The sequence below is a fragment of the Mustelus asterias genome, chromosome 25 (assembly GCF_964213995.1).
Source record: "Mustelus asterias chromosome 25, sMusAst1.hap1.1, whole genome shotgun sequence".
NCBI lineage: Eukaryota > Metazoa > Chordata > Chondrichthyes > Carcharhiniformes > Triakidae > Mustelus > Mustelus asterias.
This window is the reverse complement of record NC_135825.1, coordinates 30,156,099-30,274,645: the sequence shown is the minus strand read 5'-3', so window position 1 is coordinate 30,274,645 and position 118,547 is coordinate 30,156,099. Positions and strand designations below refer to the sequence as shown.

Below are 118,547 nucleotides of genomic sequence, written 5' to 3'. Positions count from 1 at the left end.
TGGCGAGACTAAAAGATTTCATCTACCATATCTGTGGTTTATGCTAAGGAAGTAGTAGTGAATTCTGTGAACCATGTGATCCTTCTACCCGCGATCTCCTTCCCCCACGCCACAGCATGACGCAAACTGTCAGGGTTCAATTAATGTAGTATTTTCCTGTCCAATTTTTGACATTGCCTACTCTAATCTCTGCCACTGTCATAAAAAGACAGCTCTCCCATTGAGTCCCCTAAGGATATGATTAAAGTTTGATCATTAATTTCAGCCATGCATTTTTAATTCAGTCCTCAAGATAGAAATGTAGTTCTTTGTCGTTATATAGAATTACCTGGAACATACAACACAGAAATAGGTCCTTTGGCTCAATTGATTTGTGCAGGTGTTTATACTCCATGTGAATCTTCTCACACTCTATCTGCCTCATCTTAGCCTTGCAGCATATCTTCCTATTCTCTTTTCTCTCACGCACTTGTCTTGTTACCTTTTAAAAGCATCTAAGCCCAGGGTGCGCAGACTTTAGTGACTTGAGATCTACTTTTTTGACAATCATCCTACCAGGACGATATTCCCATCCTTCCCCACCGGGATATTCAAACATGTTGCACAATATAAGTCTTATGCTTTGACAAAGTATCACCTGGACTCGAAACATCAGCTCTTTTCTCTCCTTACAGATGCTGCCAGACCTGCTGAGATTTTCCAGCATTTTCTCTTTTGGTTTCATAAGTCTTATATTGCCCACCTAAAGATTGAAAGCACCAAGAATACTCTTGCACACTATTATACAAAGGGTATTAGTAAAACCCGCTCTGCCATTCAGTGAGGTCATGGCCGATCTCCTACTTCAACACCATTTACTGTCTCTCTCAACCCAACCTCACCCTGGAATTCAACAGACAATGGTCAAATTTATACCTCTTACCACCACCCCAGTTGAAACATGCTAAGTCAAGCTCCTGATTCCTCCTCCTTTAGTTCGGTGTTTATTTTTGTCTGATTAAACTGGTGTGAAGCACTTTGGGATAATTGGTTATCTTAGATGTGCTACCTAAATGAACATTGTTGAATGATTTCTTTCTGTTGAGCTTTCATACATTGGACCTGGTTCTTAACCGATATTCTGGTTTTCACATTTCATAATCCTCTCATACTTGAAGCGCATACCGTGTGTGCGCAGAGTGTGTGGTGTGCAGAAAGCACCTGGTCAGCTGGAAGTTAGTTCCTGATCCACCCCAGTCGACATTTTGGGTTATTTGCCTCAACCATGGTGAGTTCAACATATTCTAATCATACTCTGTGCAAATAAATTTCTCCTTATTTGCTTAATAGATTTATTGGTAACTGTCTTGTCATCATGGTCCTTAGTTTTGGATTCTCCCAGAAGTGGAAACATTTTCTACACTTCTACTCTGCTTGATGCATTCATAATTTTAATATCTTCTATCAAATCGCCTTTAAAGTCATTTCTAAAATAAAATTGCCAAACCTGTTTAATTTTTCCCAATAGCTGCAATCTCAGAGTTCATGGATAATCCTTGTGAATTTTTTTTTACCTTCTCCAGTGCTTCAGTGGGCTGGATTTAACATATTGGCTAAAAGGTTTGGGGGGGTTGGAGCCTGCCCAGGAGGTAGTCTTGGTCACCATACCATTTTTAAAAAAAGTCTGGATCTAACACCCCATTGCCATTTACCAGCCATCTTTATTTATTTATTAGTCACAAGTAAGGCTTACATTAACATTGCAATGAAGTTACTGTGAAATTCCCCTAGTCGCCACAGTCCGGTGCCTGTTCGGATCAATGCACCTAACCAGCACATCTTTCAGAATGTGGGAGGAAACCAGAGCACCCAGAGGAAACCCACGCAGACACGGAGAACGTGCAAACTTCACACAGACAGTGACCCAAGCTGGAAATCGAACTTGGGTCCCTGGTGCTGTGAAGCAGCAGTGCTAACCACTGCTACATGGCCATTAATAGACTGGAGCAGGGACTTTCATCCCTCAGGTAGAGGAGGTCATGCCTCAGGAAGCTGCTGATCAATCAAAGGCTGGCAGTGACCCATACTGGCTATACCACCAATACTGGTAGGGGTTTTGAGGGGGAGGTGGGAGGTGGGAAGGCAGTTGTGTGGTTGTGCTGGATCCTTTTAAGATGATTGTTGGGGGTGTTGGAAGGCCCTGGAAAGAGGTGGGACTATGGTGGTGAGGGAGGGATACCTGGGGGGTTGGGGGGGTGGGTGGTGCTGTGTTATACTTTGGGAGGGCTCTTTGAGAAACCTAAGAGGCTTGTTAAGGAGGGGCATCCCACCTGCCTGTACAGGAAAACCTGCCTGGCTGAGCACTTGGCATGGATCTTTCCTGCCACCAACCAAATTCCAGTAACGGTGGGATGAGGCCCTTAACTGGAATTATGTTTAGAATATGGAGTTAGTATGAACACAAAAAGAGTAAATAATGGTAGTTAGAAAGAATACATTAGGCGAAATTTGAGTGAAGATTAAAATGGATGGTCTGGCTGGAGCTGGTGGAACAAAGCTAGAGGAGAGTCAAAATGTCTGGTCACCTTTGGAGAGTAAGAAGTTTAACAACACCAGGTTAAAGTCCAACAGGTTTATTTGGTAGCAAAAGCCACACAAGCTTTCGAGGCTCTGAGCCCCTTCTTCTTTGGAGAGCTCAGGGTGGAAACCCCAAGCAGGACCTGATGCTCCTGCCTTTGTGTGTCCAAGGAACGCCCCCCCCCCAACCCCCCACCCCACCCTCGACTACTTGAGGAGAAGGGGCACCTGGAGGGAGATTAAGGTGCCCCATTTCCCTCTCGTGAAAGCTGACCCATGGCTACAGCAATGGAGTGCAGGTCTGAGCGCATCTCCAGCAGAAATTGGTCATTCTGATGTACCTGGGTCCCTACGTGGTATCCACCATCCTTCCCATGGAGACCTTGATGCACTCATATGTTGGTGCCACTATATTTGATAGCACACAAGCGGACTCCTCCATCCCGTGTGCCACTCTGTTGATAGCCTCTGATACTCCAGAATCTTTCCCCTGACTGCTCCCAGAGGCTTGTTATCTTACTCAAACTTAGGAGGGGCCACTTTTTTACAATCCTAGTGCTGAACACCAGTGCTGTCACTGCCTCCTCCTGCTGTGAGGTGACCAGCAGAATGTGAGCCCAGAGTATACTGCATTAGGATTTCAGTGCACTAGTCTCCGCATTCAAAGGATCATCCTCCGTTATTTCCACCAACCCTAGCACAATGCCACCACTCAACACATCTTCCCCTCACCCTCCTATCAGCATTCTGCAGTGGACACTCTGGTCCACTCCTCCATCACACCCAACACCTCACTGCCTGCCCACGGCACCTTCCCATACAATCGTAGAAGGTGCAACACGTACCCCTTCACCACCTCCCACCCCTTTTGTACCTCCTTCAATCTGGTCTATTGCATTTGCTGCTCCAATAGGGTCTACTGTTCATCGGAGAGACTAAACGCAGACTGGGTGACCGCTTTGCTGAACACCTTTGGTCTGTCCGCAAGACCCAGACCTCCAGACCCAGCTTGCCACTTCAACGCACCACCCTGCTCTCCCTGCCCACATGTCCGTCCTTGGCCTGTTGCAATGTTTTGGCGAACCCCAATGCAAACTGGAGGAACAGCTGATTGGGCACTTTACAACCTTCTGGACTGAACATTGAATTCAACCACTTCAGAGCATAAACTCTCCCCTCCACCCCATTTCCATTTATTTTGTTTAATTTAATTTCTTCTCATTCTCCATTTTATTGCTCTCCTTTCCACCCTGCCTCCTCCCCCCACCTACCCTCCCCTTCTTCAGGCCAACTGACACATTTCTCAGGCAGTCTTTTACCAAGCTGTACCTTTGTTTTGCCATTCACGGATTCGGATCACTTAATGGACACTTTCAACACCTTCTCAGCCTTCTGCATGCTCATTTACATTCCCTTTGTCCAATGCCACCACCCCTCCCTCCTTCATAGTATAAAACTCTTTCCTCTCAGCTCTGATGAAGGGTCATCCAGACTCAAAATGTTGGCTCTACTCTCCATAGACGCTGTCAGACCTGCTGAGATTTTCCAGCATTTTTCTGCTTTTATTTCAGATTCCAGCATGCACAGTATTTTGTACTTATCTAGTATGTAAACAACTCGGTTTAAAAGGATACTGCTGTTACTTTTCTCAAGTTAGTTTCTGCTTATATGTTGTAGTACTTATTTTTTTATGTGACATTACACACTGTCCAGCTCTTTCTAATTCAGGCTGTATTAGGCGAAGTCAGTTTAGGATAGGGCCTTAGTTTAACATCTCATACAAAAACCAACACCTCTGACAATGTAGCACTGCTTCAGTACTGCAATGGAGTATCAGCCTAAAGTACTTTGGACATCTTGAGTTTATGAACAGCAATATATAAATGCATGTTTTTCTTTCTTACATAATCAATGAATAAATCAAGCTTCCTTTGCACTACTCTCAATCCTGGATGGCATTAAAATTCAAAAAGATCTTTTGAGATCTCATTTAGTTGACATTTTCTAATATTTTCAAGCACCTCACAACATTCCATTATGGTCAATAGATTTTCAACTTCAAAGTCCTATGATTCTATAGATAACAAATCTAAATAACATAAAAAGATTCAATCTGTACAATATGTCATGGAAACAAAATTTAGCAGCTGAAGAGTAGAGCAAATATAGAATGATAAATTCCATTATGTTTTGAGAAGGTTATTTGCATTTAGAAATATTTCTAAATATATGCATATTTTGGAAGTTGTTACAATGTTAATGTGAGTTTATGATGCATGTCTTATAAAGGCCTTATTCAGTACTCCACAATTACCACAGTTCTAACAGGGGTTGTTATGATCCCAATGCTGACCAATAACATGAAAGAATCAATCTTCCCAAACAATCTAATGAAAATCCCAAATTGGCCAATATTTCACTTTTTATAACTTTTACTTTAACAATCAAACTCAAATCAACATAAATTAAACAGGGATTAACAGGGAAATTCTGTTCAGTAGCACCTATAAATGTCACTGTAAATAGCTGATACAGCAAAGATAGATTTTACATGTTTAATTGAGTCATTCAGCATATAAAGTTAAAGTTTATTTATTAGTCACAAGTAAGGCCTACATTAACACTGCAATGAAGTTATTGTGAAATTCCCCTAGTCGCCATACTCCAGTACCTGTTCAGGTCAATGCACCTAACCAGCACATCTTTCAGACTGGAGCACCTGGATGAAACCGACGCAGACGTGGGGAGAACGTGCAAACTCCACACAGTGACCCAAGCTAGGAATCGAACCTGGGTCCATGGCGCTGTGAGGCAGCGGTGCTAACCACTATGCCTCCCCATACAGCATCAGTCTCAGCCCTAGAATCCTTCAAAATGTTGTATTCCTCATGAAGAATTCCAGCTCCTCCTCTTCCAGGATTTAGCATGATTCCCAGCTGACAGCAGCACACTAACAACCTGAGTTCAAAGGCCACAATCTTCACCAGAAATGGTACACATTGCAGAACCTATTCAGTGCTGCTTACAACAATCTGGATGCTGTAGATCCACTGATGTTGTCTTCAAGTAGTGGAAACAGCTGCAGCAACTGCTATTTGCCTCCTCCAAGCTCCTGGATACAGCTTCCATCTTCTTCAGCCAACCTGTACTGAACCACTGGGATCTGCAATTTAAGCTTTCATGGCTCTGTGTCCCTTTTATTTCCTGTCACCAGTTTCAGTTCTCTAGAAGTTTTGGTTTCCAGTCTTAGTTTCAGTCTTATTTTGCTCAGAAATGAAAAAGTTCAGTTTCCTTTTTCAAGCTTTTCTTTTCTGGTTAGGTCTGTCTCAAAAATGCAAGCTTTGAAACTATGGAATCCACCTATGGTTGTATAATTTTAGTGGCATTCAGTTGATAGCCATCACATTTATGGAAATGTTATTATGATAAATATTAATTTATTTTTTACATTTATTAATTCATGAGATGTGGATATCATTGACAAGGCCAAAATTTATTGCTCATCCTCAACTGCCTTCGAGAAGGTAGTGGTGAGCCATGCATAAGTCAAATACCACAGATGCTGGAAATCTGAAATAAGGAAATGTTGGAAATACGCTGTATTCGCACTCCCACAGCACTTGTTAAATAGGAAGCTCCAGGATTTGGACCTAGTGATGATGAAGGAACAACCATGTGCTTCCAAGTCAGGATGGTGTGTGGCTTGGAGAAGAACGTGCAGGTGGTGGTGCTGTTCCCATGCACCAACTGTCCTATCTTTTTATGTGGTAGAGGTCAGATTTAGGAGGTGCTGTCAAAGAAGCCTTGGTGAGTTGCTATAATGCATCATGTTGATGGCACACACTGCAGGCACATTGTCCTGATGTTGGATGGGATGCCCATGAAGCAAGCTGTTTTGTCCTGGATGATGTCAGGCTTCTTCAATATTATGAGAGCTGCATTAATTAAGGCAAATAGAAAGTATTCCATCAAACACGTGACTTATGCCTAATTGGTGAGATGGGGAAGCTTTGGGAATCACAAGATTAATCACTTTTGACAGAACATCCAGTCTCTGACCTGCTTTTGCGGTCACAGTATTTAAATTTCTGGTCAACAGTGAACCCCAGCATGTTGATGATGAGGAATTTGATGATGGTAAAGCTATTGAATGTCAAGTTGTTTTGAATCTCCCATTGGAGATTGTCATTGCCCATCACTTGTGTGGCACAAATGTTACTTGCCACTTAGCAGCCCAAACATGAATGTTGTTCAAATTTTGCTGCATGTGGACGTGGACTGCTTCATTATTTGAAGAATTTTGAATGGAAATGAAACTGTGCAAACATTAGCTAACATCCCCAGTTATGAATTTAAGATGGAGGGAAGGTCATTGATGAAGCAGCTGAGGGTGATTGAGCCCAGGACACTGCTCTAAGAAACTCTTGCAATGATCACTTGGCCCAAGATGATTAGACTCTGTCAACCACAGCCATCTTCCTTCATGCTAGGTATGACTGGGAGCTAGTGGAGAATATTTCTCTTGATTTCAATTTTACTAGGACTTCTTGATTCCACAATCTTGCCTTGATGTCACCTCTGCAATTCAGCTTTTTTGCCCATGTATGAATCAAAGGGGAATGGTGATTTCTGGAGCTGAGTTGTCTTGGCAGAACTCAACTGAGTATCGGGTGAATTGGTTATTGGTACGGAATAGGCTCAAGGAGCTGAATGGCTACTCTTAATTTAATTTATATGTTTGTGTATGTATTATTTAATAAGGGCTGTTTATGATACCTTTCATCACTTTACTGATGATTGAGAGTAGGCTGACAGAGGGTAATTGGTTGCATAAAATTATTTTGGTCGTGACCAGGGCATACTTGGGCAATTCTCCACTTTGATGGGTAGATGTCAGTGTTGCAGCTTTACTGGAACAACTTGGCTAGAGGTGTGGCTAGTTCTAGAGCAAAATTTCTCAGAACTATAGCCAGAATGTTGTTGGGGTATCAGCTTTAGCAGTATTCAGTGTGCTCAGTTGTTTCCTGATATCATTTGGAATGAATTGATTTTGAATTATCATGTTGGGGACCTTGGAAGGAGGCCAAGATGGATCATCCATTTGGCATTTCTGGCCTTGTACTTTGCTATTGTGCTGAGCCCTGCAATTGTTGAGAACGGGGATATTCATCTTGTTAATTTATTCATGACTAGGTGTGACAGAACTCCAGAGCTTTGATCTGATGTGTTGATTGTTAGACAACTTAGCTCTGTCTATAAGGATGCTATTCCACTGTTTAGCATGCATGTAGTGCTATGTTGTAGCTTCACCACGTTAGCACCTAGATTTTAGATATCAGAGCTGGTGCTTTATGTGGAATTGGCAAATGGAAGAAAACAGCAGTTGCACAAAAAGAGCACTGCAGCAGATTCAACTGAAGTAGTGCATTATTGTCACTGACCCGAGAAAACTTGGGCTATCAACAAATAGAAATAATGTATAGTGAGAACAGTGAAGAACTTTGAGGTGCTACTGTGTTAGTAAGATGCGAGGCAGAAGTATGGCAATATATAGCAGGAGAAATCTCTCTGCCTGGAATGTGATTATGTGAGGCTTGTGATAGACAATGTCACATAATGGTCTGCATAGTTATCAATGTAGGGAGTCTAACAACACCAGGTTAAAGTCCAACAGATTTATTTGGTAGCAAACGCCACTAGCTTTCGGAGCGCTGCTCCTTCGTCAGGTGAGTGGGAGATCTGCTCATCAACAGCAAACAGGGCATATAAAGACACAAACTCAATTTCCAGAATAATGAATGGAATGCGAGTCTTTAGAACTGATAGCAGAGACTGATAGCCAGGTTCCGCACACATGAGGACGGCCTCAAGCGGGATCTTGGGTTCATGTCACACTATCTGTAACCCCCACAACTTGCCTGGACTTGCAAAGTCTCACTGGCTGTCCTGTCTGGAGACAATACACATCTCTTTAACCTGTGCTAATGCTCTCTCCACTCACATTGTCTGTACCTTTAAGACTTGATTAGCTGTAAAGACTTGCATTCCAATCATTATTCTGGAAATTGAGTTTGTGTCTTTATAGGCCCTATTTGCTGTTTATGAGCAGATCTCCCACTCACCTGATGAACATAAGAAATAGGAGTAGGCCATCTAGCCCCTCGAGCCTGCCCCGCCATTCAATAAGATAATGGCTGATCTGAAGTGGATCAGTTCCACTTACCCGCCTGATCCCTATAACCCCTAGCAGCGCTCCGAAAGCTAGTGGCATTTGCTACCAAATAAACCTGTTGGACTTTAACCTGTGTTGTTAGACTCCTTACTGTGTTTACCCCAGTCCAACATCGGCATCTCCACATCATAGTTATCAATGTGCCATCCACCATGCTCCTTTCATTGTTGAATACAGGGAACATATTACTGCAGTGATACAGCAATAACATTTCACGAGTAGTCCCATGGGCAAAATGCAACTTAGTACACATAAATACCTAAACTATGGCTTGACATATTTTCTAAAGTGCCCGAGGCAAAGTACATTAAATGCTAAGTGAATTCTAAAGAAGGATTGAATACATCAAATTTTATTGAAAATGAGATTAAGCAAAAAAATTGAAAGTATATGTCTGAACTCCAGTCCATGTTTTGTGCATGTAAATCTAAAGTATGCTGACATGAGGTAGATTAACTGTATTTTCAATAACATGGCAGCTGGACAGAATGGCCTTGACCCGAGTCAATAACATGGCAACTTGATAGGAAGAAAACTCGTTTAATGAGGTTTCAGGTTATACAGCCACGCTCTTTGTAGTGGCATCTGTAAGCAACATTTATTTTATCATTCACAGAATTTTGATAGAGACAAACGCTTAAACAGGCAGTCAGTTGCATGAATGCACTGTACTCACACCCTGCAGATGTCAGTTTGAAAGCTAACACTTTTTGAAATAATATTCTATCGCCAGGTATATTCAGCGTGTTTTAGGTCCTTTTTCAGACCTTTAAATACTGCAAATGGCATTTTTGTCAGTTCATTGGACGATAGAAATCACGTGTGCCCTCTTGTAATACCCCCATTGGTCAATTGTAATCATATCGCTCAAAATCCCGCGTCTTATTCATCATTAGTGTTCAGTTAAATCATACCCCGAATTTAGTCAATAGCATCTCGTGTAGTGAGATTGAAGCTGCGAGGCCAATTACTTATTGCATCATTTTACCCATTTCTAACCACAATTTATTTCCGTCAGGAGCAGTTTTGTAGGGAGCCAAGCAAAAGAGCTAATCCCTGCCCTCAACATTACTAGTTTCCACTCAAGCAACTTGCTGTCGCTCGGAACATTATTCAATGTTGATCTTCAAAGGAAAAAAAGCTAAACGCACCTTTGAAAGGGAAAGGGGGTGCGAAAGCAATTGAAGATAAAATATGTAATCCCATAGTTGGTATTATCTTCTTGCACCTTTCTAGTGTACTCAGTGGGGCACACGAGATGTGACAATCCCCAGTCTAGGGGTTTTCAAAAAAGTAACTTATTCTTGAGGCCCTTAGGAACGGCGTGGTTATAAATGGGGAGTTCATAGAATCATAGTGTCCCTACAGTACAGAAAGAGGCCATGGAGCCTAAACCAACAACAATCCCACCCAGGCCCTATCCCTGTGACACCACAAATTTACCCTGACACTAAGGGGCAATTGAGCATAGGCAATCAACCTAATCTGCATATCTTTGGACTCAAAACAAAATTCTGTATGATTCTTATTATGCATTGAGTGCGAAGACGACTAGGGGAAGAACATAATTTTGAGAGAGAGAGACAGGGGTTGTGGACAGTGACTGGGGGGCGCGGTGGGGAGAGTTTGAAATGTTTTAAGAGGGGGAATTTGTGCACCGTGGTTTGGTCTTTGGACTTTAAATCTGTGTGATTCTTACTATGCAGTGTGTGAAGGGAAGAGAGAGAGAGAGAGTTTGAAAATGTAGAGAGGGGGAGGGGGGTGCAGTTAGCTCGTTATTCGAAGCCTCGTACACGGATTCCCAGCTCCTCGGGGGGGGGGGGGCAGTGAGTAATCTCAGCCTGCATATGGGGGGGGGGGGGGGATGCGCTGTGTTTAAAGGGGGCGAGGGTGGGGAAAGGCAGCCTGCCGGGGGAACTCTCTCTGCAGCCGGCCATCCAGCCAGCCTGCCCCCCCCCAACTCTCCGTCGCTGCACGGGGTTTCCGCCATCGCTCGGGTCATGCGCAGGGGCGTGTCCGGCCTCTGTGATTGAAAAGAGCTTTTTTTTTCCCTCTCTCTTCTTCCCCCATCCCCCTCCTCCACACCACCCCCCCCCCCCAACACGCACACCTCCCCTCCCCCCCCCCTCCTTCCCTTCTCCTACCAGCGGCAAAGGGTTCGCGTTTCCACCGCTATCTTACGTACTCTTCCTCGCACTAAAATCTCCATTAAAAAAAGTCCGTCTTTTGTCGTCCTGAGACCATCCACGGGCGCACCATGAAGCGCTCCGAGCCGAGAGGACGACACGTTAAAGCGTTGATTTGAGCGGCGGCCACCACCACCACCGAACGGCAGATAACCAGGCGCTTCTGGTGCCATTAGTTAATTATTGTGTCCCGGAGGAGGGTGGTTTTTTTTTCCCTTTCCCCCTCCCCTCTTTGCCTCTCTCTTTCTCCCCGACTTTTTTTTTGCTGGGATTTACACGCAAGGTAAATGGCGGGTGTTTTTTTTTCTGTTGTTTAAAACGCGTTTGTCGTTTTTCTCTCTCTCTCTTTGGCCTCCCCGCGGGTCGGAAAGTGAAGCCCGCGGTGTCGCGTTGGCCGCCGGCGAGTATAAAGGCACTCGCCGTTTTAGCCGTTAAGCGGATCTTTAATTAATATGCGTTGCGGGAGGGGGAAGGGAGGGGGGGCGGGGAAGGTGTCGCTTGTTGTGGAAATAGTCGCCATCTTGTTCGACAGTAAATTCTCTCCGTCCCACCGAAGCTGCGCGGGGGGGGGGGAGGGGGGAGAGACAGGGGCAGCAAGTCCCGCCCCCCCTCCGCGCCCATATTGGTCAACGGGGAGTAACCTCGCTCTCGATTGGGCGCCGCCGATCGCCTACGCCTGCCGCCATTGGCTGGCGCGACTGTCCATCATCCGCCGGGCCGGTTGGGCGACCGTTAATGGTCGGTTTGAGCCCGTTTGCCCCCATGTTCTTGTTTGCGTGGGAATGGGGGCGGGGAATGTTTAAAGAGGGGGAGGGGGGGAATTCTCGGTTAAAAGGCGATAGTTAGGTTGGAGTGGAGGGGCTTTGTTGGTCATGGTTTCGGGTGGGGAGGGGGTGCATACGGCGGCAACCTTCCCAGGCGAGCGGCTCGTGCCAACTGGAGGTGAATTCAAACGCGCCCGGGAAGATGCTGTGCTGCAGTGACGTCAGCCACCTTTTGACCCCCTCCCCCCGCCCCCCCCTCGACGTCATCGAACAGCTGAGCTGGTGTGTGAGTATCCAGTTTCTTTGGGTGTCAGGGAGCCAGGGCAAAGAGCAGGACAAAGGACTCAGCTTTTGTGGGTGGGGGTGAGGGGACGTCGTCAACAATGTACAGCACTTAGTAATATGACGGGCGGTGGGGTGGGGTCCAACTTTTGGAATAAAGTACACCATCATTTGTACATTCAGTGGTCAACTGATTTTAAATTGGGTGCCCGCTTTTCCCTTCCCGCCTCACTATGAAGGACTAGTGATGTCTTGACCGCTTTGGGCATTGGCCGATCTCTCTGTTCGTGGCCCTCTCTTATTCACTTTTTATCGAACGTTGGTAACGAGGTAAACACAGTATTCTTGTTAGTGAATTTAGAACATAACGTTCAAATTTATCTGGAAATGGCCCGTTTATCCTGAGTGACTTTGGAAGAATTAACTACCTTTTCTGGGGTATTGGTTCTTTGCAGTCGTAAATCGAAAAGGCACCCTTCTATTACAAATGTCACAAACAATTGGATCTTACTGGTGATTTGTACGGACGGATGCCAGTGTTTTGTAGAAGGCCATTACATGCTCTCTAAATTAAAAACTTTTTGTCTTGCTCTCAAAACATCTACCATGTACATTAATTTTTAAAAAATTATTTAGATCTGATTTTAAAAAGTGTCTTGGTTATTAAGTACTGGTTTGATACTTAACTGAATTGTGCAGACATCCTGTACATAAAAGATTATATTTCTCTTCAACATTTTTGATAGGAAGTAAAACCTTTACATTTGAAACATGGATGCAATGGTAACATTTCCAGAGCAAGGGACTGTTACCTGAATACTTCACAAATTATAAAAAAAATTTCCATAAGTAATCTTCTACAGGGATGTGTTTTGAATTTAACATTGAATATTTATGTACCTCATGGATTATGGGCAGTAAATAAACTTAATTTTATTGTAAATGACCTCTCCCAAATAATCATGTAATCCATTTGCCTTCATATTTCCAACCAATGAATTATCTCTATTGCAGAACTAGCTGTTCTTTCTTTAAAAACATACAAGACATTTGTGGAATTAAATGTGCAGAAATTCACATTTCAATAATTGACTTAGGGTGTTAGTGATTTTTAGCATGTTCTTGTCAGATCACAAATGCCTGTACAGGTACAACATAGTTGGTGCAACAACAAAAACATTCCCCTCTTTGCCTTCCTGCTCAGGGAACTATTTGGTTCCGATTATCAGAAATATAAAAGTACAGTTGGAATTTCTGCTTGTCTTTCAGTCTGACCTTATCTGTGACACGTTCAGTTTCAGCTTTTTTTGGGAGAGGACGTAGGAGAAAAATTTAATTATAATTTGTAAAACAGTGAACAATTAGCTGCTTGTGCTCATACATTTGCGATATGTTAGAGGAGAATAAACAATTCAATCTGGAAATGTGGCTTTTAAACTAAAACATGATTATAACCATTCACTTAATTTAAACCACACAGTACAGTACAATTTAATGTAAAATTATTAATATGAATTTTGTATTTCAGTATCTACTATGTGGAAAAACGTTGGTAGCAAGTTGATGAATACTTTATGTTCCAGTTTTTTGAATGGATTGAGAGTGGTGAAAACTGTTGTATGTTGCAACTCCTTATTTATTTCTGATTCTCACAAGAAATAGTGAAGACATTTTTTTTCAAATATAGATATTTTTCATTGAACAGAAAGGGAATACATTCTTAAAGCATCGCTACCGAATGCTGAAGTTTAAAAATTCAGTAGCAATGAGCTGGGCTAAGGATTGTGTGCATCAATGCAGTATTCTAGTTGTTGTTGGAACATTATTTGCTTTACAGTAAACATAAGTAACTACTTTTATTACAATGCATTTATTATGGGATTTTTTTAAAGTTTGGAACAATTTCTAAATATAGCATAGGTGCAAGAAAGCTTGTTCTGGATAGTTTATTGATTAGGTCTGGAGTTGCAGAGTAAAGGGGCAGTCCTCTTGTGTTGCTGGGACAGTAGTGCGTGCCATTGAGGAGGGGCAGTCTATAGGCTTCCAAGGGGTTTGAAGTTGAAAACCGGGTGGATTAAATTATTCATGTAATTTCTGCGGATCAAAGAAAATACCTGGTAAACAAAGATAGGTTTTTAAGTATCCATATACTTTTAAGATCCAAGAACAGGTTTAAAGTTAAAGATAATTAATTTGCATTTCTGTTGGGTAAAGGGCTATTTGTGCCACATTGCCAGAGGGATGGAGGTTAGGAATTTTTTTTTTTGTTTTGGTATATCTACTCTTTTCACCAACTGTGAGGCAGTCAGCCTGGGATCAGTTTTGAGACAGGTTGAGAAAGATTCTGCCAACACCTTGAACGCAGCAGAAAACTATCAAGGACTAAAAATGTTTCTGATTTGTAGTCACTATGTAAGAGTGTGGGTGAGACACGAGCTCTGTCTGGGGAAATCTAAATTTGTGAGGTGTTGGAAGAAATGCTTGAGCATTCATCTAGCTGGATGCTCGTGGGAGAATCTCCCAAGAAATGCCTCACTTCGGAAGATAATTGGGGAAAGCAGAAGAATCACAGTAAATCTTTGAGAGCTGAGAGGTTTGTTGGTTTCTTTCTGGGAGATTGGAACACTTCAGTAAAAGGGGTTTTGGAAAATGCCGTCAGAAATTTTGAATTTAAAGTATAAATGCTTACAAGAAAGATAGTGTTATGTTAAAAATGCTTATTCTTTTTCATTTGACAGTTAAACCTTTTCATCTAAAACTTACCTTAAACGGTGAAATTTTGTTGCGTGTTCTGAGTTAATAACTTGAGAATTCAAATATCTTTTTAAAAGTTACCGGTCTCTGAGGTCATAAGACTTTATTGAACTAAGTTTTAATTTCCATTTTTTTTATCTTGAGCATTTCGTTTCATTTTATTCCCTTTTTCTATTGCTACTTGAGTCTGTTGTGCTTTCCTTTTCATCTCTTATTTCATTGCAACCTGGATCTTGTACCATGTAAAACTCTTGCCTGAAGTGGACAGGCAATGACCAAAATTTTTGTTAACTTGTTATGTCAGTATGTTATGTATACATTTTATAGATTGTGTTTAATAGTGAAGACTTGGGTGTTCATAACTGACCTACAATTGGACAAATGTGAAAACCTTGATTTTGGAGTGCTCCAGTATTTTTATTGAAAATAAAACTCCTATACTCTCAGCTATGTGCTCTGGGAAGGCTCTCTGATGCTTAGTGAGTTTATTGAATAAGTAACCGAGTTACACAGATGAGGGTCAATTGTCTGTGCAGAATTATTTGATCGCAAGTTTTAAGTGCACTACGGTTGACCTCTGTTCTCTTGGTTATTCAGGTGAAAATTGGTCAGAATTCTATTTCTTGATTGCTATTTGAAGGAAGATCAGATCTGGCCCAGTTATGGAATTGCTTTGGTTGAATAGTCTGTTGACACTGTTGTGGCACACACCCACAAATAATGGATTTTTGGTCAAGGAGCAAAAGTGGGTGCTGGTTCCATTGCAACAATCAATGCCTGCAAAGAAGGAGGCAAAACTGACGAGCAACAAATAAAAATAATCTTTGGTATTGAAGTATTTTTGAACCCATTCCATGAATTTTTAGTTTTGCGATTTGATAATGTAGGATTGAAGCGATATCTAGGAATAAAATAAACCGAACTCTAGTGGTGTTTGGTATGAAATAGCTTACTAATTCTAATCACAGGTACAATTATGACAATACGCAACAGCTGATGCATAATAAAGAACTTAATTTATGAAAGCATGTCTTAAAAAGATATAGCTATGCAGACATTTGTACAGAGAATTTTCACTGACTGTCCCGGGTAGACGTACATTGAGTTCCTGTATTGTGACCTTGAACCAAATCCTAACATCATATCAGAAAACTGCCCACTGGCAGAAAAAGCTTTAAGAACTCTATTAAAGGCTGGAAATGTAATTTGAAATGCTTCAATTTTGTGCCACAAACCTGTTCTTGGGTCTTTAACAGTATATAGATACTTAAAAACCTATCTTTGTTTACCAAATATTTTCTTTGATCTGCAGAAATTACATGAATAATTTTTTCACCCCATTAACACCTCCACTTCAAACCTTTTGGAAGCCTATAGACTGCCCCACTCCTCGATAGCATGCACTACTGTCCCAGCAACACAAGAGGACTGTCATTCTTTTTAATTTTCCTTTTACTTGAATGTGTATTTTTTTGCATTTTCCAGGGGCGATGGGGAAAACTTGTAAAAAGCTAAACCTCGATTGGCTTTGAACAGCATTCAAAGGCCATGTTTAAGGCAAATTCGAAAGCCTGAATAGTAAAGATTACTTCAAAGGTTAAACCGAGTCTTTTTTTTTGCATTTTTTGCATTGCAACAGAAAGAGGCATTGATCAGGCACATCTGTTTGTTAGAAGATTATAGGAGTGAATATTAAATTTTGTAATACCTATCTGCACTTCACAGCAATTTTTTTCAACACCTGAAGTTGTTGGTTACTGCTGAGAGTTACATAGATCTTATCTTTGAGAGTCTAGAGACCCTGCTGGCCAAATCCTTTTGTTCACATGGTTTGTAGGTCCATTTGTAGCAGTTAGCTTGGCTAACAACGAAGTAACAAATGCATGTCCATATTAATTAACATATATTAAATTATTCATACTAATAGATCATTCAGTTTTGTTGTAGGAATTATGAGTTAAAGGGCTACTTTGAAACATAGTTATTCTACATCTACAAAATCTAAACAGATTACATCAGCAAATAATCTAATTGCAAATAGAACAGGGTTTTGAGGACAGATTAGGGCACTGTGGCTTGGACAACTTTGTAGTTTTGATCTTATTAATGTGGTACAGTTGCACAGTGGACACTCAATTCACCAATAAAAACAAGATGCAGAAAGTACAAAACCTGAAACATTCTATTTCTCTTTCACTTTCTGTGGATAGTGCCTGATCTGGGTATTTCCAGCATTTTCTGTTTTTATTTCGGAATTCTAACATCTGCAGTTTTATTTACCTACTGAGGGAGGTTTTATCTACACTTTCAAATAGATTTTTCTGAAATTTTGGCTTGCTCTTAAATATTGTTTTAACTTGGGACTCTTTTCTGTGGACATGGTAAATAGAAAATAAAGTTTTATAATTTGCGATAGACTGAAATCCAGTATAGCCCTAAAGTGTCAGTTTCATCAAACGCATCATGGTCTCTGCTGCTGAACTTAAAAAAAAATCTTCTTGCGCTCCCTAGAAGACCAGTCGCAGTTCTTGTGTCAAGTCTGAAAAAAATTTAGGCAAGGAGTCAAGATAGAAAAGCCCCCTTCTGTCATTGCCTCCCTCAGCATTTCCAATTTCATGGGAAATGCAAAAGTTATCAGACATCGGAAAGAGAAAATTAGCCAAATTGTTACACTCGTTCCAAGGTATCCTCTGAATGATGAGGATCTTTTTGAGGTGAAAGAAACTAATCAATACATCTATTGTAAGCCTCTATATAATGATGACTACTTGGCTCCTGGCGTTAATTTTTAAATTAACTTATTCCAAATACATTGAATGTTAATATGTTGGAACAGTATAAAAGAGGTGGGTCCTCAGGCCTGTGCTTATTTGAGATTGAGGTGAAGGTTCAGTTTGCAGAGGAATACCTTTTCTTCCTCCAGAACCATACCACACTTTGGAAATCTAGGGTGACTGGGCTTGATACTAGGATCATGAGATAATGTTGAAGTGTTTCTATATACCCTTCTTTTGAAATTGGAAGTTTCTTTTGTGTTTTCAGGTTTTGATGTCTGCAAATAATTGAAGTGAGATGTTTCCAGTTTTGCAAATAATTCAAAATGGTAATTTTTTAAAACTTCAATGTATAATCACACATTCCAGTGAAGTGGGTCAGTGACAATAGTGTAGAAGTTTGCAGTTTGGACTGTTCTGAGATTCCTTTTAATACCTCATATAATATATTAAGACATGAAGACGAAGAAGAAAATCTTAAGGTGCTTGAGGAATTGTCTGTCCTCTACATGACCCCAGTTTCCAACAGCATTTGTGCTCAGTGTTTAAAACACTTGAGGTATATGCATTCACTGTTCAAGTTAGTCAACTTGTTACAAAATACAATACAAAAGAAGTATGCAAAAAAAATCTTCTGAGATTCTCCCACACTGCTCAAAATTCCGGTTTGGTTGCCCTTCAATTATTTCTGGTTTTGTTTAAAGCGACTTCTTTAATTTTTTTTTGGTCAAAGTAAGTTTATCATCTCAGTAAATCAGGATGATGGAGATGAAATATACTATGTTCACACACGATGAGAGAAAAAAATAGAAAGTAAATTGTCTTTTCAGTTTAAGTTTAACGGGCGGCACGGTAGCACAGTGGTTAGCACTGCTGCTTCACAGCTCCCGGGACCTGGGTTCGATTCCCGTCTTGGGTCACTGTCTGTGCGGAGTTTGCACATTCTCCTCGTGTCTGCGTGGGTTTCCTCCGGGTGCTCTGGTTTCCTCCCACAGTCCAAAGATGTGCGGGTTAGGTTGGCCGTGCTAAAATTGCCCCTTAGTGTCCTGAGATGCGTAGGTTAGAGGGATTATTGGGTAAATATGTAGGGATATGGGGTTAGGGCCTGGGTGGGATTGTGGTCGGTGCAGACTTGATGGGCCAAATGGCCTCTTTCTGCACTGTAGGGTTTCTATGATTCTATGATTTAGCTAGTGTTTGGGGAATGATTTGCTTTGTACACCAGGGCTGCAGATCATATTGTGCACTTTGATTTTAGAAAAAAAAGTTAATGTCAAGGCAATATCTCTATAAATGAAAATTTTTGTTCTGATACAGTTGTTACTGCTTCACAGATTGCCAGTAGATGATGCGAAAACCACAGAGGAAGATGAGAAATAGCTGTGGAGGTCGTCGTTCCCCATCTCCCTATGGACTTAAGTGTTCACCAAGCAGAGAGACATTGACGTATGCTCAAGCGCAACGGATGGTCGAGGTAGACATTGATGGGAGACTGCACAGAATTAGCATATTTGATACTTTAAAGATTATCACTGAAGATGACTTGACTGCCCAAGAGATTACAGAATGTAATAGTAACAAAGAAAACAGTGAACAACCTCTTTTTCCTTCAAAGTCTAAAAAAACAATTTGCAAAGACAAAAGGAAAGAGTCCGCCTCTAAACATGCAGCTGGGGGATCTGTTGAATTACCTCAACCTTCTTTTAGAATTATTGACTATAATCCTCCTGATGCCCCGCCCCTACCATCAGCATATTACAGATATATTGAAAAATCAGTGGAAGAGCTTGATGGTGAAGTTGAATACGATATGGATGAGGAGGATTATGCATGGCTAGAAATGATCAATGAAAAGCGAAAGGGTGACCTGCTTGGTATCGTGTCCCAAGAGACATTTGAGTGCCTCATGGACAAATTGGAAAAGGAATCTTATTTTGAAAGCAGGAATAAAGGGGACCCCCAGTCTCTAATTGATGAAGATGCAGTTTGTTGTATTTGTATGGATGGTGAGTGTCAGAATAGCAATGTGATCTTATTTTGTGATATCTGTAATCTTGCTGTACATCAGGAGTGCTATGGAGTGCCATATATTCCAGAGGGACAATGGCTTTGCCGCTGCTGCCTGCAATCTCCTTCCAGGCCTGTCGATTGCGCTTTGTGTCCAAATAATGGTGGTGCTTTTAAACAAACAGACGATGGCCGATGGGCCCATGTAGTTTGCGCTCTGTGGATACCGGAGGTCTGCTTTGCTAATACTGTATTTTTGGAGCCAATAGACAGCATAGAGAACATTCCATCTGCTAGGTGGAAATTAATATGCTATATTTGCAAACAGAAAGGTGCAGGAGCATCTATTCAGTGTCACAAAGCTAATTGCTACACAGCATTCCATGTGACCTGTGCTCAGAGGACTGGTTTGTACATGAAGATGGAACCGGTACGAGAAACTAGTGCCAATGGGACAACTTTCAGTGTCCGTAAAACAGCGTATTGTGATATCCACTCCCCGCCAGGATCAGTGAAAAAAATTCTTGCATTGGGTGATAATGAGGCTGAGGAAGAAGAAGAGGACCAAGAAAAAGACGTTGGTGATGGTGAGAGTCCGAAGAAAGTATCACCTAAAAAGACCAAAGTCAAATCTAAACAGAAAGCTAAAAAAATTAGAAATTTTCTTGAAGAGCGGCGCGCAGCAGTACCAGTGGTGACTGTGCCACAGATACCTACTCACAGGTGAGCTTTTTTTAAATAGACAGCTAAGATATGTTAAAATGTATGAGCAAAATGCTGAATTTAGTTACATTTAAAATTTTTAACAACTTCCAATCTTTCAGTTCTAGAGCTGCAACATATTTCTGTACTGTGGCTCAAGTCATGTTTTCCTTCATAGTTCTTTTCATATAGAAAACTTTTGTGGATATGTGTAATAAACCATTAGGGAAAATGCTTCTTCATGGAAACTCCTAAATAACTGGTAAAACATGAGTGGCTTCAGCCCATCAGTTTATTTTCCTTCAAACGTGTGTTGTACTGTTTTTAGAATGTTCATTTTGCAAATCTCGGTTGTTGAAAATACCTTTCAAAACTCACTTTAAAATCGTTTCTGTTGTCTATTGCATTAGAGAACAGTTTGTTTATTTTGGTTTGTCAATGTGCATTGGTATACCATGGTAATTAATAGAATTTGTAAGTTAAACTACTTTGTGAGTTCCCTCAACGGTAAGTTCCTGGTCTTATTTGGGTCATCGCTGGAAAGTGATGGTAAGATCCCTTCACAGGATAGGCTAAACTGAATGGTAAGTCAGTCTGGACTGCAGTTTTGCATAGCTGTTGGCTCAAAATTATATTGACACAGGCCTACACACTTGTTCGTTAGTATGGCAGGGGGTGGGAAATAGTGTGGAGGAGAGGACACTCTGGACCTTTTAAGGTAAATTAATGGACTTCCTGACCTGTAAACCTCTTTCTAGCTTCCACAAGTCTCTGAAATGTAGTTTGAATAATCCCTCCTCCCAAAAAAACAGAATTTCAGATATTTGTGGACACCATCAGGGCAGCATTATTTTTTTCTGTAGTCTCTAGAACTGATCAAGTTGACCCCTACTTTAAAGAAAAGAAATATTGGGTATGGGTGCTCTGTCTCTGTTACCAAGCCTGGATACTTGAGTGAAGTTTCCACCTATGAATAGTGACTCTCTTTAAGGGTCTGTCTTGCAACCTCTTTTGCTGAGCATTGAATTTGAGTTTGACTAAAAACATCATTACGAACAAAACCAGATAAAACAGTGGCATGCTAGAGTTCACTGCAGCTCAATAGGGTGATAATAGACTACAGTTATGTTCAATATGTATAATGCTATTAGTATAGACAGCTGCAGGTGTTAGACTGTCAGTATCTGGATCATGGTCTGTGCCGATAGGCATGTCCTTTGTCATGACAGTTAATTTTGTAGCTGTCAAAAACATACTACCTTAGGTACAAGGTTTTTAAGTATAGTGTTTTACTTAAGATGATATTGATGGCAACATCAGATTAGCTTAGTCTTTTCATAAACTATCCAGTTAATTTCCAGAAAGATGAACTTAACATTTTTCAAATACTCGCATTGAATCTGAGCTAGATTGGCATCATATTCTTGGACAAGCAAAGACGTTTCCTTTTTCTAGATGGTCCAGTTTCCAGATATTTTATACAACATGACTTAAGCTGTATGTTACAATGCCATATTTGATGGGAGTCATTTTATGAATATGGCAAGACTTGCATTGCAAAAGCTGGTCAAATTCTATTTCCAAATAGCGCATTGGCACTCGCCCATTAGTCCTAGTGGTAACATTTCTTCCCTTTCATTTTCTAGATTTTGCCTACTTTAAGCATTGTAGTTTTTATCCCTATATGTTGAAAATCTGCTCAACTGAGGTAACTGTGAATTGAGGCTGTAAAAGTAAGTTGATGAGTTTATACAGGATGAATAGAAGTTCACAAATTTTATGTACTGCAGTGGTGAAATTGTCTATGCTGTTTGATCTGTTGCATATGTAAGTGATTATACTCTTCTTCAAAGCTCTTTAAAAATTTTATTCATGGGATGTGGGCATCACTAGAGCAGCATTTATTGTCCACCCCTAGTTGCCCTTGAAAAGGTGGCAGTGAGCTGCTTTCATGAACTGCTGCAGTCCATGTGATTTAGGTGCACCCATAGTGCTGTTGGGAAAAAGTTCCAGGATGTTGACCCAGGGACAGTGAACAAATGGTGATATATTTCAATGTCAGAATGGTAAGTGGCTTGAATGGGAACTTGCAGGTGATGGGTGTTCTCACGCGTTTGCTGACCTTGCCCTTCTAGATGATAGTGGTTGTGGGTTTGGAAAATGCTGTCTGAGGAGTTTTGTTGTGTTCCTGCGATGCATCTTGTAGATGGTACACATTGTTGCTACTGTCGGTGATGGATGGAGGGAGTGAATGTTTGTGGATGGGGTGCCCATCAAGCTAGCTGCTTTGTTCTGATGATGTCAAGCTTCTGGGGCTGCATTCAACTGGTCCAGTGGAGAGTATTCCATCACATTCCTGACTTGTGCCTTGTAGATGGTGAACTGGCTTTAGGGAGTCAGGAGATGAGTTACTTGCCACAAGATTTGTAGCCTCTTGACCTGTTCTTGTAGCCACAGTATTTATATAGCTAGCCCAGTTCAGTTTCTGCTCAATGATAACTCCCAGATTGTTGATAGTGGGGGATTCAGTGATGGTAATGCCATTGAATGTCCAAGGGGTGATGGTTAGATTCTCTGTTGCTGGCAATGGTGGTTGCCTGGCACTTGTGGCAAGAATATTACTTGCCACTTATCAGTCCAAACCTGATTATTGTCCAGATTTTGCTGCATATGGACATGGACTGCTTCAGTATGAGGAGTTGCGAATGATATTAAACATTGTGCAGTCATCGGTGAATATGATGATTACTGACCTTTATGATGGAATAAAAGGTTATGGACTAAGCAGCTGAAGATGGTTGGGCCTAGGATACTTACCCTGACGAACTCTTGCAGTGATGTTCTGGAACTGAGTTTATTGACCTCCAACAATCGCAACAATTTTCCTCTGTGCGAGGTATTCCAACCAACAGAAAGTTTTCCTCCTGATTACCATTGACTCCAGGTTTGCTCATACTCCTTCATCTTTGGTGTTTGGCTATTTTGTCCTTGTTTGAACCAAGACTGATGAGGTTAGAAGCTGAGTGGCCCTGGCAGAACCCAAACTGAGCATCACTGAGCAGGTTGTTGCCAAAGAAGTGCCACTTGATGGCACTGCTGATGACCCCTTCCATCTCTTTACTGATGATCGAGTACACTGCACTAATTGGCCAAGTTGGACACGCTCTGCTTTTTGTGTACAAGACAGCTCTGGGCAATTTTCCACATTGCTGGATAGATGCCAGTGTTGTAGCTATACGGGAACAGTTTGGCATGGGGCACAGCAAGTTCCGGAGCACAGGTCTTGAGTATTATTGCCGAAATGTTGACAGGACCCGTAGCCTTTGCAGTCTCCAGTGTCTTCAGCCATTTCTTGATCTTGCATGTGAATTGAATTGGCTGAAGACTGGCATCAGTCATGGGGACCTCCAGAGTAGGCCAATATGGATCATCCATCCAGCACTTGTGGCTGAAGATTGTCGTGAATTCTTCAGCCTTTTGCACTGATGTTCTGGGCTCCCCATATTGAGGATGGGGATATTTGTGAAGCCGCCTCCTCCAGTGAGTTGTTTAATTATCCATCACCATTCATGACTGGATGTGGCAGGACTGCAGAGTTTAGATCTGATCTGTTAATTGTGGAATAGCTTACTTCCTATCTATTGCATGCCATAGTTCTGTGTTGTAGCTTCACCAGGTTGACATCTCCATGTCCTCTTGCACTCTTCATTGAACAAGTGTCGATTCCCTGGCTTGGTGTTAATGATAGAGTGGAGGATGTGCCGGGCCATGAGGTAACAGATGGTGATTGAGTATAATTCTGCTGCTGATGGCCCACAATACCTCATGGATGCCCATCCTTTAATTGCTAGATCTGTTTGAAATCTATCCCATTTAGCATGGTGATGGTCTATCCTCAATGTGAATGCAGGATTTTGTGTCCACAAGAACTATGCAGTGATCACTCATAGCAATACTGTCCTGGACAGATGCATGTACGGCAAGCGGGTTGGTGAGAATGAAGTTGAGTATGTTTTTCCCTCTTGTTGGTTCCCCTGCCAGCTGCCACAGATCCAGTTTAGCAGTTATGTCCTTTGGGACTCAACCAGCTCTGTTTGGTGAAGGACTTTGATGTCACCCATTCAGAGTACATTCTGCAGCCATGCCGCTCTCAGTGCTTCTTCCCTTTGGTGTTCAATATGGAGGGTTACTGATTCAGGCACTGAGGGAGGGGAGCAGTATGTAGCAATCAGCAGGAAGCTTTTGTACCTGTGTGTGACCTGATGCCATGAGACCTCATGGGGTCTGGAGTTGTTGAGGATTCCTAGGGCAGCTCCTTCCTGTCTGTATACTACTGCGCAACTATTATTGCTGGATCTGCCCTGCCGCTGGGACAGGACGTACTCCGGGATGGTGATGGTGTCAGGGACATTATTTGTAACGTATGATTCAGTGAGTATGACTGTGTCAGGCTGTTACTTGACTAGTCTTTGAGTCAGCTGTCGCAATTTTGGCACTGCCCCGCCGGATGTTAGTAAGGAGGACTTTGCAGAGTTGACAGGGCTGGGTTTGCCATTGTAGATTCCCGTGCCTAATTTGATGGTAAGGACAGCAGATTTTCTTCCCTAAAGGACATTAGTGAACCAGATGGATTTTCTATAACAATGGTTTCATAGTCATCATCAGACTTTAAATTCCAGTTTTTAATTGAATTAAAATATCGCCATCCACCATGTTGGGATTCAAAACCAGGACCCCAGAAATTACAGTGGGATTCTGAGTTACTGGTCCAGTGATACCACTATGCTACCACCACCTGGTGACTTTTTACTCCTGCATTCTTTGGCTTCTCCCCTCAATTTCTTCTTTCTGTCTTGTCTGTGTTCAATAATTAAAGATTTGAGGAGCATGAAAATGGGTGGAATCTGCTGCCCTAATCTGCATATTCTGTGCCCCAAACAGCTTTTGGCCAGCCCAAGCAGTGAAGGTGGGAATACCAGCCTTCTCATTATGACGCATACTTCAGTCCTGCACACCATTTGACTTTTTTTTGGCATGTACAAATCGCATTTTATTCTGATCCATGTGACATGAATGTCCAGGGTTGCAAAGTGGCAGGGTTGAAAGAACACACTAATATGTTTTGACTAATTTTTAATTAGTTTTTCTTGAGTCATTGTATCAATTTTGCATTAATAGTCCTGGGGAGAAAAAATCTGAATGTCAACAGTTTCTTAATGGGAATGCAATACTATCTGACATTTGAAAGAAGAGCTGACTGACCATGGCATAGTGGTACAGGAAGTGAAGAGATTGACACTGTTCTCTGTAGTAAGGAGCAAAAGGTGTAGGTGGCTTAGTTGCCTGCCTGGTACCAGGGTCGGGACATCTGGGCTAGAGTGGAACTTGCAGTGGGAGAGGGAGGATCCCGTTGTTGTAGTCCATACAGGTACCAACGACATAGGTAGAACAAGGAAAGAGGTTCAGAAACAACAGTGCTGCACTTAAATAAGGGCAATTATAAAGGAATGAGGGCAGAGTTGGCTGGAGTGGACTGAGAAAGGAGTTTAGCAGGAAAGATGGTTGATCAGCAATGGTACATGTTTATGAAAATAGTTCATGACTCACAACAAATGGATATCCCAGTGAAGAAGAAGGATTCTCGAAGGGGATAAATCAAGCATGGTTAACTAAGAAAGTTATGGATAGTATTAAACTGAAAGAAAAAAATATTATGTGCCAAAGATTAGTGGTAAGCCAGAGGATTGGGAAAGTTTTAAAAACAAACAAAAGATGACCAAAAGATTAATAAAGTGGGAGAATATAAACTGAGCATAAACCAGCAAGTAATATATAAACAACAGAGAGAAGCCAAAGTAAACATAGCCCCCTTAGAGAATGAGACTGAGGAAATAATAATGGGGAACCAGGAAATGGCAGAAGAGTTAAACAAAAACTTTGCATCAGTCTTCATGGTGGAAAACACTAATAACATTCCAAAAATACTAAATAATCAAGGGCAGAAGGGGGGGGTAGGAAATAAATAGAATAACTAGTACTAGAGAAACTAATGGGGCTAAAGACCGATAAGTCCCCTGGACCAGATGGGTTTCTTCCCAGGATATTAAAGGAAGTGGCTACAGAGATGGTGGATGCACTGGTATTAATTTTCCAAGAATCCTTAAATGCTGGAAAAGTCCCAGAGGATTAGAAAACTGCCAATGTAACTTTTTTTTATTCAAAAAGGGAGGGAGACAAAAAACGCAGGACATCTATAGGCTATTAACTTTCATTGGGAAAATGTTAGAGTTCATTATAAAGGGTATAATAGCAGAGTATTTAGAAATACATAATATAATCCAGCAGAGTCAGCATAGCTTCTTGAAGGGGAAATCATGCCTGACAAATTAAGAGTTCTTTGGGGTAGTAATGAGCAGGATAGATAAAGGGGAACCAGTAGATGTGGATTTCCAAAAAGTGTTCAATAAAGTACTGTACAAAAGGCTACTTAAGATGAGAGCCACTGGTGTTGGGTAGTATATTAACGTGGATAGAGGATTGGCTAACTAATCGAAGACAGAGTTGGAATAAGAGGGACATTTTCAGAAAGGCACCCTGTAACTATTGGAATGCCACAGGGATCAGTGCTAGGGCCACAATATATTAATGACTTGGATGAGGGAAGTGAATGCACTACTGCCAGGGAGTGGATGACCCAGAAATAGGTTTGGAATGCAAGTGGTGAGGATGACACAGAAGAGAATCTACAGAGGAATAGAGACAGATTAGATGAGTGGACAAAAACTTGGCAGATGGAATATAATGTAGGAAAATGTGAGGTTATGCACTTTTTGGTAGGAAGGATATTATTTAGATGTAGGAAAACTGCTGCACAGGGATTTGGAGGTCCTTGTGCATAAATTGCAAAAAGCTAGCATGCAAGTTCAGCAGGTAATTGGGAAGACAAATGGAATGTTGGCCTTAATTTCAAAGGGAATGGAGTCTTAAAAAATAGGGAAATTTTGCTAAAACTATGCAAGGCATTAGTTAGACCATACCTGGAATACTCTAAGGAAAGATATCCTAGCATTGGAGGCAGTCCAGAGAAGATTCACTAGGTTGATCCCAGGTATGGAGGGATTTTCTTATGATAAGTTATGTAGGTTGGGCCTGTATTTATTGGAGTTTATAAGAATGAGGGGCAACCTTATTGAAACATATAGGATCCTCAGGGAGCTTGACAGGATAGATGCTGAGAGATTATCTTTCTTGTGTGAGAGTCTAGGACCAGAGGGCATAATCATAGAATCCCTATAGTGCAGAAGCAGGCCCATAGAGTCTGAACCGACTCTCCGAAAGAGCATCTTACTCCGTCCCATCCCCTGCACTATCCCTGTAACCACATGTATTTATCCCACTAATCCACCTAACCTGCACCTCTTTGGACTGTGGGAGGAAACTGGAGCACCCAGAGGAAATCTCAGAGTAAGAAAGAGTTGAGGACGAATTTCTTCTCTTGAGGATAGTGAATTTGTGTAATTATTTACTGTAGAGGCTGGGTCATTAAGAATGTTCAAGGCTGAGATAGACTTTTAATTAGTAAGGAAATCAAGTGTTATGGGGGTAAGGTGGAATAATGGTGCAGCAGACTCGATGGGTCAAATGGTCTTATGGAGACAAACAAATAATTATGTTGGGCAGGCCATGCTGCATGGGGAGGGGGGTGGGTGTTGAAAACCAAATGGATCATTGTAATTTATAGTAATTTATAGAATAGTCGTATTCAAAAATATTTATTTTTTGCTTTGCTCTATGCCCTAACCATGAGGGGAAGTGCAATTTTAAATTCCAGTCCTAGTTGTTGGCTGCAGAAATTCTGGGAATGGGAGTTTAGAACTTTTCATTTATAGTAGGATTATCCTGTTTTTTCAGTCTTGCTGATTGGGAAGTAGTTGTATTTGACCAAAACAGTGAATGTGAGTTATTGTGTATAGACCACATCCTGCCTCATGGCATGTTAACTTGTGCTTTATATCTGTGTGCTGTGAAGTGAAGATATGCTTCATTATAGAAATAAAGCTGGGGAGGAAAAAAACTCTCCTAATTGTGACTGTTCTTGGAATTGAAGGAAGTGTGCAATGTTTCTTCAGTGTTTGGTGGGTGAATGGATGTTGAGGAAAACCCCCATTATCGATTGACATCTTTTGATTTTTGTGGCTTTCCTAGTGTTACCATCATTTGTTGTCTGTTTCACAATCCAATCATCAACCCAGGAGCAATAATTCATGACTGTAAATACATAGATAAAATTTCAACATTCTTCAATGGTTCCTCTCGTTTTGCTTTTCAACACTAGTTAAAATATATCTATTCAACCGTTTGCTACCAGCCGCCTCTGCTGCATGTAAAGGACCAAATACATTTTTTAATGTGACGAGTGTTATAAGTTGTTGTATAAACCTTGATATTTTTTCTTTGCAAGTGCTATTATTTCATTACAGATACTTATGCCACATGGAGTATCTCACTCCTGCACCATATATCAATCCAGGGCGAGTACCATTATCTAGTTCAGTTTTCACCAGCGCATGGTTGTGTCTTGTCTTAAGTTGGGATAAATTTTTCAATTCTTTTTCAAAAAGAATGGGTTAGAATTGAATATCAATAGATCCATCTTCACCCCTTTTGGAATGCATTTCCAGAGAGCATAGAGGCAAATTCAATGGTGGTTTTCAGAAGGGAATTAGATAATTATGTGAAGATATTTGCAGGCTAGAGGGAAAAGGTGGGAGATTGGCATTAAAGTTTATTTATTAGTCGCAAGTAAGACTTACATTAACACTGCAATGAAGTTATTGTGAAATTCCTCTAGTCGTCACAGTCCGGCATCTGTTCAAGTCAATATGAATTGATCTGGCACAGACACAATAGGTTGAATGTTTTCTTACTGTGCTGTAACCATTCTGATTCAATTCTGAGGTTTGTTTTCTTGGGTTTGATACACTCCATGAATGCCCAGGAAAATAACAGCATTGAAGAGGATCTTTATTAGGGCAAACATATAAGGAACAATGTGAAATAAAAAATCCTATTACTATGTACTTAACCCAAGAAAATAGCAAAGTTGTGCTTTTTAATTGATTGTATATTTCTAATCCATTGAATAAATGAAGCAGAATCAAAATGAACAAAATATCTCTGCAGTGTGGATGATCATCTTTGCATTAATTGAGCAACAGCTTAAAAACAATTGCAAAATAGAATAGTGCAAATATCGCATAAGATGATTGTTTCAAAAATATAAAATCAGAACTTGGTGCTTTACCTCTGATGCACTAAACACTAGCATATTACCAGTGTTGTGACTGGCAATAGTGCCAATTGATAATTGGGGCTCGTGCCAATTGTTAGGAGCTGACATTGAAAAGCAACAAATATCACACAGTGCTCCAAGGTCCAACAGTAAAGGACTTCATCGCTCTTGCATTTGGATCATTAGGATCATGTTTATTTTGAATTTGTGTCCAATTATGCCCCTGTGTTCTTATTTGGGACTTTAACTCAGTTTTTCACAACCTAATATGTTTTGAATCGAGGTAATCCTGTGTTCTGTGAGGGCTTCTTAAGGACGTGAGAATCAGAGAATTGGGGTTGCTGTTGAAATTAATTTTGCATGTGGAGTTGGTGCCTAGTCAGATTTGGCATACCGATGCAATAGTTCCTGGAGCTTAGCTGCGGTGCCCTGCCTAAAATTGTTTGTTTTTTAGTTTCATTAGGATCAAGGTATTGAGCTATAGTTTTCTTTCTGCCTGAAGTCAGAACAAATATGTTTGCAAGCACTAGGTTATTGCCCCTCAAATGGAGCAATTGCTGAAGTATCAACAGTAATTTATTTCCTACAGTGCAAATAACCGGGGTGAGTTTGAAGCTTTTGCAGTCGAGTTTGTTTCTGTTGTGAAGAATTTTTCATTTAACTGTGAATATAGCATGTCATCGCATTGCACAAATATTGTACATTTAGTTTTGATACGCAGGTCGTGGAGTTTCATTTCCAGGATTGTTTGTTGAAATAAGTTGACTTGTTAAGAATTCTATATTGAACTCTTAATTCTTCTTGTTTCTGCGCAGCACTTTGTTACAGGTAGAAATGCTGCTACTAACATAATCTAACAAAATCATAGTAGTATTATTTGTACTCCATTTTCAGGGAATCTGAGATTGTGCTTTTTCATTGTTTGGCCTGAGCCTCTTTCTTTTGGAGGTCAAATTGACTTTAGCACTGAATGCGATCTGTTCGTATGCTTTGGGAATGAATAGAAACTTTGCATCCGTGTGGAGTAATAATTCATGATTGGGAAAAGTAACAACATGCAAATCTCTGCTTATACATACAACCTTCACAGAAAATTAGGATACTGTTGTTGTTCCTGGAGAAGAAATTTGCAGATATTTGTTGAAGCATGTATCATTTTGTCATGTTAAGTATTACCATCAGTGACTGACTTTGGGGGTAACCCTGTAATCTGGGAGCATTGTGGAGAGGGTTACTGGAAGCATTAAAGGAAGTTCTGATATCATTAGAAAAGAGTTAATTGGATTTGGGAACATTGAAGAGGAATAATTACAGATTCCTTAAGGGGGGGTCTTTCCGTTTTGAATGGACATTTCACTTCACTATTTATGATTTGTAGGATGGGATTTGGGAGCAGGGATAACTGGGGATTGAAGTTCAGAGTCTGATGGTAATGAAGAGGGAGGGGGTTTTCCAAATTCACTAGTATGTAGAGGTCAATGTCTGAAAACCTTGAGAGTGCAGAGCGGAAAATTGGCTGAAATTGGTTAGCTTAGTGTCCAAACTGTTGCGGCCTTTTTTTTTTTGGACCATCAGCAGCAGCCTTATTTTTCGAATACTTTTGTCCTGTTTCTGCCTTAGAGCACTTAAAGCATTGGTTTTAATCGATTTGTATGGTCTTCAATAAACTAATGACCTAATACCAAAAAACTGCTTTTTCCAAGTTTAAACACAACAAGCCTCTGAAATGATTTGCTGCTTCTCTCAGAAGGAAATAATTTTGCACTAATTTGGAACCACAATAAAATGTGATGTGGTTTACACCATCAGCCAAAAATCAGGTGAGACCAGTAATATAAATTTGTTTTCTGTTATGCTTAAATCATCAGGAGGTGGGAACAAACTGAAATCTCTTTCAAATTTTCTATTGAGAAGAGTACATTTTGATTAAAGTTACTGGCTTTAAATAGTAAATGAGTTGCTGTTGAGCACAGATGTTATCTAATAACCAGTAACGTAAAGAATGAATAGTAAATATTAAAGGAGCAACTGTAAATAAAAATAAAGTCTTGCCTTTAGTGCTTCTCACCAGACGTTGCAAAGCAATTTCCAGCAAATTAAGTACTTTTTGAAGTCTAGTCATTGTTGTAATGTAAAAACGTGAAATATGCCTAGAATAAAGCTTTGCGAATTCAACCTCCAGATTAGAGTGCCTTTTTGCTTTGGAAAATAATTTCCTTACAGGAAGCTTTCTACTCTGCAAAACCCACTTGAGGCATGTTTGGAAATTTTGAAAACTGCACATCCATGGAGAGGGCAAGTGAGCCTGTATCTTCTTTCAACTAGCTTTTGAGACTGTTGAAAGTATTTTTTAAAAAAAGGCTATTCAATTTACTGTTATTAAGAAATGAGCAATATTTGATTTTTTTCCCCCATTTTCTTTAAACCTTAGATTTCCCAGCAAAAATTTCAGTTATCGAGAGATGGGGATGAAAGAATTGATTTATTTTTCTCTAGAAAGCTTTGAGTGATTCACCCAAGTTATTGTTTCCCTTTGTTACTAGGTTCCCTTGACTGATCTGTCAAGATTGGTAGTTTTTGCAAGTGCTTAGTAATTTTTCGTATACAGTTTTCTAACCACATTCTTATTTCTAATTTGAATATTCATTATTTCTCCTTTTGGCTTAAAGTAAAACAGCAGCAATTAGTAGTGTAATGCTGAATGGTGGAAGTGTCTCGAGACTGTACATCTATACTATCCAATGGCATAACACCTATATAAAACAGTATTTTGGGGGAATTTTCACAGCAACTTCATTGCAGTGTAAATGTAAGCCTACTTGTAACACTAATAAAAAAATAATACTGTGAGCATTACTACGGGCGATGAGTCATACTTGGGTATCATGGCTTATTTATATAACTTCTCTGAGCTAATTTATTGAAATTGTTAGATTTATGAAATAGCAACAGAAATTCCCTTTAAGTCCTTGGGGACATCCCAGAGCACTTTGCAATCAATAAATTACTTTTGATGTGTAAATGTTAGATAGGTGAATGACAGTCAGTTTGTTCACAAGTTTTCCCCCAACAAGAAATGTTGGGTGACGGCCAAGTGTTGGCCAGAACGTCGAGAGAGCTCTCTTTTTTTTAGAAGAAACTGTTGTATTGCTTGGATTGTTCAACACCTTTCTGTGAAGTGTTTAGCTGGGGTACATTATTGTGATAGTAATCAGATTTTAAAGCTTGGAATGCAATGTGTCATGTTTGTTGCTTTGAAACAATGTATGGCAGTGGCCCAACAGAAATAGTTTTCATTCTGTCTTGCACTTGTAAAGGGAATTGTCTGCGGACAATTGGTCCAGTACACCTCTCGGCTTTTTTTGATATTGTTACAAGATTAGTGGTATTCTTTAGCAGTATATCGCAAGCCAAGGAGACATTCTTCCCATCACGTGAATGAGTAATGTGGTTAATTTCATTGCCAGTGTGATGCCAGGATTGTAGGCTGTATGTCCCAACCACTGGTGGATTGTATCAAACTGCACACCCTTTTTTGGCTGTCCACAACAGGCAAAGTAATGTTCGTACCCAACCAACCCATGTTTGTAAAACTCAAAATATAGGAGTCGATTCTTCCAAAAAAATTCGAAGTGTTGAATTTGCGGGAAAACTGGAGAAATTCATGCTAATTTTTTTCAGTGCGAGTTCAGACAAGAATCTCCCACACTCTCTGGTGGCCTCTGCATTGCACAATGTGAATATCATTGGATTTCAGGGGCAGAGCCTATTCATGCTGGAGAGGCTGCCCCCCAACCTCCCCAGGGCACGATCGTGTCTCCCTGTCCATTTGCAGGCCAGCCCCTCCCTCCCCCAGCAGTGTCAATCCCCATCCAGAGTGACAGCGGGACCCCCCCCCCACTAATAGCCTCCTTGGCACTGCCCCATACCCAGTGGGCAGTGCTGGGGTGCCCCAATTGCACCTCCCCCATTCACTCCAGCGGGGTCAGGTCGCTAGCTCCTGGAAAGTGGAGAGCTACTGTAAACCTCGCTGGAGTGAAACACTGGCGGGCTGGGAGATGCGAGCAGACGCTGCTGGAAATCTGGGCCTGGGAGAGACGAGTGCAGTGTGAACGCTTGCAGAAATACCACTAATCGGCCAACGCACAGCGGGATGGGAGAATCGCCCCCATGATGTCCAACATTAGATGTGGTTCCGTGATGGACACTTGCACACTGAAAACCAATTTAATATCATCAGTCAGGCTCGCAGTGTGGTCCATCTATGCATTTTAGAAAACACATATTCACGCAGGGCCCTATTCTTTGCAGACAGAAGGAGAATGTCAATGCATTCCACCTTTTCCAACGAAACTGAAACTTGGGGACAGTCATTCCCTGGTTCATTCCCCGGTTCATTCCCCATGGCCAATGTTGTGACCAATCAGAGTTGACATGCCTGGTTTGAATTTGAACAAAAGGTTGGCAGTTAAGTTACCTGCTGCATTCTCCATGGCAATGCCTCTACCAATCAGCACTCTTCTCGAGCTGGAGAATTGTTGTTTCCTTTCCTGTTGGTTTATCTTGTATCATGTTTTCTTTTCAGTAATACTCAATTCTGTGCTACCAAAGGTGGTTTATATTTAACAGCAGCATGGCAATATGAGGGAGACTGAACATAAGAACTAGGAGCAGGATAAATCTACCGGTCCCTCGAGCCTGCTCCGCCATTCAATAAGATCTTTTCATGGACTCGGCTCCACTTACCCGCCCACTCACCATAGCCCTTAATTCCTTTACTGTTCAATAATTTATCTATCCTTGCCTTAAAAACATTCAATGAGGTAGCCTCAACGGCTTCACTGGGCAGGGAATTCCACAGGTTCACTATACTTTGTGTGAAGAAGTTCCTCCTCAACTCAGTCCTAAATCTGCTCCCCCTTATTTTGAGGCCAGGCCCCCTAGTTCTAGTTTCACCTGCCAGCGGAAACAACTTCCCTGCTTCTATCTTATCTATTCCCTTCATAATCTTATGTTTCTATAAGATCTCCCCTCATTCTTCTGACTTCTAATGAGTATAACCCTAGTCTACTCAGTCTCTCCTCATAAGCCAGTCCTCAAGTCTGGAATCAACCTAGTGAATCTCCTTTGCACCCCCTCCAGTGCCAGTATATCCTTTCTCAAGTAAAGAACAAAGGTGGAACAAAGGCTGCCTTTGAGTTAATCATTGCACAGAAATAGACAGGGCAAAAACACAGTATTCCAGTAGGTTGTGCAGACTGAGTGAACACAACTGTAGCTTGAAGACTGTTTGTTTGTTGGTCATCTGGTGAAGTAGGAATAATCCCAACCCAGTTAAGTTACTTTGTCATGAAGCAAATTGAACAGTTGGATTGGTAAGAATTGCACCAGTAATTGGTGGTAGAAGCGGTCTAGCCTCAAATATGATCGGCAACGGATAGATGATCTTTAAACAACTGACAATCAGCCAGACCACTTTGGGGCTGATGGGATGTTGAAACTCCTGTCGAAGTGAGTTCGCTGTCCAGGCATGTTCAGTGGTATCAAGGATAGAGGCCGATTTGATCTGGATATGAGATTACACCAATTAGCGTCAATTGATAAAAGGGGCTAAATTATATCAACATTTGTGTCTACCACTTTACAGTGAAGTAGGTTGCACAACCTTCAGAGATTTTGGAGCTGAAATTATTGAAATTAGATTCGGGAAGGATAGACAAGTGTATTGTGAATATGCAGTATAGTCCAGGCTAGGGTGAAGTGTGAGAATTGAGAGATGTGTGGAAGCCAGTTCCAGACATGATATTCAAATGGCCCAGTCTTATTCTGACATTTGTGATTGGGTCTGAAAGATGTCTAGGTCAAGAGGTAGTGTTCTGCTTAGAAACCTGCTGTGTCCCTCTGCTTTTCTTCCTAAACAGGTCAATCCAGAGCCATGAACAGGCATAAGACTGCAAGGACTAGCTGAGACCAGAGATCAACAAGGGGGTTTCGGCTGACAGACAGGGCAGTTAAGACTGGGCACCTGGAAGCTGTATTTTGGGGATGTCTGTGGATCCAGGGCAAGCAAAGAGCATGTCCAGCACCAAACATTTCTGATCTGACATGTTGGACATCGAACTGTCCGAGAGAGACCGATAGAATCCAAGGTGGGACTATGGAGATCCACTATGTCAATATTGCATGTACACAGCATGGACAGTCCTCGAGGCACTGGAGTTGGAGTGATCTATTCCATTATTTTGGTGGACCAAAAATCATTCTGTCTCCAACTACGTCACTTGGAAGATGGACTATATTTTTGTGCCTGTGCATATGCATGCAGTCAGAACAAATCTGTGCTTCTGCAATATCAAATTAGTGAGATGTATAAATGTGAGGACACTAATTCTTCAGTAGGGAAGATGGTGTAAGGCTGGTATAGTTCAGCCCTGTTTCTGTAGTATGCTATTGTTTTGAGATGCATTTTTAAAGGCACTTCACTCCATTTCCATTAACAAAGCCGTAAGGCTTGAACAATTTCTCCCTCGTTACTGGTAATGTTTTTTTAAATGCAGCAGTTCCTTTTCCTCCACCCCATGAAGGAGGTGCTGCTCTCTTTCCACCTCCCACTACACAAGCGGACAACTGTTTGCTTTGTCTGTCATAAAAAGCTTTGTGAGATAGATGTAATAAACTGATCTCCTGTAAAATAAAGCCTCTTTATTCCCCGTCCTGCAGCCTCACCTCCATTCTACAAAGCAAGTTCAATATTTTGTGCCCTTGTTAATTGATTGGTGTTGGTTAGGGAAAATTTACACACACACTCTTGAAAATAAACTTTATTAAAAATTTGCATGGATTGCTTTGCATTATTGGATTTTAACATTTCTGACACAAGAATTGTGTAATTTTAAAAATATGCCTACTCTTAATTGTTCTGAATCATTGGAAAATGTTTTCTTTTGAGAGGCCTGTGTTGAAGGAGTGTGGTTGAATTTGGGATTTTTGGCAAAATTATTAAACTGGGCTTTTGTTAACTTATTTCGTAGAATACTATGGCACCAAAGGAGGCCATACTCGATCTTGCAAAGAGCTGTCTACTTAGCTGCGTTCTGCTTTCTCCCCACCTCCCCGTCCTTGAAATATTTTCTTCAAGTGTTTGTCCAATTGCCTTGTTGAAGATTGAATATATTCCAAATCCAGTTTTTAAAAAATCACCTTGTAAATCTGTGCTCTGGTTTATCAGTTCTCCAGCCATTGGAAACAATTCATTTTATCTAAACTCTTTTTCATGGTTTTAAACTCCTCTTGTCAAATTTCCTTAGCCTTCTCTGCTGAAAGGCGAGCAATCCCACCTTCTATACCCTATTCATGTAACTAATCCATCATCCCTGCTACTATTGTAGTAAATCTCCATCTGTAGCCTTCTAAAGCCTTTACCTCCTTCCTAAAATGTGCTGCACAGACTACACCAGTTGGGTGTCACTAGTGTTTTATAGCTTAACTTCCTGGTTTTGTACGCTGAACCTGTTGTTCCAACCAGGTGAGGAGGAGTCAAACGGGTAGCCTCTTTGCCTGCTCCTCACTTAACATAACAGTTTTGTTGCTTGAAAAGGATATATTTGCAAATGTAGGTACGCACGATGATCACTTAAAAAAAAAACCCAGCAGAACAGACTTTCTTGAATTTAACAAAGAAAGAGGTTAGCTTTATTATACTTTAAAATCTAAGTAAAATAATAAGATACACACTGGCTTTCGCACACCCCACACACTCAAGTCCATGGACACTCAGTCCATGCACCCACGTGTGCACACATACAGATTACAGCATGGGGAAGGGATGGGTTAGTGAAATTAGAGTCCATAAAAAGGAATTTGCAGTCTGTAGTGTGGTGACTGCTGGATGATTTTGTTGCTTTCACTCTGATCTTTTGTTTTCCATTTTGAGGCAGTTTAAAACTGCAAATACATCTTTCTGCTTTTCTGGAGGCATGGCCGTGGAGTTTAGTTCTAATGTCTCTCTGCTACATATGGAGAGAGAGAGAGTCAAACATTAGCAGACAGGGCCTGAAAGCTTGCAAGTTTGGTGGAGAGAGAGGAAGGATCTCTCTTAGCTTCTCATCCTCTTCTGTGAGAACACGTGCTTAAAACATACAAAAGCTTGTCATATGACCTCCCTCTCCACATGACCAGTAATCAACATTTTTGATTAGATCAGATTTGGGAATTCTCCCTCTCTGTCAAAGTACCATTGTTCAAGTGATTAGGTTTATTGGTTTGTCTCCACCAAATTGGGTACCTGGATGTTTCACTGATGGAATAGAAAATATGATTGATTCACATTCCTTTGAGGTCATTGTCTTTGGGTTTTTTGCAGACATACCTTCCACATTCCAACTACATTAAGATGGTACGATAATGCAAATCATGTACCGTTGGCTACGAGTTCCAGTCACATTAGTCAATTCATGTTTCTAGATGGTGGATTAAAATTGTTGGTTGGCCGAAAGTAGATCTTCATGGCACTGATTTTATAAAGCCCTGAAACATGTTTACCTCATTAACTGATTTGTGAACCTGACTTTCCACATTCAAAGATGTGTGCACAAACTTTTCTGCAAATAATTTCAGTCATGTTATTATAGGAAGCTCTCCTATTCATCCATTGCTTCTATTAAAGTACTCATTATTTCAAGCTCTTTTCCAAGGGCAATGCAGCAGTTTACCCGGAATAGTGAAAAATACTAACTGAGGAGCACTGCGCTCTGCAATGACACAATGACCTCTCCTGACCCAACACCCTGAAATTCTCTGCCACTTGACAAAACTACAGCTGAAAGAGGGCTCGTCATCTAATGTTTTCAGTTCTATTGTAATTGCATCTACAAGCATCAAAGAAGCAAAAAGTGCAGTCGAGGATGAGAAAAGCACAAACAAAAAAGAACTTGGTTGAAAATGACTGCATGGAGTGGGTCCATCTGAAAAAAGCTTGGACTTCCAATAATGAGGTTCTGAATTCCATTGTGGAAGTCCTGAGTTGTATATTACAGGGCAGAACTTCTGCCTCGTCCTTTTCTTATCAGCAGGTAAAAGCTCCTTACCTGGGGAGTTCCTGCTTTACTGCTGCACAGTGCATTGACCAGTCTTCTGCTAGGTCCTTTATTTCATAAAATTTGTCTCAAAGACCCAAAAGTGGTTCCCACTTCAAACCAGGGAAACAACCCTAGACTGTAATAATGGATTATTTGTTTCAAAGAACAAAAGTATCAACCACCTTAAACAGAAAATGAAAAGTGCACAAAGTGAGGTTTGTTTTGCCCCTCCCACCATTCAATGGTGGATGCTAGTGTTTACAGTGGCTTGGGCCAATGGGTATTCATAATGGTGCAGACACCTGCTGACCCCACTGACATAGCAGATGTATGCAATCCTGCTAGAACTGCAGGGGCCATACTTCATGCATTTTCACCTTTTTATGTCTCCCAAAGTATTGAGAACTGTTGAATAAGATCATTACTGATGATATTGATGGTAGATGTTGTCAGGTTTCAGTGAACTGTGGGCAGGCTTACTGTAAAAACTATCATTTTCTACTCTGTTTCCAGATTTTGTTCCATCAAAATAACTTAGGGCCACGATCTACCCTAACTCTGTTTCCAGTGCCTGTCTCCATGTTAATAGTGTCTCAGTCCAGATCCAGTTCTCTCTCACTGCAATCCAATTGCAGTGTTGGTGCCACAAAAGCCTATCGCAATTGGCCAATGTGGTGTGTTCCCATTCACCAACTCTCTCTTCACCTGCTGAATGTATTTAACCTATCATTTGCCACCGTTTTTTTTTCAAAAGCTCAGCTTGCTGACTGCTTCCAGTCTTCAGATTCTCCTGAGTGTTCTTCTTCACTCCCCTCCCTTACTAAACCAATTATAGACATTGGTTCCTTTTCTTATTTTGCCCTCCCCATTCCTCACGTACTCTGCAAGATCTTCCTTCCCTATGAGTATTATTAGATCGCATCTACCCCAGACAGCAAATCAGCTGCCCAGCACTACCATTCCACACGATGCCTGAGGCTCTGCTCTTCCACCTGATCCCTCCCACTTTTCAACCTTAATTCTTGACCACTTCATTGATGCCTCAAGTGAATCTGACTCCACCACATTCTGAGGCAGCGCTCTGTCCCCTTCCACTTTAACCTTCATTTTGAATCGCCGTTCTTAAATCTTTTGCCAATTCCTTCCCTAATCCAGTATATTACCTCTCATCTTCCACTGTATCTTGCAACTTAAAAGCAAGTGAGAGATTTTGCATACATGAGTAAAAGAGCATGAGTCCACACACACGTTGGAAATGTACAAAAGCAAGCCTGACAAGCGCAATAAGAAAAGGAATCAATGCAGCAGGTGCAAACATTAGAAAAAGATGCATGGCAAGGTATGAGAGAGAGTGACGCAGAAGAAATTTCATCGATGCTGGGTTTTTTGTCTCTGTAATACCATGGAAATCAACATACATTGTGCAATGTAACATTCCCCTCATTATGCAATGATACATCCTGTGTCTGCATCACAGCACATACTTGCCCATGCCTAGGCTCTTAATTCAATCTGCATTCTTTTACTCTCCAGCAGGAAATCGCTTGGAAAACTTTTTCAGATGCTAGAGATAATCATCAAATTTTTAAATCTGTGCTTAGTTTCATGTTTCTCCTATCGATTTAAATTCATTTGTGTAGCTTTTTTTCATTTTCCAAACTTCCTTGCGCTAACTTCCTTGTTATATGTCACAGCATTGCATAATGCACCCCCAGTGTCTTGCATCAATATGTCACTGTGCCATACATATTTTTACACAGAATCACAGAATTGTCTGCCTACTCCTTGCAACCTTGCACATTTTTTCTTTCCAAACAGCAGAAATCCCTCTTGAATGCCTCGATTGAACCTGACTCCATCACACACACAGGCAGTGCACTCCAGACATTAACCACTCTTACTTTGCTTTGCCAATTTAGATTTGTGTCTGCTTGCTCTTGATCCTTTCATAGTTGGGTACAGTTTCTCCATATCTACTCTGTCCAGACCTGTCATGATTTTGAATACTGCATATCCTCCCTGCCTTCTCTTTAAGAAAAACAATCATAACTTCTCCAAACTCTCTTGATAACTGAAGTTCCTCATCCCTGGAACTGTTTTTGTAAGTCTTTTCTGCACTCTCTCCAGTGTGTGCACATCCTTCCTAAAGTGCAGTGCCCAGAACTGAACACACTGCTTCCAGATGTTCAAATTGTGAAGTAATTAAGCAGGGTTCTTTCCCCCATTTATTTTTGCATGTATGAATCAACTACTTTTAAATATAACCGTAATATAGGACTTTATTGATGTGTTGTCCACTCTATACGACTTTGATTCACCTGGTTCAAAGCAGGGTGATTTAGTTAAAACAAGCACAGGACTAAGAGAACAAGATATGTGCTGAAAGAAAGGTGATTGACATATCTATCTCACTTGAACTTTCTATTTGAAATTATAGATTTAATTTGAAAGGGAAAAGGAATGAGATGTCGTGATGAATAACCAAATTTAATCAGTACACAAGCAATGTTAAGCTTGTTTTGAATGTGGAACTTGTTGAATGAATCCTTCATGGGATTAGTGTTGTGTAGTAAATTACTACCTATTGTGAGTCTGGAAAGTCTCAAACATGTTCTTGTATACAGGACTCCCATGTGGAAATGATACATCTTTGAGCTGTGGGAAGGAGGTTTGTTAGTTGCAGAATAATGCACTCGGTATATTAACTTGCAAGCTGACTAACTCTTGTTAAACTATGCTTGACTGACTTGCATGTATGAAGCTGCTGACACCCCACCAATTTACTCTGGCTTCATCCTTATTGTCTGCTCCTGCTCAGATATAAAGATAGAACAATTGGCCTTTTCAGGGAAGAATCCCCTATGGCGTGCTTTATGGATGAATCGCTTGTAAAGATCTGTAAACATTGATTTATGAATTTGACTTTTAACATTTCATTATAGGCGTTTGTTAAACTTAACCACAGCATAAATTGTTTCCTTCATAATTTTCTGGGATGTAAATAAAAGTGACACTGAAACATGTATGTTTGTTTTATATCTAGTATTGTGCATATAATGCAACACACTATTGGAGTGTGTCTCTTGGTGGCCAATATGTGGATTTTGCTTTGCATTCAATGACGCAAAACAAGATTATTGTATTGTCATAATTGGAAAATTTAATTCAACTGCCATCTTTGTTCCCAAATTGGAAAAGCATGTTCGTTTTGGTAGACTGTATTTTCGTCCTCCTGATCTTTGAAGTTGTTAGAGCAATTATTTTGATCCAAATGTATTTTGAAGCTTTAATAGGAATATTTTTATACCCAAACCTGTTGGCTCTTTAAGCTAGTTCTTTGAATACAGTCCTCCAGTTTGTTGGTGTGATTTGTTTATTTTGGACAACCAAATTCCATTACTCACCATTCTAGACTGCAGACTGAACTACTATTGCAAGAACAAATGGGCCGTTTCTAAATAAGCTGCATTTACTTAATTGCAGACAAATTTCAAATGACTGGCTGAGTGAACAGTTCATAAATTGTAGTTGCTTGATGGTTCCTGATTATTTACCACCAGAATCCCTTGATATTTGCATGAAGGAAGTGGTGGCACACTGGTATTGTTGCTTGACTAGTAATCCAGACACCTGGGTAATACTCTGGGGACCTGGGTTCAAATCCCACCACAACAGGTGGTGGAATTTAGAAACTTAATAAAATATCTGGAATTAAACAATGACCATGAAACCATTGTCAATTGTTGTTACAAACACATCTGTTCTACCTGGCGCACTTACCTGGTCTGGCCTATATGTGAATCCAGACCCACAGCAGTGTGGTTGACTCTTAAATACCCTCTGAAATGGCCTAGCAAGCCAGTTGTTCCACCTTCCTTAGTTCTACTCACTTCCATCTTCTTCCGTCGGGAAAAAGATGCAAAAGTCTGAGGTCACATACCAACCGATTCAAGAAAGAGCTTCTTCCCTGCTGCCATCAGACTTTTTGAATGGACCTACCTCGTATTAACTTGATCTTTCTATACATCCTAGCTATGACTGTAATACTACATTCTTGCACCCTCTCCTTTCCTTCTCTATGAACGGTATGCTTTTGTCTGTATAGTGTGCAAGAAACAATACTCTTCTTTGTGTACTGATTTATATGACAATAAATCAAATCAAATCACTTGTATTCAACCACTACAAATGGAACAAACCTCGGCACCGGAAATGACAATGGCAAACTCTGCCCTGTCGACCCTGCAAAGTTCCCCTTACTAACAGCTGGGGGCTTAGGCCAAAATTGGGAGAGTTGCCTCTCAGACTAGTCAAGCAACAATTGGATGTAGTCATACTCATGGAATCATACCTTACAGATATTGTCACAGACACCACCATCATCATTGCTGGGTGTGTCAAGCAGAGGTGGTGGCACAGTGCAATACAGTCGGGAGGGAGTTGCCCTGGGAATCCTGAAATTGACTCTGGATCCCATGAAGTAAGGACCCCAAGGAAACTTGCTGTTACAACACCCCCCCCCCCCCCGATGTGGGCCATCAGCAGCAGCAGAATTGTACTCAACCACAACCTGTAACCTCATGGCCTGGCATATCCCTCATTCTATCATTACCAGCAAACCAGAGGATCAACCCTGGTTCAATAAAGAGTGCAAGAGGGAATGCCAGGAACAACACCACGCATACCTAAATATGAGATGAAGCTGCCAAAACAGGATTACTTGCGTGCCAAACAACATAAGTATCAATATTAAACAGAGCTAAGTAATCCCACAACCAAGGATTAGATCTAAACTATGTTGTCCTGATTGGTGGTGGACAATTAAACAACTCACTGGAGGAGGAGGCTCTACATATATCCCCATCTTCAATGATGGAGGAATCCAGCATATTAGTGCAAAAGATAAGGCAAAAACATTTGCAACATTCTTCAGCCAGAAATACCGAGTGGATGATCCAACTGGGCCGCCTCCGGAGGTCCCCAGCATCACAGATGTCAGTCTTCAGCCAATTCAATTCACCCCACGTAATATCAAGAAACGGCTGAAGGCATTAGATACTGCAAAGACGTTGGGCCCTCACCATATTCCGACAAGAGTACTGAAGATTTGTACTCCAGAACTTGGCATGCCCCTAGCCAAGCTGTTCCAGTGCAGCTACAACACTAGCATCTACCCAGCAATGTGGAAAATTGCCCTGGTATGTCCTGTACACAAGAAACAGGACAAATCAATCCAGCCAATTACCAACCCACTAGTTTACTCTCGATGATCAGTGTTCTGGAAAGGGTCATCAATTGTGCTGTCAAGCAGCACTTGCTCAGCAATAACCTGCTCACGGATGCTCAATAACCTGCTCACCAGGATCACTCTGCTCTTGACCTCATTACAACCTTGATTCAAATATGGACAAAAGAGCTGAATGCCAGAGGTGAGGTGAGAGTGACTTCCTTTGCCATCAAAGCAGCATCTGACCGAGTATGGCATCATGGAGCCCTAGAGTGCCTTTTCCCTGTCCTAATGAACTCCAACTTTGAAAGAATACTTGGGTGTTAATCATTTGACTGGGGTGCAGATAGTCACCTGCAGATGCATTTACAGGTGAAAATCAGTATGTCTGCCAGGCGCTGCTTATTATCTTCTCTTACTGATGTTGTTGCAATTGATGGAAGTCTCTATGGATAGAAATTCGTGCAACAGCTTGCAAGATCTGTAATTCTCGCCAAGTGCAGCAGACTCCATTTGTCAGTTATATCAGCACCAGGTTAGAACAGAGAAGTGGGTGAGGGTATTTTTGATCTCATTGAAAACTTGGAGGATGGTGGAAGAGATCGTCAAGTTGACCTAAGAATGAGAAGGAGGTGTACACTGAATCGAGTGTGGAGAGACAGAAAGAGAGAAGAGATGGTGAGTGGAGGGGAGAAAAATACAAGCATGAACTTTATGGAAGGCGAGATAGAAGCGTGCCAGCTATCATTAAGGTGAAGAAGAGTGCTAGTTTGAACTAAAGGGGTGATAGGGTACTGCACTTACTGAATGGAAATGGAAGAGTGCCTCTGAATCACCGTGAAAGCTGTATCAACTCGTAAATCAGATTGTTACCAAACTGTTATCAGCAAATATACTAGTACATATGCAAAATAGCCCACAATTTATGTATAGGGAATAAGATAAAATTTTGAAGTTTGACACAATCTTCTGCTGTACAAGTGACAAATAGTGATAAGGTGGAATCATAGAATGATCCAGGACAGAGGGAGGCTTTGGTGCATTGTGCTCTTTGATAGAGGTATTCAATTAGCACCCACCTTGCCACACACTCTCCGGGTCTTTCCCCAAAGTCATGCAATCTATTTTTTCCTTCCAATATTTATCCAGTTCCCTTTTAGAAATTACTATTTGCAGATATTAGAAATAGGAGCAGGGGTAGACCACATGGCCGGTCAAGTCTGCTTCGCTATTTGATACAGTCATGGCTGATCTTGGGCTACAACTCCACTCTCCTGTCTCCTTCCCATATCCCTTGATTCCCCCAAGAGACCAAAAATCCGTCTAACGCAGCCTTAAAGCTATTCATTGATGGAGCATCCACAACCCTCGAGTCGAGAACTCCAATCAATCACAACTTTTGAGCAAATAAATTTCTTTTCATCTCAGTCCTAAATCATTGCCCCCTTATCCTGCTTCCAGCACCCTTTCAGGCAATGCAATCCAGTTCACAACCCATTGGGTAAAAAAAGTTTCCTCGGGTAACTTCTCGTTCTTTTACCAATCTCAAATCTGTGTCTTCTGTTCAGCAACTCTTCTGCCACTGGATGCATTTTTCTCCCTATTTACTCTTATCAAAACTCTTTGTGATTTTTACACCTCTGTTGGATCTCCTCTTGACCATCTCTGCTCCAAGAACAATCACAGCTTTGCCAGTATCCAAATAACTGATCACCCCCAATAGACTACGAGTAATTCACTTTTGCACTTTCTCTAAGGCTTTGAAAGTATAATGCTCAGAATTGAACACATTATTCCAGCTGTGGCCTGAGCAGTGTTTTATAAAGATTTAGCTTGACTTAAATTTAATAAAAACAATAAAATGCTGGAAATAGTCAGCAGATCTGGGAGCATCAGTGGAGAGAAAACGAGAGTTAACATTTAAGATATGTGACCTTTAATCTGAACTGGTCGAAGGTCACAGACCTGAAACATTAACATTGCTTCTTTCTCCAGCATGAGTATTTGCAGCATTTTCTGTTTTTAATTTTGGATTTCCAGCATTTTTGCTTTTGTCTTCTTTCGGTGTACCTGCTAGTCAAGACTTATGGATCTTGAACTCGCACTCTCCTTCCGTTAGATCTCTGGCAGGGGCTCAAGATCTAACAAAACCCGGAAATTGGGAATCTCGCCAGCGAGATTGCACTATCTGATTTTCACCGCCCCTCGCCGGTGACGCATTTGGGTTCATTGCCATAGAGGGCGAGAAAGTGATTTGCATTAATTTACATTACTTTTAATCTAATTAAATACCCCCTTGCCAGATGTTCGCCCCTGTTAGATTTTCGAATGTCGGCGAGATTTACATCAGGTTCTCCCAGACGTGAACCTGCCAAAAGGATTCTCCGGAGGTGCAAAAGAAAGCGGCACATGGCCAGGCAGTGCCCTGGCACAGGTTGGCACTGCAAATCCAGAAGCACCAACCTCTGTTAGGGGCAGATCCTTGGGGGAACCTCATTTGGGCGGGGGGGGGGGGGGGGGGTCTCATCTATTTGTGATGGTGATGGTGAGGGGAGAGCACCCACTGAGTGATGGGGATGCTAGCAATGATCATGGGGGACGGGAGAACGTGACAGATACCTCTGAGGTAGGGGTGGGCTTAATTTTTTCTTCAATGATCGGAAGGGTGCCCTGATCTCAGTTGAGCCAGTACCTCGCTCTAAGAGTCCCTACGTTGCCCATTCTGTTTTTTGGCAGTTAAAGTGACAAGATCTGGAGAGAAAATTGGCCAGTGGAATTGGAGAGCCAGTTTTTTTCACCAGAACTGATACTTTGCCAAATTCTCATAAGATTTCACACACAATCAGGAACTGCCAACTTTGATTCACAAAGCACTATTACACTAAAATATATTTTCCCACTGCTTATATCAGCCAACCTAACGTTAAGATAGTCAAATTAGGAGTTGTTCTGTGCAATGGGCTCACAAAGTAGGAAGTTCGTAGTGGTTGGCCAGTCCATGTCCCTGTACTTATAGATTAAGTGAGGTACCAAGGCATCACACTGGAAATATTACGTTTATCAGCTGGTCATCATTTAAACTACTTCCTGATATGAATGGTGTTCAAGTGGAATGCATTACTGTTTGACAATCTTGCAGTAATCAATTATCTGAAGAAGCAAAGTATTCAAAGCTACAGTACATGATTGTATGTGAATGAAATAACCTGACCTCTCTTCCTGGATAACTTGTCTAAGTTCTGAGACAGCACCTTTTATTTTTACTGGTTCACCCTTCATGTACAAATGAATAGCTGACATTCAAATGATGTTCTACAGGGGCCATCTGAACCATAGCTCTTTCTCCAGTGTGTATGTATAATATATAAGATCATTCTGAATCTGTATCTCCATTCTGTCTTGCTTATTGTTGACAAGTTTGCTCTGTCTGAGTTACAGAGAAAGTTATTAATCGTGATCCTTCTCTTTTAATGTTTAGGTTATGAACCCTACAAGGTTTTGAGTAAAAATTTAAAGCTTGCACCCTGAATTTGTCATTGTACTAATTGTGGCAGTTTTAATCATCCCTAAAATCAAATGGTTCATTATTTCATGAAGCTCTTTCGTCTCTTGGCTAAACTGAATGCCACATGACAGATAATAAATTTGAGCAATGAGCAAGCTCGAACCTTACTGTTCAAAGCTTCAACCACCTCAGTATTCTTTTGTCATTTAATGTATTGCATAGAAGTAAACAACAATGGATATTTCTCACCGTGCTGAAGATTTCTCTGATTATCAAATATACGTTAGTTTTGTAATTAGTCTTAATTTTGATTTTATGAAAAGTGCAACCTGTAGTTTTTGTAATTGAGAATCCTGCTTTTTTTTGATCAGGTTAAATAAAATCTGCAATCGGTTATCAATTCAGAGGAAAACCCAGTTCATGCAAAGGCTGCACAATTACTGGATGTTGAAAAGGCAGTCACGGAATGGTGTCCCTTTACTTCGGCGATTGCACTCACATTTGCAGACTCAAAGAAATGCAGAACAGGTAAAAGGTTCTTCAACTGAGTTACTGATTTACATTTACTTTTATGTTTATTAAATGTTGGGAACTTTTTTTGATAAATGTAGATAAATAATGTTCGGAAAGTAAGCATGTGTATTTTTTATTCTATTGTGTATTGTGGGAAAATTAAATTTTTTATGTGAAATGTATCCTGTGTGTGCCTATCATTGTACTATAAAAGTTGCAGTAAGTCGATTAATGGCCAATATTATTGTGATAATAGATGACTTCAATTAGCTTCTTGAAAAATAGTCATTAATATGTCAAATTTAGAAATTCCTGAAGCAGTAAAAACAAATGGATTGTGCAAAAGACAATTGGTATAGGTATGAGTAAGTTATTGTTTTATACTATTGCATTTTTATCGAATGTGATTTACAATTTTTTTAACAGTTTAATTTTTGCTCAGTCTTTTGGTGATATTTTTTGTGGGCACAAATTTGATGAAAAGGCTGTGGTGATTGTGTACAGCGGTGCATCACTATTCTCATCCCCTATGACAATCAATTTTACTGGTGAATCTAATGATTCAACTGGTAAAGTGAATCAGGGAATCTTCAGATTCTGATTAGTCATATGACAATGAGCATTCTTTCAGGCAGACAAGTGGCTTTCAAACCATCAGAGGCTCTCAACAATGAAGTGTTCAATCATCAGTACCACTCACCACAAGGTTAACAGAATTTGATTTGAAGAAATGCACATTGCAGCAGATGAAGCTGGCTGCTTCACTTGCTGTGTTATGTACTACATGCCATACATGGCTGAGCCACCTATGTCCATAACATATTAGATGCAATGTGTACCTTATTCATTGCTCATTGTAATGTTATACAATAGTTTCAAAACTGCAAACAATTACAAACTATTAAATAAAACCCGGGGAAACAATCTACTCCCATCTCTTTCTTAACTCTGTTATCAACATTAGTTACTTTAATAGCCACCATACAAACCGGGGTGACTTGCAATCCAAGAAGAGAGTGATTAAAGGTTGACAGCCAGCAATAATCTCACCCTGACTCTCAATTTCGAACAGTGTGGCACCTTTTGCTCAGTTAAATGGACATCAAGACTACATCCCTACATTTGCTTGGTCACAGCAACTTGTTACCTACAACCCAGTATCATGGATTGTTCTCAACATCTTTCCACTTAATAAATACCAAGCATTATTTAATTATGTCTGCCTGAGACTATTGTTCATCAGTAGATTAGAAAAGCCTGTGGATCTTTAGGAAAGCTAATTGGATTTTTTTTTTGAACAAGTCTCAAGGTATAACATCCCAATTTAGAACTTTCTACACAATTTTGTGGAACTCTTTACAAAACTAAAAAATCCAAAATCATTTTGGCCCCTTGTACATGCCGTCTTTGTGCTGTATAAACCTTAACTACCTTCAGTGAAAATTGCTCGGAGGTAAACCTTAAGAGTAATTTTGTCTTTCTCTATATAACCTATGATGCTGTCTAGCATTTTGGTCTTCTGATGAAAATATGGAGTCCTGCCATTTTGTGCCAGCTGTTTGGTTGAGTTACTGCGACGGGGCTTTCCTGCCACAGTTCTGACATTTCCGAGTACACGTGGCTGATTGAACCAGATTGTGAAGATACCAGATCATTGATCTCCCTTGGTGTTCAGTTCTAGTATCGTTCCATGAATAAATGGTATGATTGCCGAAGTTTGTCCCTGCTCGTAACAATGCCATTGCTGCTCAAGCTTTTCTACCCTGGAAACAACATTTATTAATTAAATCTTTGGCAAAGTATTACTGAAATATTGTCTTTCCTTCGTCTTTCACTTGCACAAGGCTAGTAGCTCAAGTTGACTTGTTATCAACCTAATTGGTCAGCTAAAAGGTTATGGCTCAATCTTAAAATATTTTACCTTGTATTCATATTTTCATGATATGTTCTTTAGAATCAGACATATTTCCAACCTTCACAAATATAGTATGAATTTGAAGCTTTGAGATTGACATTTATTCACTTTAGCCGTGCAAATTTCATCCATGTTTCTCATATTCATTGGCCACCTTGTTGATGCATTTTAGAGTGGTAAAGGTTCATCACTGATTTAGCAAAATACACATAGTAACAATATTAAACTCACTTCACAGAAAGAACAGGACGAAAAAAACAGTGCTGTAAAAGAACAGTTGAAGTACTGGCAGAAACTACGCCATGACTTGGAAAGGGCTCGGTTGCTTGTTGAGTTGATTCGCAAAAGAGAGAAGCTCAAAAGGGAAGAGGTAATTGTTTTAAAATTGATATCGTGATGCAAATAGCAATGCTTACTTTATTTGAGGGTTTCATGTGGCACACTACTATTGGGGAAAGATTTCACTTGTGCATTAAAGGTAGTAAAAATTGTAAATATGTTTATAAAAAACATGTTACTGATTTCATTTCAGCTTGCACATGAACTCTTAGCCATGATATGATTGAAATTGTTTGTTTTAAAATAGCATATTTTCAAAAAAATTACACTACCATCACATTATAAATATGTGCATTGCAATCGCAGCTGCATTTTCCCATCGACCTGTAGTCTTTTTCTGTTTTGTGTAACATAGTAACGGACAAAATAAGTTCTCTAGTGTGAGGGGTATTAGAATTGTTTTGTGATTTGATAGAATGTATATGATAGCTATAACTAAGAAGCAATATTCTCTTTGCAATGATTCAATTCCACTCTCAGTTTTCATCAGAGGGAGACCAATATGTGACATTTAAAACTGAACTTTAGTGCAACTAAAATAATGTATTTGAATACAGTGGAAACAAACAATTTAATGGGAAAATAGTGTGATCAGAATGCAGCCAATAATCCTGACAAAAGATATGGATGTGTCACAAAGGACCGGCAAGACACAAGACTAGTAAAACCATGGTAACGGTTGTTATGGCTGGTGTCCTACCACATAACGACCGTTACCAGGATCGGAGAGAAGTGAAAGTGAACTCCCAACTGTTGTTATTTATTTCCTTTCGCCTGGTCATCCTTCTGATAGCATTCTCGTGCAGTTGATTACAATGGGACATGATTAAAGTTTATTTTGTCCTGTATTTTGTATGGTTCCCTGAATGTCTCAGTGATGAATTCACATAATGCAGGGTGTGGGTTGCAATGCAGTAAACTTGCCATTGAAAAAAACATCTTGGTGTTTCCTGCTATTGAGACTGTTGAAGAATTAAGTAAAGCAAATGCTTGTTTCTTTTTATTTAACTACAATTTTGACCATCTTTGTCACATCATTGTATACCAGTATTGTGAACGTACTTGTATTCTTTGACATTTTGCAGGTTAAAGTTCAACAAGTTGCCTTGGAATTGCAACTTACACCATTTATTGTGTTTTTGAGACAAATTTTGGATCAACTTCAAGAAAGAGATCAAGCAAATATATTTGCACAACCTGTAAGCCTCAAAGAGGTAAGGCTTGAAACATAGAAGATTCTGAAAGGGCTTGACACAGGGAGGTTGTTTCCCTTGGCTAGGGAGGCTATGACACCAGGGCAGAACCTCAGGTTAAGGGACTAATAATCATTTAGAGATGGAGTAATTTCTTGGTTGTGAATCTTTGGAATTGTCTCCACCAGAGGGTTGTGGATGCTCCAGCGTTAATTATCTTCAAGACTGAGATATATAGACTTTTGCGCTCTTGGGGAATGAAGGGGCATGGGAAAGGTGTGGAGCTGAGGTAAAAGATCAGCCAGGATCTTATTGAATGATGAAGCAGAGGCGAGCAGCAGAATGGTCGACTGCTGCTCCTATCTCTTATGTTCTTAACCAGTGTGCGGGTAATATATATTTATCACTAGTGTCGATAGCAAATATTTTTAGTTACATTTTCAAATGAAAGTAATGAATTTGTCTGTTGTAAATTTACACACTTTAAATATTTTTTATTGAATAAATTTAGATTGTTTGGTGCTTCAGCCCCTTTTCATTTTCCCCTGCTTCCTTCACTGTTTACCCCCAATCCCCAGTTGGATTTTACTCATTGAATGTGAGTTTAGGTAAACAGTACAGCCTAGATTGCTTGTTTTGGACACATATCTTTCATATGGTTTGATTTCTGTCCACCAGAATAATGAGCCCAAACCTTTATTGATTTTTCTGGCCATGGATATACATAATACGCAAGTCATGCACATAATAGACTCCATGTGAAGTGGTTATGTGGAATAACTACATTCCACAGTACACCCTGAGGTCCTGGTGTGAAACATTGCCAGCAGTTTTAGTGTTGCTGGTATGAATCATGAATAATTTTATTTTGAATGTGGCAATAAGGGTTGTTCAATCAGCCACCAACTGCATAGGTTTTTGGGTCTTGGATTAAATTATGGAAAATGTTTAGATGACCTATTTTGGTTATTTGAATTGTTTTTATTTATAGACTGGACATTGCTGGAAAGACCAGCATTTACTGCTCATCCCTAATTGCCCTTGAGAAGGTGCTGGTGAGCTACCTTGTTGAACTGCTGCAATCTGTATGTTGCAGCTAGACCCACAGTGCTGTTGGGGAGGGAATAAACAATACACTTCTTGCTGGGAAATCTAATTGGTAGGAGTTTAGCATCTTTGTCCAAATTTCTGCTCCCACCCATTCCACTTCCAGGAAATCACTTCCTTTACTTAATTAATTTTTCTCAGAATATTATGTATGGTTTAACTTTTTATATTTAATCATTTGAATCCTGTACGTACATCAAAATCATGCTTAAGTTAGGTAGGTGTGGGTGGCACGGTAGCACAGTGGTTAACACTGTTGTTTCACAGCGCCAGGGACCTCGGCCTTGGATGACTGTGGAGTTTGCACGTTCTCCCCGTGGTCTGCACGTTCTCCCCGTGGTCTGCACGTTCTCCCCATGGTCTGCACGTTCTCCCCGTGTCTGCGTGGGTTTCCTCCGGGTGCTCCAGTTTCCTCCCACAGTCCAAAGACGTGCGAGTTAGGTTGACTGGCCATGCTCAATTGCCCCATAGTGTCAGGGAGATTAGCAGGGGCTACAGGGGTAGAACCTGGGTGGGATTGTTGTCAGTGCAGGTTCAATGAGCCGAATGGCCTCTTTCTGCACTAGAGATTCTATGATTCTCGGTGTGGATTCAGTCATTCCACATGATTTAGAATCTGTTGATTAATCACTGAATACATTACCTCTGTTTGAAGAGAGTTCTATCTTTGGCACATGTGAAATGATCACAAAATATGATCAACTCAATGTAATCTTGTTCATCATTTTGTTGAAAATTACAGTCAAATGGAATAGCTGATAACACTATTAAGCGCACAAACAATATTGAATGCACTAATTTGGAAGGTCTTTACCGCAGTAAGTTCACTACTTAAAATTTAAAAGGAATCTATAAATAAAACACACAGGATCCCATTATTTAAAAGAGGTCTCGATGGTGAGCTCTTCAGTATGTAGTGTTTTTGGGAGGAGTGGAAGAGGACTACTCATTATTAATGCTTTTGTTTTTCAAGGTTCCAGATTATTTAGAGTTTATTACACATCCTATGGACTTTTCCACCATGAGGAAAAAGCTAGAAACTCATTGTTACAAAACCCTTGATGAGTTTGAAACGGATTTTAACCTGGTCATAAACAACTGTATGAAGTACAATGCTAAGGAAACTATATTCTACCGGGCAGCAGTGCGATTGAGAGATATTGGAGGTTCCATATTGAGGTGTGCTCGACGACAAGCTGAAAACATTGGGTATGACTATGAAACTGGAATGCATCTACCTGAATCACCAAATTTGGCAAACTTCTACCGCTTCTCCTGGGAGGATGGTAGGTATTCTGACAGTACAGATTGGTGGTGGGAGGATAATATTTCCTTTTGTTATTTGACTGGAAAGTGCGGAGAACCAAGATTTTCAGTTGATGGATTCAAAAAACATTCCGTAAATTATCCCCGATGTTTGGTAAAGATGGTTAATATTCAAAAATGAAATTGCATTGCTCTATTTCTTTAGTCGAATAATGCACTTTCAGTTAATATTGCTAACAGCAAACTGCACGTTATGTGTGTGGCGTTGCACATTTAATCAGTCCTTACAGGGATAAACTTTGTCATGCTTTTTTGACTCAAATTAGAAATTTGGGTTATCCTATTTTTGATTACATATAACAAATGTTAGAAAAAGATTACCTTATAGAGTCATAGAGGTTTACAGCATGGAAACAGGCCCTTCGGCCCAACTTGTTCATGCTGCCCTTTTTTTAAAAAAACCCTAAACTAATCCCAATTGCCCGCATTTGGCCCATATCCCTCCATAGCCATCTTACCCATGTAACCTTCTCAGATTTATTTTTTCTTTTACTGCAATTTACAAGCTATGAGCATTTATTTAATCATGGTAACAGGTTTATGAAAGGCAGAACTTTATACCCATAAAACATGAGCTGCACTACATATTTTAATTCCCTTTTAAAGTCATATGTTCTCCCTGTTCCCATAGTTCTCTCTTTGCAGTAGTTTGGTCACCCATTATTTTTCACATTATCCTCAGGAGTAAGAGGTATACCCAAAAAAACATAAGCATACAGAATAATGTATTGAATAGGCACCAAATTAAAAGTCATGACCATGTAAAAGGCATTTCCTCAAAGTGGTCCATAAACTAATGCATTTAGCTCACTTTTTTAATTTGAACGGTTAAATTTAGAAATAACCCAACAGGCAAGCTTTAATTTTAAACAAGATAAAGGTTAGTTAATACCGAAACTGCTGATGAAAGAGACTTAAAATTATTAACTAAAATACAGATACAAAGATCAAAATGCTGATAAAGGAAAAAAGATACTTTAAAGATGAGATTTCTAATCAGTCTCTGTGTGAGATAACATTGTGGGCCTGTTGTTTGAATTCCTTCTTTCTAGAGTGAAGGGGTTGCAAATTGAGGTTCAGTTTAACAGTTGCTATGGTTTCTGCAGTCGACTAGTTGGTATTTGCCCTTTTCAGCTGGACTCAGCCGGCCATGCAGGTTTTGGGAGAGAGAGAAGGATCCTTGTTCCTCACTGGTTTTGCCACTTGAAGATTGTCTAGATTATTCTCAGCCGAACAACAGTTAATTTCTGGATAACCTTCCTTTTTGATTCTCAGTGGCAAAGAGAAAACCCCTTTAATGTATTTAGAGTTATTCCTGTGGGTTCTGTATGTACTCTGCCTCGCCAAGATGATGCAGACTCCTTTATAGAGTTCAAAAAAACACAAAAATGGTTGCTATGTTAAATTTCAAGGAATAATTGTTTCACCAGGCAAAGAAATCAATTACATTGTGATCCTTTGAAGTCCCTTCCTGTTTCCTCGGAAGTAAAAAGGATTTTCATATGTTTTAGAAAATTCAGTGGACATCCCTGGAAGAGTCTTTTGCACTTTAATGCCTCTTCGTAGCTAGCTCTAGAGATACCATTCCTACAAGGGTTTGAACTAACACAGAAAGGTGCCATGTTGTCTGCCTATACTTCAATTTTGAAAAAGAAGACTTTTAAACTCAATGTAAAAGTTTGCAACAGGAATGTACCTTTAAGACAATTGTCCTTAAAATATGGGTCGTCATAATTAAACGCTCATGAAGACATGGTCAAAGTAATTTGTGTGTGGAAGCTTTTGAAGACTGGGTGAGAGATCACAAGGGGAAGTGATGGAGGGAGAATGTTCTAGACTGTAGAGCCAAGGTGGATGAAGTCTGTGCCATTGAAGTGGAAGTGGGGTTGAGGCAGAGGTCAGTGTCAGAAGAATAGAAAGCGAGAGTTGCCATTTATGGTTGGAGGAACTTGCAAAAGTAGCTGTGGATGATGGCATGGAATGATTTTTAAATGACGCTTGGGCTTTAAGTTTCCGATGTTAAATTTCTTGTTTAGTAGCGTATTGTATCCTAGTATAATTGAGTTGATGTCAGAAATTGTTTTATGTGGAGTTTAAAATGTACTGAATGTAAGGCTCATTGTTTGAAAATTGCATTAAAACTGAAGCAGAATTAATTTTAAAAATTAGATGTTGAGATTTAAATGTTTGAAACAATTAATTTTCATTTTTGGAGTGAAGTGACATAGAAACAGGTCTGGTTGTCTTGGCTGTCAGTGCTGTGGAGCATACTCGTTTATAAAGCAGCTAAAATTCCACAGCACTGAAGGTAAAGCAAAAACAATGAGCTGGAGGTCAGTGCTATAATATCCAGAAAGAATAGCAGCTCTTTGTAGAAGCTATTCTGCTGGCTCTAACAGTAAAGGGAAAAATGTTCAAATTGTTCATGCTACTTAAAACAGTGACTAGAATACCTCAAACTATTACATATCAAGTTTATAAATAATAGCATTAATTTCATTTCTAGACAATCTAATCCATCCCAACCGTAATCCATTCTGTTTAACTATTAATGTATGGTTGCATTTGATTTTTTGAAAATGAACACCTTGGATGAATGTGTCATCATGTGCTTGTTAATCCCCAACTTTCATCATCAGTCAAACCTATTACATTGAATGTGATGTAATTATATTTAATTTAAACATCGCACGTTTTCAGTCATTTGGTGTTTATATTGATAAACTTTGCCCATTGCTTACAATTTGATACTGAAATGTATTAATGTTAATCCACAGAGTTTTGCATATAATGCATTAAATATTGGCTGTTAACCTCATTTGTATATTTAATAACCAGAGCTGTAATTTTTGTGAACTATTCATTAGAATAATATGATTTGAAATTTTAATTAATTTAGAATTTAAACATATTTGGTTATAACTTCAGTTTGTGGATCAATGTAGATTTTGCAATGCAGTGGGATATTATTGTTAAATTTTAATATTTACATAATTACTGATCATTTACATTTAGTAAACATATGCACTAACTGGGGTCAAAACGTTAACATAATAAATTCATAATTGTGAATGTCAGAATGTTATGTTGGTTTCAATATTTCCATGATCCTTTCATGTATTTTAATCCTAATGCAAACCAGACCAAGAAAATTAAAAGCACAACATCAATTGCTGCCCATGGGGAATTTTTGGATTCATTTTATGTTTTGATTTGTTCTTCAGTGGATAACATGCTGATACCAGAGAACAGAGCCCATATGTCGCTGGAGGACCAGCTCAAAGAGTTGCTAGATAAATTGGACATAACATGCACCATGAAGTCAAGTGGCGCTAGATCAAAGCGAGTAAGATTATTGAGAAGAGAAATCAACAGCATCAGGCATAAACTGGCTCAACAGCAGCACCTGCATAATGGCAATTACTCTGAATTGTCGAAGGAGGATAATGGAAAACCACTGACGGAAAGCCACGAGGATAGTGCTGAGAGAGGTTTGTGGTATTTAACTATACATAATCTCTATGGTGCTGATCTTGTAGTGACTGCAAAGTGATGATGTTTACTGTGATCTTGAAGAAAGATGTCCACATAGATTAAGTGATCTCTGTATGGCATGGATTTCCCCATTCTTGATCATTTAAATCTAGCACAAAATCAAAGAGATCTCCACTGCTGCTGGATGCCTGATTTCATTAATTGGGGTAAGCAGCCAATCACAATTAAGAATTCTCACATATAACAAGCCAGAAAGTAAATTAGCTGATTATCCTTTACTTTTAATTGCACCGGGAAGCTAAAAAAAATGATTAGAACATACACATGGGATTAAGGTAGAAGCTGAAACATAATCAAACTTTATGATTTAAAAAAATCCCAATAATTGTTTTCTTTCAATGGAAAAGTATGACATTTCACAATGCATAATTAGGACTCTAAAATCGGCCCCACAGGTGGAGGAGGTGGTTAAGAAGGCGTATGGTGTGCTGGCCTTTATCAATCGAGGGATTGAGTTTTGGAGTCCGGGGATAATGATGCAGCTATATAAGACCCTTGTCAGACCCCACTTGGAGTACTGTGCTCAGTTCTAGTCGCCTCATTACAGGAAGGATGTGGAAAAGATTGAAAGGGTGCAGAGGAGATTTACAAGGATGTTGCCTGGATTGAGTGGCATGCCTTATGAGGATAGGCTGAGGGAGCTCGGTCTTTTCTCCTTGAAGAGACGTAAGATGAGAGGTGACCTAATAGAGGCATATAAAATGTTGAGAGGCATAGATCAGGTGGACTCTCAGAGGCTTTTTCCCAGGGTGAAAATGGCTGCTACGAGAGGACACAGGTTTAAGGTGCTGGGGGGTAGGTACAGGAAAGGAAGTAACATGCACAGTAGGAAATGTTAGGGGGAAGTTTTTCACACAGAGGGTGGTGGGCGAGTGGAATCGGCTGCCGTCAGTGGTGGTGGAGGCAAACTCAGTAGGGTCTTTTAAGAGACCTCTGGATGAGTACATGGGACTTAATAGGATGGAGGGTTATAGGTAGGCCTAGAAGGTAGGGGTATGTTCGGCACAACTTGTGGGGTCGAAGAGCCTGTTTTGTGCTGTAGTTTTTCTATGTTTCTATAATTAAAATCCAGGACTGGATTGTTCCCACTTGCGGGTTTGAAGGCAGGGAGCATGTACAATTCTGTGAGTGGCCTTCCTGCCACCTAGTCTCCTGCCCCCAACTTTTCACAAATTTGATACCTATTGATCTCTGAGCACCCAGTAACCCAGTAAAATCTAGCCCCAGTTAAACCTCATTTGACAAGGCGGAATTTTTTTTCAAGGATCTTTACATTGAGACTAATAGTGTACAAGGATAAATACTCAGGTGTTCTGTAATTTCTAATTGATTTTTGTCTGGGGGGGGCCATTAGTGCACCCTATGGCCCAGAATCACCGACAGCAATTTCTGAATTTCAACGTTTATGTGCAAGTGCGGATTCCAGAAGTTGCTGTCAGTTTTGGAGGTGTAGTGACAGCAAACACTGTTTTGCTGTTGGTACACCACAGAATCCCGGCACCTGTGTAGTAAAAGCTTTAGAACGAAGTTCGAGAACAAATTTCAAAACTAATGAGAGGACTGATGTCAGACAGTGTTTTTAATGCAGCGGTTGATTAATATTCTGAATTGGGTAATAAAGACAGAGGGCGCAATCTTACAAAAAATATTCTAAGTGCTGAACGAGCGGGAAAAGGAAAGAGTTTCAGACTTGTTTTTTTGGGTGAGTTTGAAAATGCAATCTTATGACACTCTCACTTTTTTGAGCAGAAGTGTAATTCTTGCCAGTTTGGTGGGGGGGAGGCGGAGCCTAAGCTCCGGTTGCTGGCATTGAGATCCTCCCATTGGGTCCACCGTCACAACCTCCTCCGTGGCCTACCCTGCGCCCACCCTCACTTCACCACCCCCACCGATCATGCCCCTTGCATATTACCCCTTGCAAAGCACCCCCCCCCCCCCCATTCCCCCACATGCTCCACTCCCACTCAGACCCCACTCTCTTAGCACTGTCCCTGGCACAGTTATGATGCCTCATGCGTAGTGCCTGGTGGCCACTGCCAGGCTAGCACTGCCTAGCCATGCCCCGGACTGCCCAGGGGCTTTGGTGGCCTCCAATTTCACCCCCTACCCCGGCAAGGCCATCACATCTGGTCTCCACTGGTGGAGATCAGCTGTGATTCTCATCAGCAAGGAGGTAAGTGCAAGTGAGACCAGACTCGCTAATGACATGTAAAACATTTAAATTGGCTTTGCTCCCTTTCTGGGCATGAAGCCGATCTCGCCGGCAAAACGGGGCCAATAAGATTGCATGAGACAAGAAACTGGAAGCGAACCTGATTTTTTGCAGCGAGCTGGTAAGATCGTGCCCATAATCTCTTAAGAGGCAGTCAGATGTAGTCATTGAAGAAAAATGAACCTATGAGCCTCTTAGTTTCCATCATCGTGATAAAACAGTTCATGTGGAGCACTTTCATGGTTTTATTTTAGTTACTTAGAAACTAAAAGCAGGAGTAGGCCATTCGGCCCTTCGAGCCTGCTCCGCCATTCATTTTGATCATGGCTGATCATTGAATTCAATATCTTTATTTCCCACTCCCCCGCCCTTTCCTCCAAATCCCTTGATCCTTTTAGCCCAAGAGCTATATCTAATTTCTTCTTGAAATCAGACAACGTTTTGGCCTCAACTATATTCTGTGGTAGTGAATTCCTCACATTCACCACCCTCTGGGTGAAGAAATTTCCCCTCACCTCAGTTCTAAAAGGTTTACCCCTTATCCTCAAACTATAACCCCTATTTTTGTTTGATTCATGGAAAATAAATAGTTCTTTGCCACCAATTTACAGGGTGCCGGATTTTTTAATAGAGGAAAAGAAATATATGACTTTAAGTATATCTGTACTGTATGCAGTGTATTTCGAGTAAAATCTATTGAATAAATATTTTAAATTCAGAACTTTATTTAAAACCATCTTCCAAACTTGATTCATAGTGCAGACCTTGCAAAGGTTGTTGATGTTGAAATGAGTAGCCGTTACTTATTGGGCAAAAACAAACAAATTAAAAGACAGTTGCTGTATTGTTTAGGATATAGTATGTAAAATAATGACTCAATTTTTGTATTTATTTAAAGTTTTATGTGTCATCATGTAATAAATTAACCAATCCCTTAAATCCAGTGTCCATTACTTTTACTGAAATTAATTCAGTAAAGGTTGCAGTTTATACTTTTATCTTTGATATTGGTACCAAAAAATAACACTTTTTTGCTTTAACTGTTGTGAAAATAGTTTTCTTGTGAATTTCTTTCTCAGTAAATGTTCAGTTGGTGTGCCAGGCTATGGAGAGAGTATGGGTATGAACAGTGAGTCCTGGCATGTGCAATGCATATCAATGTTGTGTCAATTGTAAGCATTTCTAAAAGCTGAAAGCACAAGTGCAGGGTAGCCTGGCAACTTGAAGCTTTCGGCTGACAATGATTTGTCTGGGAAGCTGTATAAATTTGGTGCTAACACTTTTCATGTAGAATGGCTGCCAATGGAAGCCATCATTGCAGAAAATACAAATGCACATGTTTTATTATTTTTCTGATAAATATTTTAAGTTTTATCTTTTCCAGCAGAGATCTAATTCCCAGTGGTACTACTCAGCTTAATGCTCAAACTAAGATGGAGTGCGTGCACAAAGAATGTCAAAAAATATTTGGAGCAATTTTTTTGCTTTGGCCTAGCTTGTAAATTTAACTGGTCAATGATAGTTTTTCTTTCCCTTCCCTGTTTGTTTCTTACGTCCTTGTTTAGCTAAAGTTCCACGTTTGCAAATCGGTTTCGAGTCTTGCAGAAAAAATACATGCGTGGGTCTAGGACTTGTAAAGTGAATATAAAAAACACTACAGTATACTAAGTAGAAGTCTCCAATGGAATTGCACATGGTAGATAAGGGATCATGATATTTTCCAAGCACAGTACAGTGTATCACGGTTATCTACTACGGAATGTATTATTTTTGGTGGCACAGTGGTTATCACTGCTGCCTCACAGCGCCAGGGACCCGAGTTCAGTTCCTGGCTTGGGTCATTGTGCAGAGTCTGTACGTTCTCCCCATGTTTGCGCGTGTTTTCTCCAGGTGTTCTAGTTTTCTCCCACAGTCCAAACGATGTACTGGTTAGGTACATTGGCCATGCTAAATTCACCCTCAGTGTACGCGAACAGTCGCCGCAGTGTGGCGACTAGGGGATTTTCATAGTAACTTCATTGCAATGTTAATGTAAGCCTACATGTGACACTAGTAAATAAAGTTTTACTAATAAGACAGTGCTGTGTTAATTTAAGATTAAAAATTCCAATTGTTAATCGAAGCTTAGTTCATATGTTTGATCAGGAGGGTCAGTAAATTGGAATGTGCTTGATTTTTCACGCTTCAGCCTAGAAGCATAGAGCATATTAAGATTGCTTTGCATACGGATGTTTTGTACCAGTGAACGTTCTGTGGGTGCTGCCCATGTTCAGACAGAGGATGTAGCTATGATGCCTTGATAATAGAATGTAGGTGTGCCCCTTTAAGAAATGTGATTGCTCTGGATTCTTGAAATGATTGGTGGATTGATTTACTGACCCGGGTTTTAGATGATGCTGAGTTTCTTTGACTAACAGTTAAATTAATAAATTGGAGATTGCATTAAATTAGAATAATTTTGGACAGTGGAACTGGAATAGATAGGGGTAAAGTGCAAAAGAAAATTCACAATATAACGTGAATAAATAATCCATATTTGTAAAGAAAGCAGAAAGTCTTGTATTTATATAGCAGCTTTCACAGCTACCAGATGTCTCAAAGCACTCTACAGCCAACGAAGTGTGCATGCATCATGTCTGTGACTTTTTGTTGTTCTTAAAATAAGGTAAACAGTTGTTTCATTTATTCCTTTTACTGAAGAAGATTATCCATGTGAAAATATATCCATTAAATAAATGCAGGCCAGTAGTATTGATGCAAGACATTGATTTTGGTTCTGTATAGCTCTTCCACTTTGTTTGGCATTGGAAAGATTCTGGGTATAAACAGGCAATGCTAGTTTGCCTCAGTAAGTTGATCAATCTTTGAAAGAGAAAAATGGTCAAATTCGTAATGCAGGGAATGTAGAAAATGTGGCAACCAGTTTATGGTTCGCAAACTCCCACCAACAGCAATGTCAATGACCAAATAATCTGCCTTTCTTTTGTGAGGTTGTTTGAGGGATAAATCCCCAGGACATTGGGGATAATGCCTTTGCTCTTTAAATTGTGCTATGTGAGATTTTACATCCATCCAAATAGGTAGATAGGGCCTTAGTTTAATGTCTCATCTGAAAGATGGCACCCCTGTCAATAGAGCACTCCTACAATATGCATTGGGAGCATCAGCTTTTGTTTTGGACTCGGGCTCTGGAGTGGGACTTGAACCCAGAGCCTTGTTATGCAGAGATGTCAGTGCCACTAACTGAGCCACGGCTAACGTTCAAAATCTGACACTTATTCCTCAACCAGTGAAAACAGATAATTTGGCCATGCTTATGTTACTGATTATGTGACTTTGTGTGACTCATGTAATAATCCAGGTCAGGAACTCCAGAAATGTTTTATGAAGTCCACCTTGGATCATAAGTTTTGCACTTGAATTTGGTTAGGGTAAGCATGATATGTTTCACTTCAGGTATGATTCAAATGACCCACGAGGGAGCTTTTATCAAACAAAAAGTTTATTTAAGAATGCAGTTAACATGTATGGAAGGAAAATTAGCAATACCGTTCATCATTTATAAACAAAAGCAAAGCAACCACGATAATGTATAACCCTTAACAAATATATCTAAAATGTTCCAATCAAACAAAACTTCCATACACCAAAAACCCCATCCACAGGTTTAACACAGCAAAGACTAATGCTCATGTGATACTGGAATTGAGTCCTTTGGTTGGAGAATTGAAACCCTGACCTCTCAGCCATCTAACTTCTAGCAGTCCTCTGGATACACCCAGAACAGTGTGAAATCAGAACAGCTTCCCAGAACACCAGGAAGAAACTCTGGTCAAGCCACCAACAGCAGATGTTCCAAGAAGGCCGGAAGCCTTGCTTTCTGCTAACCAGCAGAATTTCTATAAAACAGGGAGAGAGAAAGAGAGAGAAACACTTGTCAGCTTGATGTCCCTTCTAAAACTAACTGCAGCCAGCCAAAAACAGAAAATGAAACCTTAAACTCACAACAGAGGAAAAACAACTGTCCAAAACACATGACCTTCCTTCTAACAATGCAGGGTCATAAAGATCCCGAAGCAAAAATAAACACAGCCCTTTTAAGCCACTGAAGGAGCAATAAAAGCACCTCTAGTAGACGGCCCGGCAACAATGAGAAAAGCTGAGGCTGTGAGAGCTGCAGAGAACATGACTTTTTAAAAAATATTTAAAGATACACTAACGTCACACTCGGCCGGTGCCTTCCCTACGTTACTGCAGTGGCTGCGCTTTAAAAGTCATTGGCTTAAAGTGTTTTGTGACATCTTGACATAAAGGTTAGTCTAAAAATGTAATTCTTTTTTTGAATGTCATGTCTTATGAATACTTTGGACTCTCAAAAGCTAAAGCTTGAAAATTTTGCCCAGATGTATTATTTATTTATTTTTATTAGTCACAAGTAGGCTTAACTTAACTCTGCAATGAAGTTACTGTGAAAATCCCCTAGTCGCCACACTCCGGCACGTGTTTGGGTACACTGAAGGAGAATTTAGCATGGTCAATGCATCTAACCTACACATCTTTTGGACTACGGGAGGAAACCGGTGCACCTGGAGGAAACACACACAGACATGGGGAGAATGTGCAAACTCCACACAGATAGTCACCCAAGCCGGGAATCGAACCCTGGTCCCTGGCGCTGTGAGGCAGCAGTGCTAACCACTGTGTCACCATGCCACCCCTATTGTAAGCCTTAGTAGCTGATTGCAGATTGTCAATGCCATTTTTTTTCAGGATGCATCAATGCCTTTTGGTCAGCTCACATGGATATTTTTCTTTAGTTTCCAGCAGTTTGCGTTGTGGTGTTCTTCAAAAACAAAAGTTTGAAGGAAAACTAGCGAGAAGATTGAAAAATGACTTTTTAAAAATGTGGGCTGTGGTTGTGAAAAATGACAGGCTGCAGTATTTACACACCTATTGTAGCTCTCTGTATTCTGTAAACTTCAGGATATGTATCATGTTGAAACAGCATCTTCCTCGTGCTAATTTTAGCTTATTTTTCAAGAACAACATTGCATTTTGAAATGTTTGAGTGTTTTCTTGATGGGAAATGTCAACATTCTACTTACTTCACAGAGACACAGGCAAAGACAAATAGATGAGGATTGCATAGGTAGTGACTTTCTTTGCCCTAATTTAACTTGAGAATAAATTTTGGAAGTGCACACAACTCTGAGATGAATGGGCAGAAAAAGAAGAATGAAGACAAGGTGAAGATTAACAGGTCTCTAGCCTCTTACTCTGGAGGCAGAGTAAGGGGTAGTGAATGTCCACTTGAGTTATGTGGTGGGAAGAATACATGGGTTGAATGCATCGATTGAAGCAGAAGTGGTAAGAGTAGGGAGGGGAGTGAGATGGTTGGAGAAAGCATAGGTAAATGGGAACAGGAATAGGATAGAGAATGGAGAAGATGTGGGAGAGAGAGACATGAAAATAAATGGGTAAAAGCAAGAGCATGGAGTAGATTTGAAGTTGTGGATTAGCTACCTATTACAGAAAGCCATCACTTTAGGTTTCAGGAATAAATAACCTATATGCCTAAGCTCAGGGTTTAAATCTACTGCCATAATCTGATTTAATATGTGCATTGGTATGGAAGATCCACTACATAGGATGGCTTGGTACAGGCATGCCATAATTATTGTCTCTGCAAAGGAGATGGAAAATTTCATATGGAAGAAAGCAATTCTGCAAGAACAGTTTTTACATTAGAAGTGGTTTAGATACATTTTGCTTTGTTTCAATGTTGGAACAGGCACTAATTCATTATCTAGAATAATCAGTCATTCAATGCTGTGTAGAAAACACACAAGTAGGATGGCACAGTGGTTAGCACTGCTGTCTCACAGTGCCAGGGTTCCAGGTTTGATTCCGGCTTGAGTCACTGTCTGTGTGGAGTTTGCACGTTCTCCTTGTGTCTGTGTGGGTTTTCTCTGGGTGCTCCGGTTTCCTCCCACATTCTGAAAGACGTGCTGATTAGGTGCGTTGACCCGAACAGGCAACGGGCTGTGGCGACTAGGGGAATTTCACAGTAACTTCATTGCAGTGTTAATGTAAGCCTTACTTGTGACTAATAAATAAATGTTAACTTTTGTAAGTTAAGTTTAATGAAGCCAAATATTTGGAGGTTGAATGAACTGGAGTGAATATAAACTTGGAAAAATGTGTTTAATTTGTTTTCTTTGCCCCTCCTCCCCACAGATGATTCAAAATCTTCACTTCCACCTACATTAGAACCTACTGGACCTGCACCTTCACCCTCAGACTCTGAAACCCATACAGACCCTCCTACACTCAAACCTGTGAGTGAGAGCAGGGCACACAGCAGACTGCACAAACGAATTAAATCTGACAGCGATGTCCTGAACAGAAAAACACTACAAAAGGAAGCCCTTGGCACTCATACTCTTCAACGTCTCCTCAGTGACAGTGGTGTAAATGGTCTAGCGCTCTCTACCTCGGACACAACAACCCAGTCAGTCAATGAAGTAGGCAGGCGTACCTCTGTTCTCTTTAGAAAGGCCAAAAATGGCATGAAGTTACAGAAGGGCTCTGGTCAGCCCATGGAGAATGGAGACAGCCAGCATCAAACAGAGCAATTGGCACTGAATACTTCACCAGGGACACTCTCAAAACTACAGAGTCGACGCCAGTCAAGGAAACGACCTCAAAGTCTGAGCTGTAGCTCTGACAGTGAAAGTGAGAAATCTCCTTGCACTCCTGCAGATCTAGGTAATCTTTCCCCATTGCCTTTCTCCTCCAAAGTGCTGTTTGTCAGCAGCTGTGAGCCTCTTTTTTAGACAGCTTAAAAGTATAGCCAATGGATTTCTTTGCAGTTGCGTTGGGTGCTGCTCTGTGGTCAGTCAATAGCTGTCATTTAGCAGGGCGAGTCAGTCTCTTGGATTTTCTTTCAAGTGCTTTATATTTAAGGGCTATGTTTTGCTGAAACCTTGTATATTTTCTGCACAGGGCTTTCAAATGGATTTGGAAAACACCCCCAGTTATTAAATGCAGAGAGCTACTCAGATTCAGAGTGCAGTTCTAGTCTCGGAAGCAATGGGGCGTTCGACAATAACAGGTAATTGTTAAAACCAAGGAAAGTGCTAATGTTCTTCTGACTTTCATGCACGGAATAAATCATGTGATGATAAAGGTTAATTAAATGTGTATATTTGTTTGGGAGTTGAGTGGAATAGTGGATTTAGAAAGCTGTTTTTTCACTTCTGTGGTGCAAGTTAAAATTCTGCCCAGAGTTGTGTGCATTTGTTTCCCGTCATGGCTGTACAAAACCTGCAGTTAAAACTGCCAGAGATAAGTTGACTTTGTAATGCTGTCAGAACGGCTAGCACATGAAATGAAAATGTTGCTCTTCTGCATTTGTGGATAAGGTAAATATTGAGATGTTACATAAAGACCTGAATCTTTGCTGTACCTAATCTTGCTGCCTCTCTGGGACCTGCTTCGTCTGATGAATGCAGTTATATAGGGAGTTGAACAGAAACAGTGCTACCTGGAATATTTCATGCCAACACTTAATTTCAGCAAGTAAGAAAAATCTTTAATTCTCCAGCACATACATCTCTGATTCCAAATCCAAAATTCCCCTGCAGATTAAGTGATATGGCGTTAATTATGTTTTTTTCCCAAAACATTGCCACAGAAATTGTGGCCGGTCACACCAGTATCCAATGTTAAAATACACATGACATATTTAGCAAAGCACTGTCTTCTAACAGATTAGGTGATCTGCAGATTGATCTCAACCAGTCTATTCTTAAACTGACTTAGATAAGTAAGAGTGGCTTAAAGATTTATTCCTGCTTTAGTTTATGTTTTTCCTTTTCCACATTCATTCTCAATGACAACTAATTGGTGCCTCCCCATCATGTCTGTGGTGAGACCAGGAACTCTCTTATTAAGGGGCAGACATTGAATCATTATTTGCTGTTCTAGTATGTTGTAATGTCGTGTATATCGACAGTTCTGTACGCTACACATTTTGCTCGAGTTTCAGGGTGAACTCCACGTACAGAAAATATCTCATTAATTAGCTCTTAACTTTAATTTAAAAATTGCAGTGTCTGGATATATGGTGGAAAGGTTCTACATAGAACATTCTGTACATTAAAAATAGAAGGAAAGCTAAGGCAGATTTAAATTCATTTGATACAAGTTCCATTTTTTTGAAAAGAACTTAACTTTTTTTGTGATGACTTCTGCCAAACTACTTGAAGCAGCTTAGTGGATTACCATATATTGGTAAAACACATTTAACAAAAATTCTGACTAATTAATAACAGAAGAAATAGGAACAAGGGCAAGACAATCGGCCCCAAGACCATGGCTGGTCTGATTGTAGCCTTAATTCCACTTCCTGACTGGCCCCCATAGCCCTCGATTCTATTATCGATCAAAAATCTGACTAACTCAGCCTTGGATGGATTCAATGACCCAGCCTTCACAGCGCACTGGGGAAGAGAATTCCAAACACTAGTGATCCTCTGAAAGAGGAAATTCTTCGTCGTCTCTCTTAAATTAGAGATAATTTATTTTGAAACTCCGCTGCCCAGTTCTAGATTTCCCCCACAAGGGGAAATATGTTCTTGGTGTTTACCCTGTCAAGCTCCCTCAGAATCTTACATTTCAATAGGATCACCTTTGATTCTTCTAAACTCCAATCACTATTGGCTCAACCTACTCATATTTTCCCCATAAGATAAACCCCTCACCCCAGGAATCAGCTTAGTGGACTTTCTTTGAAGTGCTTCCAATGCAAGTATGTCCCTCCTTAGGTACAGTGACCAAAACTGTTCACAGTACTTTAGCTGTGGTCTTTCAATGCTGACGACCGGTACAGTTGTAATAAGACTTCCCTACTTTTATTAGCATTCTGCAGTCTCACTCCATTGGAATAATATTCTGCTTTTCCATTCTTCTTGTTAAAGTGGACAACCTCACATTTTCCCACATTATACCCCAGCTGTGAAATTTCTGCCCAGTCACTTAACCTATATACACGCGCACACACACATGCCCTTTTGCTGACTTTTTGCATCCTCTTCACAATTTGCTTTCCTTTCCTATCTATTTTGTATCATCAACAAATTTGACTACAATACAGATGGTCCCTTCAGTTAAATCATTAACATAAGACCATAAATTGTTGAGGCCCCAACACTGATCCCGGCGGCACTCCACTAGTTACAATTTGCTATCCTGTAATTACCCATTTATCCTGACTTTCTGAGTGGAATTCTCCCACCTGGGACCAAGTTCTGTAGCGGGGGTGGGTATGGGGAGTGTTTCCTGCTATGGAGGCCGACAGAAATCCACGCTATGACTTTCCACCCTGACCTAATTAGCTATGCATCCAGGGGTTTAATGCCATATTCCATGGCAGGCAGGCTTGATGGTGCATGTTCTGCCATCATATCTGGCTGCTATAATTAGAAGGCACCCAACATCACTGACTCACCGGCGAAGAAAGAAGATGGGCCTGCTGAAGAAAGAAAATGGGTCTCCAGGAACACTGAGGCTCGAAGATGGTCCTCCTCAAAGAAGCTGGAAGATCCACCTAATAGATGCTTTCCTTCCCACCCATTGCTGTGTTGTTCTAGAGTCACTGGTGACTCCATCCCAAACTCCGGAGGCAGCCCAGGCATTCTTCAGGTGAGTCCCAACTTCTGCACACCATGTTGTTCCAGGTGTGATCTGGACCGGCCTGTATTCCTGCTGGCGTTGCAGAGAATCGGCAGTGGGAGGGGAGGAGATTCCAGTCAGGCCTGGCATCCCATTAATGGGAAATAAATCAGTTTCATGCTGGCCACCAGCAGGTTTCCTGAATCGCCTTGGTGGGTACCAGCAGAAGATTCTATGGGAAATTGATGTCAATGTAAAACTGATTTTTGGACACCAGCCTAATTCTAACCCTGCCTGCCCTTGAACCCACCAGTGAGGGCCTGGGAGAATTCCGCCCTCTGTTTCCTGTTAGTTAGCTAGTTCTCTGTCCATGCTCATATAAAACCCTGACACCATAAGCTCTTTTTAGGGTACTTCTTCGTGTCGTGGTGAAGCTACATTTGATTTCAAAATTCTCATTTTGTTTTCAGATCAGTCATGGCTTTGCCCTCCCTATCTCTCTAATCTTCTCTAAGGCTGCAACCTTTTGCAACCATCTAATTTTGGCTTCCTGATTTTCCATAATTTTAATTGCTTCACCATTGGTCCAATGTCTTTAGCTGCCTCTTCCCTCCCTCCACCTCACTTCGCTACCTCACTCTCTTCTGATGCTCTTTAAAACCTACCTTGACCAAACGTTTAGACATCTGACTTCGTATCTCTTTAAGTGACTTGTGTTACATTTCCTAAGAGTCCTGTGAAGCACCTTAGGGCATTTTATTATGTTAAAGGCACAATATAAATATTTGTTGTTGAATATATCATTTTTTCTCCCATGCCAATCAATTGCTGTCACATAGCTCATATTTGTGACTGAACGTCTTCAAAAGTAAGTTTTTGAAACAGGTTTGCATCCATTTGCTTTATAACTACTATCACTAATTAAAATTGTATGTCCTCTTTTAGTGGCCTGTCTCCACCCAAACGTAGCCGAGGGAAGCCAGCTCTTGTTCGAGCACACTATCTTGACAATGGCAATGGGGATGTATCTTGTGGCGATTACACTGCATCAGGTACTTAGACAGCATAAGAACTTCCTACTAAGCATTAATTAGTTGCAAAAAACAAAATTACAAGAAATAACTGCTGTGAGTTAAATATAACGAATAAAGCAGTGTGAAGCCTGCTAGAAGGCTAAGGGAAATCTGTCTCTATAATTCTACAAATGTTTTGGTTACTATGTCTTGGCAGAATTCTTTTGTAAAACAACTCGGTGAATGAGAGCAGGGCCATTTTTTTTTCATAATCTTTCATGCAATTTATGCATAAAAATAGAAGAAGTTTTGCCAAATCCAATTTTTCATAAAAATGGTACCACCTGCTGTTTGGAATTAGAAATTTTCAATTGTAACTGGTGGGAAAATTTATTTTAAAAAACTCGAGGAAAAAATGCAGAATGTTGTTCAACTTTTTTTTGAACACAAGGGCATTGGCTTATCTTTCCAGTAATAACAAATTTAAACAAATATTAGTTCCCATTGGCATTAAAATAAAGCAAAGGAAGAGTGCCTTTTAATTAAAACAATGGAAATTGAAATAGATGAGTTTTATGCCAAGTACATTAGTTTAGTTCAAGGTTTCTCTGAGATGTATTGTATTTTCCAAAATGGCTGGGTATTTATTTTTAGAATAGGAGAAATCTACACCGTGATAAAAATAAACTTCTGTTGTTCTGATTTTTTTTTATAGGGAGAGGGGTCTGGACACCCTTTGAGAATGATGCTATTTTAGAGCCTCTGGAATTAGTTTGGGCCAAATGCAGAGGATATCCTTCTTACCCAGCACTAGTAAGTCAAATGTCAAGTAAAATGGACAAAACTGCATCATACCTTAAATAACCTAACTGAAATAACTGGCAGATTCTAGTCTGTAATTTAACATTTGGGAATAATTCCATTCATTTTTTAATTAGCTTCGATTCACAATAACACAGTTCAAGATTCTGTTTTCATTTTGTTCATTATAATGAGTCTGCAATTTTTGCTAATTTAATTTGGATGAACATTGGTAGAAGCAAATATGCATGAAGCAATGCTAGTACAGGCTGAGAACTGGTCCAACCTGGGGCATGGTAATGCTTATTGCCTCATTTATTTGTACATTCACTTAAATAAAGTTTTAACGTTTATTTATTAATGTCACAAGTAGACTTACATTAACACTGCAATGAAGTTACTGTGAAAATCCCCTTATGTTGCTTATGTTACTTAGAAGGCCTCAGACTTAGCTGTGTGTTAGCACTCCGAGGCAGCTGCTGTGATTCCATTGCAAAGACTTGAGGCTAATTTAGTCGATGCTTCAGTATAGTACTTTGGAAGTGCTGCAGTGTTTGAGGTAATTGCTGTCTTTTATATGAGACTTTTAACTAACACGCTGTCTATGCTCTCAGGTCGATGTTAAAGACCCCATAGTATTGTTTTAAAGAAGAGCGGGGAAATTCTCCAGGTATCATGGCCAATGTTTATTGCTTGACCAACAAACGCCATGAAAAAAATGATTAATTGGCCAGTTATCTTATTGCTGTTTGTGGGACCTTGCTGTGTATAAACTTGCACATGTTACAACAGTGACTGCACCTCAGAGGTACTTCATTGGCTGTGAAGCACTTTGCAATGTCCTGAGATCATGACAGGTGCTTTACAAATACAAAATATTTTTGCTTTATTTTCTGTTATATTTTACTTTGTAGATCATAGATCCTAACATGCCTCGAGATGGCTTGTACCATAATGGTGTCCCAATACCTGTACCTCCATTGGATGTAGTTAAACTAGGAGAACAGATGCACGCCGAAGCTGGAGAGAAACTTTACCTAGTATTGTTTTTTGACAACAAAAGAACATGGTAAGTGGAAGAAGAAATATGATGCCTGAACTATGGATTTGTGTAGGTGTGTGGTTTTAACACTATTCTGTTTGTATTGATTTTGTTAAACATACTGGAGCGTTCAGTATGTAAGTCCATTTTACCTGTAAAATTGATTTTCATGTCTGAAATAGCTGCAATGTGCATTTATGTTCAGAACCCTGTTTGTTTGCAGTTTCAATTTTGCTGCATTTCCCAGATTCTTGAGGGAAGAACCTCAATCAAGTAGTTGGTTCACTGGTGCCTAATGTCAAATGTGTATGCTACTATGCTCAGCTGCCAGTTTCTCGTCATCATAATACAGGACTAGAAAGAATCGGCAGGGCTTAAAAATGACAATTCCTGCTTTGACCTGTGAATGATCAATCTTGCTACTCATACATGAAAGTCCAGAATTTTAAAGATTCTCTGATTGTACCAACAAAAATGTTGCCCTAAATTCTAACCAGGGTATTCTGTGGGGATGGGAGACAAGAAATCTAAGAACATTAGCTATCAAAGCTTGCTACGCTATTAACCCTCTATGAAAATACCTGTACACTTGAGTAGTCATAGTACGTAGCTTAGTTGTTTAATTGCATACTTGGTTTTAGCTCCTGCACGTTACATATGATATAATCTGTCCGTAAACTGAATTAAGTTCTAAACCCACATTAGCAGATGGTCGTGATACATTCAGCAGCCTCTTCGATTAAGAATGGCTTTAGTACAAGCAAGAGATCCGATACAATTGGTGTCTGGCATAATATTTTGCTCTTAATTTTAGTTTCAAGCCATGCTGTATTCCAGCATCTCAGTATTGAACTAACACTTGATCTATAATTCCTGTCTGATATGTTTGTGTGCTTTGTAACCTCTCAACAGGCAGTGGCTTCCCCGTTCAAAATTACTTCCTCTTGGTATTGACGATACAGTAGACAAACTGAAAATGATGGAAGGGCGTAAATCAAGCATTCGAAAATCTGTTCAAATTGCTTATGACCGAGCGATGATCCATTTGAGCAGAGTACGTGGAGAACATGGCTTTCTCACCTCAAACTACATGTGACTGTTATAAAACATAACCAAAGTTGCAGAAGGAGATTGTATGATGTGACATCAGGCATCAAAGACCTTAATTTCTGCTCATTGTAAAAACTAAAATTTCCTTTCTTTATTTTTTCATACTTTTAAGCAGATCGACACACAGCCTTTGTCACTGCCAATTCTTATATGGCCTTTCTTTTGGCTTGTTTCTTGCCATGTTTACTTCATTTAAACATAGATCATGCTTTAAATTTACAAATACAAATCCTGTTCATAGTGTTTATAATGCCTTTTGTGTGGACGCCAAGGGGAAGAAAAACCATGTATATAATTGTATTATATTGTTACACACTAAATTATTCAAGGCTGCAGATCTGAATCTTTAGCTTCTCTGTGATGGTAATGGGTTTTGTACGCACACACTGTAATTTATTTGAGAAACAATACCATTTGACGTTTGAAAGTATTTGTTCTGTTAAAATGCAGTGGACTTGTGACCTGTGTATACTGTGTAGTACAAGTTTAAAACATTTTTTATTACATTTTATGATTTTGGTTTTTAATGTATTCAGGCTATTATATCAATGATGTTGACTTACCTAGGGACCTAAAATTAGCTGAGTGTCCACTGTGAAACACAGGATGTTCATGTTGTATTTATTGTAGAAAGTAAGATTATTTGCTTTCTAGTACTGTTTATAAGAAACTGTAATGGTTGAGAAAATTGAGAATTGACACTTGCAAAATTGTGCTTTTACCTCTGATCTATTACAATCCAACTGTCTGAGGCTATATTTTCTCCTGAGAATTAAATGTGATGAACTAGAAATTAGCAGTTCTTAATTTTAATTGCTGAGCTTCCTTGGTTAGCTCTCAGTCGCAATATCCTGGCGTCAGCCTCTTTACTCCTGTCGCAACCTCGTTGCTTTTAACAATGTCGCTGTGATTCCAGTCATTGAAGGGAAAATTGCGGTGACAAATTATAACAGTAGCAAGAAAAAAAATCCCTGTTAATTCCTTCAAGCAAGATCTGGACTGGAAATGACCTTGTAGAAGAGGTAAGTACCTTATGAGATGAATCAGGATCAGAATGATTTCCTGGACTAATTTTGAATGCATTAGTGGGCTAGAGTGAAATTTTCCAGATTTCTTTTCCTTAATTGGACAGTGGGATATTTTAAACTTTGCCTCTTCCAGGAGATTCGATGGCTTCCAGGTATGGCTGGAAGTGTATGTATTATGAAGCATAGGACATCATAACTGTGAGGGACAAGCTGGATGAACATTCGTATCTGCCCATCACTTTTTAAATGTTTAAAATTAGATCACTACACCAACTGTGTATTTGCTGGACCAAATACTTAAACTGGGTATTAATTTTCAGTTTTGTCTAATTTGTTGAAGAAAATAAATGGGGTATGACCTACAAGCTAAAATTTACACGTTTCGAATGACATCCAACTTTGATCTCTTTGGGAAACTGATTAGGGATTGATCTGCAGCAGTTTACCATGATAATTTGGGCCAGCTGGAGATTATTGTCCATCCATGTTTGTTCATAAATTTTCAATTTTAGCTAAAGAGAAAATTCTTCCTAACCGTAAAATTCAAAGCAGAAATCTAGGAATAAATGGCAAATGTTATATTGTTTGTTATGTATGTCAATCGTATACAATGTTGGAAGGGTTTTTGTGTTTCAAGCAAGCCAAAACTTCATAACATTTTAATCAAAGTATGAAATCATTGTTTATTGTTTGATAGTATTTTGAAAATAATTGGCTTTAGTTTGTTGGTCTTTTCATATTCTCTTCAACAGCAGGATTTCTGATTGCTACAGACAAAAAGAGGGCGTGAGATCCTATTCTATGCGATTATTGTTACCTTTGCATTACACTAGAATTTCTGGTGCTTCCTTGGAGAAGCAGACCTGGGTTTGTGCCTTGTATTGGTGCAGAACAAAGGCTACCATGGAAGAGGCAGGGCAGAGGTTTATCTGGGCCTCCTGGTACAATTAGCTCTCCATTTTAAGAGAAGGGTAATTATTTTGAGCGATGCCCAGAGAAGCTGGTGCTACTCTGCATCTGGGTCTGAAGGAGCCTCATGGTAAGGCACTGCTGTCCTGAAGTATGTGCTACCTTCTTTGCAGTCTCCCCAGTTATCTTCTGGTGTTACCTCCTTCTGTTCTCCAACAGCAAACAGAAGGCCCAAAACCATTGGGCAGATCTTCACCTATAAGCTTCTTGGGCCTGCAGTTGTGTTTCCACCTTTTTCTAGTTACACTGCCCAACCAGTGAGTGGCCCTGTAGATGAGGGGTAAGAAGTGGTGACCAATGGACATGCAAATTACCCAGTCCACCAAATGTACAGGTTTAGTAGTCTGGACAGGTGAAGCATACTTTGGCCATGCTGCACCTATTCAGAACCTGTGTATCTGAAAATTGGTGTCTGTGTGTGTGCTAGAAGTGCAAAATATCATTCAATTCGGTTCTTATAGTGTTGTGAACACAGTCATAACCGAAGTATTGTACCTCCAAAAAGATTTAATGCGAAGTGTGCTCTCCACAATAGCAATGAAAACACTAGTTTGAATGTCACAAGCAATATATGTATTTTTGTACAAGGAATCTGATCTGGAGGTGAAGAATAAATGGCTTTCAACAAAGCACACTCAATATGTATACTATGTATGCAGTAAGGGTTTATGATGTCCGTATTAAAATTAATGCCATTTCCATAACTGTCTATAATGATTTACCCTTAGTGCAGAATTTACTTGAATGTCCAAATGTCAAGCTCAACAAATTAAGTATCTAGTACAATCTCAGTTATTTAATTTTAGACTGGGCTGACCCTTTCCTTGCAGTTGTTTTGGTTGACTTTTTACTAAGCAATCTTTGAACAGATTTCCTTTGAATGCTAATCACTAGATTGTAGACTTTCACTGCAGTTATACATTGGACTATCCAACAGGCTGATATTTACAAAGATTCTAGCAAGTGGATTTTTTCTTTGATTACAAGTGGTGTCTTAACCTGTAGTCTCATGACAATTAGAAGGGAAAAAGATGAGGGATAGCCCTGATAATGAAGGATAACATTATGAGAAAGGATCTTGGTTTAGGAAATCAGGGTTAGCAAGAGCCTGAAAACGCTGGTGGCTGTAGTTAATAGACATCCTCGCAGTAGTTATACCATTGGACATGATATTAAACGCACAATTCTTGGAGCTTGTTACAAAGGCTATGTAATAGTTGTGGGGGACTTTAATCTTTATAAAGATTGGACCGAACAAATTGGCAAAGGTGGTCTGAAAATGATTTTGTAGAATGCTTTAGTGACAGTTTCTGGAGCAAAATGTTGTGGAGCAAACAAGATAAAGTTACTTCTGGATATTGTATTGTGCAATGATGCAGGATTAGTTAATGATATCAGAGTAAAAGATCCACTGGGAAATAGTGATCAAAAGTTTGTAAGTTTGCAGATGACACTAAGATTGGTGGCATAATGGACAGTGAAGAAAGTTATCTCCAATTGCAACGGGATCTTGATCAATTGGGCCAGTGGGCTGACGAATGGTAGATGGAGTTTAATTTAGACAAATGCGAGGTGATGCATTTTTGGTAGATTGAACCAGGGCAGGACTTACTCAATTAATGGTAGGGCGTTGGGGAGAGTTACAGAACAAAGAGATCTAGGGGTACATGTTCATAGCTACTTGAAAGTGGAGTCACAGGTGGACAGAGTGGTGAAAAAGGCATTCGGCATGCTTGGTTTCGTCGGTCAGAACATTGAATACAGGAGTTGGAATGTCTTGTTGAAGTTGTACAAGACATTGGTAAGGCCACACTTGGGATACTGTGTGCAATTCTGGTCACCCTATTATAGAAAGGATATTATTAAACTAGAAAGAGTGCAGAAAAGATTTACTAGAATGCGACTGGGACTTGATGGATTGAGTTATAAGGAGAGGCTGGATAGACTGGGACTTTTTTCTCTGGAGCGTAGGAGGCTGAGGGGTGATCTTATAGAGGTCTACAAAATAATGAGGGGCACAGATCAGCTAGATAGTCAATATCTTTTCCCAAAGGTAGGGGAGTCTAAAACTGGAGGGCATAGGTTTAAGGTGAGAGGGGAGAGATACAAAAGTGTTCAGAGGGGCAATTTTTTTCAAACAGAGGATGGTGAGTGTCTGGAACAAGCTGCCAGAGGTAGTAGTAGAGGCGGGTACAATTTTGCCTTTTAAAAAGCATTTAGATAGTTACAGGGGTAAGATGGATATTGAGGGATATGGGCCAAATGCGGGCAATTAGGATTAGCTTAGGGGTTTAAAAAAAAAAGGGCAGCATGGACAAGTTGGGCCAAAGGACCTGTTTCCATGCTGTAAACCTCTATGACTCTAAAATACAGTTAAATTCCATATTAAGTTTGAAAATCATACTCTAATCACAAATAAGATTCTTAAACTTAAAATAAATTATGTAGTATGAGGAGAGAGCTGGTTACGGTGTTTGGGTAAATGCACTAAAAGATATGGCAGTTAATAAATTGTGGTAAACATTTAAAGAAACACTTCAACGATTCCATGGAAAACATAAATTCAGCAAGAAAGATCCATCGTTGGCTTGCTAAGGAGGTTGGGTATAGTATTAGGTTAAAAGAAGAATCTTAAAATGTTGCAAAAAATAGTAATTAGTCTGAGGATTGGGAGTGTTTTAGAAATCAGCAAAAGGCCACCAAAACATTGATAAAAAGCGGAGAAAAATGGAATGTGAGAGTAAGCTATCCAGGAATATAAAACTGATTGATTGTAAAAACTTTCAACAAGTATAAAGTAAATGTTGTTCGCTTAGAAGTAGGAGAAATTATCATGAGGAAATGGCAGAGACATTGAACACATTTTCTACCTGTTTTTAGAGTAGATGACATATAGAAGATAAACTAGGGACTAATAAAAGTGAGGAAATTAAGGTAATTAATATCAACAAAGAAAAAGTACTGGAGAAGCTCAAGGAATAAAGCCTTACAAATCCCCAGTACTTGATGGCCTTCATCTAGGAATGTAGAAAGAAAAGAAACTACTGCAGAGATTGTGAATGCACTGGCTATAATTTTACAAAACTATTTAGATTTTGGAATGATCCCAGCAGATTGGAAGTCAGCAAATGTAACACCACTAGTCAAGAAAGGAGGAAAACGGGGAACTACAGGCCAGTTAGCCTGACATCAGTCGTCAGAAAATTGCTGAAATCTATTGTTAAGAAAGTCTTAACAATATGCACTTAGAAAAGCGTAGTATGACTAGAGCAAGTCAACATGGTTATAGAAAGAGAAATCTGGTTTGACAAATCTATTAGAATTTTTGAGGATCTAACTAGTAGGGTAGATAAAGGGGAATAAATCGATGTAATGTGCTTAGATTTCCAAAAAAGCATTCTATAAGGTGCCACACAAAAGGTTAATAAACAAGTCAAGGGCTTAAGAAGTTGGGGTTGATATATTAGCATGGATGGAGGATTGATTAACTGACAGAAAGCAGAGTGTAGGGATAAATAAGATATTTTCAAGTTTGCAGGTTGTGATCACAGATCATTGCTGGGGCATCCACTATTTACAATCTATATTAGTGACTTAGACGAAGAGACAACATAATGTTTCTAAGTTTGTTGACAATACAAAGCTAGGTGAGAATGCAAGCTGAGGAGGACACAGCTTGCAGAGAGATACTGACTGTTTAAGTGAATGGGCAACAAGGTGGCAGATGGTGCTTAATGTGGTGAATCTGAGATTATTCACTTTGGTTGTAAGAATAGAAAAGCAGAATATTTTTTTAAAGGCATGGAACTATTAAATGTCAATGTTCAATGAGCCTTGGATGTAACAGAAAGTTAGCATGTAGGTACAGCATAAAATTAAAGCAAATAACATGTTGGCTTTTATTGCAAGGGGATTGCTACATTTGTATGGGACTTTGGTGAGACCACGTGTAAAATACTGTGCAATTTTTGGTCGCCATATTTAGGAAGGATATACTTGCATGAAGGCAATATTGCAAATGTTCACTAGATTGGTCTCTGGGATGGAGGTTGAGTAAATTGGATCTAAATTCTCTGGAGTTTAGAAGAATGAGAGGTGACCTCTTTGAAACATTCAAGATTGTGAAGGGACTTGTCAGGGTATATACTGAGAGGTTGTTTACCTGGCTGAGGAATTTAGAACAAGGGCACAGTTTCAGGATAATAGGCAGATTATTTTGACTGGGATGAGAAATTTCTTTCCAAATGAAAATTTCAGGATTCAAGGTAATGGATATGCCATCATTGTCTGACTCTTAAATATGTTCAGAGTTTGTTTTTACAGTGGGAAAGTGAAGTTGAAGCCTATGGTCAGACATGATCATATTAGATGGTGAGCGGCTTGCCAAGCTCTTTGGTCTAATCCTATTTTTAATGTTCGTATTACTGCAACTGCTTTTGGATTCCACTGTCAATTGATGCAAACATTCTTCTAAGGAGACATCCATCTCTGGACAGTCAGAAAGAACTCAACACCTCCTGACTGGCTTGCTGCTTCTTAACACCAGCAATGATGCCCACGTGGATTCCCAATCTTGTTGACCAGTAAAAGAAGCAAACCCTCAGGTGACTACACTGCTGGACTCTAAATTGCTACTTCCTAACACTTCAATTGTAGGATGTGCCCAGTGTCTGGTAATCACAGTGATTCCTTGAGAAAGGTGTGGCCTGCACTTCCAAGATGATAGCATACAGGATGTGAAGAACAGCAGCCCAGAATCACGTTCTAACACATGCTGACACTGTCTTATTACACCCCGTCATCCTAATCTTTGAGAAGCTGCCCAAAGTAGCCAAAATAACTCAGCATTCTAATACAAATTGGGCAGATAGACCTCATAGCAGCAATTCTAAACCTTAATGAAGGCTTTAAATGACTTCAGAATATAGTTAACCTGTGTGTGAATATAAAGTTGGGGCCATTTAACGAGCTCAGATAGCTTGGATGGAAAGATAACTGCTAAAATGGATGTGTAGGCACAATCACATCTAAAAGCTGATACTTTTTATTTTCAGGAACTTGCATTTATATAGTGACTTCAGCATGAAAGATGGTCCTGATGTGCTTCATAGTGGATGAACTGAAGAGTGGGAAATTAACGCAAATGCAGAATGCCTAGAATAAACAGATAATGTCCGGAGCCAAGGAAAATCTATGGCTAGCTTACCTCCATTTCTATTTTATTTGTGGAATATGGGCGTCGCTGGCTGGCCAGCATTTATTGCCCATCCCTCGTTGCCCTTGGAGGGCAGTCGAGAGTCAACGATATTGCTGTGACTCGAGTCACATGTAGGCTAGACTAGGTAAGGATGGTAGATTTCCCTCCCTAAAGGGCATTAGTGAACCAGATGGGTTTTTCCAGCTATCGACGATGGTTTCATGGTCATCAGTAGAGACTTAATTCCAGATATTTTTTATTGATTTTGAATTCCACCATCTGTCGTGATAGAATTTGAACCCGGGCCCCGAGAACATTTTTAGCTGAGTTTCTACATTAATAGTCTAGCGATAATACCACTAGGCTAATGCTTCTTCCATCTATAACAACCATAAAACATCATGGTTGCCCGATGAAATCAAAATACACTTAGCCTGGTACTCCACCCGAATCTAGAAAAGGCATTCACTGGATGAAGTGGACATTAGAAAACAACTTGTGATACATCCAGGTTAAAAACCCTGTGCTCACATTCGAATCCACGATGTGTACTAATAACTGTATAATCTTGATCCATCTAATGTCCTCTCTTCCCTAATTTGCAATCCCTAGCTCTATGCAACACAGCAAATACACATTTTCTTATATTCATGGGATGTGGGTGTCACTGGCTCAGCCAGCATTCATTGTTCCTTCCCTCATTGCCTTTGAGAAGGTGGTAAGCTGTTTCTTGAGCCACTGCAGATTCTGTTCAGAAGGAAATTCCAGGATTTCAGCCAAGCAATTGGATCTCCACCACTCTCTTTCAAAGAAACTCGTTTTACCCACTTTCAACTCGTATCTGCTGGACAAGCTAAATTGACCAGTCTGCCGATATAATTTGTTTTGGTTCGCCGAACACAAAATAAATATTGTCCCCTACTGTCTGTCCCATATCTTGCCTGAGGTTAGAGACCACTTGGACCTTTCAAGGTCTCTATCAAAACATCGAATACAGCAGGTGCAGTCTTTATGAAGGCCTTTGAAGATAGGAATGTAAGAACTTTCAAACGTGAGTTAAATCTGTAAAGTGAGTCCAATGGTAGTCACTGTCAGCATTAAACAGCTTTAATTTTGTGCATGACTATTGCATGTCAGCAGTAAATATAACATACGTAACATCTTGTGTGTGCATACGTAGGATGTACTGGCCTAGAGTTTCTGCTAGTTTGTGCTGATTTGCAATCTAGTTGAAATTAGCTAAATCAGTGCAGAGGATCTCAGAATTTTATACACAAGTTACCTTGTGTTCAAAAGCCTTACTTAAATTTCTGAGATTTTAAATGCTGGGTTGAAAAATATTGCACTGGAAGTTGGCCCTGCTCACAAAACATATCACAAGCCTAGATGAAAATAATAGTTGGGGCAATAACCTCGAGCGGAATATAATGTCTAAAATGTATTTAATGGTGTCACAAGTAGCTTACATTAACATTGCAATGAAGTTACTGTGAAAATCCCCTAGTCGCGCCACACCGCCCGTCGCCTGTTTGGGTACACTGAGGGAGAATGCAATGCACTTAACCAGCACATCTGTCGGCCTGTGGGAAGAAACCGGAGCACCCGGAGGAAACCCGCGCTGACAAACAGAACGTGCAGACTGCACACAGTGACGCAAACTGGGAATCAAACCTGGGTCCCTGGTGCTATGAGGCAGCAGTGCTAACCACTGTGCCACCGTGAGGTGCAATTACACAGAATATACAGCATCATGTCAGGTCATGCAAGTGCTTCTGCTCCACTTTTGCCTCCACCCTTCATCTGTCAGCATGACCTTTTATTCCTTACTCCCTCATACGCTCATCCGTTTTTCCCTTCACTGAATCTATGTTAATTGCTATAATTATTTCCTGGAGTAGCAAGTTCCACATTCTCACCAGGGATCAGTGCTAGGACCTCAACTCTTTACTATTTATAAAAATGACTTGGATGAAGGGATGGGTGGGATGGTCGCCAAATTTGCTGATAACACAAAGATAGGTAAGAAAACAAGTTGTGAAGAGGACATAAGGAAGTTACAAAAATATGCAGATAGGTTTGAATGGGCAAAGAACTGGCAAATAGAGTATAATGTGAGAAGATGTGAAATTGTCTATTTTGTCAGGAAGAATAAAAAAGCATATCTAAATGGTGAGAGACTGCAGAGCTCTGAGATGCAGAGGGATCTGGGTGTCATGGTGCATGAATTGCAATGAGCTGGTATGCAGCAACAGCAACTAATTAGAAAAGCTAATGGAATGTTATTTATTATGAGGAAATCAAATCCAAAAATAGGGAGGTTGTGCTTCAATTCTCCAGAGCACTAGTGAGACTACATCTAGAGTACTGTGTACAGTATTAATTAAGGTGTACAGTACCTTAATTAAGGAAGGATGTAAGTACATTGGAAGCAGTTCAGAGAAGGTTCACCAGACTAATCCCTGGAATGGGTGGGTTGTCTGATAAGGAAAGGTTGGAAAGGCTAAGGTTGTATCTGCTGGAGTTTCGAAGAGTAGGAGGCAACTTGATTGTAAGATACAAGATCCTCAGGGATCTTGACAGGGTTAAAGTTTATTTATTAGTGTCACAAGTAGGCTTACATTAACACTGCAATGAAGTTACTGCGAAAATCCCCTAGTCGCCACACTCTGACACCTGTTCGGGAACACTAAGGGAGAATTTTAGCATAGCCAATGCACCTAACTAGCATGTCTTTTGGATTGTGGGAGGAAACCAGAGCACCCAGAGGAAACCCATGTAGACACGGGGAGAATGTGCAGACTCCACACACACTGACCCAAGCCGGGAATTGAATCCAGGTCCCTGGCACTGTGAGGCTGCAGTGCTGCCACTGTGCCGCCCCCTGGATGTGTATTTGGAGAGGATGTTTCCTCTTGTGGCAGAATCTCGAGCTTGGGGTCACTGCTTAAAAATAAGGGGTCACCCATTTAATGCTGAGATGAGAATTTTTTCCTGAGGGTTGAGAGTCTTTGGAACTATTCCTGAAAATGCAGTGGAAGCAGAGTCTTTGAATATTTTTAAGGCGGGGTGGACAGATTCTTGTTAAATAATGGGGTGATAGGTTATCGGAGTAGCTGGGAAGCAGATTTGATACTATTAGATCAGCCATGATCTTCTTAAATGGCAGAACAGGCTCAAAGGACCAAATGGCTTACTCATGTTCTTTGTTTGTATGTCCTAGGTAAAGAACTTTCTTCTGCATTCCCTATTTGATTTCTTGGTGACTATCTTATTTTGATGGCCACCGTGTTTATTTCTTCTTCACAAATGAATAGACTCTGTGTCTTTTTAAAATCCTCTCCAGTGGCTCTATGGACGGGATTTTGGCTGCGCTCGCCCCAAAACCATAAAATCTGACCCAAGATCAACGGACCTTTACATGGTCCACCCCTGCCTGCTATGATTCCCGTGGTGGGCAGGATGGGGACATTTCCCCTATATCTCTATGCCTCTCTTTAATATAGTGATCTGAACTGTATATAATACTCTCAAGTATGGTATATTTAATGTTTGATGAAAGTTTAGCATAATCATAGAAACCCTACAGTGCAGAAGGAGGCCATTCGGCCCATTGAGTCTGCACCAACCACAATCCCACCCAGGCCCGACCCCCACATATTTACCTGCTAATCCCTCAAACCTACGCATCTTAGGACTCTAAGGGGCAATTTTTAACCTGGCCAATCAACCTAACCCACACATCTTTGGACTGTGGGAGGAAGCCGGAGCACCCGGAGGAAACCCATGCAGACACGAGGAGAATGTGCAAACTCCACACAGACAGTGACCCGAGCCAGGAATCGAACCCAGGACCCTGGAGTTGTGAAGCAGCAGTGCTAACCACTGTGCTACCGTGCCGCCCTCTTTTAATCTCTCTTTTAATTCTATCCCTCTAAAAATAAAACCCTGGTGCTTGATTTTTATAATGGTCTTATGTCATTACTTTTAGTGGTTTATGTATTTTTATTCCTAGATTCCTTGTTTCTAGAGTAGAAAGTAGGAATTAGGGTCCCACAGGGATCATTGCTGGGACCACTGTTCACAACATATTATTTAAACTTGGAAATCAAAAACATTTCAAAACGTTTGGATGACACCAAATTGTGGGCTACACTGAAGAGGATTGCAACAGATTATGAGACGATATTGATATACTTGTAGAATAGGTCTATAGTTGGCAAATTAATTTCAACATAGTTAAGTGTGATGCATTAACATTTTGGCAAGACAAGATGGTCGCATGTTACTCAAAACATAAGAATCCACTTTAAATCTAATTTAAAGGAAGCTGGTTATGGTTGTTTGTGGTCAATCATCCAGACTCAGAACATTGCTGCAGTTGTACCTCAGGGTAGCGTCCCAGGCCCAACCACCTTCAGCTGTTTCATCAATGACATTCTCTCCATCATACCACCATAAGGTCAGAAGTGGGGATGTTCGCAGATGATTGCACAATGTTCAGCACTATTTGTGACCTCTCAGAAATTGAAGCAGTCCATGTTTAAATGCAGCAAGACCTGGACAATATTCAGGCTTGGGCTAATAAGTGGTAAATTTGTGCTACACAAGGGCCAGGCACTGACCATCTCCAACAAGAGAGAGTCTATCCCCCCTTGACATGCAATGACTTGATCATCACTGACTCACCCACAATTAATTTTAAAAAATTTATTCATGGGATATGGCTAGCATTCATTGTCCATCCTTAATTTCCCTGGGGAAGGTAGTGGTATGCTGCCTTTTTGAACTGCTACAGTCCATGTGTTGTAGGAACACCAGGACTTTGAGCTGGCGACAGTGGAGGAACAGCGATTATATTTTCAAGATAGAATGCTGTGTGAGGGGAACTTGCAGGTGATGATGTTTCCATGCGCCTGCTGCCCTTGTCTTTCTTGGTGGTAGAGGTCATGGGTTTGGAAGGTGCTGTCAAAGGAACATTGTTGAGTTGGTGTAGTGAATCTTGTACGTGGTACACACTGCTGTCGCTGTGCATCCATTGCGGAGGGAATGAATGCTTACTGTGTTGGTTGGGAACCAGTCAAGCCATATACTTTGTCCTGGATGGTGTTGAGCTTTATGAATATTGTTGGAATAGCCCTCATCCAGGCAAGTGGAGAGTGTACCATCATCCTGATTTGTGCCTTGTTGAAGGTGAACCGACTTTGGGCAGTCGGGAGGTGAGTTATTCTCTGCAGAATTTTGAACCTGTGAACTGTTCTTGTAGCGACAGTATTTATATGGCTTGTCCAGTTCAGTTTCTGGTCAATGGTAACCCCCCAGAATGTTAATTGTGGGTGAGTCAGCGATGATCAAGTCATTGCATGTCAAGGGGGCATAGACTCTCTCTTGTTGGAGATGGTCAGTGCCTGGCCCTTGTGTGGCACAAATTTACCACTTATTAGCCCAAGCCTGAATATTGTCCAGGTCTTGCTGCATTTAAACATGGACTGCTTCAATTTCTGAGAGGTCACAAATAGTGCTGAACATTGTGCAATCATCTGCAAACATCCCCACTTCTGACCTTATGATGGTATGATGGAGAGAATGTCATTGATGAAACAGCTGAAGGTGGTTGGGCCTGGGACGCTACCCTGAGGTACAACTGCAGCAATGTTCTGAGTCTGGATGATTGACCACAAACAACCATAACCAGTTTCCTTTAAATTAGATTTAAAGTGGATTCTTATGTTTTGAGTAATATGCGACCATCTTGTCTTGCCAAAATGTTAATGCATCACACTTAACTATGTTGAAATTAATTTGCCAACTATAGACCTATTCTACAAGTATATCAATATCGTCTCATAATCTGTTGCAATCCTCTTCAGTGTTGACTGTAGCCCACAATTTGGTGTCATCCAAACGTTTTGAAATGTTTTTGATTTCCAAGTTTAAATAATAAGTTGTGAACAACAGTGGTCCCAGCAATGATCCCCGTGGGACCCCAATTCCTACTTTCTACTACTCTGTATAGCTATCCTTTATCCTGACTCTTGACTTTCTACTTTGCAGCCACCTACTTCTTTCTGTTATTTGTCCCCTGATTCTGTATTCTCTGAGCTTATTCATGAGTCTGATCGTCATTCATTATCGAAGGCCTTTTGGAAATCTAAATGAACTATATCCATTGCATTAGCCCTTTCTACTGTACCTTTTGAAACAATATAATCACGATGTATGGCAGAGCAGGCTTGAAGAGCTGAATGGCCTACTCATGCTTCTAGTTTCTATGTTTAATTCACAGGTTAATCAAGCAAGACCTTTCCTTTTTGTACCTCCATTCAGTCTGCGAGCCTGACCTTGAGCTTTCAGCCGCCTGCCGTTTTAATTCTCCACTTTGTTCCCACTCTGAACTTTCTGTCCTCAGCCTCCTGCAGTTTTTTAATGAAACTCAATGAAAACTTGAGGAACAACACATCATCACTTTACTGCCTTCTGAACTCAAGTTCAACAATTTCTGGCCTATTCATCTGTTTCCTGTTTCTTTACTGGGTTTAGTTTTATTATTTTATTTCTATCCCTTTTTTTGTTTTCAGGTGGCAGCAGTTCATCATTCTGCCATTCATACATCCTTTAAACACACCTTTTCTTTCTTAACTTAACATTCCCTTTGGCCTTGCATCACCAACCCTTTTAATCATTTAATCTCTCTTTACTTCCACACACTCCTGGACCTTCCTTTTTTTTTCAACTCCCTCTTTCATTTATTTAAAACCTATGACGTTTCTAACTTTCCCCAGTTCTGATGAAAGATCATTAACCTGAAAAGCTAACTGTTTCCATATTCACAGATGTTCCTGCGCAGTTGTGTATTTCCAGTATTTTCTTTTCATTTCAGATTTCAAGTATCTGCAGTATTTTGCCTTTGTTTCCCTTTTGAAATAAATGCTGACTATTCATTATTTTTGATTTCTAGATGTTTTTTTCAAATGTAGGCCCCTTACAGTCGAAAATGGGAGAATTCATATCAGGGAACAAAGAAATGGCTGAGGAACTAAATTCATACTTTGCTTCAGTCTTCACAAAGGAAGACATGAATAATATACCAGAAGAGAAACAAGTTTTAGTGAGGGGCTGAAGCAAATGAGCATTAGTAGAGAAATGATTATGGAGAAATTGATGGGATTGAAGGTGGATACATCTCCAGGGCCTAATCTACATCCCAGAGTACTTAAGGAAATGGTGCATTCATTGGTGGTCATTTTCCAAAACTCTTTGGACTCTGGACTGGTTCCTCCAGATTGGAGTGTGGTTAATGTAAGCCCACTATTTGAAAAGGGAGGTAGAGAGAAAACAGGGAACTATAGACCGGTGAGCCGAATATCAGTACTGGGGAAGTTGCTAGAGTCCATTATCAAGGATTTCATAACTCAGCATTTGGAAAGTAGTGGTATAATCAGACAAAGTCAACATGGATTTACAAAAGAGAAATCATGCTTGACAAATCTATTGGACTTATTTGAGGATGTAACAAGTAGAGTTGACCAAGGAGAACCAGTGGATGTGGTTCATTTAGAATTTCAGAAGGCTGTCGACAAGGTCTCACAAAGAACACTATTATGTGAAGTTAATGCGCATGGGATTGCAGATAGTGCCTTGAGATGGATAGAAAGCTGGTTAGCAGAAAGGAAGCAAAGAGATGGCATAAATGCTCTTTTTCTGAATGGCAGGCAGTGACTAGTGGGATACCACAGGGATTTGTGCTAGATCCTCAACTGTTCACAACTTCTTCACTATAAGAAGGATGTGGAAGCGCTGGAAAGAGTGCAAAGGAGATTTACCAGGATGCTGCCTGGTTTGGAGGGTAGGTCTTATGAGCAAAGGTTGAGGGAGCTAGGGCTGTTCTCCCTGGAGCGGAGGAGGTTGAGGGGAGACTAAATAGAGGTTTATAAAATGATGAAGGGGATAGCTAGAGTGAATGTTCAAAGACTATTTCCTCGGGCGGATGGAGCTATTACAAGGGGGCATAACTATAGGGTTCATGGTGGGAGATATAGGAAGGATGTCCGAGGTAGGTCCTTTACTCAGAGAGTGGTTGGGATGTGGAATGGACTGCCTGCAGTGATAGTGGAGTCAGACACTTTAGGAACATTTAAGTGGTTATTGGATAGGCACATGGAGCACACCAGGATGATAGGGAGTGGGACAGCCTGATCTTGGTTTCAGATAAAGCTCGGCACAACATCGTGGGCCGAAGGGTTCTATGTGCCGTACTGTTCTATGTTCTGTTCTATATGTTCATGATTTGGAGGAGGGAACTAAATGTATAATCTCCAAATTGGCAGATGATACAAAGTTGGGTGGGAGGGTGAGCTGTGAGGAGGATGCAGAAATGCTTCAATGTGATTTGGACAGGCTGAGTGAGTGGGCATATGCGTGGCAGATGCAGTATTATGTGGATAAATGTGAGGTTATCCATTTCGGTAGCAATAATAGGAAGACAGATTATTATTTTCATGGGTGTAAATTGAGAGAGATAGATACTCAACGAGACCTTGGTGTCCTTGTGCATTAGTTGCTGAAAGCAAGGGCACAGGTACAGCGGGCAATAAAGAAGGCAACTGTATGTTGGCCTTTATACAAGACAATTTGAGTATAGGAATAGGGATGTTTTACTGCAATTGTACAGGCCATTGGTGAAGTCACACCTGGAGTATCGTGTGCAGTTTTGGTGTCCTTATTTGAGAAAGGATGTCCTTGCTATAGAAGGAGCACAGCGAAGCTTTACCAGGCTGATTCCTGGGATGGCAGGTCTGTCACATGAGGAGAGACTACATCGATTAGGACTGTATTCATTGTAGTTTAGAAGAGCGAGAAAGGATCTCATGGAAACTTATACAATTCTAATAGGATTAGAGAGGGTAGGTTCAGAAAGAATGTTCCCAATGGTGGGGGAGTCCAGAGCTAGCGGTCACAATTTGAGGGTAAGGGTAGGTGAGGAGAAATTTATTCACCCAGAGAGTAGAATTCACTACCACAGAAAGTAGTTGAGGCCAAAACACTCTGTGATTTCAAGAAGAAATTAGATATCGCTCTTGGGACTAAAGGAATCAAGGGATATGGGGGGAAGGCGGGATCAGGATATTGAATGTTATTGATCAGCCATGATCAAACTGAATGGCGGAGCAGGTTCGAAGAGCCAAATGACCTACTCCTGCTCCTATTTTCTATGTTTCTATTTTTTATGTTTCTATATTTGCAGTTTCTATTTCCACTGATAATCTAAAATTCCCTAGATATGTTCTATCTTCTTAAATATAGGTGAATAATATTAGCCATCTGCTAATCCTCTGGCAATGCACATTTTTAAAATTAATTTTTAAATATAGTGACGCTACGATCTTCCCTAGATTATTCTAAAATGTGTGTATGTGATCTGTCCAGACCAGGAGCTTTATCCTCTTTGAACTTGGTTAGTATATTTTATTTTTCTCCTATATTTTAAATGAAGTTATATCATTTGTAATCTCATCTTCCGATGTTTTGACTATCTGATTTGTCTCCCTGATTTAAAAAAAAATTCTTTCTTGGGATGTGGGTGTCGTTGGCAAGGCTCGCATTTGTTGCTCATCTCTAATTAAGCTTGAGAATGTGTTGGTGAACTGCCTTCTTGAACTGCTGCAGTCCATGTGGTGTAGATACACTTACAGTCCTGTTAGTAAGGGAATTCCAGGAATTTGGCCAAGCAACAGTGAAGGAATGGCGATATAGTTCCAACAACACCAGGTTAAAGTCCAACAGGTTTATTTGGTATCACGAGCTTTTGGAGCGCTGCTTCTTCATTAGGTGAGTCACTTGATGAAGGAGCAGTGCTTCGAAAGCTCGTGATACCAAATAAACCTGTTGGACTTTAACCTGGTGTTGTGAGACCTCTTACTGTGCCCACCCCAGTTCAACGCCGGCATCTCCACATCATGGATATAGTTCCAAGTCAGGATGGTGCCTTTGTGGGGGATTTGCAGAGAGTGATATTCCCACGCTGCCCATGTCCTTCCAGGTGTTATAGATTTTGGGTTTGGAAAGCAGTGTTGAAGGAGCTTTAAGATGCTGTAGTACATCTTGCCGATGGTGCACACTACTGCGATGGGAGTAAATGTTTCAGGTGATGAGGTGCTGATTAAACAGATTGCTTGCCCTGAGTAATGTCGAGCTTGGAGCTACACATATCCAAAAAAATGGGAGAGTATTTTATCACACTCTTGATTTGACTTGTAGATGGTGGATAAGCTTTGGGGAGTCAGGAGGTGAGTTACTCGCTACACAATTCTCAACTTCTCATCTGCTTTTGTAGCCATAGTATTTATATAGCTAATTAAGTTTCTGGTCAATGTTGATAGTGGGGGATTTTGTGATGGTATTGCCATTGAATGTCATTAAATACTGAAACAAAGTAATTATTTGATATTGCCGTCATTTTGTTATCACTCCCTGCATGTACGTTGTACTTATTTCTTCATGCCCCTATTCCATTCCAGCATTCCTTTATTATTTATGTGTTTGTGAAATATTTTACTATATTGCTTTATGTTCCTTCAGAATTTCATAGTTTCTCTTTGCCTTCTTAATTGTTTGACTTCTTTCCTAATCTCTTCATATTCTCCCTTGTCATGGTTAGCACAGCTGCCTCACAGTGCCAGGGTCCCGGGTTCAATTCTAGCCTCGGGTGACTGGGTGGATTTTGCACGTCCTCCTCGTGCCTGCGTGAGTTTCCTCCGGGTGCTCCAGTTTCCTCCCACACTCCAAAGATATGTGGATTAGATTGATTGACCATGCAAAATTGCCCTTTAGTGTCAGGAAGACTAGCAGGGTAAATATGTGGGGTTACGGGGGATTGCTGTCGGTGCAGACTTGATGGGTTGAATGGTCACCTTCTGCACTGTATTATTCTTCTGTCCATGTACTTAGTGCACACCCCTTACTTTAACCTTAATTTTTCACTTATGTTTTAATTCAAACATGAAGTCTCATTAATGTTTTGTTCCTTGTTTTTTAAGCTGGATAGCATTTTAAATGTTTTCCATTGCTATTCTACATTGTGTTAAGATCCAAACCAGAAATTCCAAGGTATTTTATAAAGTTAGCCTAGACCCTAACTTTTACATTTAATTTGAGGCATTTGGGTGAGCATAGGGTGTTTTGCTCCAGGTATGATTCAAGTGACCCACTAGGAAGCTTTTATCAAGACAAACTTTATTTAGGAATGCAGTTAGAATATGACAAAAGAAATTAACATAACATTTGCCAATTAAAATACTTGGATATGGCAAAGTACAATCCTTAAGTGCTAGCTATCTCTGTTGTTCCAATTTAGAGTGATACTCCATAGACATAAATCCCTTCTGTAGAACTAGATAGTACAGAAACCAAAGATGTTTATGTGATGCTAGATTTTCAGCTTTTTAACATTTTTGGACAGAGATCCAGACAGCAATTTTCAGAGAAAGATCCACTCTCATATAGCAGAATCTCCAAAAAAGAGATTTATCTCCTGGCAGATTCTAATCTCCACCATCAGAAAGGGGAAAAGCGAGACATTGCTTTCTCTCAACTCCAAAAGCAGCATCTAAGCTTTGATATTCTATGTAAGCCCAGCTTCCCCTGTCACATGACCATATTTGCCAATCACTCCAATCGAGCCCCACTCTGCAAAATCCCAGGGGAAAACAGCAGAACAACATTAGTTCCGCTTAAAACGAATATTCTAGCCATTAGAAGCAATTATGCTGCTGCAGCAACAGTACAGGATGTGGTAGACAGGATGGCTCTGAGTGCATAGAACAGCTACAACAGATCCTGCACAAGAACATGGCTCAAATGCATTCCTTAAAGGCATGGTATTGTCACAATTGTTCATCAATATAGTTGTCCATTTTATTTTCTCAAGTTCTCAACCCTTCAAAATCAGCTTTTCTGCAATCTATTATGCTGATCTTTATTATGCTTATGTCTTTAACAATTATTATCATAAACAATATTATATTATGGTCACTATTGCACAAATATTTCCCACATGTTGACTTCCCTTATCTATTCATTCTCCAATACTGGATCCAGTTGTGAATCCTTCCTTATTGGGGTTCTTTTATACTGGATAAGAAACAAGTGTTTCACACATTGCAGGAACTCAATTTCCTTATCCTCATTACATATCTCTTCTGGCCAATTAATTTCAGGGCAGTTGAAATCCCCCATGATTATTATTCTGTTAATTGCTCAGTACTCTAATTTCTTGCATATTTCTTCCTCCATCTCTTTCCCTTATTCGGCAGAATTTCAAACATAACTTGAGTCCAATTTACTGATTCTGGCCAAAGTGGAAACTCTACCCCAGTAAATGGAACTGTTTGGTAGTTTTTCATTCCTTATGGCAAACACAGTTTTTGTCCCAAATGGTAACTACATGGTCAGATCCCATGAAAGTTTCCTATCATCTCTTCTGCTTTCACCTCTGTGGCAAGCATTTAGCAACAGGCTCAATACAAATCAGCATCTTTATAAAATGGGGTTGACCTACTTTGGTTTGGTCAATCCTAGACTCTTTCAATCAGACAGTTGTTTTGTTGCCACAGTATTCTAAGACAGGCAATGTAAAAGGTCACAATACTACCTTCTTTAAAGCAAACTTTTTTGTTGAGCTTAAAGCTCACTGCTGTCCCATCAGTCCAAATAAATCAATCTTTAATTAAGTAATTTGTTATATTTATAGAACTGACCACAGATTTAACAGTAGATTGAATACTTTTAGTCAGCTGCTTTTCAGTTTTTCTTCAATTGATTTTCTTCTTTATCGTTTTTTTCTCCTCCGCGAGCTACATAAATGAATTCATTCTCCTTAATGGATTTGTCTACTCCTGTTATCAGTGAGTATCAAGAAGAACTGGGCTGCAGATAGTTGTATAGTGATTTCCAATGTTATTTGGCAGAAATGCACCTTGCTGATCAAATCTGCAAAGGGTGGCGAAAGTGCAATTATAGATTCAACTTTGAGCATTTGTTTTGGTGGGGGTCGGGAGAGGGTGGGAAAACTGATGAAAAATCCTATTTAGGAATTAATCTAGGAATATTTGAGCATGGGAGGTTATGTAGTGATGGTTAGATGAGTTAGTTTGATTGGATCATCACTTGACATTGGGTAGTTTGAATACATTCTGGAAACTGACATTTTCAAGCTTAACTTTTAACAAAACACATTTTTTATATACAGTATACAGTGTTGGTTCAACACTTCTGAGAATTTCCTACAGTGTTATGCTGAAACACTTTATTTTCCACTCTGCACTTCTGCAGTTTCATTGCAGTCATTGAGGCACAGTAAGAGAAAGATGATTATAGAGGAGGAAGATTTGGGGATACCTTCATAGCTCTTGACAGGAATGAAGAAACAAAGATGAAATTTGGAGACACACACACACACACACACAGAGTACAGGAGCTGACACAGACATGCACACATGCTTTATGGTGCAATTGTTTCATCTTACCCTGTCTTTGCTTGCCGCAACCGTTGCCAACTAACCACCTGCAACATTTGCTTCCTCAATCCCAGGCACTGGCTCAGATTCCTTCACCCGAGGGCAGGTAGATGGTAGTGGTGATGTTGTGACATTGAGTGATTCATACCGTACAGGGAAGTGGAGGGGAGGATGAGGATGTATCATCTTCTCTGTAGAAACTGCAAAGAAAGGTACCATGGACTCTAACAGTTGTGTCACCCAAAACTCCTGGGTACTCCCATGAATTGGTAATTAACAAGTGTGACTCTCTAGTCTACATCTTTCCCTTGTGGCAACACATCAGAAGCTTTATCTTCCTTGCAAGCACCAAATGTGACTGAAGGTTTCATTCTAATCTGCAGCAGAGCGCTGTAAAAAGTAACCAGAGGCAAATCGGTGTTGTTTTCTCCACTGGAATACAGACTGCAAAACTAGACACTAAGAGAAAAAAGGAGCTCAGCATGAATGACAGGTTCCAGATGGTAGTGAATGCGATGCTTCAAGAGATTTAAGATCTGATAACTGCCATTATTGTGACAGGAAATTCTGGTTCTAATGAAATAGTGACATCTGGAGCCCATCTTCTTATGCTGTTATCTTTCAGGACAGCAGCTCTTGGTAAGACTCTTCTCCCGGAAGGATATGAGAAGCAAGACTAGAATTCCCAATGATCAGCATCCAGAAATACAGCCAGCAGCCATGAGCCGGTTGTCAGGAGAGGAGGGCCACTGCAGTTCCATAACCCTGATGTGGAGATGCCGGCGTTGGACTGGGGTAAACACAGTAAGAAGTTTAACAACACCAGGTTAAAGTCCAACAGGTTTATTTGGTAGCAAAAGCCACACAAGCTTTCGGAGCTGCAAGCCCCTTCTTCAGGTGAGTGGGAATTCTGTTCACAAACAGAGCATATAAAGACACAAACTCAATTTACATGAATAATGGTTGGAATGCGAATACTTACAACTAATCAAGTCTTTAAGAAACAAAACAACGTGAGTGGAGAGAGCATCAAGACAGGCTAAAAAGATGTGTATTGTCTCCAGACAAGACAGCCAGTGAAACTCTGTGGGGGTTACAAATAGTGTGACATGAACCCAATATCCTGGTTGAGGCTGTCCTCGTGTGTGCGGAACTTGGCTATCAGTTTCTGCTCAGCGACTCTGCGCTGTCGTGTGTCGCGAAGGCCGCCTTGGAGAATGCTTACCCGAATATCAGAGGCCGAATGCCCGTGACCGCTGAAGTGCTCCCCAACAGGAAGAGAACAGTCTTGCCTGGTGATTGTCGAGCGGTGTTCATTCATCCGTTGTCGCAGCGTCTGCATAGTTCCCCAATGTACCATGCCTCGGGACATCCTTTCTTGCAGCACATCAGGTAGACAACGTTGGCCGAGTTGCAAGAGTATGTATCGTGTACCTGGTGGATGGTGTTCTCACGTGAGATGATGGCATCTGTGTCGATGATCCGGCACGTCTTGCAGAGGTTGCTGTGGCAGGGTTGTGTGGTGTCATGGTCACTGTTCTCCTGAAGACTGGGTAGTTTGCTGTGGACAATGGTCTGTTTGAGGTTGTGCGGTTGTTTGAAGGCAAGAAGTGGGGGTGTGGGGATGGCCTTGGCGAGATGTTCGTCTTCATCAATGACATGTTGAAGGCTCCGGAGGAGATGCCGTAGCTTCTCCGCTCCGGGGAAGTACTGGACAACGAAGGGTACTCTGTCCACTGTGTCTCGTGTTTGTCTTCTGAGGAGGTCGGTGCGGTTTTTCGCTGTGGCGCGTTGGAACTGTTGATCAATGAGTCGAGCGCCATATCCTGTTCTTATGAGGGCATCTTTCAGCGTCTGGAGGTGTCTGTTGCGATCCTCCTCATCCGAACAGATCCTGTGTATACGGAGGGCTTGTCCGTAGGGGATGGCTTCTTTAACGTGTTTAGGGTGGAAGCTGGAGAAGTGGAGCATCGTGAGGTTATCCGTGGGCTTGCGGTACAGTGAGGTGCTGAGGTGACCGTCCTTAATGGAGATGCGTGTGTCCAAGAATGCAACCGATTCCGGAGAGTAGTCTATGGTGAGTCTGATGGTGGGATGGAACTTGTTGATGTCATCATAGAGTTGTTTCAGTGATTGTTCACCATGAGCCCAAAGGAAGAAAATGTCATCGATGTATCTAGTGTATAGCATCGGTTGAAGGTCCCGTGCGGTGAAGAAGTCTTGTTCGAACATGTGCATGAAGATGTTGGCATATTGAGGTGCGAATTTGGTCCATAACCCTCCAGCATCATATGATGAGTCACCCAGCCCCTGTGATCACAGGTGGGATCAGCTCAAGCTTAGAAGTAGGACTAGAATAGATAATGGAAAATAATGCGTCAGCACCCAGGATGGTGTGATGTTTGGAACGAGTAAGGTGATTGTCTTCACTTTGCAATATTTGTATTAAGGCAGGCTATGTAATAGCATGTCTCGTTGTTAATCATGGAGGTTGCTTATGCAGGAAACGGTGCACTAATTTGACGCTAGCTTATTACTCAAGTGCTAATTTTCAGCATAGACAGGCCAACAGGGGCTGAGGCATTGTTGTGGGAATATGAGTACGGGATTGAGGACATGATTCTTTATTTGAAACTGGGAGATGTATGTCTGGGCTGCATAGTCCAAGGTTAAACAGTTACACTGAAAAGGCTTTCATGAATATCTGCCCTCTGAAGACCCTTGCAGCTTTAAGCAAGAACTGCTCCGAGTGGATGTCATTGTGATGTTTGGTCCACTGTAGCACTGGAACCAACACCTCCTGCTCAGCCACATCAAGCCACAATCCTACCTGACTTGTGTCGTGTCCAGTGAAGGCATCTCATATACATGAATTCAAACATGGAATGAACATTCTGGAACTGTCCTTTACATTTTTCAAATGAACACTCACAAAATGGCTAAGGGGTCAAGTGACTGTTGCAACTTCAATACAGAATATCTCAAACTTCCCGAAAGTTCCAAATTGAGTCATGCTGGGTGGGAGTCTCCCCTTTGAATGATCACGTCCAGGCAGCACCCCTCTGTGGAATTCACAACCCCAAATTCAGAAGCAAATGATCTCTATGTTCTACAGCTCACAGTTTTGCCACAAAAGGAACAGAAGTGCCCAAAATTGTAGGTTCCGCCCTCCCCAAACATGGTGCTTCCCATTTTTGCAGGGGCAGGAATGGGGGTCATTCCGTGCATGTGTGGTTTACGTAGACAGCTGGCCATTTAAATCATCAGCCCCCTCCACTGAAGTTCGATTTTGGTAGACCAGGAGTAGAAACCAGAAGTGCGCAGAGTAAACCTGATAAGAGCAGGTCTGAACTTTGTGGATTTGTTTGGAGAGCTAGGGTACCCTTTGGAGTGGTAAGACACTCCTTTGGAATTGCCAATTGTAGGCATAAAAGTGCATAAGAAGTGCATAAGCCCATTAACTGTCAAGGTAATTGGAACTGTCAACAGACCTGACAAAAACAACTGTCAAGAAGACTTGTCAAAAGCACCTGTTAACTTGAACTGTCAAGTTGTCAAAGTATTTAAAGTTTTTCCCTTTAGATCTTAGAAAAATAATATCTGGATTGTGGAAAGAAGATCATTGTTTGCTGTCTCACTCTGATGATATAAGCTTGAGGGTTTCTATTATTAGATTGCTGTCACATCACTGATTTGACAACCATCCATTATCACAGTAAGGTGCCTACCATATTTCACTTTGATTGACAGCTACACATAATTATGGACTCTTTGAAGTGGGACTATGAATTCCAATGCTTGTTGTTACAAGGGATTGTGCACTTGAATGAATTGTTTGTTATTATAAGGCCCAGTGTAGTTGAAGGAATGTAAATGTAGTAAATGGGTTTTTAAGAATGATTTTTTTCAATATAATGAAATATGCAATAGAAACCTAGAACTGAGAACTTTATTTTATCTCATTTCTGCATGGGTCCAGAGGTCTGCCTAGGTGCATAATGGGTGAGTTGGCCTGGTAGGTGTAAGGACAAAGACTGGTGAATAGAGCATGTGTTTCCATGAGCTGACATAGGGGCTATAAAGGGCCATGAAGGTTCGATACAGGGCCATAGTTGGCATGGAGGGTATGAGGGGTCATGGAGCGTAGTGAAGGACATGCCCCTGTCTACATCAGCGGGGACAAAGTGGAAGTAGTCGAGAGCTTCAAGTTTTTATGTGTCCAGATCATCAACAACCTGTCCTGGTCCCTCCACGTCGATGCTATAGTTAAGAGAGCCCATCAACGCCTCTATTTTCTCAGAAGGATAAGGAAATTTGCCATGTCTGCTCTGACTCTCACCAACTTTTACAGATGCACCATGGAAAGCATTCTTTCTGGTTGTACCACAGCTTGGTATGGCTCCTGCTCTGTCCAAGATTGCAAAAAACTACAAAGGGTCGTGAGCAAAACCCAGTCCATCACGCAAACCTGCTCCCATCCTTTGACTCTGTCAATGCTCCCTGCTGTCTTGGAAAAGCAGCCAGCATAGTCAAGGATCCCACACACCCCGGACATTCTCTCTTCCACCTTCTTCTGTCAGGAAAAAGATACAAAAGTCTGAGGACACGTACCAGCTGACTCAAGAACAGATTCTTCCCTACTGCGATCAGACTTTTGAACGGACCTACCTCTTATTAAGTTGATCTTTCTCTACACCCTAGCTATGACTGGAAGACTACGTTCTGCACTCTCTCCTTTCCTTCTCTATGTACAGTATGCTTTGTCTGTATAGCGCGCAAGAAACAATGCTTTTCACTGTATACTAATACATGTGACAATAATAAACCAAAAGATGGGTACAGGGCAGAGGATGGCATGGGTTGGCATGGATGGGAGTGGGAAGTGTGTGGGGGGCTAAGGGGGTGTGAGAGGTGAGGGCTGGAGGGATGCTTTATGTTTCTCTTTACTTTTTGGTCACAGTGCTTGAGCCCTGAGGGGGGTCTTGTGCCCAGCCCACCCCTGATTTTGGTATTTTCCTCATTGCTTCTGAGGTGGCCATACCCCTCAGACTGAAACTCCAACTTTAAGGCAGCCAATTTTAAAAGTCAGGTTGGGAATGCAGAGTTGGGAATTCTCCCGACTCAGCGTGCTTGCATTGTGGGTGAAAATCCAGGTCTAGTTAAGTGTGGAAGACCACTATCTGTCTATAAAAGGCAGGGTCATCTTTATTCTTTAAGAAGCAGGAGGCTATAAAGTCTTTAAAAGCCATCCAGCCTGATTCCAAACTCCAAGTCCATCTCTAATGAAATTTGACCCCCTGATGTGAAAACCATAAGTGCCTAGCTGGTAACCTGCTGAATATTCATTTCTTTGGGGAAATCTTGCAACTGTCCTGTTATCTGACTTCAGCTAGTTGAAACTAACTGAACTACAATTCATTAGTGGAAAAAGACTCCTTTCTTTATTGGGCATGCAATGGCTACAACAAGTAAACATGTGAATATTTAATATATTCCTTTGGTTTAAGCATTTTAGAAGTGCACTATCTTCTTTAATTGTATCTTTATTGCAATTGTGATGTGTGATTGACATAGCATTTAGATTTTTGGGGCAAGTGTGTGAATAAATAATTCTCTTTATTTGAACCCACAAATGTCTGCTGCTGATCTTCTAAATTGACCACATGCTAAAGGGGCTGAGAAACACACATACTTACCTTTCCGAAACAGCCACACTGGTTGCAGATAGTAAGGGGAGGGAACTAGTGGTTTCAGCTTATCTCTTGTGCCATGTCCATAGCACTGGCAAACTGGTGAAGGACACAACAGGTTCTAACTATTCTCAGTCTCCAGTATTGCGGTAGAGCCCCATCTGACCTATCTGGACAACAAAGTCATGCTTGAATCTCCTCTGATAGTTTCCTGTATCACCAACCTGGTAGTTGTATGTGTCCTAATTTGTTTCTATTCAGAGCATTTAGATTAGGTTCATCAGCTATGGTAACAGGGTCAATGACTTATCCACCAGCATTCAACCATTGGAAAGGCTCTCTCATTGAGGATATCAGGCCAGGCAGAATGTCAGAGGACCTAGACTTCATGGATGCTTCCTTTATGTTGAGTGTTGACATGGAAGATCTGATGAGTGTTGCCACAAGCTATTTGTATGTTTAGGGAGTAGATTTCCTTCTCCATTGTTGATGTGGTGTTCAGTGAGTACCTTCAGCATAATGATGGTGCCATAGATTGCACTATAGACCTTAGAAAGACAGTCACCCCATATTACTGTTTGCTCCTTTTCCTCTGCTTCACTGTAATCCCAAGTGCTTGGCTCTACTGCATCACTGACCTTGTGTGTGTGTCTACCCCTTCACTGCTTCCTTTTTTATCTTGCACAGATTAGGATTAACTCGATAGCAAAAGCTAGAAAAGCACTGTACAATTCTGTCACTTCAATGTTAAGCAGAAATTAGTCATCTTCTAACATTGGAGGTATTTTCTAAATGTTTTATCTACCCCCCAAAATTTGCTTATCTGCCACTTTGTTATTTACACATTTTCTCTGAATTAAAAGAACAGATTTTTCTGTTCTGTTTCGTATGTGTTTTGACCTGGGTCAATTTATGACACCGTGTAAGTGCTGCTGGGTTAAATAGGAACTTTGCTGGTAAGATAACTGAGCAGGCACGGCCTCATGTAATGTATATAATATAATTCCATGGCATAAATCTTGAAACTAGCATATTTTTTCAGTTGAACGTGCACTTTATGTAAGTCACTTTATCTCTAAGAATGATTGATGGTAAATCTAATGGTGAGCAATATTCTCTAAATCCCATATAACATAAAAATTGAAATAATGTTTTAAAAATGTTTCTGAAGTCCTTAAATCAATGTGTAACTTACATCTTCCATTTGCATAAACACTTAAATTCAACGTTCATTTAGTGATCTGGATTATTTTTTACACATCTTGATTTACATGCCTTATAGTTTCAGATAGTGGAGTATTGCAAAAGGGAGAGGCAACCCTCTGATGAATTCTTTCCTGCATAAATCTGAGCAGATGAAATAGTTCTAACTAATGTACAAAGAGCTGCTCAAAAGAAATAATGAGTACAATATAAAGGGAAAGAACGAAGAAAAATTCAGGAGCAGGCCCTTCTGCCATCCAAGCCCGTGCTGATCATGATGCCCTAACTAAACTAAAAGAAACCTCCTGCCCTGACTCGGACCATATCCCTCTTTTCCCTCCTTATTCATGTACTCATCCAGATGCCTTTTAAATGTTACTAATGCGCCTGCTTCCACCACTCCCTCTGGCAGTACATTCCGGGCACCCACTATTCTCTGCGTGAAAAACTCCCCCCGCACATCTCCCTTAAACTTTGCCCCTCTCACCTTAAACCTATGCCCCCTTGTAATTGACACTTCCACCCTGGGAAAAAGCCTCTGACTATCCACCCTGTCTATGCCTCTCATAATTTTGCAGGCCTCTATTAGGTCTCCCCTCAGCCTCTGGCTTTCAGTGAAAACAATCCTAGTTTATTCAACCTCTCCTCATAGCCAACAACCTTGAGACCAGGCAACATCTTGGTGAACCTTCTTTGCATTCTCTCCAAAGCTTCCACGTCCTTCTGGTAGTGTGGTGACCAGAACGGCATGCAACACTCCAAATGCAGCCTAACTAAGGTTTTATATAGCTGCAACATGATTTGCCAACACTTATACTCAAAGCCCCGGCCGATGAAGGCAAGCATGCTATATGCCTTCTTAATATGACATATCAAGAAGTAAATAACACCATATAATGGTGTTACTTACTTACTAACACCAAATCTCTCACTGTCAACATCCTTGGGATTACCATTGACCAGAAACTCAACTGGACTCACCACATATACACAATGGCTACAAGAGCAGGTCAGAGGCTAGGAATACTGCAATGAGTAACTTACCCCCTGACTCCCCAAAGCCTCTCCACCATCTACAAGACACAAGTCAGGATGAAATACTCCCCACTTGCCTGGATGGGTGCAGATCCAACAACACTCAAGAAGCTTGACACCATCCAGGACAAAGCAGCCCACTTGATTGGCACCACATCTACAAACATTCAATCCCTCCACCACCGACGCTCAGTAGCAGCAGTGTGTACCATCTACAAGATGCACTGCAGCAATTCATCAATGATCCTTAGCCAGCATCTTCCAAACCCCCAACCACTTCCATCTAGAAGGACAAAGGCAGCAGATACATGGAAACACCACCTCCTGTAAGTTCCCCTCCAAGACACTCACCATCCTGACTTGGAAATTTATCACCGTTCCTTCGCAGCCGCTGGGTCAAAATCCTGGAATTCCCTCCTCAATGGCATTGTGGATCAACCCACAGCACGCGGACTGCAGCGATTCAAGAAGGCAGCTCATCACCCTCTTCTCAAGGGCAATTAGGGATGGGCAATAAATGCTGGCCAACCAGCGACTCCCATGTCCCACGAATGAATAAAAAAAAAATCACCTTGGCCACTCGTGTTGCCACTTTTAAGGAACTGTGGACTTGCATGCCCAGAACGCTTTGTGTGTTAATGTTCCTAAGGGTTCTGCCATTTACAGTATAATTCACACTTAAAAGATAATCTCAATATTTTACATATCACACAATTAGGAAAAGTTTTAATTTTTATTTGGTACAATATTCACTTGCCAGCCCCCTGAAATGTGTGCAACGAATTTCATTTTTCTTATTTATCCTCGCAGCTTACTCGTGACTAAAGGAGTATCCAACAATCAACTGTACTAACAGGGTGGAAACACAATCATCGTTACTAATTGAAGCAGTGCTCTATCCCTGGGGAGAGTATAAAAGTGGCATCAAGGTATGTCCATGTTCAAAGGGATAGGTCAGGGACACTCATATAAAAATCCAGGTGTGACAGTGAGTAGAATGCCTCACATAAAAGGTTACAAGGGGTGGCGCAGTGGGTAGCACTGCTGCCTCACAGCACCAGAAACACGTGTTCAATGGCTTTGGGTTGCTGTCTGTGAGGAGTTTCCATTTTCTCCCCATGTTTGCATCGGTTTCGTCCAGGTGTTGCGGTTTTCTCCCACAGTTCGATGATGTGTAAGTTAAATGGATTGGCCATGCTAAATTGCCACTTAGTATCCAAAGATGTGTAGGGTGGGGGGACTAGAGGGGTAAATATGTGGGGTTACGGAGATAGGGCAGGGGGTGAGCCTGTGTGAGATGCTCTGTCAGAGAATTGGTGCAGACTTGATAGGCTGAATGGCCTCCTTCTGCACTGAATGGATTCTATGAAGTTACTGATTTTGTTATTTCAGTTTTCCATTTTGTTATTTAGTAGCTCTTGCCCTACCTTGAGTTTATCATTGGGAATTGATGGCATGGCACCAGTCACCTCGATTTGTTCCACCAAGCTCACTTACTCTAACCTTTCACCACCTGAATTTGCAACATGGGTCTCGGATCCAACCTTAACATTGTCGACAAACCTGTTGTTTGGCAAACTAACCTCTATCTTGCAAATGCTGATGCCAACTGTCTGACACCTCCTCCTACCTCGTCTTGAACCATGACACCACCATTGGGCATCAAAACAAAACCGGACTATTATTGACTTTATTTCCCCTTTAGATCTTCCCTTGTAGGTGCCTCCAACTCTGCTCAACCTCCTTTCCAATATCTATAAACACAGACTCTGGTAGACATACAAGCGGAACTAGGCTATTCGGCCCCTTAGACCAGCTCCACCATTTAATAAGATCATGGCTGATCTGTTTGTGTTCTGATTTGCACATTCCCAGCTATCCCCGATAACCTTTAATTCTCTCAAGAATAATTTGCTTTAAAAATATTCAATGTTCCTGGCTCCACTGCCTTTCTGAGGCAGAGTTCCAAAGTTGCACAACACTCTGAGAGAATAAAATTCTCCTCCTCTCTGTCCTAAAAGGGCAACTCCCAATTTTAAAACAGTGCCCCTAGTTCTGGATTCACCCACAAAAGGGATCATCCTTTCCAGGTCCACCTTATCAGGACTGAAGAAGGGAAAGGGTTAATGTTTTTTGTACTCAATGTATTTTGTACCTAAAAGGTTGAACTTTGTACTTAGAATGTATCACAAGCATAGCCCTTCATTATGGCTAATCCCCTTGTTTATACTGCTTCTGACATTAATACAAGTTAACTTTTATTCTTATAACAATAGATAGTCAAATGTAAATGTGACTGTGTTTGAGAGAATACCTTTTCTACCAGCTTGTGTGTGGTTTGCGGAAGGAAAGCAATTCCATGATGTTTGACAGAAGGACTCCCGCTGGGGTCGCTGACCGCACACAGTCACTTACAAGGGAAGCCGCGGAAGAGCAGGAAACCAGAGATTACATTGTGACTACAGCTGCCAGAGACTGGTGCTTCATGACCTGAGAATCAGATACACTCTGATTTATGGTCAGATGCATTGTGCTTCGTGATCAAGGACTGTCAATTGGACTTTAATTCATGACCAGACCAGTGTTTGTGTCGTGACTGGTGCTGGGAGCCATGCTGTATAAATGTCCCCACTTTCTTGTGTTCAGTGAGAGGTTTGGTGAATCGCTGTTAAGGTTGCCGGACCTCTCCCGCAAGCTTGTGAGAATAAAGCCTACTCTATTTTGACTCATACCAGTCTCAAGAGGTATTTTTACCTACTACAAAGACCATTCAGGATCTTAGATACTTCAATCAAGTCACCTCTCATTCTTCAAAACTCCAGTGGAAACAAGCCCAGCCTGTCCATCATTTCCTCATTAGACAGCCCACTCATTCCAGATATTAATGAACGAAAACTTCATCTGAACCACCTCCAACACATTTACATCCATTCTTAAATAAACTGAACACGGTATTTAAAATGTGATGTTACAAATGCCCTGTATAACTGAAGCATGACATCCTTACTTTAGTGTTCAATTCCTCTCACTTCAACCTGTTGTTATCCCACTGAGCTGATTTCATTCTATCTGGATTCTATTTTTCCTCACTTGTCTAGTCTCTTCCCACCTACAACTGTAACTCTTTTGACATCTTCGCCACTTTAATATGTTCCAGTTTTGCTAGACCATTAATCCAGAAACTCAGCTAATGTTCTGAGGACCCGGGTTCAAACCCACCATGGCAGATGGTGGAATTTGAATTCAATAAAAAAAATCTGGAATTAAGAATCTACTTATGACCATGAAGCCATTGTCGATTGTCGCAAAAATCATCTGGCTCACTAATGCCTTTTGATGAAGGAAATCTGCTGTCCTTACCTGGTCTGGCCTACATGTGACTCCAGACCCACAGCAAAGTGGTTGACTCTGAACTGCCCTCGTGTAACTAGGGTTGGGCAATAAATGATGGTCAGCCAGTGGCGCCTGTGTCATAAAAACATAGAAAATAGGAGCAGGAGGAAGCCATTTGGCCCTTCCAGCCTGCTCCGCCATTCATTATGACCAGGGCTGATCATCCAACTCAATAGCCTAATCCTGCTTTTTCCCCATAACCTTTGATCCCATTCACCTCAAGTGCTATATCCAGCTGCCTCTTGAATACATTCAATGTTTTGGCATCAACTACTTCCTGAATTCCACAGGCTCACCACTCTTTGGGTGAAGAAATGCCTCCTCACCTCCGCCCTAAATGGTCTACCCTGAATCCTCAGACTGTGACCCCTGGTTCTGGACTCCCCCACCATCGGGAATATCCACCCTGCATCTACCCTGTCCAGTCCTATCCCACAAATGAATTTAAAAAAACTCTGACTAGACCAACATTAATTTGTCCATTCCTAATTGTCCTTGTGAGGTGGGGTGAACTGCCTTCTTGTACCACCGCTGTTCACATGGTGCTTTTTCCTCCACTGATGCTGTCTGACCTGCTGAGCATTGTCAACATCTTCTGCTTTTATTTATTATTTTACTCTACTGGGCTGTTTTCCATACGAGGATAAATACAAGCTGATGCAGTTTGCTTCTTACAGTGTTTGGTAACAACATGAGACGATGTGGAAGTGACATGTTGATTAGTTATTCCTGTCGACAGTGTTCTCAATTTTTGTTTGTTCATTTCTTACAGAATTTTACGTATTTATTTAAGTTGGACACTTCACTGACAAAATATACAATAACCAAAAGAGAAAACGCTGGAAAACCTCAGCAGGTTTGGCAGCATCTGTAAGGAGAGAAAAGAGCTGACGTTTCGAGTCCAGATGACCCTTTGTCATTTAGTTTCAGATTCCAGCATCTGCAGTAATTTGCTTTTATTTAAAATATACAATAATTTTGGTTCAATAAAAAATGGTGTTTCCTTTCCAGCTGACCATAAGATAAATACTTATGGCATTTACAATTAATCTTAAGCTCACGTCTACGGTTTGGTCAAAATAATAGAAACTAGTTCAAGGGCAACTGCTCTTAAAAGTCTCGGTAAGGAAATATAATGGTTCCAACCACAAAATCTCCTGAAGGGAAGAGTGTACTTCTCATCTTGCAAGTTCAGGTGTTTCTTTGTTCATGACTTGTGAAATACATCTTTCACAAAGGAATGAGGAATTATTACCCCTCTAGTTTATATACAAGACTGATTTCTGGGTGTATAGAATCATAGATTCCCTTTGGCCCATCGAGCCTGCATCAACAACAATCCCACCCAAGCCCTATCCCCATGACCCCATGTATTTGTCCCCTAACACTAAGGGGCAATTTTGCAGGGGCAATCAATCTAACCAGCACATCTTTAGACTGTGGGAGGAAACTGGAGCAGCGGGAGGAAACCCATGCAGACACGGGGAGAATGCAAACTCCACACAAACAGTAACCCGAGGCTGGAATTGAACCTGGATCCCTGGCACTGTGAGGCAGCAGTACTAACCATTGTGCCACCATGCCGACCCACATCTTGGAACATTTTGAAGCACTTTACTCCTTTCTGTCCCAAAATATGATATGAAATTGGGGTGGAAATCAGGAAAATTGTCTGCTTGTGATGCTGTAATTTTGGAGAGGACCAGGATCTGCAGATTTCAGCCTTCTCTATAGCTTCCGACAAGATTTCATTGGTCAGGTGGCAGTGAAAGGGGGAGGGGGGGAAGGGGGGGGAGGGGGGGAAGGGGGGTGCGGGGTGGGAGGAAAGGTAGGGGTGGGGGAATTGGGGGGAGGGGGGTTGCGAGGTGGGAGGAAAGGTAGGGGTGGGGGAATGGGGGGGGAAGCAGAGGCTGGTGGGGGTAGGGGGGAATGGCAGGGGAAGCCGGGAAGGGGATCACCATAACTTCTCACTATAGTACACATTAGATACTTTAGAAATTATACTTTGCTTTCTTCATACATGCAAGTGCTTTATTGCTCCAGCCCTTAAAGCTTTCCTTCCACTGTTGGAATGGCATAGCCACTCATGCTGATTGTAATAATAATCCCATCCCTGTTTTTTTTGGAGGGGTTTGTGTCACTGGCCATGGATGCGTGGTGTGCAAATAACATTTCAGCTCTGATGATTTTAAAGTGTATTGCATGTCAACAAGTGCAACAAATCATGTTTATAGCAAAACCCCACAAACAGCGATAAGATGAATAGCCAGTTGATCTTTTTTGGCAGAACAGATTGAGGAAAGATGTTGGTCAGGATAAGCTTTTCTGACTCTTGTTTGAATAGTGCCGTGGGATCTTTAATACCTACTGGAATAGGCATGAAAGACTTTGGTTTAACATTTATTCCATATAAAAATACTTCTAACACTGCAGTGTTCTATTTCTATGTACTAGATTACTGGTTATACTGATTGTCACCAGGAGATGGCTGTGTTGTCCTATGGCAGTGGAATAATTCAATCTGCATTATATTATATTTTTCATTAAAGAAACGCATGCTGAGTATTGCTCAGTTTAAGAGATCACAGAGCGGACTGCCATTAAACATAATTTTCGTATAATAAGTGAACTCAATAATGTATGGATGACAGAGGCAAAAATATTTCTTTGAATCCTTTGTGAATCTGCCCTACTATGTGACATTTCAATATTTGTTTCGGAAATGGAAAATTGCATTAACTGAAACTATAGACCACTTAAGCCAAATCATGAACCATAATTTATCGAGTGTTTTTTAGTCTGATAGGGCAATCATGCTTTCTTAATCAAAAATCCAAACATTGTGGTTGCTGGAAATTCGAAATAAAAACAGAAGATTCTGCAAATACTCAGCAGGTCCAGCAGTAGCTGTGGAGAAAGGAAAAGAAAACACTTTTCAGGTTGGTGCCCTTTCATCAGAATTTTATGTATTATAAAATTGTAAACAGTTTCACTGGGCGGTGTCACTTTATAAAATATCCAGTGACAAAACCAATGGTATGAATTGTACTGAATTATTATGTAGCTCCTTCTCCCTTCATGGGATTTCATAAACCCTGGATAAGTTACGGAACAGCAATAAGGTGAATTGGAGGAGCAATTAAGGATTAGTGCTGAAAGCCACAAATCATCCCTTTAAATAGCCTTTAAGACTACCAGTCGAGCCACTATCTTTCAAACCTTTTCACCAGCTATCAGACGCAATCTGCTTCAACATGTAAGAGGAGTTAAACTTTGTCAAACTTTGGTTGGATTATTTTATATCAGGATCTATTTTTAGTTCTTTTGTTGTTACTTAAAACTAATTGTCACAGAAGGTAACTCAGCAAAGTGCTACTTTTGTGCAATATAGATTTTGCCAATGTGCACAAGAATTGAAGTTTAAAGTTTATTTATTAGTGTCACTAGTAGGCTTACATTAACACTGCAGTGAAGTTACTGTGAAAATCCCCTAGTCACCACACTCTGTTCGGGTACACTGAGGGAGAATTTAGCATGGCCAATCCACCTAACCAGCACGTCTTTCAGACTGTGGGGTGAAACCTGGAGGAAACCCACGCAGACACTGGGAGAACGTGCAGACTCCGCACAGACAGTGACCCAAGCCGGGAATTGAACCCAGGTCCCTGGCGCTGTGAGGGAGCAGTGCTAACCACTGTGCCACTGTGTCGATAATACACAGACAACAAGGCGAAGTTCAGAAAATAAAGAGCCTTCCTTCCACAAAGCCATCATTTTATTTTACTCATTGATGGGGCCTGGGCGTCGCTGGCTGGCCAGCATTTATTCGGCCTCTGATATTCGGGTAAGCGTTCTCCAAGGCGGCCTTCGCGACACACGACAGCGCAGAGTCGCTGAGCAGAAACTGATAGCCAAGTTCCGCACACACAAGGACGGCCTCAACCGGGATATTGGGTTTATGTCACACTATTTGTAACTCCCACAGTTGCGTGGACCTGCAGAGTTTCACTGGCTGTCTTGTCTGGAGACAATACACATCTTTTTAGCCTGTCTTGATGCTCTCTCCACTCCCATTGTTTTGTTTCTTAAAGACTGGATTAGTTGTAAGTATTCACATTCCAACCATTATTCATGTAAATTGAGTCTGTGTCTTTATAAGTTCTGTTTGTGAACAGAATTCCCACTCACCTGAAGAAGGGGCTTAGAGCCTCGAAAGCTTGTGTGGCTTTTGCTACCAAATAAACCTGTTGGACTTTAACCTGGTGTTGTTAAACTTCTTACAGCATTTATTACCCATCGCTAGTTGCCCAAGAGCAGTTGCGAGTCACCACATTGCTGTGGCTTTGGAGTCGCATGTAGGTTGGACCAGGTAAGGACAGCAGATTTCCTTCCCTAAAGAACATTAGTGAATCAGGTGGGTTTTTCCTGACAATCAACAATGGTTTCAGGGTGATCAGTAGATTCTTAATTCCAGATATTTAATTTTTAATTGAATTCAAATTCCACCATCTGCCGTGGTGGGATTTGAACCTGCGACTCCAGAACATTAGCCGAGTTTCTGGATTAACAGTCTAGCGATAATACCACGAGGTCATCGCCCTTCCCTTAAATCATGCTGATTACAAAGATAATTCCATCCCTGATTTTGGGAGGGGTTTGTGCCACTGGCCATTGATGCATGGTGTGCGAATAACATTTCAGCTACAATGACTTTAAAGTGTAGAAGGAAAAAGAATATCAAATGTACTTTTACTATTAACCGAATATCCAATGCTGTATCAAGGCTAAACTAACAAGAAAAACTGTTCCATTCCAGTTCTATTCCTGGGAACTCTGACCATTATTTTTTTAGGTCCAGATCTTTCTCGGTTTACAACTGTTGCCACCACCTCAGCTTTATGTGGTCAGAGAATAATCATTTTTCGAAAACCACTTTGTAAAAAACACACTGCTGCATGAAACTGCAGCTACCCCACTGCCTGAAATTCACAGCTCAATATATTGCAAACATTGCCACACCTGGTCTCTTGTCATGGAGGAGGATAAATGACGCTTTCAAAGAAAAAATAATAATTTAGCAAAATCTGTGAGGCACCTTTTTTAAAAAATTATTTATTAGTGTCACAAATAGGCTTACATTCACATTGTAATGAAGTTACTGTGAAAATCCCTTAGTTGCCACACTCCGGCACCTGTTTGGGTATTCTGAGGGAGAATTTAGCATGGCCAGTGCACCTAACCAGTCTTTCGGACTGTGGGAGGAAACCGGAGCACCCAGAGGACACCCACGCAGACACAGGGAAAACATGCAGACTCCGCACAGACAGTGACCCAAGCTGAGAATTGAAACCGGGTCCCTGGCGCTGTGAGGCAGCAGTGCTAACCACTGTGCCACCGTGCTGTCCCTGACGCACACACTGCATTGATCACTGCAAGTAATTTACTACCTAAAGATAGATTGTTTTGGTTGGATAAGGTGTGTCCACTTTTATTTAGTGCTAAGTAACTTCATTCTGTTTGGCATGGTGGTACAGTGGTGGCACTGCTGCCTCACAGCGCCAGGGACCTGGGTTTAGTTCTGGTCTCGGGTGGCTGTCTGTGTTATAATCCAGGTTAGAAACTCCAAAGTATTTTATGAAGTCACCTTAGACCATAAGTTTTGCACTTTGAACTTTGGCACGGGTAAGCATAAGATGTTTCACTCCAGGTATGATTCAAACAACCCACTAGGGAGCTTTTAACAAACAAAGTTTATTTAAGAATACAGTTAACACATAGAAAGAAAATTAGCAAGAACTTTTACCAATTGCAAACAAGAAAAACAACAACCATGATATTGTATAAACCTTAACAGTTCAGTGCACTGTTCCAACTAGACAAACGTTCCTACAAACATACACCCATCCTAGGTTCAGCTCAGAAAATAAATATGCTCACGTGATGTGGTAAACCCCTCTGTGGTTTACTCATTTGGATGGTGAGGCCTTCCAACCCTGGAACTTTCAGAACACTTCAAGACAGAGGCGCACTCCTTGCCTCTACTTACTAGCTAGCCAGCCACCAAGAGTCAAACCTCCAATACCAAGGAGATAGACAGAAACACTGTTTTCAGTCTGGATTCCAAACAACTTCCAACTGAACGAAAAGTGACTCTTAGATTTCCTTATGAAGGAACTACCTGACTTTGATCTGTCAATTGTCGCAACCCAGACAATTCAAAAGGGTCATAAAACTCCAGGACATTGCATTAGGCCCAGATTAAAAGCCTATTATATGACTCCAGCAACAATAAAAGGACATCAGCTCAGACAGCTTGGGGCCATAAACAAAACACAGGGTTGCTTACAAACTGCAGAGAACATGATTAAAAACACATTTCTCAAAGGCACAATAGCAACACAGTGTGGAGTTTGCCATATTCTCCCTATGTCTGCGTGGGTTTCCTCTGGGTGATCCAGTTTCCTCCCAAAGATGTGCAGGGTAGGTTGATTGGCTATGGTAAATTGTCCCTTAATGTCAGGGGCAATTAGCAGGCTACATTTGTGGAGTTACAGGGATAGGACCTGGGTGGGATTGTTGTTGGTGCAGGTTCGATGGGCCAAATGGCCTTCTTCTGCACTGTGGATCTTATGATTTCTTTAAGAAAGTGCAACTGTTTGTAACTGTCAGGTGTGTTAATATAAAATATTCTGAAGAATCTTAAATTATAATGTTTACATTGAAATCAATCAAATATATCACATCACCAACTGGAGGTAAGGCTACAAAAACTTGCATTTATAAAGAGCCTTTAAAGAGAGAAAGAAAGACTTGAATTTATGTAGCGCCTGTCATGACCAAAAGATGTCTCCTAGCACTATGAAGTAATTTTGAAGTGTAGTCACTGTTGTAATGTAGGAAGCACAATATAGTTAATTTGTGCACAGCAAGATCACACAAACAGTCATGTGTTAATGACATGATAATCTGCCTTTGTGATGTTGATTGAGGGATAAATATTGCTAGGTCAACAGGGATAATTTTTCTACTGTTCTTTGAGATAGCACAATGGCATCTTTGATGTCATGATGTGGAGATGCCGGCGTTGGACTGGGGTAAACACAGGAAGAAGTTTAACCTGGTGTTGTTAAACTTCTTACTGTCTTTGATGTCCACCAGAGAAGATAGATGGGCCTCAGTTTGATGTCTCATGCAAAAGATGGCACCTCCGATTGTGCAATACTCCATCAGTACAACAGAGAAGCATCAGCCTGGATTTTGTATCAAGTTCCCGGAGTGGGATTTGAACCTATAACCATTTGACTCCTGACACAAACAAGCCACTACTGGCTGACACTGACCAAGAGTTTGGTCAGAGATGGGTTTTAACAAAGATGTCACGTGAATAACACCATTTGTGTCACTGGCTATGGATGTGTGCGTGGTGTGTCAATAACATTTCAGCTCCAATAATTTTAAAGTGTTGAAGGAAAAAGAAAATCAAATGTATCTTTACTATTAACCAACCATCCAACGCTGTATCAAGGCTAAACTAACCTGGAAGACTGTTCCATTTCAGAAAGTTCTATTTCTGGGAACTCTGGAGTTCTAGAGACACCAAGGCAGATGAAAGCACAGCTGGCAATTGCAAGTTGAAGGCAGTGGAAGACAAAGAAAACCCAGTTGGAGCAAGCGAGATTTAGATGTTGGATTGTAGAGCAGGATAAGATTATAGAAATAAGGAGGGGTGAACACAGAAATTGGGAGCAGAAGTAGCCAATTCAGCCCTTCGAGCCTGCTCCGCCATTCAATCAGATCATGGCTGATCTCTCCCTGCTCTTAAATCCACCTCCCCACCTGTTCCCCTTATCCCTTTAACCTGTTTTTTAAATCAGAAATATATCTATCTCCTTCTTGAAACCATTTAATGATTCAGACTCTATCGCGCTATGGGGCAGCGAGTTCCAGAAATTCACCACTCTCTGCGAGAAGGAGTTCCTCCTCATCTCAGTTTTAAATCTACTGCCTCTCAACCCATATCTGTGACCTCTTGTTCTAGATTGCCCCACAAGGGGAAACATTTGATCTATGTTTAATTTATCAATCCCTTTATATACCTCGATCAGATCCCCTCTCATCCTTCTAAACTCCAGCAAATATCAGCCGAAACTGTTTTGCCTCCCCTCATACGTTAACCGTTTCATCCCCGGAATCAATCTGGGGAACCTCCTCTGAACTGCCTCCAATGCCACCATATGCTTCCTCAAATAAGGGGACCAAAATTGGATACAATACTACAGATGTGGTCTCACCAACACTCTATACAATGGCAACAACACTGGGCCAGTACTGGCCCTCTGTCCTCCCCAAGGCCCGGTCGCTGCACCCGCCCCAAACATGCCAGGGCCAACCTCGACAACCCCTATCCTGGCAGCTCCACCCCATCCCTCGCAGTCCCAATTCCCCCGGCCAGGCCAGCCCCGACTGCTGGCCTCCCTCCCTCTGTCACCTGAAGAAGGAGCTTAGAGCTTCGAAAGCTTGTGTGGCTTTTGCTACCAAATAAACCTGTTGGACTTTAACCTGGTGTTGTTAAACTTCTTACCGATCCTGACTGCAGAGTGGCAGTGGGAACCCCCCCCCCCCCACCCCCAACCCCCCCGGCGACAGATTGCCCCCCCCCCCCCCCCCATCAGGCTGCACCCCATTAGGTCCTGCCTCCTTGGCACTGCCCAATGCCCCTTGGGTGGGGAGACTAGCGGGCCCTGAGACTTCAGTCCTGGGCCCGCTATTGCTATTCAAATTAGATTGAAATTACATGTTGAATACATTAGGCAGGGCCGGAAATCTGGCACTGGGAGACACGCAGAGGCTGTGACACCCAACGGGGAGCCCAAGAAACGGCCTCCGCTCGAGTCACCCGGGATGGGAGAACTGCCTCCAAGCTTTTTAATTGCTTCTGGAATTTATTCTGCAAGGTCACTGTACCCTGGGTAAATGCAGAATTTTGTGGCGATGCCATGCATCTGTTCTAGCTTCATCACCAAGTTTTAAGTACTTGTTTTCCACTGAAAAATCTGTTGGGTTTTGGGAATAAACCCGAGTCCAAGAGTAACCAATCTGAGTTTCTTCCTAATTGGATCTGCCTGCTTGCTTGAAAATGTATGCTTTTAGTTCATTCAAAGTCATTGTTTACAACTGTGCAAAAACTACATTGGAATGTGTACAGTTCTGTTAACATTAAAGAAAGAATTCTTATCATTTTGGATTACCATTTCAAAATACCATCTGACATCAAGTGTTCAGTTAAACAAAACACATTCGCTATACAAAAAAATGGGCAAATCTTATCTTCTCACTTGGTAAGTGCAACCGTGGGCCTGATTTTACCATTTTGATTCTAAGTGCTGAATCTGGGCGCAGTTCAGATCCGACTTGGAAATCTGCTTTCAGGCACCCCATACGCACTTAGCCTGAAAAAAAAATCGTGAGTCTGAATCACGCTGTGGGCGGGGCATATCACGCCTGAAACGATCGGAGCTCTGAACTGCGCATGCGCAGTGAGAAAAAAATTTGAAAAATGCGCCCCTGTCACATCGCTCCCAGGTCGCAAAAAGCGGACAAAGCGGCCCGGGAGTGATGGCCCCCACAGACATCGCCCCACTCCCACAACATAACTGTCCCCCTTATCCACCCATCACCCCCGCTGCCCAGACCGATCATGATCCTCTGCCCCCCTTCGCCCCCACTGATCGCCTGCAGAGTGGCAGCGGTCCCCCCCCGTCTCCCCCCCCGACCAGAGAATGATCGGGCCTCTCTTCTCTCCCCTCCCCCAACCAGACAACAATCTGACCCCCCCCACCCCATCCCCACCACCAGACAACGATCTGGCCTCCCTCCCACCCCCGCCAGAGAATGATCTGGCCCGCCTCCCCCCACCCCCTCCACCACTGATCTGAGTTAGAGAGCCATTGGAAGCTCTGAACTTACCTCTTCAGAAGCTGGAGCGCCCGAAACAGACCTTTGCTGAGCATGTCTGTTTTGCGCCGAATCTGGGTGGGCGAACGCGATGGTAAAGGGGGAAATGCTGGTAAAGTTGGGCGGGCAGCCCATTAATTCAATTTAAATGCATGCAAATGCATTTAAATTGCTGTTGCGCCCATTTTGGGTGCGAATTGGGCTGCGGCCATTTTCGGCCTTGGTAAAGTGGGCATCTGCGCCAACACGGGCGCGGATCGCGTTAATGGCCTCACGTCCTACTTTATCAAGTTTTCATGTCCCGCATGAATGGTAAAATCGGGTCCCGTGTTTAAAAGTTTATTTATTAGTGTCACAAGTAGGCTAACATTAACACTGCAATGAAGTTACTCTGAAAATCCCCCAGTTGCCACACTACGGCGCCTGTTCGGGTACACTGAGGGAGGATTTAGCATGGCCAATGCACCTAGCCAGCACGTCTTTCGGATTGTGGGAGGAAACCGGAGCACCACGCAGACACGGGGAGAACGTGCAGACTCCACACAGACAGTGACCCAAGCCGGGAATCAAACCCGTGTCCCTGGTGCTGTGAGGCAGCAGTTTTTACTTGAGTCAACAGTTTCTCTTATGGATTCCCACATTGTCCTTGGTGAATGTAAGAATGTAACCATGAAATCAGCTGGTTTCTTGGTCTCCTGAAATGTGTGCGCTTGCATCGTAAGTGCAGAATAAATTTGGAGCAAAATTGCAAGAATAGATAATACAATAATTGAATTTCCACAAAGCACCATATTAGTTGGACATTATCCTGATGAAAGATTAAAATTCTGCCTTATTTACACATTACCAATGCAAGAACCTGCAAAATCTTCGAAATATCTAATGAACTCAGACAAAACGTTCTATTTCCCGTAGTAAGATTTAACGCAGAGAAATCAATTTGAACAGCATACTAGAAAGAAAGAGATATATCCAATTTGCATTTATTTTTAAATTACTTAAAATCATTAATAATCAGAAAGTAGAATGGAGATATTAGCCCCACATTATTGTGCTGAGTGGCATTTTGTTTTATATACATATAGACCATGTCACAATGGACCTTTGTTAATATATTGATAGTTTCTACTCCCAAAGTATAGGGGCATATCAGCTGATTCTTTTTTTGGAAGGTCTTAAGTTAAAATACATCTGCTGTCCAACTGTATGGATTCACTGGGCAAGTTATCTTTAACAGATAAAATTTGATACAGCAGATGACTATTTTTCAATGAAATTTGAAATCAAAACGAGGTCCCTGCCAATACTTCAATACTTTCAATTATTTTTCGTGGTGTTCATCCAAGTAAAGTGAAGTTTATTTAAAATGACTAAAACAATTTATTTTTGGCCATGTTCATAGACGTCTTACAGTGCAGAGTAGGCCATTTGGTCCATTGAGCCTGCACTGATAACAATGCCACCCAGGCCCTATCCTCATAACCCCACATATTTAACCTACTAATCCCCCTGGCACTAAGGAGCAATTTAGCATAGCTAATCCACCTAACGTGCACACCTATAGACTGTGGGAGGAAACCGGAGCACCCGGAGGAAACCCACAAAAACACAGGGAGAACGTGCAAACTCCACACAGTCACCCAAGGCCAGAATTGAACCTGGATCCCTTGTGTTGTGAGGCAGCAATGCTAACCACTGCACTACTGTGCATCTGTGGTAAATCTTCCATTATATTTATTCCACCACAAGCTCAGAGCATGTGATTCAATATGCCAGACAGATCTTTTATTCTTGAACTGTTTTCATTTGATTTATTTTTAAAAGTAAATTTGGATAATATTCCAGAGCTCAAAGCAATACTATAATCAATAATTTTTAATTTTCACTTGCGGATGAGTGAAGAATGTGATTTTTGTTACATAACAAAAATGTGGTGAGTGGTTTTAAATCAGGAAGTTACTGCATTTAGCTGTAATGGGACATTACAACTTTTAACCTGATTTCTTTTTTTGACTTGTCTTGTTTAGCTTGTTGTGGTGAACCACTGTTACTACATGTATGGGCCTGGACACACCCAAGCTGCACCTGGCCCGAGACTCCTTCCTTTCCACCTGAGACTCTTCCCTTTCCACCCAGAGTGGGGTATAAAGGTGATGGTCCCTCCTCCTTGCCTCAGTCTAGACCAGGTCAGCTACAAGGGTGTGCTCCTGTTCTCTGTGAATAAAAGCCTATTAGTTTCCCTCACTCTCAGAAGTCTTCACGTCGTAATTGATAGTGCATCAATTTTATTCACAGAGAAAAAAAAACGGAATGGAGCAACTTTTAAAGCCTGATACTCTAAACTTGGATCCACAAGCGCCGGGGGCAACCAACAGCTTTAATCACTGGCTGAAGTGCTTCAAAGCCTTCCTCGGAGCCTCCACGGCTGTCCGGTCCGATGCAGACAAGCTACACGCGCTCAACGCCCGGGTAAGCAACACAGTTTTCGCCACCATCTGTGACGCAGAAACGTACGCAGATGCGCTAGCGCTCTTAAAGAGCCAATACAGCCAACAGACGAACGAAGTCTACGCCAGGCATCTGCTAGCTACCCGTAAACAGCGGCCGGGGGAATCAAATGCACAGTTCCTCCGCGAACTACGTGTGCTTGGCAGGGCTTGTAACTGCAAGGCTGTTATCCGCTGCGCAGTATACAGAGGACTTGATCCGCGATGCCTACGTTACGGGCATCGCATCCAACTACATTCGACAGCGCCTGCTGGAACAAGGTGGGCTAGATCTTCCAAAAACTGTAGCGCTCACAGAATCCCTCGAAGTAGCATCCCGTAACCTCGAGGCGTACACGCCCGATCACGCGACATCGTGGGCCTCACGGTCACTATCATCCCAGTACCTAGGAGGGCCTCCGACTTACGCCACACAGCGCCCCACCAGTGACTCAGCGGCCGCGGCAGCCCCGAAGTGTTATTTTTGCGGCCTAGCGAAACACCCCCGACAGCGCTGCCCGGCAAGGGAGGCGTTCTGCTCAGGGTGTGGAAAGAAAGGCCACTACGCGAAAGTCTGCAGGGCAAAGTCGAACCGAATAGCGCAGCATGCGACCCGAGGGAACAGAAAACCCGATCGCCATCAGCCGCGTGGGAGTCAAGGGAGCCGCCATCTTGGACACCAGCGACCACGTGTGAGCCCGGGGAGCCGCCATTTTGGATGCCATCGGCCGCATGGGAGTCAAGGGGGCCGCCATCTTGGACGCAGCCGGCCGCATGCGAGACAAGGGAGCCGCCATCTTGGACGCCGGCTGATGACTCTTCGGGATCTACGGTGGCAGCGATCCAGCTGGACCAGTCTTGTCCACATCAGCTCACCAGGTCCATGATGGACATGCAGGTAAACGGCCGCATGGGAAATTGT

At 41.0% G+C, this 118,547-nt stretch overlaps 1 protein-coding gene across 6 annotated transcripts; it reads left to right on the top strand.

Moving 5' to 3' along the window:
• Window positions 1–10,887: 10,887 nt before the first annotated feature.
• On the top strand, window positions 10,888–75,850 carry LOC144511875 (bromodomain and PHD finger-containing protein 3-like). 6 transcript variants are annotated; one of them, XM_078242289.1, is made up of 14 exons: window positions 10,888–11,257; window positions 17,817–17,877; window positions 18,883–20,278; window positions 47,730–47,886; window positions 50,025–50,156; window positions 51,211–51,339; window positions 53,399–53,711; window positions 56,976–57,242; window positions 65,756–66,286; window positions 66,524–66,632; window positions 70,139–70,245; window positions 70,922–71,019; window positions 71,922–72,076; window positions 72,962–75,850. In XM_078242289.1, exons 3-14 carry the CDS (start codon window positions 18,894–18,896, stop codon window positions 73,143–73,145), a joined length of 3,567 nt encoding a protein of 1,188 aa, XP_078098415.1. In that variant the 5' UTR covers window positions 10,888–11,257; window positions 17,817–17,877; window positions 18,883–18,893; the 3' UTR covers window positions 73,146–75,850. The 6 variants fall into 6 exon arrangements, with proteins under 6 accessions (XP_078098415.1, XP_078098420.1, XP_078098419.1 ...); XM_078242290.1 differs by lacking the exon at window positions 10,888–11,257 and adding an exon at window positions 11,998–12,024; XM_078242291.1 differs by lacking the exon at window positions 10,888–11,257 and adding an exon at window positions 16,319–16,370.
• The last annotated feature ends 42,697 nt before the right edge of the window (window positions 75,851–118,547 follow it).

Excerpts from the sequence above, each read along its gene's own strand:
- LOC144511875 (XM_078242289.1), top strand. The coding sequence starts at position 18,894 with ATGATGCGAAAACCACAGAGGAAGATGAGAAATAGCTGTGGAGGTCGT. Across the intron at positions 66,287-66,523 it reads TTGCACTCCTGCAGATCTAG|GGCTTTCAAATGGATTTGGA; the intron begins GTAATCTTTCCC and ends TTTTCTGCACAG. Across the intron at positions 70,246-70,921 it reads TGGCGATTACACTGCATCAG|GGAGAGGGGTCTGGACACCC; the intron begins GTACTTAGACAG and ends TTTTTTTTATAG.